This window comes from Cucurbita pepo, chromosome 4, assembly GCF_057944985.1.
Source record: "Cucurbita pepo subsp. pepo isolate OVF chromosome 4, ASM5794498v1, whole genome shotgun sequence".
Classification (NCBI taxonomy): domain Eukaryota; kingdom Viridiplantae; phylum Streptophyta; class Magnoliopsida; order Cucurbitales; family Cucurbitaceae; genus Cucurbita; species Cucurbita pepo.
In genome coordinates, this window is record NC_141801.1 from 4,453,577 (window position 1) to 4,559,477 (window position 105,901).

At 38.6% G+C, this 105,901-nt stretch overlaps 6 protein-coding genes, 1 long non-coding RNA gene and 38 other non-coding genes across 48 annotated transcripts; 2 read left to right on the top strand and 43 right to left on the bottom strand.

Moving 5' to 3' along the window:
- Nucleotides 1-13,218: 13,218 nt before the first annotated feature.
- LOC111792736 (exosome complex exonuclease RRP44 homolog A) lies at nucleotides 13,219-23,731 on the bottom strand. Of its 3 annotated transcripts, XM_023674305.2 has the most exons (25): nucleotides 23,572-23,731; nucleotides 23,209-23,301; nucleotides 22,987-23,124; nucleotides 22,750-22,907; nucleotides 22,183-22,238; nucleotides 21,798-21,920; nucleotides 21,500-21,630; nucleotides 21,157-21,397; nucleotides 20,605-20,761; nucleotides 20,017-20,257; nucleotides 19,577-19,733; nucleotides 19,375-19,443; nucleotides 17,124-17,249; nucleotides 16,969-17,021; nucleotides 16,455-16,561; nucleotides 16,048-16,102; nucleotides 15,874-15,973; nucleotides 15,593-15,704; nucleotides 14,841-14,961; nucleotides 14,628-14,687; nucleotides 14,442-14,547; nucleotides 14,268-14,363; nucleotides 14,012-14,093; nucleotides 13,862-13,927; nucleotides 13,219-13,593 (listed from the first exon to the last, which is right to left on the bottom strand). In XM_023674305.2, exons 2-25 carry the CDS (start codon nucleotides 23,260-23,262, stop codon nucleotides 13,392-13,394), a joined length of 2,811 nt encoding a protein of 936 aa, XP_023530073.2. In that variant the 5' UTR covers nucleotides 23,263-23,301; nucleotides 23,572-23,731; the 3' UTR covers nucleotides 13,219-13,391. The 3 variants fall into 3 exon arrangements, with proteins under 3 accessions (XP_023530073.2, XP_086979686.1, XP_086979687.1); XM_087123560.1 differs by lacking the exons at nucleotides 22,987-23,124; nucleotides 23,209-23,301; nucleotides 23,572-23,731 and having other exon boundaries at nucleotides 22,183-22,283; nucleotides 22,750-22,877; XM_087123561.1 differs by lacking the exons at nucleotides 22,183-22,238; nucleotides 22,987-23,124; nucleotides 23,209-23,301; nucleotides 23,572-23,731 and having other exon boundaries at nucleotides 22,750-22,890.
- A 10,743-nt stretch (nucleotides 23,732-34,474) lies between these two features.
- Nucleotides 34,475-34,548, bottom strand: TRNAI-AAU (transfer RNA isoleucine (anticodon AAU)). Its single transcript has one exon. It is a non-coding gene; the product is annotated as a tRNA-Ile (tRNA).
- A 939-nt stretch (nucleotides 34,549-35,487) lies between these two features.
- TRNAI-AAU (transfer RNA isoleucine (anticodon AAU)) lies at nucleotides 35,488-35,561 on the bottom strand. Its single transcript has one exon. It is a non-coding gene; the product is annotated as a tRNA-Ile (tRNA).
- Nucleotides 35,562-35,923: 362 nt separating this feature from the next.
- On the bottom strand, nucleotides 35,924-35,997 carry TRNAI-AAU (transfer RNA isoleucine (anticodon AAU)). The gene has a single exon. It is a non-coding gene; the product is annotated as a tRNA-Ile (tRNA).
- Nucleotides 35,998-36,205: 208 nt separating this feature from the next.
- On the bottom strand, nucleotides 36,206-36,279 carry TRNAI-AAU (transfer RNA isoleucine (anticodon AAU)). Its single transcript has one exon. It is a non-coding gene; the product is annotated as a tRNA-Ile (tRNA).
- Nucleotides 36,280-36,790: 511 nt separating this feature from the next.
- On the bottom strand, nucleotides 36,791-36,864 carry TRNAI-AAU (transfer RNA isoleucine (anticodon AAU)). Its single transcript has one exon. It is a non-coding gene; the product is annotated as a tRNA-Ile (tRNA).
- A 258-nt stretch (nucleotides 36,865-37,122) lies between these two features.
- TRNAI-AAU (transfer RNA isoleucine (anticodon AAU)) lies at nucleotides 37,123-37,196 on the bottom strand. Its single transcript has one exon. It is a non-coding gene; the product is annotated as a tRNA-Ile (tRNA).
- A 328-nt stretch (nucleotides 37,197-37,524) lies between these two features.
- TRNAI-AAU (transfer RNA isoleucine (anticodon AAU)) lies at nucleotides 37,525-37,598 on the bottom strand. Its single transcript has one exon. It is a non-coding gene; the product is annotated as a tRNA-Ile (tRNA).
- A 391-nt stretch (nucleotides 37,599-37,989) lies between these two features.
- TRNAI-AAU (transfer RNA isoleucine (anticodon AAU)) lies at nucleotides 37,990-38,063 on the bottom strand. The gene has a single exon. It is a non-coding gene; the product is annotated as a tRNA-Ile (tRNA).
- Nucleotides 38,064-38,240: 177 nt separating this feature from the next.
- On the bottom strand, nucleotides 38,241-38,314 carry TRNAI-AAU (transfer RNA isoleucine (anticodon AAU)). Its single transcript has one exon. It is a non-coding gene; the product is annotated as a tRNA-Ile (tRNA).
- A 428-nt stretch (nucleotides 38,315-38,742) lies between these two features.
- Nucleotides 38,743-38,816, bottom strand: TRNAI-AAU (transfer RNA isoleucine (anticodon AAU)). Its single transcript has one exon. It is a non-coding gene; the product is annotated as a tRNA-Ile (tRNA).
- A 173-nt stretch (nucleotides 38,817-38,989) lies between these two features.
- On the bottom strand, nucleotides 38,990-39,063 carry TRNAI-AAU (transfer RNA isoleucine (anticodon AAU)). The gene has a single exon. It is a non-coding gene; the product is annotated as a tRNA-Ile (tRNA).
- A 174-nt stretch (nucleotides 39,064-39,237) lies between these two features.
- Nucleotides 39,238-39,311, bottom strand: TRNAI-AAU (transfer RNA isoleucine (anticodon AAU)). The gene has a single exon. It is a non-coding gene; the product is annotated as a tRNA-Ile (tRNA).
- Nucleotides 39,312-39,387: 76 nt separating this feature from the next.
- Nucleotides 39,388-39,461, bottom strand: TRNAI-AAU (transfer RNA isoleucine (anticodon AAU)). Its single transcript has one exon. It is a non-coding gene; the product is annotated as a tRNA-Ile (tRNA).
- Nucleotides 39,462-39,639: 178 nt separating this feature from the next.
- Nucleotides 39,640-39,713, bottom strand: TRNAI-AAU (transfer RNA isoleucine (anticodon AAU)). Its single transcript has one exon. It is a non-coding gene; the product is annotated as a tRNA-Ile (tRNA).
- A 220-nt stretch (nucleotides 39,714-39,933) lies between these two features.
- TRNAI-AAU (transfer RNA isoleucine (anticodon AAU)) lies at nucleotides 39,934-40,007 on the bottom strand. The gene has a single exon. It is a non-coding gene; the product is annotated as a tRNA-Ile (tRNA).
- A 177-nt stretch (nucleotides 40,008-40,184) lies between these two features.
- On the bottom strand, nucleotides 40,185-40,258 carry TRNAI-AAU (transfer RNA isoleucine (anticodon AAU)). The gene has a single exon. It is a non-coding gene; the product is annotated as a tRNA-Ile (tRNA).
- A 166-nt stretch (nucleotides 40,259-40,424) lies between these two features.
- Nucleotides 40,425-40,498, bottom strand: TRNAI-AAU (transfer RNA isoleucine (anticodon AAU)). Its single transcript has one exon. It is a non-coding gene; the product is annotated as a tRNA-Ile (tRNA).
- A 451-nt stretch (nucleotides 40,499-40,949) lies between these two features.
- On the bottom strand, nucleotides 40,950-41,023 carry TRNAI-AAU (transfer RNA isoleucine (anticodon AAU)). The gene has a single exon. It is a non-coding gene; the product is annotated as a tRNA-Ile (tRNA).
- Nucleotides 41,024-41,189: 166 nt separating this feature from the next.
- TRNAI-AAU (transfer RNA isoleucine (anticodon AAU)) lies at nucleotides 41,190-41,263 on the bottom strand. Its single transcript has one exon. It is a non-coding gene; the product is annotated as a tRNA-Ile (tRNA).
- A 177-nt stretch (nucleotides 41,264-41,440) lies between these two features.
- On the bottom strand, nucleotides 41,441-41,514 carry TRNAI-AAU (transfer RNA isoleucine (anticodon AAU)). The gene has a single exon. It is a non-coding gene; the product is annotated as a tRNA-Ile (tRNA).
- A 166-nt stretch (nucleotides 41,515-41,680) lies between these two features.
- TRNAI-AAU (transfer RNA isoleucine (anticodon AAU)) lies at nucleotides 41,681-41,754 on the bottom strand. Its single transcript has one exon. It is a non-coding gene; the product is annotated as a tRNA-Ile (tRNA).
- A 177-nt stretch (nucleotides 41,755-41,931) lies between these two features.
- TRNAI-AAU (transfer RNA isoleucine (anticodon AAU)) lies at nucleotides 41,932-42,005 on the bottom strand. Its single transcript has one exon. It is a non-coding gene; the product is annotated as a tRNA-Ile (tRNA).
- A 451-nt stretch (nucleotides 42,006-42,456) lies between these two features.
- On the bottom strand, nucleotides 42,457-42,530 carry TRNAI-AAU (transfer RNA isoleucine (anticodon AAU)). Its single transcript has one exon. It is a non-coding gene; the product is annotated as a tRNA-Ile (tRNA).
- Nucleotides 42,531-42,696: 166 nt separating this feature from the next.
- On the bottom strand, nucleotides 42,697-42,770 carry TRNAI-AAU (transfer RNA isoleucine (anticodon AAU)). The gene has a single exon. It is a non-coding gene; the product is annotated as a tRNA-Ile (tRNA).
- Nucleotides 42,771-42,947: 177 nt separating this feature from the next.
- Nucleotides 42,948-43,021, bottom strand: TRNAI-AAU (transfer RNA isoleucine (anticodon AAU)). Its single transcript has one exon. It is a non-coding gene; the product is annotated as a tRNA-Ile (tRNA).
- Nucleotides 43,022-43,284: 263 nt separating this feature from the next.
- Nucleotides 43,285-43,358, bottom strand: TRNAI-AAU (transfer RNA isoleucine (anticodon AAU)). Its single transcript has one exon. It is a non-coding gene; the product is annotated as a tRNA-Ile (tRNA).
- A 166-nt stretch (nucleotides 43,359-43,524) lies between these two features.
- TRNAI-AAU (transfer RNA isoleucine (anticodon AAU)) lies at nucleotides 43,525-43,598 on the bottom strand. Its single transcript has one exon. It is a non-coding gene; the product is annotated as a tRNA-Ile (tRNA).
- A 177-nt stretch (nucleotides 43,599-43,775) lies between these two features.
- Nucleotides 43,776-43,849, bottom strand: TRNAI-AAU (transfer RNA isoleucine (anticodon AAU)). Its single transcript has one exon. It is a non-coding gene; the product is annotated as a tRNA-Ile (tRNA).
- A 169-nt stretch (nucleotides 43,850-44,018) lies between these two features.
- Nucleotides 44,019-44,092, bottom strand: TRNAI-AAU (transfer RNA isoleucine (anticodon AAU)). The gene has a single exon. It is a non-coding gene; the product is annotated as a tRNA-Ile (tRNA).
- Nucleotides 44,093-44,543: 451 nt separating this feature from the next.
- TRNAI-AAU (transfer RNA isoleucine (anticodon AAU)) lies at nucleotides 44,544-44,617 on the bottom strand. Its single transcript has one exon. It is a non-coding gene; the product is annotated as a tRNA-Ile (tRNA).
- Nucleotides 44,618-45,245: 628 nt separating this feature from the next.
- Nucleotides 45,246-45,319, bottom strand: TRNAI-AAU (transfer RNA isoleucine (anticodon AAU)). Its single transcript has one exon. It is a non-coding gene; the product is annotated as a tRNA-Ile (tRNA).
- Nucleotides 45,320-45,496: 177 nt separating this feature from the next.
- On the bottom strand, nucleotides 45,497-45,570 carry TRNAI-AAU (transfer RNA isoleucine (anticodon AAU)). The gene has a single exon. It is a non-coding gene; the product is annotated as a tRNA-Ile (tRNA).
- A 177-nt stretch (nucleotides 45,571-45,747) lies between these two features.
- TRNAI-AAU (transfer RNA isoleucine (anticodon AAU)) lies at nucleotides 45,748-45,821 on the bottom strand. The gene has a single exon. It is a non-coding gene; the product is annotated as a tRNA-Ile (tRNA).
- A 1,472-nt stretch (nucleotides 45,822-47,293) lies between these two features.
- TRNAI-AAU (transfer RNA isoleucine (anticodon AAU)) lies at nucleotides 47,294-47,367 on the bottom strand. The gene has a single exon. It is a non-coding gene; the product is annotated as a tRNA-Ile (tRNA).
- A 759-nt stretch (nucleotides 47,368-48,126) lies between these two features.
- Nucleotides 48,127-48,200, bottom strand: TRNAI-AAU (transfer RNA isoleucine (anticodon AAU)). Its single transcript has one exon. It is a non-coding gene; the product is annotated as a tRNA-Ile (tRNA).
- Nucleotides 48,201-48,961: 761 nt separating this feature from the next.
- On the bottom strand, nucleotides 48,962-49,035 carry TRNAI-AAU (transfer RNA isoleucine (anticodon AAU)). Its single transcript has one exon. It is a non-coding gene; the product is annotated as a tRNA-Ile (tRNA).
- Nucleotides 49,036-51,224: 2,189 nt separating this feature from the next.
- On the bottom strand, nucleotides 51,225-51,298 carry TRNAI-AAU (transfer RNA isoleucine (anticodon AAU)). Its single transcript has one exon. It is a non-coding gene; the product is annotated as a tRNA-Ile (tRNA).
- A 693-nt stretch (nucleotides 51,299-51,991) lies between these two features.
- Nucleotides 51,992-52,065, bottom strand: TRNAI-AAU (transfer RNA isoleucine (anticodon AAU)). The gene has a single exon. It is a non-coding gene; the product is annotated as a tRNA-Ile (tRNA).
- Nucleotides 52,066-60,092: 8,027 nt separating this feature from the next.
- Nucleotides 60,093-62,251, bottom strand: LOC111792757 (transcription factor HHO6). Its single transcript, XM_023674334.2, has 5 exons — nucleotides 61,833-62,251; nucleotides 61,465-61,679; nucleotides 60,955-61,354; nucleotides 60,647-60,723; nucleotides 60,093-60,558 (listed from the first exon to the last, which is right to left on the bottom strand). Exons 1-5 carry the CDS (start codon nucleotides 62,032-62,034, stop codon nucleotides 60,280-60,282), a joined length of 1,173 nt encoding a protein of 390 aa, XP_023530102.2. The 5' UTR covers nucleotides 62,035-62,251; the 3' UTR covers nucleotides 60,093-60,279.
- A 6,006-nt stretch (nucleotides 62,252-68,257) lies between these two features.
- LOC111792761 (serine/threonine-protein kinase SRK2E) lies at nucleotides 68,258-71,691 on the top strand. Its single transcript, XM_023674339.2, has 9 exons — nucleotides 68,258-68,887; nucleotides 69,802-69,876; nucleotides 69,956-70,057; nucleotides 70,133-70,186; nucleotides 70,305-70,397; nucleotides 70,609-70,701; nucleotides 70,806-70,910; nucleotides 70,985-71,083; nucleotides 71,211-71,691. Exons 1-9 carry the CDS (start codon nucleotides 68,711-68,713, stop codon nucleotides 71,508-71,510), a joined length of 1,098 nt encoding a protein of 365 aa, XP_023530107.1. The 5' UTR covers nucleotides 68,258-68,710; the 3' UTR covers nucleotides 71,511-71,691.
- Nucleotides 71,692-71,852: 161 nt separating this feature from the next.
- LOC111792741 (uncharacterized) lies at nucleotides 71,853-77,321 on the bottom strand. Its single transcript, XM_023674317.2, has 7 exons — nucleotides 76,975-77,321; nucleotides 74,599-74,675; nucleotides 74,329-74,514; nucleotides 74,149-74,244; nucleotides 74,006-74,077; nucleotides 73,478-73,594; nucleotides 71,853-73,009 (listed from the first exon to the last, which is right to left on the bottom strand). Exons 1-7 carry the CDS (start codon nucleotides 77,183-77,185, stop codon nucleotides 72,053-72,055), a joined length of 1,716 nt encoding a protein of 571 aa, XP_023530085.2. The 5' UTR covers nucleotides 77,186-77,321; the 3' UTR covers nucleotides 71,853-72,052.
- A 494-nt stretch (nucleotides 77,322-77,815) lies between these two features.
- Nucleotides 77,816-81,331, bottom strand: LOC111792778 (uncharacterized). The gene is made up of 3 exons (XM_023674361.2): nucleotides 81,104-81,331; nucleotides 79,307-79,726; nucleotides 77,816-78,358 (listed from the first exon to the last, which is right to left on the bottom strand). Exons 1-3 carry the CDS (start codon nucleotides 81,167-81,169, stop codon nucleotides 78,134-78,136), a joined length of 711 nt encoding a protein of 236 aa, XP_023530129.2. The 5' UTR covers nucleotides 81,170-81,331; the 3' UTR covers nucleotides 77,816-78,133.
- Nucleotides 81,332-88,019: 6,688 nt separating this feature from the next.
- LOC111796941 (uncharacterized) lies at nucleotides 88,020-90,310 on the bottom strand. Of its 2 annotated transcripts, XR_015420624.1 has the most exons (4): nucleotides 89,961-90,221; nucleotides 89,800-89,881; nucleotides 89,210-89,288; nucleotides 88,020-88,216 (listed from the first exon to the last, which is right to left on the bottom strand). It is a non-coding gene; the product is annotated as an uncharacterized LOC111796941 (long non-coding RNA). The 2 variants fall into 2 exon arrangements; XR_015420623.1 differs by lacking the exons at nucleotides 88,020-88,216; nucleotides 89,210-89,288 and having other exon boundaries at nucleotides 89,609-89,881; nucleotides 89,961-90,310.
- Nucleotides 90,311-91,559: 1,249 nt separating this feature from the next.
- Nucleotides 91,560-92,798, top strand: LOC111792768 (lignin-forming anionic peroxidase-like). Its single transcript, XM_023674350.2, has 3 exons — nucleotides 91,560-92,036; nucleotides 92,123-92,288; nucleotides 92,377-92,798. Exons 1-3 carry the CDS (start codon nucleotides 91,635-91,637, stop codon nucleotides 92,760-92,762), a joined length of 954 nt encoding a protein of 317 aa, XP_023530118.2. The 5' UTR covers nucleotides 91,560-91,634; the 3' UTR covers nucleotides 92,763-92,798.
- Nucleotides 92,799-105,901: the final 13,103 nt, after the last annotated feature.

Below are 105,901 nucleotides of genomic sequence, written 5' to 3' on the forward strand. Positions count from 1 at the left end.
TTTAAAAAAATTCTTTAAACCCTTTTAGTCTTACTCTGAGCTAGCAAGGGATCTTATTAACATATAGATTATAAGATCCTATAATACGAAATTAATTTATTAAACTCTTTAATTAATCAATCTTCATTCGTTAATTATAGGTCACTCTATTATAGACTTAGAGTTACACTCTTATGTATTGTGGATAAGTTGTGTTTATTGATATAATCATTACAAGCAAGATGATCCTTCACAAGTTGTTCATAATTACAGTTGGGTCAAAACTCCGTTTTACTCTAGTAAGTACATCTTTCACGTTAAGTACCACCAATTCTCTAATGAACAATTTTTGTATGATCCAATCATAAACTAAGTTTCAAAAATCAACACTTGGAACTAATCATCTACTTATATTCCTAGCTTCCTATTTGGTGGGAGGAGTAAATTCAATCTCGTGGAATTATGTTTCCAATTTCCTATTTGGTTAAGTCCCCAAAATGGTAGGCATATTGAATCGGCTACAAAAGTCATTCTCACCCTTACAAATCAAAGGATAAGCCCTCACAAACAGGAGATCATAACATACTCAGGATTAAGATCGAGTTACATATGATCATTATGTAAAATATTAATCTTCTCAATGAACGGATTTATGAAAAGAGATTAAATATTTAGCGGTCTAGCCTTTCACTCACATATCTCCACATGAACGATTTGAATCAAATTATTTATAACAATTACAAGGTGGGCACTATCCTTAATGGTACTAGGATAAGACACCTATCCTTATCCATATGCCATAGACCATTTAGGTCATTACTTGAACATGATCATTTTGTACGTCGATCACATATTATTCAAAATTACATTAATAACTTTAGATTTTTCATACTATGGATAATATTAAATTATAAATAAAATAATCAAAATTATTATTAAAAATTAAATAATTAATTTCGAGGCTTTAGTACATAAATTTCAACATGTTTCTCCAATATCTCTCCCTAACTCTCATGCACCTCCATGCTTCGACCAAAGTTGAAATGACTGACACCTAACTCTTTGCCACCATCACTTTGCATGAACAACCACTATCTTCAACTCTTGGCAACACTACGATGATTTCAGGCTCGCCACAATTGGAGGGTAGATCCACAGTACATTTGTTTGTGTTCAACAACTTCACTATTCAACAATGTTAGACTGACTTCAATTTTAGTATACTTTTGCAATTTTCAATGGGGTTTGGACCGTTCGATTGGGTGGAGATACCTATTTTGGAGTAGATATCGATTTGAATAATTTTTCTAAGCAATGTTTAGTTATATGCATAGATGTTGTAAAAATGTCAAACTTTGACATTAAATTTAAGATTTTGTTATTAGGAATAGTGAGATAAGTGACTTTACTCTATTGAATGCCTAGGGTTAGGTGGAGCTTTTATTGTTACTGGGATGTTCATGTTGTTAGGATCGCACAACAACGCACACACTCGATTTAGATGAACACAAAGAACAAGATAGAGAAAATGCAAGGAGAATATTGGCTAAAGGTTTTGTATTGATGACTCCACGTATGTACAGTAAGAGAGAATACAGAAAGTACATTTTCAAAGTTCTGCCAGAGTATATATATATAGTTCAGTTTATTATATATAACTCTACCAATATAACCATCTACCATATATAACTATCTACCATATATCGCTTTACCGGATATAGCTTTTTACTATACAAAGCTATTTACTATTTATGATAATTTACTTTATATATTATTTACCATATATAGCTTTACTAGGTATAACCGTTGACTAAGCTATAAATAATCAGCAGGCTCCATGTTAGGATCGCACAACAACGCGCACGCTCGATCTAGATGAACACAAAGAACAGGATAGAGAAAAGTGCAAGGAGAACTCTGACTAAAAGGATTTTTCTATTGATGACTTCACGTATGTACAGTAAGAGAGAATTACAGAGAATAGCAAGTACATTTCAAAGCTCTACCGGACGGGATATATATATAGTTCAGTTTACTATATATAGCTTTACCAGATATAACCGTTGAGCAAGCTATAAATAAGCAGCAGGCTCCATAACCAAACAATTCTCCCACTTGGAGACTGATCTAGTCAACCAAGAATTTCATTCTCAAACGACCGTGAGCATCTTCACTGCACCATACTAATTGAGGCTTTGCACTACCTCAATATTCCAACATCAACACATTTTGTCAACATGTTTGCTGGATTCTTTGCACCCTCTATCTTCTCCAAACACATCACCATCTTTCACTAACCTGCAAGTGAAATGGTATCGTCTTCTGTGTTTTCTCTTGAAATGATAGACCGGGTTCCTTCGCCAACTGTATGACACTTTGACTATCTTTGTAAAGAATATCTTCGTGCTACTTCTTGCCCATTCTTCCAGATAGTCAGTAATCCATATCGTCTTCTTTCCAGCTTCAACTATTGCCACGTACTCAGCCTCATTACAACGCATTTTTGAAGCCTAGACGTCTCATCATCCATGGCTTGCTCCTACTTGATTGTATCCTCCAACTGTAGGGCCTCATCAAAGGGCTCTGATTCTCTTTCATCAGCAACAGATAGTGTAATGAAGGTACATACATATCTGGTACTCTGATAGTACAGGATGATCTTCTCAACACCAGTTCAGGTGTCACTTGCTCCACTGCTGATTCCTCCGCAACAACCTCAGGAGTTTGTTGAGTATCTGCTACAAGATCACTTGGTGATTTTCTCCGCAACTCAACCTCAACTCCCACTTGCTTTGTTGTCTTGGAGCCTTGCTCCACATCTGGTTCCTCAGCAGTAGTCTCAGGAGTTTCTTGAGTATCTACTACAACATCACTAGGTGAGTTTCCCTGCAACTCAAGCTCAACTTCCACTTGTTTCGTGGTCTTGGAACCTTGCTCCACATCTGATTCCTCAGCAGTAGTCTCAGGAGTTTCATGAGTATCTGCTTCAACATCACTAAATGAGTTTTCCTGCAACTCAAGCTCAACTCCCACTTGCTTCGTCAAACCTTGCTCCACATATGGTCCCATTTCCAACCGCACTTTCTTCAATTCTCTGGCGGTCTTTGTGAAGCTAACTCGTTTCTGCTTGCTCATAATGTATTTCTCACAACGACCCACATCAACAGATTTCAGACCTTTTAAAACTTCTTTCGCAGCCAGCCTCTTCATTCCTTTCGCGCTCATATGGTCAAGTTTATTGTGCCGTAGACTTGAATTTGAAGCACTCTCAGCAACAACAGCTATGTTCATACACCCTGCAGTGGTGTATAAGGTTCCAGATTTTAAGCCACGTGCTACCACCGTAGCACCCTTCATAATCTTCCACGAACTCTTCCCTAACTTTGTTGCATAACCTGTGCTGTCCAACTGACCAATAGAGATCAGATTCTTCTTGAGATTAGGAATATATCTGACATCCTTTAATGTCCACTGATTTCCTGCCGGAGTTTTTATGCAGACATCTCCTTTTCCTTTAATCTCCAAATCTTTGTTGTCGGCAAGATACACCTTCTCGAAATTTCCAGACTTGAAATTCCGGAACAACTCTTTATTTGGAGACGAATGAAAAGATGCACCTGAATCCAAAATCCAGGATTCAATCGAACTATCCACGCTGAGGATTAGAGCATCCCCAATGTCTTCTGCTGAATTTATAGAATTATCATCATCTCTAGATTTGTGATTCTGCTTCCTCTTTGGTCTTGTACAACCTGTCCGAAAGTGATATTTTTCTCCACAATTCCAACACGTTACGTTTGGTCTATTTGGAGATTTTTCTCGGTTCTTTGATTTTGATCGCCCTTTGTTTGGGCTCTCGGTTTACTTCTTCCCCTTTTATCAACACTGAGAGCATTGCCTGATGAATCTCCAGTTTCTCGTTTGCGAATACTTTTGCTGAGAACTACATCTCAAATTTCACTAAACTTCAGTTTATCAGATCCTCGGGAACTGCTGATTGCGACAACAATAGTATCCCATGACTCGGGTAAGGATGACATCAAAATCAACGCTTTAATTTCATCTTTGAAATTAATTTCCACCGAACTCAGTTGACTTATGATCATATTGAATTCATTTATATGATCAGCAACAGGTTCACCTTCAGACATCTGTAGATTGAACAATCTCCGCATCAAATACACCTTGTTCATAGCCAATGGTTTTTCATACATATTTGATAGCGCCTTCAATAGATCTGACGTTGTCTTCTCCTTGATAATGTTGAACGTCACGTTTCTGGATAGCGTCAACCGGATCAGCCCCAAGGCTTGTCGATCCTTGAGCTTCCACTGTTTCGTGGTCATGGATTCCGGCTTCACCCCCAGATTTAAATATGATAATCTTCAATCTGCATCTTCAATCTGATAATCTTCAAATAGCTATATATAGTAGCTATATAAGGTTCACCCACAGTTCAGTTTACTATATATAGCTTTACCAGATTTAACCATCTACTATATATAGTTATTTATCATATATAGCTTTACCGGATATAGCTTTACCAAATATAGCTTTACCGGATATAACCGTTGAGCAAGCTATAAATAAGCAGCAGGCTCCATAACCTAACAATTCTCCAACTTGGAGACTGATCTAGTCAACCAAGAATTTCATTCTCAAACGACCATGAGCATCTTCACTGCACCATACTAATTGAGGCTTTGCACTATCTCAATATTCCAACATCAACACATTTTGTCAACACGTTTGCTGGATTCTTTGCACCCTCTATCTTCTCAAAACACATCACCATCTTCCACTCGCTTGCAAGTGAAATGGTATCGCCTTTCTTGTTTTATCTTTAAATGATAGATCGGGTTCCTCACCCATTGTATGACACTCTGAATATCTCTATAAAGAATCTTTTCATGCTGCTTCTTGCCCAATTCTTCCAGATAGTCAGTCATCCATAACCTGTGTTGTCCAACTGACCAATAGAGATCAGGTTCTTCGTGAGACCAGGAATATATTTGACATCCTTTAATGTCCACTGATTTCCTGCCGGAGTTTTTATGCAGACATCCCCTTTTCCTTGAATCTCAAAATCTTTGTTGTTGACAAGATACACCTTCTCAAAATTTCCAGACTTGAAATTTCGGAACAATTTTTTATTTGGAGACGAATGAAAAGATGCACCTGAATCCAAAATCCAGGATTCAATCAAACTGTCCATGCTGAGGATTAGAGCATCCTCAATGTCTTCTGTTGAATTTATAGAATCATCATCATCTTCAGATTTGTGATTCTGCTTCCTCTTTGGTCTTGTACAATCTATCCGAAAGTGACATTTTTCTCCACAATTCCAACACGTTACATTTGCTCTATTTGAAGAGATTTTTCTCGATTCTTTGATTTTAACCGCCCTTTGTTTGGGTCCTTTGGTTTACTTCTTCCCCATTGGTCAACATTGAGAGCACTACTAGATGAATTTTTAATTTCTCGTTTGCGAATACTTTCGCTAAGAACTACATCTTGAACTTTATCAAACTTCAGTTTATCAGATCCTCAGGAACTGCTGGTTGCGACAACAACAGTATCTCACAACTTGGGTAAAAATGACATCAAAATCAATGCTTTAATTTTATCCTCGAAATTAATTTCCACTAAACTCAGTTGACTTACAATCATATTCAATTCATTAATATGATCAACAACAGATCCATCTTTAGACATTTGTAGATTGAAAAATCTTCGCATCAAATACACCTTGTTCATAACCGACGGTTTTTCGTACATATTCGACAGCGCCTTCATCAGATCTGACGTTGTCTTCTCCTTGATGATGTTGGACGCCATGTTTCTGGATAACATCAACCCTAATGCTTGTCAATCCTTAAGCTTCCACTGTTCTGTGGTCATGGTATCCGGCTTCACCCCCAACAGGGATTCATGAAGATCTTACTGGTACAGATAATCTTCAATCTGCATCTTCCAGAAACCGAAATCAGATCCATCGAACTTCTCAATTTCAATCTTTGAACTTTCTATCTTCACATATCGTGGTGAATTTCGCCTACCTCTGATACCAGTTGTTAGAATTGCACAACAACGCATACACTCGATCTAGATGAACACAAAGAATAAGATAGAGAAAATGTAAAGAGAATATTAGCTAAAGGTTTTGTATTGATGACTCCACGTGTGTACAATAAGAGAGAATACAAAAATACATTTTCAAAGTTCTTCCTGAGTATATATATATATAGTTTAGCTTACTATATATAGCTTTATCATATATAACATATACTATATATAACGATGTACATATATAGCTCTACCGGATTTAGCTTTTTACTATCATAACTCTTTACTATGACAATTTACTTTATGTCATTTACCATATATAGTTTTACTATGTATTACGGTTGACTAAACTATAAATAACCGCATACTCCGTAACCTAACACATGTAATTGTCTAAAAATAGTAAATTATGAATATTTTAGGACGAGAATGAATATATCTGCGTCATGTATGTTATGATAATAATGTTATGCATGAAAAGCCTTCTATGATGCATCATGGTAATGAGCTGATGCTTTGTATGATGAGACCTCATTAATTTCTTTTGTATACTTACAAAGATGAAATGTTAAACGGCTTTTCTTTCATTCTATAAGTTTTATTTATCGGCTTTTCTTTCATTCTATAAGTTTTATTTATGCATGAAGGTAATGCATATCTAGTGCGATTTAGAATACATGCCTAGTAAAATATGAAAGTAGCATATGTGGAACCATAAGTAGGTAAGTAGGAAAGTGATGCACATAAAATGGAAACCAAAATGCAAGTTTAAACCAAGATTGAGCTATAAATAATAATACTCCCCTTGAATCAAGGCAAATAATAATTATTAAAAAAAAAGAAGATCCCTCATAAAATGAAAGACATGTGCATCCAATAATAATAATAAACCTTGAAATTTGAGGAATAAAAAACCCTAATAATGGAACAAATGACCAAATTGGGATAATAAATTTTCATGCAAACTTTCCAAACCCTAAATTAAAAATTATCACAAAAAAATCAAGTGCAATCCAACCTAGATTCCACCCATATCCACCCCTTCTCTTTTAATTTGACTAAACATTAGGTTTATTTTTAAAAATATTTTCTTTTAATGTGCTGCTTCATCTTTCCATTATGTCTAAAAATATCATATTCTTAATTTGAAGAAAATATAACACGTACCTTAGCTAGCTAGATTATGATATGATGAACCATATCTTATATAATTCTTATAATATTAGTAAAATCAAATTGAAATCTTTTAAACTTATAATTATATCAATTCTCATGCGTGTATAGACTTCTTTAAAAGTGTAGACATTCTAATAATTCGTTTCATTTCCTCGTAAAAATTAAAAAATTATAATTATTAGTTTAAAATTTTAATTAAGGCAGCTCCTAAAATGGGTCCATATAAATAATGGTAGTAAGACAATTGTATGAGACAAAAGGGTATTTTTGTAATTTGGAAGAATGACTTTTGGGGACATCAAAGAGACAGAGCTGGGTCGGATTAAACGTGTCGAATGATGATGATTGGAAGTCTCGTGATCCTGTCTCACTTGCCTAACATGCTATCCTGCTCCGCTATCTTGCGCATTTTTATAATATGATTAAATATATCTATTAGTGTTATATAATTTGATTAATTATAGCTAGATTTAGAATGCTATTTTAATTCTACCACTTTAAGAGTTCCTTATGGTCTTAATGGTTTAATTCAATGTAATAAATAAAAAAATTATAGGGTTCCAAATGGTGGCGGTTTCTTTCTCGTTCTTTCGTGGTATAAGATTGTTGGTTACTTTAAATTGAGAGCTTTTAGGGATTACTTTGTGAGTTTGCTACAATGAGAATGTACATTCGAAAATTTGGACGTTTTCTAACAATTTACAATTTGTCTTTTCAAATGTCAAATGATGTAGCTCTATCGGTCATAATGTAGCATTCCGTTCCATAAAAATACATGTTGCATTATAAAATTATGATTAATGCTAAAGGCGATGATGCAAACAAATTCAAGGGTAAGAATGTGGAAGGCTAACACGATCGTAGGTAGAGACAATCGTGAATGTGAAGTGCGAGAGAGAATGAATAATGGGGGAGGACAATCAACCAAAAACAAAGGCATGGTGCCATAGAGACAAGCAAGGAGTGAGAGGGTGGGTGGAAGCTAAGGGGGACAAAGTCGACTCCAAGATGGTGGGCTGTGTCACAATCACACTTTATTTGGACTTCCCAAATCGATTGTGACACTTACTCACACCAACGAATAAATCAACTGACTCAAACTCGTGTCGTCGTTGGCACGGACAATGTATATTCATGAAAGCATGGGGTTAAAGACATGCATTCCACTTTACCCGAAACTCTTGGACATTTTGCCACGAGTTGCTAGCTTGACACATTTGTTCGACCATGATCTCAACTTCCTCTTTCTCAGTAGTATTCTTCATTGTAATCGAAAACCGTGTCACTTTACTACGCATATTGTCTTTCTCATCATGATGATATGGTTTCAAATTAATCACATTGATAACAAGATGAATTTTCGTCCATGAAAGTACTTGAACATATATTAGGTCTTGCCGATCTTCTTAACGACTTTGACTACGACCTCATATTTTTGCACCAGACATTATTCTATGTTACCTTAGAATCGAAAATGTTTTGGCCGCAACTCGATCAGAAATTGGTTGCTAGCTTAGGATTCTAGTAACTTGCGTTTTAAATATGCTCATTTCTTTATCTGTGGTATGCTTTTTCTAAGTAAGTGCATACTACTTTAGAAAGTTTGTCTACACCCTTTGGTGAAGTTGTAGGCCTATCTATCGCACACTATAATGACATTTTTCTAGTCCAGGAACTTTGTTGGCCGTTCGAATGATGCAAAAACCCTTCAAGTATACTGTTGAATATTTTAGTTTGTCCAACCCTTTCGGAGTGATAGATTGAAGAAATATTTAAATTTAATCTCAACAACTTAAACAATTATATCTAGAAGGTTCCAGTAAATCTTGTATCTCGATCCCGTGCACAACCCATAGCTTGACAACATTCCTGAAAAAGTAGTTGGGTTGTCATCAAAGTAGAACATGACTTGAGAGCCATAATGAAAGTGGCATACTTTGTAAACTATAACCATCACGATAATTTACTTGATTTCTCCAACTTTGGGGAGGTGATTGATGAAGTTGAGATATATATTTTTCCATGATCGCGAGGGACTGAAAATGGCTCCAACAACCATACAATCTTTGTTCTTAATACTTTGTCAGACAAATAAGACAAGTTTTCGTGAATTGCCTAATGTCATCTCAAAGATTTGGTCAGTAATGCCCCAACTTAAGTAGGGCGTCGGTGCGGTGTCATCCATTATGGCCAACTCATAGGGTGTCATGACATTCTTTAAGCAGAAGTCTTATTAAGTTCGCTCAAGAACGAGAGACATACACTTTGTTGCTTTTAGCAAGAAGTAAGTCATTCTCAACCCAAAACTTTGGATTTTTTTCCCCTCTAGTAAACTGCACAATGACTTAGGCAATTGTCATTGAGTAAATTTTCTTTGATGTCATCTCGGATTGTCTCGCATGATGGACAATGCATATTTGTTACGAATGGTAATTTTGTTCAGGGCACGATAGTCAATACATAGATTGAGACTTTGATCGCTTGTAGATGTATATAATAAAATGATGTAAAATTCACAAGAAAAAATGCAAGTATACACTATCACAAGTAGTAAGTAATAAGTAAATTATCGATTCCAAAGGGAACCTATTTTTTAGTTAATTTTATTGCGGGAAATTAAATGAGTTTTTGGGTAACATTTAAATGGGCGTGGGTGATTTTAATACTTAAACAAAACTAAAACAGAGTGCCGCTGTCGAAAAACAGAAAATAATGAGAAAATCAACTAGAATGAGAAAGGTTCGGCTAAGAGAGATTAAATAGATAAGTTGTTGAGTTTTGTGGTAGATTTTAGTTCCTTTTAATAGATTCCCCAGCCCACTTCCGAGGGTCATGAATGGTGATTATTTCCATAATCATTGTAATTTCTATTAACAAGACTATAGAAGAAGAATTATTCCTAACCTTTCTATTACTCTTCAAGTCTCCTTGCTATGGAACTAGAGTATTAAAGAGGATTTCATTGCTCCCTCTCTTCTCCCGAATAAGAGAACAACTATGTATGTAAAGTAGCTAATTAAACACACATGTAAATCATTAATAACAACTCTTTAATAAACTAAAATCATACCGGCAACATACTTAAACTATATAAAACTCTCTCGCCTCCCCTATAAAGTTTAGCTCTCCATACAAACTGAATTACACACAGGAATCCGCATCTTCATCATGTAAACTTGATGGAATAAGAAAAGAGAATAAGGAAATAGAGAGTTATCCCGGTTTGTTGCCGTTCGTCAATGGAAGTTCCCTCCTCTTGATCACTCACGTCCACCTCTTTGTCCTAATCAATCCTTGTTGGTCTCATTTTCCTTCTGCTGTCAACAGCTGCTGGATTAGGATTTTCTTCTTTTCTCTGGTTTCATAGCAATTCACTGCAGCAGAGGCTGCTGCTGTGTAATTCGATTTTTCTCCCAAAGTGTGGCTCTCCTCCTCTTGGTCTTCATTTTCCTTTTATATTGAGCATGGGTTCCTCTTTAGGGCTGAAAAGGAATAAGTTAACCACACCCGATGTTCCTCATTGGGTAATCAATTACCCACTTTGACTGCTGATGTGAATTTAAAATTTCCATGTCATCCCCATCTATTTCCAGATTTGTACTTGCTCATGGTTCAGCATAAATGGCTGAAATTTTACCACATAACTCAATTAAATGTACAATTAAGATCGATTTATGCCAAATCATATTTTTTTTCCATGTTGAACCGTAATAAACGATTTCATGCTACTAAGTAGAATAAATGGGGTAAATAATGAGAAAAGGGTGAATAAGAGTGTCATATTAAATAATAAAAAAAAAAAAAAAAAAAACATACTCTATCTTTTTTTTCCATTTAGAGAGTTATCAGACTCCCATTATTTTTCTTTTGGAATAACATCGGAGCTTTGTATGGAGCTTTTGCCGGCTTGATAAACCCAGTAATTAATAACTCATTAAGTTGTTTCATAGTTTAGCTAGTTTTAGTGGCGCTCGATAAACCCAGTAATTAATAACTCATTAAGTTGTTTCATAGTTTAGCTAGTTCTAGTGGGGGCATGTGATATGTGTTCTTGGCAGACAGTCTCTCCTTCGATAACAGTTTAATCTCGTGGTCTATACCTCTACGTAGAGGTAAGGTCTTCGACAGACTATCTGGCATAGCATCATGATACCTTTCTAGCACCTGTTGCATTTTAGTAAGAGCTAAGTCAATCGAACTTCCAGTTTAAACTACAGGATGACCATGACCATGACAATGGTGCTAGATCTCGTAATTATCAATATTTGGCTAGGGGTATGGAAATGACCTTGTGTTAAAGGAGAAACTCCATCTCAACACATCATAAAAATTGTCCTTCTTGACGATTACTAAGTTAGTATGTCGGCTCCAAGCTCCCAGCTCCATGATGGTCCTCTTTGCCAGTCGTAGAATGCTCTCATGTTAACCTTTTCGTAAACAAGTCTGTCACTTGGTCTTTTGTCTTGATCTGCTGCATCTTGATTTCTTCTTTTAGAACTTTCTCTCTAATGGAATCGTAGTGCACCTCCACATGCTTTGTTCTAGCATGAAACACCGGATTTTCTGCTAGGCGAATTGCAAATTGGTTATCGCAATGAAGTGGTATTGGATAGTCAAGTTTCTTGTGTCAATTTTCCATCAAGAGTTTCAGCCATGTACTTTCCTGACTTGCTCCCGCTGTTGTTTTGTACTCTGCTTCTCTAGTTGACAATGACACTGTTGGTTGTCTTTTGCTACACCAAGAAGTTGTTCTCAAATCGATCTTGACCACATACCTGGTGCTTGATCTTCGAGTATCGTGATATCCTGCATAGTCAACATCACAGTATCTAGCTAGCTTGCATTCTTCGCTTCTTTTGTACAACCAATCGTAATTGATTGTACCTTTAACATATCTCAAGGTTCGTGCATATATTAACTAATGACTCCAACCTCATTTTCGAATCCATTTGATTGGTCCATGTAGATCCCTGATCCAACTCTCCATGCAAGAATTCATTCTTCATATCCATCTGCCAAAATTTTCAATCTTTATTTACCACAAGTGCCGGAGGAAACTACATGACAGTGATCTTTGCGACTAGCCTAAAAGTTTCATCATATTCTAGTCCATATTGTTGAGAGATTCTTGGGGCTACGAGCTTTATATCTCTTAATTGATCCATCCAAAGTACACTTTCTTTTGTAAATCCACTTGCAAAAGGTGGATTTGACATTTCCTAGTCTTGACACTAGTTCCCAAGTTTGATTTTTCTCCAAAGCTATAAATTCTTCCTCCATTGCTTGTTGCAAAGTCGTATTGTGTGATGCTTCTGCATACATATTCGGCTCTTCAACTTCATCTTCTACAATAACTGCGTTGGCATATTCTGTATTTGAATTTTGGATTATTTCTGACTGTCTAAGTTGTTGAGGTGCCATTTTCTTTTCACCAGGTTCGCTTGATTGAGTTACTTCTTGCTCATCAACATTAGTATCACTCAAATCTCCAGGCACATCAGCATGTAAGAAAATGTATACAATTTGCTCCACCGTCTTCCGTGGAAGAATTTCTTCAGTGTTGTCCAAGCCTGGTACTACTTCCTTCTCTGAGGGCCACCCCTCTTCCATTACACCAATCATGTGGTTTGAGCATCCTGAATCAATGATTCAGTCATCCTCGTAATCAATATGTCTCTCATCATTGCCATGAGCGCTAGCTCGTCTTCTTCTATGACACACATTGCCTCTGCATCCCACTACTCCTCAAAATGGGCATGCGGCTACAACCAACACACCCTAGACAAGCATGGCTATGACACGATGCAATGAGATGAATCAAACTGAACACTAACTTTTATGGCAGAGTAGGTCAGCAGCCAGTGTTTAGTTGAGTGAAATTTGATAAAATTAGTTCAGGGTAAAACTTGAAAAAAAAAAAAAAAAAGTTTTTCCCAGGCATAAACTTGAACACATCAAAACAAAATTGAAACTTTTTAAACAAATTACACATCTGAGTTAAAAAAAACTTAGTGGTAATTATTTATAATAAAAATAAATATACATTTCTTCCAACAATCAGCGCTGCAGCTCTATCTACTCTCACAACATGAACTCTGTAAACTCGCAAGCTTTAGAAAAAGAACTCTACTTCCCCACATTTTACTTTTACACAAGTGATTTTGGAGACATTAAGTAATAAGAGTAAGCTGAAGCTTTGGTCGATTTGGTTGGGGCTCCACAACCTCCATGTGAATTCTCACTGCCTGTAGAACGTTGTATGTTATGCTACCATCCAACTTTTTCATCTTCTGCTCTTGCTCATCCACCAACCATTCTCCATTTTGCTTCTCACCTCTGGCCGACAAGTATATTGGTCCCTCGATACCAAATCTGAGAAACGAAAGCAAAAAACCTCATTATTCGGATGTTTGCAAACGAGTCACCGACACAAAAACGTGTTACAACCCTCAACACACACGCAGACAAAAAGGGCAAGCTAAGTTTTTTATGGGACAAACATCTGATCCTACTACATTTACATTTACCCTTAAGATAGATGGTCCCTATAACTTTAACCTATTCCCTCGAAGTCCTTTAAGTCATATTAATCAAAGTGAAAGGTAGAAATACTATAAAACCGTAGGCTTAGGAAACGTACTTGGGAACAAATACTATAAAACCGTTTGATCTTATCTTCACTATTCTGGCCTCCGTGTCCGTAGGCCTACATCAGCAAGAGAAAAAAACAAGCGGACGTGAAAATGTTTGGGTCATGCACATGAGTAATGAACATGCTAAGCTGACATACCGTTTTTTGAAGTAAATTAAAGTATGAAGCTCTACTGAAGATCGGCCAGCCATCTGGGCGTTTCTATGTCGATAATTTAAGTCTGGAAACAATTTACAGCAGTGAGCATCCATACGATACAGAGAGATTAAACTATAATATCAGAATCAGAATAGTTTTCTTCCAATTAAGAGTTAATGCTTGATCCGGTTCATCAAGATCAATTTGCAGTTAAGCATAATTATGTGAAGATTACGGAAAAGAGAGTGTTTCATACTATCAGCGATTGTGGTGAGTTTTAGTCTGTCATGGAACAGGGTTGGAAGTTTGTATATTCCCAAAGATGCAGCGAGCAATCTGTGCACGATGACATCTGCAATAAGAAAGATGGATGAAGACCCAAAACAATAAGATAATGTCACCAAATAGACAACACAAGGCAAGCCCGAACCTGCGTATCGTCGAATAGGAGAGGTGAAATGGGTATACAGAGGTGCTGCAAGCCCATAATGTTGATATTCTGGAGGACTGAGGTCTCCGCTATAGAAGTAAACAGCCTTCACTTGGACAAAAACATCTTTCAGAAATGTCCATAAGCAGTTAAATTAATCAAAATGCAATATTTAAGTGAAATTACCTGTGTCATACATCTAGTAGCTAGTATTCTGATCAGCTTATTGAAGTACGGATCATCACCCTGATAAAATATGAATTTTGTTCCAGTTAAACAAAGAACAGACTAGCAAATGTTAATATCAAGGAGCTAGAGTAACTTTAACGAAGCCACTAGGCAAGCAACAAAACGAAGACAAATTTGAAATTATGTCCTAATCAATGCACTATGATATACCAAAGCACGATCAAGTGAATCAGCCAAAGCTTTGGATGATGAGACATCCAAGTCAAGACCAACAGCAACAGCTGTGCGGATCAGAGGTTCAAGCATCTCTTTAGTTGGTGTAGGATGGCGCCTGCAAATAAAAAGAAAGTAATAGTTTATTATAACAATCTCACCACTCAACCATTGTCCACAAAGTTGGATATGTGAGATCCCACATCGGTTGGGGAAGAGAACGAAACATTCTTTATAAGGGTGTGCAAACATTTCCCTAGCAGACACGTTTTAAAAACATAAGGAGAAACTTGAAATAGAAAACTCAAAGAGAACAATAGTTTGGACGGTTACAAATGGTATGAGAGCTAGACATCGGGTGGTGTGCCAGCGAGGACGCTGAGCCCCGAAGGGGGTGGATACCGGGAGGTATGCCAGCGAGGATGCTGGGCTCCGAAGGGGGGTGGATTGTGAGATCCCACATCGATTGGAGAAGAAATGAACAAACTCTTCAACAGGTGTCAAGCAAACAAGCTAGCCAGATTAGGCTTTGCTTTAAATATGCTAACTGTAAAAATGTGTGTGAAGTACACAACTGAAATCTTTATTGCACAAAACTCCGCTCCAACCATTACACCATTCCACAACCAAAAGTTCCCACCCTCCTCAAAAATAAAAAGGTAAAGGTAAGGGAGGAAGAGACACACATGACATGAATATAATGCAGTGGCAGACATAACAAGAAGCAAATGCTTATGATAGCTCTTTACCGTAATAATGAACACAGCGGAAAATGGTTAAGAATTTTTTCTGCAACCGAAACATTAGCAGCAAGCATAAACTCCTCTACCATTTGGTTAGCTTCTCGAATTTGATACATACCTGGAAGAATAAATCATTTTACAACGACAATGAAAAGGTTTGAGAATTCTTCTTGAAAGAAAAGGGGAAATCTTAGGACATTAATACACACAACTAATATGTAAATCGAATCCGGTTTCTCAAGCATTCACAATACTAACTATGAATGAAATCTGACATCCAAACATACCAATATCAAGAGGGTCATGTGTCTCAGTGTCAATTTGAAATTTGACTTCAGCTGAAGCAAGAGTCAAAGCACCTCTCTCAATTCGTCTCAACCTCATTTTCTGCAGGTTGACCCACGAGTCAGCTTGAGACATTGTGATTATTTAAAGAACAAATGTAAATAAAGCATGCTTACCTTTGCCAAGGCATTCATATTTCTCAAATCTCTAGTTATTGGATCCATCAATCGACTGCAAGTAAATATTAAATATCTTCAGGTCTAAATGAACCCCAAAAAAGTTCTGAACATAAGTAAACACGGTGATAGTATGCATATAACAAAGAAAAGGCTGTAGATTATTCAGAAAGGCTGCAAGATACAATGAAGAGGTACTGCGTGATCAGAAGCAGCGAACTTAAAGACATCCATTGCTTATAAAATCAATAAAATGGCTTAAACAAAACAACTAAAAGACAGTAAGGTCTAATAGGAGACATCAACAATCAACTACGTCAAAACGCTGGGTGATCACCACAAAAGTTGAAGAAGGCATTATTACGAACTCCAAGATACTTCAATAGTTGCAACTGACATGAAATTACCTGTCATCCATCCTCGCTTGAGCTTCAACATATGATAATGCAGCACATGATTTAATGATGCTTTTTGTGTAGCTAGTAGAAATAATATCTGCTTCAGGTGTCATTTCCTGAACATCAGAGGCAAGTGATTGAAAATAAATGCACAAGTTGGGGGGGGGGGGGGGGGGGGGGGGTGGATATTAAAGTCTAAGCATATTCACCAATGTACAAAAATTCCTACATAAGCACAGCTTCTAAGATAACCTGATTATAACACCACAGAGAATTCAAAGTTTCAAACAAATAATCGAAGTAAAAATTACAGAAGTAGACGGTCTCATAAAAGAGAATGTTCGATGTTCGATGCAATAAAGAGCCAACGTAGGATTTCTGGAAGTGAATATCAAGAAAGAAAAGCATGAATATGTCTTCTTTTTCAACTGAAGAACAAAACTCTTATCTAAATTTTACAAGAAACAAAAGGACAGAATAGATAGGGATATTTAACAACAAAAAGAATGAAGGCATCACATACCCAAATTACTGAAAATGCCAGTCTTTCCACATCGGCTCGAAGAGAACATATATCTGTAGATTTAGATTTTTCATCACATTGAGCTAAAGTGGAGAAGAATAAAACCTATCATAGTTCCTCGTGCAAAGTAATGCAACATAATAGTAAATGTGGACCTTCTGTTAATGGTTTTGGAAGCATGTCCATTCTCCGTTCAACAAGATAAACTGATGTACCCCTTTGTGCAGCCTCGTCATCCAATGCAGTGCCAGTGTGTACAAAGTTTGTTACATCAGCAATATCTAATTGAATGTCGTTAAAGATACAATTTCTAGAAATTGAACTTTTATTGAGCAATTGATGCTTACAAAATGTTTCCAACCAAAAACATAAGACCAAGATGATGATTACAAAAAGCCGGAGTAACAGATACCACAAAGAAGCATTGAATCTAACAACCTCTGAAACCTCCTCCCAGTATCTCTCTAATCCCTCTAAAAAACCTACTATTTCTCTTCAGCCAAATATGACACAAGACAGCAAAGTAAAAAGCTTGCCAGAAAACTCAGCCCCCTATCCCGAATAAAGGGTTTAAAATACCTCCTCTATCATAAAGCAACAATCTTTGTTATAAGCCGAACAAGCTCAAACAATGGTTCTATAAGGACTAAGCAAACTGACAACCTCACAAGATATGGTCAAGATCCCTTGTCTACCGCGTACAAAGAATGTACCATTGTAGACCCAACAAAAATCTTGCATGCAAAATCTGTCAAGTAAAGAACTAGACCTTTTTGAGGATCTTAACGTTCCAAGGAGACGAGGATATAGAGGCTCCAAAGGGGAGAGAGATTCTGCAAGCTATAGAAAAATGAGATACAAGAAAAGCCCCCATGGACTTGGGGCTCCGAATCTGACTATCCCTCCTCCATAGCACACAAGCTAGTCTCTTAAGAGAGAAAGAAGGGTCGCCACTTCCATTCTCTCTCTCTCACTGTAAAATGACAACACATAAACCCAAAGAAAACGAAGAGGTAGAATCAGAGGAAGGCATGATAGAGGCCATCAAGTGCAACCTCTTATCCAAAATAAGGTATAGAAATATAAGAGTTTATCTCCCTCCCAACAATCCTCCCGAAACTAGATTTTTAGTCTCCAACAATGGAACACTTAACAAATTGAGAGGAAAAAAAAAAAAAAAAAAAAGGAATCTGGAAGAAATAACAATCTAGTGGTTTTTACTAGTGCTCTTAGACCCACAACTTGAAACACACTCAAAAAGGTACAAACCATACCTATTAACGTTGATGTGCCACAAAACATTAGGCTCCTTACATAGTTTTTTTTTTTTTTGGCAAGGACCTTATTCATAGTAACAATAGCCAACGCCTAAGACTCTCCAAAGGCTTCTGAGACCACTTCCACCTGACCAAATAAGATTCTACCCCATTCATCTACACCTTTCACAAGAAATTTCTCATTGTTTTCTCAATACTCTTACTCACTTAATAACTGCAGGGATATGCAAAGGAAAAATGACAGGTAGAGACTAATACTAGTTTCAAGGATAAAATTTAAAAGGAGTTCAAATCCTTTACGAAAAGAAGCACCAAATGAACAACCATTATTCCTCAATACTGTAAATTACTTGATGAAGAGTTACTTACACATCGAAAATGAGAGGAAGGAATCAACGAAACAATCGCACCATAGTTCAAAACCATATAATATTTCGCAGATGCAGGTTTAACAAACAAAAAGAACGAAAGAAAAAAAATTGATTGAAGCTCATTAACATGAAGTGAGATCTTACATTTCAATCTAGACATGCATACCTAATGCATTGAGCTTCTTTCACATTAAGGCTAATATACCAACAAAACAAATGATGCAAGATTGAGGGCTTCTTTGTGGACACTAAGGATTTGGAGGAGAGAGCTAAATGAGATAGAACCTAAGGGGCTCTGAAAGGCCACAGCTAGGAATCAACATCAGTCGTGAGGGAGTAGTTTTCAATGCATCTCAAATTGACATTCCTAAATATTGCATCTTCCAAGGATTTACTTGAGAGACTAAGACATCAAAGCTCCTGCAACCCAGCTCTGAAATCCATCTTGTAAAAATTCATCTCTTCTTTCAATCTTATTTTGAAGGATGACTCACCAAACTATTTAAATTGTAACCTGATATGATTTTTTCCAATAGGATCTCAATCCTAATACTTGGGAATAATCTATTTCAAGAATCAAAATAAAAAGTATTTAATTCTTCTCTATAAAAGGGGTAAGTAAATGACATGATCCATAGGATACAATTAATATTTTAAATCTTTTGAAAATATAAAAGTGTTTTAGAAATCCATCTTTAAGATTCTGGGGGTAACATAAACATTTACTGCATACAGAACATCAAAAGATTTGAGGATACGGACTCCAACTTCAAAATTTCCATTTGGAAGAGCTGTACAGTGAAGTGCATCATCGATATCTTTGCAACCTGGACAAACCAAAAGATCATTGGCTCCAATTATTGTTCGACAGAAGTGACATGACTACACCATCGAGGAATAATAATACATAAAAGAAATGGAAAAAGCAGGGGCAATAGAGTAAGAAAATTGTCCACCTACCTGGAGGGTCGACACTAAAAACATTCAGGTGCCGCAAATCCTGTCGAATGGGGTTTGCTACATCAGCAGGAGACACTGACCATGGTAATGGTGGCAAGCATGCCATAACTTGTGAAGAAAACGGCCTGTTGTTTATATCATTTTCAATTAAGACCACCTGAAGTATTCAAAAGGGTCCAAATATTTCAATGAATGAGAAAAGGCACTACAAGATCTTCCACCTCCCCACCCCCACGTATTTTAGACTGACTAGTAACTAAGGAGTATTGCTTGTGGTTTAATTTTCACTTTCTTATAAATAGTTAGAAATCTGAATTGTACAAGACAACATTTGCCAATCATTTTATCATTTCATGTGTTAAATGTTACAACTCTTATGTTTTGTAAATAGCCTATTAAGAGGCAGAAATATTTCTTGTTGATATAACAAGTGTGCATACCTCACTTTCAGTATCTCGATCTCCTATTTCTCCTATAGATCGCACATAATGGCCAGAAGGATATCTAGATAGATGGTCCCAAGAATCAACTGCTACGATAATTCTCTTGTCCAAAAGATTCTCAAGCTGGCGAGTTTGGATTCTAATTTTTGGAACCCGGCGATCTTTTGAAACAAATAGAGCATAGGCAACGCCGCCACTTCCAGCAGGCATAGGCATTGGATCCAAAGAACCACAATAACTGCATTATAATTCAATATGAGACAAACAGTTCCACTGCAAGACGAAGTCTGTGCAACGATCTTGGATAAGTAAATAAACCGGAATGTTAAGAAAACATTAGATTTAAGAATGCAACAAACCAATAATAAAGCTAGGTGGGAAATCGCAGACTATATTATCTACAAAAGTTAGTATCATCTTGCACATGGTCTGATATACACAAATATACCTACATGTACAAATGCATCTAGAATGTATCTAAATATTTATTAGTAGATGATGATGAACAAAAAATATATACAAATGTGGACATCACACATCACCTTATGAAACAGGAGAATCTACCGAAGTACGAAGATAACTTACGAGTGCCAGTTACGCTTTATAATACCAATGACACGTCCAGCTGGACGTGGTGAACTAGAAGTAGAATCTCCATCAGAGGTCTGAAGTACAAATGCAGTTCTTGGGGCATCATCTGCGCTACCAGGAACAAGATGAACATCTTCTTCCTCATCATCTTCTGCAATAATACAATCAGAAAATATGCATCAATAACTGGACAGTGTGTGTGTGAGAGAGAGAGATAGAAAGAGAAGTTCCTTCTCAGGAAGTAATTGCTACCCTATCTACCATCTTCATTCAGAATCTAATTGAAAATGTTATCTAATTAGAATCTGACTCCCAACCTAATCCTTTGGCCCCGACCACCACCAATTCAAATAGAAACTTGTGTTAGAAACACGAAGGCAAAATCATTAGTTACTTCCTCAGAGGCCATTTGGCATCCTTTCTATCATTTTCATTTAAACTACCATGTCATTGAACTTCTTATAACTTGTGAGAATATGACTACAGATCACACATACATCACAGTTCTCATTTAAAAAATGTTCATAAGGATAAAAATTAAAGCACCTTCATCTGCTAAAGTCAGAGACTTCTCTTCATGCCACTGATCTCGAGATAGAAGTTCAACCGCCACAACATCACCATCAAAAGCCCGGTTCATGTTGGTACGTCCATAAATTATTATTTCATCACCAATACTCTCACTTCCAACATATGCTTCAAACGGATTGAATCGATTGACACGGAGCCTTCCTTGATGATATATACCACGATGCAAGCCAGAAGTAATTTCTGACATGGGTTTATGCTGAAAAGAAAGGAAAGGAGGATACAGTATAAACCCAAGACTTTTTAAGACAGTGGTATCTAACCAGAAATTAATGAAGTCAAGCATAATTCATTGTAATACCTCGGTGTAAAGAACCTTTCTCTTGGATGGCCTCAAATCTTCAACTTCCTCCATAATTGTATCTTCGTTTGCGCTATGCACTAACAGGTCAAGTAAATGAGTTTGACCCAAAGATCTAACATATGATTCAACTGTAAAGAAAACGCAAACTAACCAAGTTAGCTAATTATATTACACTAAAAAAGGAAAAAAAAAAAAAAAAAAAAAAAAAAGGAAGCATAAGCATTCAAGCATTCAATACAGTGGACACCAAGTGATACTGAAGCAATGCCAAAAACTTAATAGACTTCTAACATACTTGACTCTGCATAAATTCCCTCTTCAATGGCCTTCATCCTATTCTCTCTGTCATTTGTTATGAGTAGAACCCGAGCAGCACCACCAAGATGATTCTGATACCACTGAGTAGCCACTCGAATTGCTAAATCACAATGTTGTAGATATTAATCAACAAGAAAGCATTCCCACAGTAACTAGCTTATAAAAAGATTATTAAAACAGATATACAACGATTGGCAGTTACTGCAAAACTTGTTAGAATGTGAGTAAGAACGTACAAATGTGAATGCGCATCAGATATAAATATTGCATAAGTGAGGCAGAGAGGATGGATGAAAATATATGTAGTCCAGCTACAGTGTGCAGACATTAGAGCATCGAATCTTGTAATTTCAGAAGAATACCTCTATCATTTCGATTATTTTTACTTTCTCCACTCATCTCCTTAACATATGTATCCCTGCCAAAACAATGTCATCAAAGGAAGCTCAAAATTCTAGGGGCCCTGAGAGTGTATGTTGTTTCATAGAGATTTTAAACTCCATGCCATCAAAAATTACAAAAAGGTTGTAGGGAAACTGAGAATATCAAAGTTGAAGCTTCATTTTCTATCAAATACCCTAAATCACGGTTCAATCAACCATTACAATAACAGCCTCAGCTCTAGAAAGCTCCCGTAAGTTGTACGTAGGTTTTTCATTCAAGTTTTACCCAAGGTGCATAAAATCACTAGCTTAATTTACGTAGAAGTTCAAACCAAAGGCACAATTGATCAACTGCTTAATTGGCTTCATAGCTTTTGTTTAGAGATTGGTATTAGTAAATGGGTATGGAATCTCCAACCCGAGTGTGAACTTACCCTAATGTACAGAAGAAAAATATCCAATAAATGTTTCAAATTTAGACGGTACAATATCAATCACAGACGAGAGCCAAAGGCAATATTAATGAAAGGGTAACTAAAAACATACTTGTGGTGCTCGTTGGAGAAGACGAAGAATCTCCTCAAAGGATTAAAGCAGAGAGCTCTAACTCTATTGTAAACAGACAAGTTCTTGTTCTTAACTTCTTCCAGCACAACTGATAGCATAACCACATCATCAATAGCAGGATTCTCTAGCAAATCAATCTGCAAAAATGCTTTATTTCATACGAACGCTACACGTCGAAAGCAAAATGTTAACAACAGAAACTGCACCAAAAATAACCTGAGTAAGAACGACATTGGTGTCAAGAACTAGAATTGGGGATGTAGAAGCACTCAAGCGAGCAACAGAAGAATCACATCTTTTGCAAATTGAAGTCCCACAGTAAATATCATCTCGAAGATAGTGTTCTCTCACTTGCTGTCATGGAAAACAGAAATCCATAAAAACATGGTAAGATCAAAATTATGAAGTAACGAGACCCAAGATTAGTAATTTACCGACCTTCGTCACCTTCCCAGACTTCGTCTTTTTAACAAACGATTTGTTATGCAACATCTCTTCTAACAGCAGCTTCAACTATTATTCCACTAAAAGCTGCAAGAACAGTCAATAATTTGAGAGAGATTCTTAAATGGAACAAACTTCTGAAGTATGGCAATTACCCAAAAGCAAAAACAAACTAAAAAAATGGCGAATTACTAAAACCACAGATAATCGCCACAGAAAAAGTACGAAAAACAATTGAAATTGGCAAATCAGCACGCAATGCTTCCCAACAACAAACCCAATACCTTAAAACCAATAGGATAAGCTGGAGAATCAAAAATTGATAACAATGGAAACGAGAACTTGAAGACGAAGTACCTGAAATAAGAATCATTCGAGAAGCTTTGATTCTGTGCTTGGAATGGAAGAAAGTGGGGTTTAATCGAATCGTTAGAAGGGTTTTGGGGAATTTTTGTTTTTGTTTGGGATTACAATTGGGTAATTCGACTCGATGCCCTAATAGAAAATCCGATTGGACAAAATGCTTCCCTCCAAAAAAACCGTTAAAATCAAAAGAAAGTCAACGATCTTTTCGACTATGAAAGGTCAAACACTGGAAAATCAAAAGAAAAAGTCGAGATTAAAAATTTTAAATGTAGTTATTAAATATAAAATTTAAAATTTTGTGGTTCTATCATTCATATATATATATATATATATATATATATATATATTAAATTAAAAATTTTAAAATTTGTGACCTTTATTTAAACTTCCTACATCATAAATTTCAATTTAAAACACTATCGTCGACTTACGTGTTTTAAAACATCTTTAAATAACGCAATGAAGAACTAAATAAAAATAAATAAATATTTAAATTAAAAATATCATATGAAAATAAATACATCTATCCTATACCTATCATCTATCATAGTTTCAAATTGTGATGTTTTGGTCAGCCGTACAAGAATGTCTTGTCTTTACCTGAAATAGAAATAACTCGTGTCTTAAATATTTTAAGAAATACTCAATAAATGATCACACTTTTACCATCCATATTACATTAATATTTAAAATCTTCGAACCAATATATAAATGTCAAATATTTTTAATCGGGTTAATTAAATTAAAAAAAAAAAAAAAATTGAGACAAAATTAGTTAACATAAAGCCAGGGGAGGTGTAGTGTTTCAGTTGTCGTCCACTTCCTTCCGACATCACTGAACCATTTGTCTGTTTTTAAATAAATCCAAAAACCTTCCGCTCCTCCTTCCTCCCCCCCTCCCTCCCTCCCTCACCCGCCGCTTCACTTTAACTCCCTCCCATGTCCGTTCCCCTCGACCAGCTCCAACCCCCGCCCTCTGCCGCCGCTATCCACCCCGCCCAGGGCTCCGTCGGCCCCGTCATCGCCGTCCTTGCCGTGATTTCCATCCTCGGCTTCATTGCCGGCATGATCGGCCGCGTCTGCTTTGGCCGTCCCGTTTTTGGCTACAACGCCCACTACGACGTCGAAGATTGGGTCGAGAAGAAATGTGCTTCCTGCCTCGATGGGTCTCTAGACCCTCCCCCGCATCTCCGCCCCCCGCCACCAATCGAAGCTATTCCGGTGGCGGAGCCGCTTGGTGGGCCGCCGAACATCAAGGAAGGTGGCGATGGCGATGGCGACAGGGAACGCGAGAATTTGCAGTCGGTGCCTCCCGGCAGTGGCGGTGAGTCGTGAAATTTAATTAGAAGAGTAAAGTTTTTTTTTGGGGTTCACTTTTTTTTTTTTAATATTCCATCCGGTGGATGAATGAATCTTTTTGCCTTTTTATTTTTTGTTTTTATTTTTTATGCAATTTAGATCGTTCAATTTAATTAATTTATCCCTTATTTTTCTTTTATCTATTTTTTAAATATCTCAATTGGATAAATGAACATAGAGAGAGATAATAATTATTTATTTTTTTACTAACAACAAATAATGAGAATGGAAATGTAAACTATTATATATACATATATATATATTGAATTATGTGGGGCCTCTTTATTAGGTTTATCTTATCTTTTACCGTTTACCGTTGTTGTCTCGTGAAGATCATGTGTGTTACTCTGTTTGAATTTGGGTAACAAATGTTATTGTCGTTTGTGGGAGAAGGAAAAAGATATTGAAAGATTTGCATATCATACTCGAAGGATGAACAAGAATATGAGGAAGCAACATTGGAATCAAGGCGGAGACGATTTTAATGAGGATTGTGACATGTAAAGAATGCGATAAGTTATACGTCATTAGCTTCCTACTTAACTAGGGTGCTTAAAGATAGTGGAGCTGAAGAAAAGAATGATTAGAATAGACCAATATCTGGTTGAAAAGGTTGGATCAAGCTCTTTTTATTGAAGGTTCGAGTTGGGGAATAACTTGTTAAAGATCATAGAAAAATTAAGTCTAAGATGGTGGAAGATACGAGAGAAACAAAAAGTCATATCCATAAAGCGTCTAATGTAGTTTGATGTAGTGAATCCTCTTCGACATTTGTGACTCTGATATAGAGATGTATGTTTAACTTGTCGATGTTAAATATCTTACAAAATATTATTTGATTTATTAGGATATTTTACCTTTCCAATAAAATATATATGGAATATGGAAGTTACCCATTAAAAAAGAAAGCCTTTGAAACAATTTTTTTAAAAAAGAATACTAAAAAATGGAGATTATTTTCCATGTAGAACCTGATCCTTCAAAAAATAAATAGAGAATTTTGCGACACGATGATGAGGTGGAGAAGGCTTCCCCATTCTCGTCCCACCCCGGGGACATCCCTACTTTGTTCCAAAGAGAAAAAAGACCAATGGAAGTTTTAAATATACTTGATCAAGTATGGGCCGAAAAAGACTTTACAAGAATATGCACCACACTTCAATAAAAAATCTTTACCGATCAAAAGTTCCATCGATGCAATCATTCACACGTGCAAATACCACGATTGCGACAACAACTACACTACATGATAAGAGATTTATTTTAACAATGGATACGAAAAAAAATGTACAAAAATAAATGAGTTTGAAAGAGTTGGCGAGATCAAAGAAAACAACCATTAAAAACAAAGGAAAAACTCGTATGGAGAAAACTTTTAGTCCAACTCGGGGAGGAGAGGGATGACTGAAGTTGAGCCGACACTAAAGTAAGCCAAGGAATAAGATTTGAAAGGTGCACCTTGATAGTCACTCCTCCTCTTGACTTGATAAATTTACGGATACTAACTTAGGTCAAATATTTAGAAAAGAATAAGACACAAGACTGAAGGATGAACTAAACATATGGTTTTCTCATTTTTGTTCTTGATTTTTCTCTAAATCGGGGAGATTTATGAGAAATTAGGATATAAATTTTTGATATGTTGTTCTTGAAGAGATTTTGCACAAGTTTGGGAAGGAAGCTAAAGTCGGTCTAGAAGTTGAAGTTCCGGTAAACCTCAAGAAATGGTAAGAACATAGTTTTCTATCAAATTTAAGCATATTTATTTCCTTCCTTAGTTGATTAAAAATTACGAGAAAAATATTTTTATATAGAAAGATTAAAACTCAACTTTAGTGAAGGAACTAAATTAAATCGAGTTTTTTAGACTCATCGAATTTGGAAAATTGTTTGCGCAAGGATGAGGAAGAAGAGACACATGTTAGGCGATGAATGGACGAGTGCGGTTGACATGGGTTGCGACATGTGTCGAGTGCGGGTTAAGAAATGCGTTAGCTTAGAAAAAAGGAAGAAATTCATGCACTTGATTCAATTAGGATTTGAAGGTGGCCGTGTTGACCTTGTTGACTGACCCGACCAACACATATTCCTTGTTATGTTGCACGCAATTCTATGTGTGTCCACTCTTTCGGCTCACGCGTGAGGTAGCTCTCTAGTACTTTCAAGCTAGGCCTAGGTCGGTTAGGGATGTGTGTCGAGATGAATAAGTGTCCAACCTTGTGAAAATGGTCAGTGGTCTCCTAGACAGCACCATTTTGCTGTAAACTCATCTATAAGAAGGGGGCGTGTCGAGATGAATAGGTGTCCATACGTTGACTCAATAGTTAATCAATGCACAGAGAATTGCATCCTCCAATCTTAGGTGATTTTATGGTCTTGTGGAAGGGCACCAGCTAAGCTTCTACAAATAATCTTAAGATTATCTCACACCATATTGCCTCATTAGAACTTTATTAGGTAGAGTCTCAACCCAAGTCACCAGTTATCCACTACGTAGACAAAGCAAGGTCACACTAGAAAATTTCATGACAAAACATGCAAAGGTCACACTAGCAACAATGCATCTAACTAAGGATGCAAAACTATGGTGAGATCCAAATACATGGACATCCAAGTTGAACGAATCACCGTAGACACTTGGGAGAGACTGAAGTAAGAGCTTTGTTCATTATTCTTCTAGAGAATGCTAAGATACTGGTTAGGAGGAAATTTAGAGAATTAAGACACACTGGGAATATCCAAGAATATGTCAAGTATTTTTCTATGTTGATATCTTTGATATGTATTAGAAAGATGGTCTTCTATTTTGTAGAGAGATTGAAATCATAGGCAAAGTTCAAACTATATGACCAACGAGTTCAAGACATTTTCTCAGCTTACACAGTAGATGAATGATTGTTTGATATGAACCATGAGCGTTAACCTTCTTTAAGGGGAGGCAATAGAAACAATAGACCTAACTCGTCCAAAAGTGGGGGAAGAGACAGAACAAGGACAATAAGAGGAGATCATTGACTCCAATGATGGAACGAAAACTCAAGAAGAGTAACCTACCATCAAAACCACTTGAATTAGGGACCTCCATGGGGACACATAGAGTGTTTGATTCTCTTAAGAGGGCAACCCTCTAGGCCTTCCAAGCCATGTGTAACGACCCGGGAAAAAAAGAAAAAAAAATATATATGTATATATAATAATAAATAAATAAATAAAGGAAAACGAAAAAACGAATAAAAAAAAAAAAAAAAACTCAGTCGCCGGAAAACCTGCGAGTTTTCCGGCGACCGCCGAGTTTCGCAGAACCCACGCGAAACGACGGTCACAGCACGCCCACCCTCAGCCCACGCCACCCAGCATCTTCAGAACACCTGCAAAGGGAGAAAAGAGAGAAAATTTCGAGAGAGAGAGAGAGAGAGATTTCGGACAAACGTCGGCGAGTGTCCAGTTTCTCCGACGAGCCCTCAAACCACCCTAAAACCGACACCAAACGACCTGTTATCACCATAAGAGGGATCCCTAACGAAAGCACAATAACTCAGGGTGCGTTTTGTGTTATTTCGTAAGCGTCGTCGTCGGTAACCGAGGCGGAAAATTAGGTTTCTTAATCGATTCTTAGATCTGTGCCTTTTAGGAGCTTTTAGGCCGCAAAACTCCCAGAAAGGAAAGAAGGACGACGAACAAAGAGGAAAAGGGAAGGAAGAGGACCGAAATCGGCAACGAAAACGCCGCAGGAAGGAGAGAGAGCTCGCCGAAAAATCGGCCGAAGTCGGGTAAGGAAGACGAGATCCACGGATCTGGGTCAACCTGAACCCAGAACCCGGGAGAGCCAGCCCGTTCCTCCCTTGGCCTTTGTCTTCGGCCCAGCCCAACTACAGCGGCCCAAACCTCAAACCGGCCCAGAAGCTACGGTTCAGTTGAACCAACCCAGACTAGACCCACGGTCCAATTGAGCCAGCCTGCAAACCAAACACTTGCGGCCTAGCCTAGTAAGCCGAGACCCAACGATTGGTCTTGGCCCAGTAGCCTTCCACAGCCGCGACCCGAACCACGACCCGAACCAGACTGCGACCCGCGCTTCGACCTGACAGTACCGCTCGACGTGGCTCTCTCTGCTGCCGCCACGTGTCACACAGTGGCGTAGGCAGTCCCTCGGCTCGGCTCGGTGCAAACGGCTCGGCTCCCTCCGGTGACGCTCCGGCGGCTCCTCCAGCGGCTCTGGCGGCTGTTCGGCTCGGCTCACCTGTTTTCAGCCCGGTTTTCACTGTTTCGACCCTCCCATATCTGTTTTCGGCCCCGATTAAGGTATCCGAGGCCGTTTTAGAGCCGTATTTCACATTTATTAAATTATAGGTAAATTAATTGTGAAATACTAATGGAAAGTGGTGAACGGTGTGATAGAAAACAAACCCCGGCGACGTAGGAAGCAGCTCTCACGGAACGGGAGCTTACGTTTAGCTATTTAGGGAGTATTTCGGCCAAGGCCAACCAAGTAAGTGGCCTTACTATAGGATAGGCTAAATAATTGTATGAGTTATGATGATGTGTGGATTATGATGCTTGATGATATGTGCGGTATATACATATTTTGTCGAGTGACGCTTGATATGTTTGACGCACGTTGTGGCATTATGATGAGCATGATGATTGCATGATTTTTACCTTAATATGATGATGTTTTCCATATTGAGCATGCTAGATGATGATGAGTGCCATATTGCATCATGTCGTTAGATCGACGTAGGACACAACCCTAAGAGCATGAAAATGATATTAATATAAATATCTACGAGTATGCGTTACCTAGAGTAACAAAGAGATGAGACTAGAGGGTTGTGTCAGAAGAGACATTACAATGGATTTAGAGGGACCTCATGCATTTTGTATGTTCATAAGCATAGGGCTACTTCCCCTAGAGATGATGAGTGCGGACGCGCACCTTATGATGAGCGCGAATGCGCACAGGTGCGAAAGCACACAGATGAGGGTGTTCATGAGGCGCATGACACTATGGGGTTCCGCTGACCTCCGGACGTCGCTACAGATTAGCTTGACCAGAGGGTCCAGGGGGTATGCGAGCGCCGTGGGGACTCACACTCGCACGTGTGAGTCGTGTGTAGGGAAGTACTACATATCCAATTTGTCCGAGACTGGAGGCCACCCCTAAGATGATTAGAGATAGGTCCCTAAATCATGATTGCATGTGTTTGCATTTGCATGGCCCCTATAGCGGGGCCACTTACTGAGTATTCTTTGAAATACTCAGGCCGTGTGCTACATCATTTTTCAGGTAAAGGCAAGGCGCACTTGTACGGAGGACGGCGACATCACGAGCAGAGACTGTGGCACGTGCATAGGGTAGATTCATATTTAAATTTCTAGTCTTAAGTTAGAATACGTTGTTTTGCATTTCATTGTTTTAAATTATTTTGTATTTGTTTTTGTTTTCTCTAAATTTCAGTATTTCATATTTAAACACGTAAGACCATGGCTGTGTTTTCCAGAGAAAAAGTTGTTTTAAACGTTTTTTTAAAGTTTACGTTATCAACTATGTTCCTGTAAGAGTTATATTTCCGCATTATAGATGAGCATGAGACGTTAGTAGCGACTCTGGGCATGTGGAAATTTAGGGTCGTTACACCATGCTAGAAGCAAACTCAAAATCTAGACTCGGAAGCCAAAATGCCATCATTAGAAAGCATTGACAGCCCCTGTGTATGGGGCCTTGAAAGTTTTTGTCTTCCATTCATAAGAAAGTAGTTCATGACAATTGGTTAACCTTGTTGCTACCCCTAAAGTGGCCTTAATTACTTCTCATGATAACTTCGCATGATAGATCGGAATGGTCGCGTGCTTGGTGAAAAACATGATAATGACATCTTGGTAGTAATACGTGACACATAACATCTCATCTAGGTGAGGAAGAAAGTATGAGGCCCATCATAACATCCTGCTCATGAAACATGGTACAAGACATCCCATATTAAAAGAAGAATTCGGAATTCGTAACGCATCACGTGGTAGGAGGTCGTAGTCAATTAGGGTATAATAGAATATTACGTAACAAACTTGAGTAACATGATTTTAAGGCGTGAGATAGATAGGTATGAGCTTTTCTTAAGAAATTCTTGTAGGGTATGAGTTTGTATGATCTTAGGTATCTTCTTGGTACATTGATAGCCTTAGGTATACTTGAATCTTATAACATACCCTATTCATGGTACAAGTATAGCCCTAAAGTAAACATAAGTGTGGTCATGTATAAAGTTCTATGTCATTTAGTGGGTTATTTTTGTTCGGGGCCTCGGCAAGTATCGAATTTTTGTTCGGAGGATTTAAATCTTATTTTAAATTAAATGGCCTAGGCAAGTATCAAACCTGCAACCTTCGCGTTATTAGCATGACGTTCTAATAAACTGAGCTAATAGGTCAATTTTCTACTTGAGGCACAACATCCTACCAACCAAAGTTTGGAATCGTGAGCTCATGGCACATAAATAATGTAGGGAGGTCTAGGGTGACTAGGAAATCACTAAGGGAGGCTAGGTTCAGATTGTGGCGGAGGTACTTAGCTATAGGATGTCAATGTTGAGCTCGTGGTTCTTGTTATGCTATATTCGTTCAAAAGGTAGGGAGGTCTAGGGTGACTAGGACATCAATGCGAAGCTTGTGGGGGAGGTACTTTCTTAGCTAATGGGTATAAATGTTGAGCCCGTGGTTCTTGTTGTGTCATATCGTGAATTCAACCAACTTTGTTGTTCGGGCTATTCAACATTCTTAAATTTTGAATCTAGTTTTATAAATTAAATGACATGTGCAAGTCTCGAACCTGCAACCTTCGCGTTATTAGTATGACGCTCTAACAAATTGAGCTAATAGGCCAAGTTTCAATTGAAGGCATGACATCCCACCAACTGAAGCTTGGAATTGTGAGCTCATGGCATATAAAAGGTAAGGAGGTCTAGGGTGACTAGGTTCATCAGATTGTGGGGAGGTACTTAGCTATAGGGTGTCAAATGTTGGGCTCGTGGTTCTTGTTATGCCATATTGTGAACTCAACGAACTTTGTTGATGGCATATTTGTTCGGGCTATTCAACACTCTAAACATTTTAATCCTATTTTGTATTAAATAAGCCTATTGAATTTTATTTTGTATTAAATAAGTCTATGCAGGTTTTGAACTTGTGACCTTCCACCAACCGGGGTTTGGGATCAATAAGCCTATGCAGGTTTTGAACTTGTGACCTTCCACCAACCGGGGTTTGGAATCTTAAGTTCATGGAAAATTCAAAAGATAGGGAGGTCTAGGGTAACTAGGATCTAGGTTCAGCTTGTGGGGGAGGTACTTAGCTATATGGTGTAAATGTTGAGCTCGTGGTTTTTGTTGTGCCATATGGTCTTATATTCTGAATTAAGGGTGTCAATTCAATCAACTTTGTTGTTCAGGCTATTTAACATTCTTAAACTTTGATTCTTATTTTGAATTAATTTGGTTTCGAACCTGCGACCTTCGCGTTATTAGAACAACGCTCTAACCAACTGAGCAAATAAGCCAATTTGCTATCTTGCAAATTGAGGCACGACATCACACCAACCGAGGTTTGTTTAAAGGTCTTAAAAGAATGACATATTTGTTCGGGACATTCAACATTCTTAAAATTTCAGTCTTATACAAGTCTCAAACCTATAACCTTTGCGTTATTAGCATAACGTTCTAACCAACTAAGCTAATAGGCCAATTTGCTATCTTGCAAATTGAGGCACAATGTCCCACCAACCGAGGTTTGGAATTGTGAGCTCATGCCATATTCAAAAGGTAGGGAAGTCAAGGGTTTCGATGTAAAATGGTCTAAAAGAATGACATATTCGTTGTTCGAGCCATTCAAAATTCTTAAAATTTCAATCTTATTTTGAATCTATGGCCTATAGAGGTCATAGGCCTCGAACTTTGACCTTCGCGTTATTAGCACGACGCTCTAACCAACTGAGCTAATAAGCCAATTTGCTATCTTCCAAATTGAGGCATGACATCCCACCAAGAAGTTTGGAATCGTGAGCTCATGGCATATTCAAAAGGTAGGGAGGTCTGCGTTGTGCAATATGGTGAATTCAACTAACTTTGTTGAATGGTCTAAAAGAATGACATATTTGTTCGGCCCATACAAGTCTCGAACCTGTGACCTTTGCATTATTAGCACGACGCTCTAACCAACTGAGCTAATAGGCCAATTTACTATCTTACAAATTGAGGCATGACATCCCACCAACCGAGGTTTGTTATCGTGAGCTCATGGCATATTCAAAAGGTAGGTAGGGAAAGGTAGGGAGGTCTAGGGTCACTAGGTTCAAAGGTACTCGTGGTTCTTGTTGTGCAATATGGTGAATTCAACTAACTTTGTTGAATGGTGGCCCATACAAGTCTCAAACCTGTGACCTTCACGTTATTAGCACGACGCTCTAACCAACTGAGCTAATAGGCCAATTTACTATCTTACAAATTGAGGCATGACATCCCACCAACTGAGGTTTGTTATCGTGAGCTCATGGCATATTCAAAAGGTAGGGAGGTCTAGGGTCATTGTTGTGCAATATGGTGAATTCAACTAACTTTATTGAATGGTCTATAAAAGAATGGCATATTCGTTCGGGCAATACAGGTTTCGAACCTGTGATCTTCGCGCTATTAGCACGACGCTCTAATCAACTGAGCTAATAGGCCAATTTGCTATCTTGCAAATTGAGGCATCACATCCCACCAACCGAGGTTTGGAATCGTGAGCTCATGGCATATTCAAAAAGGTAGGGAGGTCTAGGTTCACTAGGACATCACTGGTTCGTTCTTGTTGTGCAATATGGTGAATTAAACTAACCTCATAAATCTCGTTGTTCGTTCTTGTTGTGCAATATGGTGAATTAAACTAATTTCATAAATTTTGAATCTATGGCCCATAGAGATTTCAAACCTGTGCAATATGGTGAATTAAACTAACTGAAGTTGTGACCTTCACGTTATTAGCACAACGCTCTAACCAACTGAGCTAATAGGCCAATTTGCAATATGGTAAATTAAACTAACCTCATAAATCTCGTGGTTCGTTCTTGTTGTGCAATATGGTGAATTAAAATAATTTCATAAATTTTGAATCTATGGCCCATAGAGGTCTCAAACCTGTGCAATATGGTGAATTAAACTAACTTAACTTGTGACCTTCGCGTTATTAGCACACGCTCTAACCAACTGAGCTAATAGGCCAATTTGCTATCTTGCAAATTGTGGCATGACATCCCACCAACTGAGGTTTGGAATCGTGAGCTCATGGCATATTCAAAAAGTAGGGAGGAGGTTTGGAATCGTGAGCTCATGGCATATTCAAAAGGTAGGGAGGTCTAGGGTCATAGGAACTTAGCTCTAGGATGTAAATGTTTGAGCTCGTGGTTCTTGTTGTGCAATATGGTGAATTCAACTAACTTTGTTGAATGATCTAAAAGAATGGCATATTAGTTCGGGCCATACAACATTCTTAAATTTTAAATCTATGGCCCATACAGGTCTCGAACCTGTGACCTTCGCGTTATTAGCACGACGCTCTAACCAACTGAGCTAATAGGCCAATTTGCTATCTTGAAAATTGAGGCATGACATCCCACCAACCGAGGTTTAGAATCGTGAGCTCATGGTAGGTAGGGAAAGGTAGGGAGGTCTAGGGTCACTAGGTTCAAAGGTAAGCTCATGGCATATTCAAAAGGTAGGTAGGGAGGTCTAGGGTCACTAGGTTCAAAGGTAAGCTCATGGCATATTCAAAAGGTAGGTAGGGAAAGGTAAGGAGGTCTAGGGGCATATCAAAAGGTAGGTAGGGAAAGGTAAGGAGGTCTAGGGGCATATCAAAAGGTAGGTAGGGAAAGGTAAGGAGGTCTAGGGGCATATCAAAAGGTAGGTAGGGAAAGGTAAGGAGGTCTAGGGGCATATCAAAAGGTAGGTAGGGAAAGGTAAGGAGGTCTAGGGGCATATCAAAAGGTAGGTAGGGAGGTCTAGAGTCACTAGGTTCAAAGGTACTAACTTTGTTGAATGGTGGCCCATACAGGTTTCGAACCTGTGACCTTCGCGTTATTAGCACGATGCTCTAACCAACTGAGTTAATAGGCGAATTTGACATCCCACCAACCGAGGTTTGTTATCGTGAGCTGGCATAATTCTTGTTGTGAAATACGGTGAATGGTATATTCGTTCGGGCCATACAACATTCTTAAATTTTAAATCTATGGCCCATAGAGGTCTCGAACCTGTGACATTCGCGTTATTAGCATGACGCTCTAACCAACTGAGCTAATAGACCAATTTGCTATCTTGTAAATTGAGGCATGACATCCCACCAACCGAGGTTTGGAATCGTGAGTTCATGGCATATTCAAAAGGTAGGGAGGTCTAGGGTCACTAGGTGGTAACTGTTATGCAATATTGTTATGCAATATGGTGAATTCAACTTATGGTTTTTCGAACCTGTGACCTTCGCGTTATTAGCACGAAGCAAAATTCTTAAATTTTGAATCTATGGCCCATACAGGTCTCGAACCTGTGACCTTCGCGTTATTAGCACGATGCTCTAACCAACTGAGCTAATAGGCCAATTTGCTATCTTGAAAATTGAGGCATGACATCCCACCAATCGAGGTTTGGAATCGTGAGCTCATGGCATATTCAAAAGGTAGGGAGGTCTAGGGTCACTACACGACATTCGCTAGATTAAAAAGGTCTCATTGTTTTTGTTGTGAAATATGGTGAATTCAACTAACTTTGTTGAGTGGTGCCCCATACAGGTCTACGCTCTAACCAACTGAGCTATCCCATCAACCGAGGTCTGGAATCATCAGCTCATGGCATATTCAAAAGGTAGGGAGGTCTAGGGTCACTACGACATTCGCTAGGTTAAAAGGTACTCCTGGTTCTTGTTATGCAATATGGTGAATTCAACTAAATTTGTTGAATGGTGGCCCATACAGGTCTCGAACCAATGACCTTCGCGTTATTAGCACGACGCTCTAACCAACTGAGCTAATAGGCCAATTCGCTCTAACCAACTGAGCTAATAGGCCAATTTGCTATCTTGAAAATTGAGGCATGACATCCCACCAACCGAGGTTTGGAATCGTGAGCTCGTGGCATATTTAAAAGGTAGGGAGGTCTAGGGTCACTACGACATTCGCTAGGTTAAAAGTTACTCGTGGTTCTTGTTGTGCAATATGGTGAATTCAACTAAATTTGTTGAATGGTGGCCCATACAGGTCTCGAACCTGTGACCTTCGCGTTATTAGCACGACGCTCTAACCAACTGAGCTAATAGGCCAATTTGCTATCTTTAAAATTGAGGCATGACATCCCACCAACCGAGGTCTGGAATCATCAGCTCATGGCATATTCAAAAGGTAGGGAGGTCTAGGGTCACTACGACATTCGCTAGGTTAAAAGGTACTCATGGTTCTTGTTATGCAATAGGGTGAATTCAACTAAATTTGTTGAATGGTGGCCCATACAGGTCTCGACCTGTGACCTTCGCGTTATTAGGTCCACGCTCTAACCAACTGAGCTAATAGGCCAATTTGCTATCTTGAAAATTGAGGCATGACATGACCTTCGCGTGACATCCCACCAACCGAGGTTTGGAATCGAGTTAATAGGCCAATTTGCTATCTTGAAAATTGAGGCATGACATCCCACCAACCGAGGTTTGGAATCATGAGCTCATGGCATATTCAAAAGGTAGGGAGGTCTAGGGTCACTACGACATTCGCTAGGTTAAAAGTTACTCATGGTTCTTGTTGTTCAATATGGTGAATTCAACTAACTTTGTTGAATGGTGGCCCATACAGGTCTCGAACCTGTGACCTTCGCATTATTAGCACGACGCTCTAACCAACTGAGCTAATAGGCCAATTTGCTATCTTGAAAATTGAGGCATGACATCCCACCAACCGAGGTCTGGAATCATCAGCTCATGGCATATTCAAAAGGTAAGGAGGTCTAGGGTCACTACGCATTCGCTAGGTTAAAAGGTACACATGGTGTACACATGGTTCTTGTTATATTCAAAAGGTAAGGAGGTCTAGGGTCACTACGCATTCGCTAGGTTAAAAGGTACACATGGTTCTTGTTATGCAATATGGTGAATTCAACTAAATTTGTTGAATGGTGGCCCATACAGGTCTTGAACCTGTGACCTTCGCGTTATTAGCACGACGCTCTAACCAACTGAGCTAATAGGCCAATTTGCTATCTCGTAAATTGAGGCATGACATCCCACCAACCGAGGTTTGGAATCGTGAGCTCATGGCATATTCAAAAGGTAAGGAGGTCTAGGGTCATTGTTGTGAATTCAACTAACTTTATAGAATGGTATATAAAAGAAAGAATGACATATTCGTTTGGGACATTCTTGAATCTATGGCCCATACAAGTCTCGAACCTATGACCTTCGCATTATTAGCACGACGCTCTAACCAATTGAGCTAATAGGCCAATTGGCGCTAGATTAAAAAGGTACTCATGGTTCTTGTTGTGAAATATGGTGAATTCAACTAACTTTGTTGAATGGTGGCCCATACAGGTCTCGAACCTGTGACCTTCGCGTTATTAGCACGACGCTCTAACCAATTGAGCTAATAGGCCAATTTGCTATCTTGAAAATTAAGGCATGACATCCCACCAATCGAGGTTTGGAATCATGAGCTCATGGCATATTCAAAAGGTAGGGAGGTCTAGGGTCACTACGACATTCGCTAGATTAAAAAGGTACTCATTGTTTTTGTTGTGAAATATGGTGAATTCAACTAACTTTGTTGAATGGTGGCCCATACAGGTCTCGAACCTGTGACCTTCGCGTTATTAGCACGACACTCTAACCAACTGAGCTATCCCACCAACCGAGGTCTGGAATCATCAGCTCATGGCATATTCAAAAGGTAGGGAGGTCTAGGGTCACTACGACATTCGCTAGGTTAAAAGGTACTACTGGTTCTTGTTATGCAATATGGTGAATTCAACTAAATTTGTTGAATGGTGGCCCATACAGGTCTCGAACCAATGACCTTCGCGTTATTAGCACAACGCTCTAACCAACTGAGCTAATAGGCCAATTTGCTATCTTGAAAATTGAGGCATGACATCCCACCAACCGAGGTTTGGAATCGTGAGCTCGTGGCATATATAAAAGGTAGGGAGGTCTAGGGTCACTACGACATTCGCTAGGTTAAAAGTTACTCGTGGTTCTTGTTGTGCAATATGGTGAATTCAACTAACTTTGTTGAATGGTGGCCCATACAGGTCTCGAACCTGTGACCTTCGCGTTATTAGCACGACGCTCTAACCAATTGAGCTAATAGGTCAATTTGCTATCTTGAAAATTGAGGCATGACATCCCACCAACCGAGGTCTGGAATCATCAGCTCATGGCATATTCAAAAGGTAGGGAGGTCTAGGGTCACTAGGACATTCGCTAGGTTAAAAGGTACTCATGGTTCTTGTTATGCAATATGGTGAATTCAACTAAATTTGTTGAATGGTGGCCCATACAGGTCTCGAACCTGTGACCTTCGCGTTATTAGGTCCACACTCTAACCAACTGAGCTAATAGGCCAATTTGCTATCTTGAAAATTGAGGCATGACATCCCACCAACCGAGGTTTGGAATCGTGAGCTCATGGCATATTCAAAAGGTAGGGAGGTCTAGGGTCACTACGACATTCGCTAGGTTAAAAGTTACTCGTGGTTCTTGTGGTTCAATATGGTGAATTCAACTAACTTTGTTGAATGGTGGCCCATACAGGTCTCGAACCTGTGACCTTCGCGTTATTAGCACGACGCTCTAACCAACTGAGCTAATAGGCCAATTTGCTATCTTGAAAATTGAGGCATGACATCCCACCAACCGAGGTCTGGAATCATCAGCTCATGGCATATTCAAAAGGTAGGTCTAGGGTCACTACGACATTCGCTAGGTTAAAAGGTACACATGGTTCTTGTTATGCAATATGGTGAATTCAACTAAATTTGTTGAATGGTGGCCCATACAGGTCTTGAACCTGTGACCTTCGCGTTATTAGCACGACGCTCTAACCAACTGAGCTAATAGGCCAATTTGCTATCTCGTAAATTGATGCATGACATCCCACCAACCGAGGTTTGGAATCGTGAGCTCATGGCATATTCAAAAGGTAAGGAGGTCTAGGGTCATTGTTGTGAATTCAACTAACTTTATAGAATGGTCTATAAAAGAATGACATATTAGTTTGGGAAATTCTTGAATCTATGGCCCATACAGGTCTCGAACCTATGACCTTCGCATTATTAGCACGACGCTCTAACCAATTGAGCTAATAGGCCAATTGGCACTAGATTAAAAAGGTACTCATGGTTCTTGTTGTGAAATATGGTGAATTCAACTAACTTTGTTGAATGGTGGCCCATACAGGTCTCGAACCTGTGACCTTCGCGTTATTAGCACGACGCTCTAACCAACTGAGCTAATAGGCTAATTTTCTATCTTGAAAATTGAGGCATGACATCCCGCCAACCGAGGTCTGGAATCATCAGCTCATGGCATATTCAAAAGGTAGGGAGGTCTAGGGTCACTACGACATTCGCTAGATTAAAAAGGTACTCATGGTTCTTGTTGTGAAATATGGTGAATTCAACTAACTTTGTTGAATGGTGGCCCATACAGGTCTCAAACCTGTGACCTTCGCGTTATTAGCACGACGCTCTAACCAACTGAGCTAATAGGCCAATTTGACCTTCGCGTTATTAGCACGACGCTCTAACCAACTGAGCTAATAGGCCAATTTGCTATCTTGAAAATTGAGGCATGACATCCCACCAACCGAGGTTTGGAATCGTGAGCTCGTGGCATATTCAAAAGGTAGGGAGGTCTAGGGTCACTACGACATTCGCTAGGTTAAAAGTTACTCGTGGTTCTTGTTGTGCAATATGGTAGTTAGTTGAATGGTGGCCCATACAGGTCTCGAACCTGTGACCTTCGCGTTATTAGCACGACGCTCTAACCAACTGAGCTAATAGGCCAATTTGCTATCTTGAAAATTGAGGCATGATATCCCACCAACCGAGGTCTGGAATCATCAGCTCATGGCATATTCAAAAGGTAGGGAGGTCTAGGGTCACTACGACATTCGCTAGGTTAAAAGGTACACATGGTTCTTGTTATGCAATATGGTGAATTCAACTAACTTTGTTGAATGGTGGCCCATACAGGTCTCGAACCTGTGACCTTCGCGTTATTAGCACGACGCTCTAACCAACTGAGCTAATAGGCCAATTTGCTATCTTGAAAATTGAGGCATGACATCCCACCAACCGAGGTTTGGAATCGTGAGCTCGTGGCATATTCAAAAGGTAGGGAGGTCTAGGGTCACTACGACATTCGCTAGGTTAAAAGTTACTCGTGGTTCTTGTTGTGCAATATGGTAGTTAGTTGAATGGTGGCCAATACAGGTCTCGAACCTGTGACCTTCGCATTATTAGCACGACGCTCTAACCAACTGAGCTAATAGGCCAATTTGCTATCTTGAAAATTGAGGCATGACATCCCACCAATCGAGGTCTGGAATCATCAGCTCATGGCATATTCAAAAGATAGGGAGGTCTAGGGTCACTACGACATTCGCTATGTTAAAAGTAACTCGTGGTTGTTGTTGTGCAATATGGTGAATTCAACCAACTTTGTTGAATGGTGGCCTATACAGGTCTCAAACCTGTGACCTTCGCGTTATTAGCACGACGCTCAAACCAACTGAGCAAATAGGCCAATTGGCTATTACCAACTGAGCAAATAGGCCAATTGGCTATCTCGAAAATTGAGGCATGACATCCCACCAACCGAGGTTTGGAATCATCAGCTCATGCATATTCAAAAGGGCAGGGTCACTACGACATTCGCTAGGTTAAAAGGTACTCATATGGTTCTTGTTATGCAAGATGGTGAATTCAACTAAATTTGTTGAATGGTGGCCCATACAGGTCTCAAACCTGTGACCTTCGCGTTATTAGCACGACGCTCTAACCAACTGAGCTAATAGGCCAATTTGCTATCTTGAAAATTGAGGCATGACATCCCACCAACCGAGGTTTGGAATCGTGAGCTCGTGGCATATTCAAAAGGTAGGGAGGTCTAGGGTCACTACGACATTCGCTAGGTTAAAAGTTACTCGTGGTTCTTATTGTGCAATATGGTAGTTAGTTGAATGGTGGCCAATACAGGTCTCGAACCTGTGACCTTCGCATTATTAGCACGACGCTCTAACCAACTGAGCTAATAGGCCAATTTGCTATCTTGAAAATTGAGGCATGATATCCCACCAACCGAGGTCTGGAATCATCAGCTCATGGCATATTCAAAAGGTAGGGAGGTCTAGGGTCACTACGACATTCGCTAGGTTAAAAGGTACACATGGTTCTTGTTATGCAATATGGTGAATTCAACTAACTTTGTTGAATGGTGGCCCATACAGGTCTCGAACCTGTGACCTTCGCGTTATTAGCACGACGCTCTAACCAACTGAGCTAATAGGCCAATTTGCTATCTTGAAAATTGAGGCATGACATCCCACCAACCGAGGTTTGGAATCGTGAGCTCGTGGCATATTCAAAAGGTAGGGAGGTCTAGGGTCACTACGACATTCGCTAGGTTAAAAGTTACTCGTGGTTCTTGTTGTGCAATATGGTAGTTAGTTGAATGGTGGCCAATACAGGTCTCGAACCTGTGACCTTCGCATTATTAGCACGACGCTCTAACCAACTGAGCTAATAGGCCAATTTGCTATCTTGAAAATTGAGGCATGACATCCCACCAATCGAGGTCTGGAATCATCAGCTCATGGCATATTCAAAAGATAGGGAGGTCTAGGGTCACTACGACATTCGCTATGTTAAAAGTAACTCGTGGTTGTTGTTGTGCAATATGGTGAATTCAACCAACTTTGTTGAATGGTGGCCCATACAGGTCTCAAACCTGTGACCTTCGCGTTATTAGCACGACACTCTAACCAACTGAGCTAATAGGCCAATTTGCTATCTTTAAAATTGAGGCATGACATCCCACCAACCGAGGTCTGGAATCATCAGCTCATGGCATATTCAAAAGGTAGGGAGGTCTAGGGTCACTACAACATTCGCTACCTTAAAAGGTACTCATGGTTCTTGTTATGCAATATGGTGAATTCAACTAACTTTGTTGAATGGTGGCCCATAAGGATCTTGAACCTGTGACCTTCGCGTTATTAGCACGACGCTCAAACCAACTGAGCAAATAGGCCAATTGGCTATTACCAACTGAGCAAATAGGCCAATTGGCTATCTTGAAAATTGAGGCATGACATCCCACCAACCGAGGTTTGGAATCATCAGCTCATGCATATTCAAAAGGGCAGGGTCACTACGACATTCGCTAGGTTAAAAGGTACTCATATGGTTCTTGTTATGCAAGATGGTGAATTCAACTAAATTTGTTGAATGGTGGCCCATACAGGTCTCAAACCTGTGACCTTCGCGTTATTAGCACGACGCTCTAACCAACTGAGCTAATAGGCCAATTTGCTATCTTGAAAATTGAGGCATGACATCCCACCAACCGAGGTTTGGAATCGTGAGCTCGTGGCATATTCAAAAGGTAGGGAGGTCTAGGGTCACTACGACATTCGCTAGGTTAAAAGTTACTCGTGGTTCTTGTTGTGCAATATGGTAGTTAGTTGAATGGTGGCCAATACAGGTCTCGAACCTGTGACCTTCGCATTATTAGCACGACGCTCTAACCAACTGAGCTAATAGGCCAATTTGCTATCTTGAAAATTGAGGCATGATATCCCACCAACCGAGGTCTGGAATCATCAGCTCATGGCATATTCAAAAGGTAGGGAGGTCTAGGGTCACTACGACATTCGCTAGGTTAAAAGGTACACATGGTTCTTGTTATGCAATATGGTGAATTCAACTAACTTTGTTGAATGGTGGCCCATACAGGTCTCGAACCTGTGACCTTCGCGTTATTAGCACGACGCTCTAACCAACTGAGCTAATAGGCCAATTTGCTATCTTGAAAATTGAGGCATGACATCCCACCAACCGAGGTTTGGAATCGTGAGCTCGTGGCATATTCAAAAGGTAGGGAGGTCTAGGGTCACTACGACATTCGCTAGGTTAAAAGTTACTCGTGGTTCTTGTTGTGCAATATGGTAGTTAGTTGAATGGTAGGGAGGTCTAGGGTCACTACGACATTCGCTAGGTTAAAAGGTACACATGGTTCTTGTTATGCAATATGGTGAATTCAACTAACTTTGTTGAATGGTGGCCCATACAGGTCTCGAACCTGTGACCTTCGCGTTATTAGCACGACGCTCTAACCAACTGAGCTAATAGGCCAATTTGCTATCTTGAAAATTGAGGCATGACATCCCACCAACCGAGGTTTGGAATCGTGAGCTCGTGGCATATTCAAAAGGTAGGGAGGTCTAGGGTCACTACGACATTCGCTAGGTTAAAAGTTACTCGTGGTTCTTGTTGTGCAATATGGTAGTTAGTTGAATGGTGGCCAATACAGGTCTCGAACCTGTGACCTTCGCATTATTAGCACGACGCTCTAACCAACTGAGCTAATAGGCCAATTTGCTATCTTGAAAATTGAGGCATGATATCCCACCAACCGAGGTCTGGAATCATCAGCTCATGGCATATTCAAAAGGTAGGGAGGTCTAGGGTCACTACGACATTCGCTAGGTTAAAAGGTACACATGGTTCTTGTTATGCAATATGGTGAATTCAACTAAATTTGTTGAATGGTGGCCCATACAGGTCTCGAACCTGTGACCTTCACGTTATTAGCACGACGCTCTAACCAACTGAGCTAATAGGCCAATTTGCTATCTTGAAAATTGAGGCATCACATCCCACCAACCGAGGTTTTGAATCGTGGCATATTCAAAAGGTAGAGAGGTCTAGGGTCACTACGACATTCGCTATGTTAAAAGTAACTCGTGGTTGTTGTTGTGCAATATGGTGAATTCAACCAACTTTGTTGAATGGTGGCCCATACAGGTCTCGAACCTGTGACCTTCGCGTTATTAGCACGACACTCTAACCAACTGAGCTAATAGGCCAATTTGCTATCTTTAAAATTGAGGCATGACATCCCACCAACCGAGGTCTGGAATCATCAGCTCATGGCATATTCAAAAGGTAGGGAGGTCTAGGGTCACTACAACATTCGCTACCTTAAAAGGTACTCATGGTTCTTGTTATGCAATATGGTGAATTCAACTAACTTTGTTGAATGGTGGCCCATAAGGATCTTGAACCTGTGACCTTCGCGTTATTAGCACGACGCTCAAACCAACTGAGCAAATAGGCCAATTGGCTATTACCAACTGAGCAAATAGGCCAATTGGCTATCTTGAAAATTGAGGCATGACATCCCACCAACCGAGGTTTGGAATCATCAGCTCATGCATATTCAAAAGGGCAGGGTCACTACGACATTCGCTAGGTTAAAAGGTACTCATATGGTTCTTGTTATGCAAGATGGTGAATTCAACTAAATTTGTTGAATGGTGGCCCATACAGGTCTCAAACCTGTGACCTTCGCGTTATTAGCACGACGCTCTAACCAACTGAGCTAATAGGCCAATTTGCTATCTTGCAAATTGAGGCATGACATCCCACCAACCGAGGTTTGGAATCGTGAGCTCATGGCATATTCAAAAGGTAGGGAGGTCTAGGGTCACTACGACATTCGCTAGATTAAAAAGGTACTCATGGTTCTTGTTGTGAAATATGGTGAATTCAACTAACTTTGTTGAATGGTGGCCCATACAAGTCTCAAACCTATGACCTTCGCGTTATTAGCATGACGCTTTAACCATCTGAGCTAATAGGCCAATTTGCTATCTTGAAAATTGAGGCATGACATCCCACCAATCGAGGTTTGGAATCGTTAGCTCATGGCATATTCAAAAGGTTGAAAATTGAGGCATGACATCCCACCAATCGAGGTTTGGAATCGTTAGCTCATGGCATATTCAAAAGGTAGGGAGGCTAGGGTCACTACGACATTCGCTAGATTAAAAAGGTACTCATGGTTCTTGTTGTGAAATATGGTGAATTCAACTAACTTTGTTGAATGGTGTACTCATGGTTCTTGTTGTGAAATATGGTGAATTCAACTAACTTTGTTGAATGGTGGCCCATACAGGTCTCGAACCTGTGACCTTCGCGTTGTGAAATATGGTGAATTCAACTAACTTTGTTGAATGGTGGCCCATACAGGTCTCGAACCTGTGACCTTCGCGTTATTAGCACGACGCTCTAACCAACTGAGCTAATAGGCCAATTTTCTATCTTGAAAATTGAGGCATGACATCCCACCAACCGAGGTCTGGAATCATCAGTTCATGGCATATTCAAAAGGTAGGGAGGTCTAGGGTCACTACGACATTCGCTAGGTTAAAAGGTACTCATGGTTCTTGTTATGCAATATGGTGAATTCAACTAAATTTGTTGAATGGTGGCCCATACAGGTCTCAAACCTGTGACCTTCGCGTTATTAGCACGACGCTCTAACCAACTGAGCTAATAGGCCAATTTGCTATCTTGAAAATTGAGGCATGACATCCCACCAACCGAGGTTTGGAATCGTGAGCTCGTGGCATATTCAAAAGGTAGGGAGGTCTAGGGTCACTACGACATTCGCTAGGTTAAAAGTTACTCGTGGTTCTTGTTGTGCAATATGGTGAATTCAACTAACTTTGTTGAATGGTGGCCCATACAGGTCTCGAACCTGTGACCTTCGCGTTATTAGCACAACGCTCTAACAAACTGAGCTAATAGGCCAATTTGCTATCTTGATAATTGAGGCATGACATCCCACCAACCGAGGTTTGGAATCGTGAGCTCGTGGCATATTCAAAAGGTAGGGAGGTCTAGGGTCACTACGACATTCGCTATGTTAAAAGTTACTCGTGGTTCTTGTTGTGCAATATGGTGAATTCAACCAACTTTGGTTAATGGTGGCCCCATACAGGTCTCGAACCTGTGACCTTCGCGTTATTAGCATGACGCTCTAACCAACTGAGCTAATAGGCCAATTTGCTATCTTTAAAATTGAGGCATGACATCCCACCAACCGAGGTCTGGAATCATCAGGTCTAAGGTCACTACGACATTCGCTAGGTTAAAAGGTGGCATGACATCCCACCAACCGAGGTCTGGAATCATCAGGTCTAGGGTCACTACGACATTCGCTAGCTTAAAAGGTACTCATATGGTTCTTGTTATGCAATATGGTGAATTCAACTAAATTTGTTGAATGGTTGCCCATACAAGTCTCGAACCTGTGACCTTCGCGTTATTAGCACGACGCTCTAACCAATTGAGCTAATAGGCCAATTTGCTATCTTTAAAATTGAGGCATGACATCCCACCAACCGAGGTTTGGAATCATCAGCTCATGGCATATTCAAAAGGTAGGGAGGTCTAGGGTCGACATTCGCTAGGTTAAAAGGTACTCATGGTTCTTGTTATGCAATATGGTGAATTCAACTACATTCGCTAGGTTAAAAGGTACTCATGGTTCTTGTTATGCAATATGGTGAATTCAACTAACTTTGTTGAATGGTGGCCCAAAAAGGTCTCGAACCTGTGACCTTCGCGTTATTAGCACGACGCTCTAACAACCTGATCTAATAGGCCATTTTGCTATCTTGAAAATTGAGGCATGACATCCCACCAACCGAGGTTTGGAATCGTGAATGGTGGCCCATACAGGTCTCGAACCTGTGACCTTGAACCTGTGACCTTCGCGTTATTAGCACGACGCTTAACCAATTCAGCTAATAGGCCAATTTGCTATCTTGAAAATTGAGGCATGACATCCCATTGCTATCTTGAAAATTGAGGCATGACATCCCATTGCTATCTTGAAAATTGAGGCATGACATCCCACCAACCGAGGTTTGGAATCATAGGGTCACTACGACATTCGCTAGGTTAAAAGGTACTCATGGTTCTTGTTATGCAATATGGTGAATTCAACTAAATTTGTTGAATGGTGGCCCATACAGGTCTCGAACCTTTGAACTTCGCGTTATTAGCACGACGCTCTAACCAACTCAGCTAATAGGCCAATTTGCTATCTTGAAAATTGAGGCATGACATCCCACCAACCGAGGTTTGGAATCGTGAGCTCGTGGCATATTCAAAAGGTAGGGAGGTCTAGGGTCACTACGACATTCGCTATGTTAAAAGTTACTCGTGGTTCTTGTTGTGCAATATGGTGAATTCAACCAACCTTGTTGAATGAATGGTGGCCCATACAGGTCTCGAACCTGTGACCTTCGCGTTATTAGCACGACGCTCTAACCAACTGAGCTAATAGGCCAATTTGCTATCTTTAAAATTGAGGCATGACATCCCACCAACCGAGGTCTGGAATCATCAGGTCTAGGGTCACTACGACATTCGCTAGGTTAAAAGGTGGCATGACATCCCACCAACCGAGGTCTGGAATCATCAGGTCTAGGGTCACCTCGACATTCGCTAGGTTAAAAGGTACTCATGGTTCTTGTTATGCAATATGGTGAATTCAACTAACTTTGTTGAATGGTGGCCCATACAGGTCTAACCATGGTGAATTCAACTAACTTTGTGACCTTCGCGTTATTAGCACAACGCTCTAACCAACTGAGTTAATAGGCCAATTTGCTATCTTGATAATTGAGGCATTACATCCCACCAACCGAGGTTTGGAATCGTGAGCTCGTGGCATATTCAAAAGGTAGGGAGGTCTAGAGAGCCAACTTAGTTAATAGGCCAATTTGCTATCTTGATAATTGAGGCATTACATCCCACCAACCGAGGTTTGGAATCGTGAGCTCGTGGCATATTCAAAAGGTATGGAATCGTGAGCTCGTGGCATATTCAAAAGGTAGGGAGGTCTAGAGAGCCAACTGAGTTAATAGGCCAATTTGCTATCTTGATAATTGAGGCATTACATCCCACCAACCGAGGTTTGGAATCGTGAGCTCGTGGCATATTCAAAAGGTAGGGAGGTCTAGGGTCACTACGACATTCGCTAGGTTAAAAGTTACTGTGGTTCTTGTTGTGCAATATGGTGAATTCAACTAACTTTGTTGAATGGTGGCCCATACAGGTCTCGAACCTGTGACCTTCGCGTTATTAGCACGACGCTCTAACCAACTGAGCTAATAGGCCAATTTGCTATCTTGAAAATTGAGGCATGACATCCCACCAACCGAGGTTTGGAATCGTGAGCTCATGGCATATTCAAAAGGTAGGTTGGTCTAGGGTCATAGGTACTTAGCTCTAGGATGTAAATGTTTGAGCTGGTGGTTCTTGTGCAATATGGTGAATTCAACTAACTTTGTTGAATGGTCTAAAAGAATGGCATATTCGTTCGGGGGGTCATAGGTACTTAGCTCTAGGATGTAAATGTTTGAGCTCATGGTTCTTGTGCAATATGGTGAATTCAACTAACTTTGTGAATGGTCTAAAAGAATGGCATATTCGTTCGGGCCATACAACATTCTTAAATTTTGAATCTATGGCCCATAGAGGTCTTAAACCTGTGACCTTCGCTTTATTAGCACGACGCTCTAACCAACTGAGCTAGTAGGCCAATTTGCTATCTTGCAAATTGAGGCATAACATCCCACCAACCGAGGTTTGGAAATCGTGAGCTCATGGCATATTCAAAAGGTAGGAAGGTCTAGGGTCACTAGGACATCTAGCGAAGCTAGGTTCAAAGGTAATTTGCTATCTTGCAAATTGTGGCATGACATCCCCCCAACCGGAATCGTGAGCTCATGGCATATTCAAAAGGTAGGGAGGTCTAGGGTACATGGCATATTCAAAAGGTAGGGAGGTCTAGGATCACTACGACATTCACTAGGTTAAAAAGGTACTCGTGGTTCTTGTTGTGCAATATGGTGAATTCATCTAACTTTGTTGAATGGTGGCCCATACAGGTCTCGAACCTGTGACCTTCGCGTTATTAGCACGACGCTCTAACCAACTGAGCTAATAAGCCAATTTGCTATCTTTAAAATTGAGGCATGACATCCCACCAACCGAGGTTTGGAATCGTGAGCTCATGGCATATTCAAAAGGTAGGGAGGTCTAGGGTCACTAGGACATCTAGCGAAGCTAGGTTCAAAGGTACTTAGCTCAAGAAAATATTTGAGCTCGTGGTTCTTGTTGTGCAATATGGCGAATTCAACTAACTTTGTTGAATGGCAGATTTGTTCGGGCCATACAACATTCTTAAATTTTGAATCTATGGCCCATAGAGGTCTCGAAACTGTGACCTTCGTGTTATTAGCACGACGCTCTAACCAACTGAGCTAATAGGCCAATTTGCTATCTTGCAAATTGAGGTGAGGTATGACATCCCACCAACCGAGCCTATTAGCTCAAAGTGAAGCTAGGTTCATAGGGTACTTAGCTCTATGATTTAAATGTTTGAGCTCGTGGTTCTTGTTGTGCAATATGGTGAATTGAACTAACTTTGTTGGCCCATAGAGGTCTCGAACCTATGACCTTTGCGCGTTATTAGCCCGACGCTCTAACCAACTGAGCTAACAGGCCAATTTGCTATCTTGTAAATTGAGGCATGACATCCCACCAACCGAGGTTTGGAATCGTGAGCTCATGGCATATTCAAAAGTTAGCGAAGCTAGGTTGATAGGTACTCAGCTCTTGGATGTAAATGTTTGAGCTCGTGGTTCGTTCTTGTTGTGCAATATGGTGAATTAAACGTGGTTCGTTCTTGTTGTGCAATATGGTGAATTAAACGTGGTTCGTTCCTATTGTGCAATATGGTGAATTAAACGTGGTTCGTTCTTGTTGTGCAATATGGTGAATTAAAACTGGTTCATTCTTGTTGTGCAATATGGTGAATTAAACTAACTTCATAAATTTTGAATCTATGACCCATAGAGGTCTCAAACCTGTGCAATAGGCCAATTTGCTATCTTGCAAATTGAGGCATGACATCCCACCAACCGAGGTTTGTTATCGTGAGGTCATGGCATACTCAAAAGGTAGGGAGGTCTAGGGTCATAGGTACTTAACTCTAGGATGTAAATGTTTGAGCTCGTGGTTCTTGTTGTGCAATATGGTGAATTCAACTAACTTTGTTGAATGGTCTAAAAGAATGGCATATTCGTTCAGGCCATACAACATTCTTAAATTCTGAAGCTATGGCCCTAGGATGTAAATTTTTGAGCTCGTGGTTCTTGTTGTGCAATATGGTGAATTCAACTAACTTTGTTGAATGGTCTAAAAGAATGGCATATTCTCATAGGTACTTAGCTCTAGGACGTAAATGTTTGAGCTCGTGGTTCTCGTTGTGCAATATGCTCGTGGTTCTTGTTGTGCAATATGGTGAATTCATGTAAATGTTTGAGCTCGTGGTTCTTGTTGTGCAATATGGTGAATTCAACTAACTTTGTTGAATGGTCTAAAAGAATGGCATATTCGTTCGGGCCATACAACATTCTTAAATTCTGAAGCTAGGGCCCTAGGATGTAAATGTTTGAGCTCTCGGGCCATACAACATTCTTAAATTCTGAAGCTAGGGCCTAGGAGGTAAATGTTTGAGCTCGTGGTTCTTGTTGTGCAATATGGTGAATTCAACTAACTCGTGGTTCTTGTTGTGCAATATGGTGAATTCAACTAACTTTGTTGAATGGTCTAAAAGAATGGCATATTCATTCGGGCCATACAACATTCTTAAATTTTGAAGCTATGGCCTATACAGGTCTCGAACCATACATTCTTAAATTTTTAAGCTATGGCCCATACAGGTCTCGAACCATACATTCTTAAATTTTTAAGCTATGGCCCATACAGGTCTCGAACCTGTGACCTTGGCGTTATTAGCACGACGCTCTAACCAAATGAGCTAATAGGCCAATTTTCTATCTTGCAAATTGAGGCATAACATCACACCAACCGAGGTTTGGACCTCATGGAATATTCCAAAGGTAGGGAGGTCTAGGGTCACTAGGACATCCTAAGCGAAGGCCAATTTTCTATCTTGCAAATTGAGGCATAACATCACACCAACCGAGGTTTGGACCTCATGGAATATTCCAAAGGTAGGGAGGTCTAGGGTCACTAGGACATCCTAAGCGAAGCTAGGTTCATAAGGTAGTAGGGACGTAGGTACCTGGCATATTGGGCCATACAACATTCTTAAAATTAATTTTGAAGCTATGGCCTATACAGGTCTCGAACCTGTGACCTTCGCGTTATTAGCACAACGCTCTAACCAACTGAGCTAATAGGCCAATTTCCTATCTTGCAAATTGAGGCATGACATCCCACCAACCGAGGTTTGGAATCGTGAGCTCATGGCATATTCAAAAGGTAGGGAGGTCTAGGGTCATAGGTACTTAGCTGCTCGTGGTTCTTGTTGTGCAATATGGTGAATTCAACTAACTTTGTTGAATGGTCTAGGTCTAAAAGAATGGCATATTCGTTCGGGCCATACAACATTCTTAAATTTTGAAGCTATGGCATCCCACCAACCGAGGTTTGGAATCGTGAGCTCATGGCATATTCAAAAGGTAGGGAGGTCTAGGGTCATAGGTACTTAGCTGCTCGTGGTTCTTGTTGTGCAATATGGTGAATTCAACTAACTTTGTTGAATGGTCTAGGTCTAAAAGAATGGCATATTCGTTCAGGCCATACAACATTCTTAAATTTTAAAGCTATTGCCCATATAGATCTCGAACCTGTGACCTTCGCGTTATTAGCACGACGCTCTAACCAACTGAGCTAATAGGCCAATTTTTTATCTTGCAAATTGAGGCATAACATCCCACCAAAATCTAGGTTCATAGGTACTTGGCATATTGGGCCATACACGATGCTCTAACCAATTTTCTATCTTGCAAATTGAGGCATAACATCCCACCAAAATCTAGGTTCATAGGTACTTGGCATATTGGCCTATACAACATTCTTAAATTTTGAAGCTATGGCCCATACAGGTCTCGAACCTGTGACCTTCGCGTTATTAGCACGACACTCTAACCAACTGAGCTAATACGCCATAGCAAATTGAGGCATGACATCCCACCAACCGAGGTTTGGAATCGTGAGCTCATGGCATATTCAAAAGGTAGGGAGGTCTAGGGTCACTAGGCGAAGCTTAGGTTCATAGGTACGTAGGCTATAGGATGTAAATGTTTGATCCAGTTATTTTGAATTTATGGCCTATACAGGTCTTCAACCTATGACCTTCGTGTTATTAGCATGACACTCTAACCAATTGAGTTAATGGGCCAATTTGTTATCTTGCAAATTGAGGCATGACATCCAACCAACCGAGGTTTGGAATTGTGAGCTCATAGCATATTCAAATGGTAGGGAAGTCTAGGGTCAATAGGACATCACTAATTGAAGCTAGGTTCAGAGTTACTTAAGGCTATAGGATGTAAATGTTTGAGCTCGTGGTTCTTGTTGTGCAATATGGTGAATTTAACTAACTTTATTAAATGGTCTAAAAGAATGACATATTCGTTTGGGCAATTTAACATTCTTAAAATTTGAATCTTATTTTGAATTATATGGCCTATATCAGGTCTCGGACCTATGACCTTTGCATTATTAGCATGACACTCTAACCAACTGAGCTAATTGGCCAATTTGATATCTTGCAAATTGAGACACGACATCCCACCAATCAAGGTTTGGAATCGTGAGCTCATGGCATATTCAAAAGGTAGGGAGGTCTAGAGTGACTAGGACATCACTAAGCGAGACTAGGTTCAGCTTGTGGGGGAGGTACTTACTTAGCTATAGGGTGTCAATGTTGTTGGAATTTATGCCCAATGACTCGTAATTAATTATTTAATTTCTAACAATAATTCTTATTACTTTTTTTTGTAATTAATTGCTATCCATGGTATGAAAATCCAAGGTTATTAAAAGGTCAAGAAACAAGGAGATTACCTTAGTCAATGTTCGGTGGAAGAACCACCAAATCGAAAAGGTGACTTGAGAGTGAGAGGATGAAACGAGGGCCTTATACCGCCAAGTTGTTGTAAGACTAGACAACTTCGAGAGACGAAAGTTCTAAGGAAGGGGGAAGGGGAAGGGAGAGGATTTGTAACACACTAGAATAAATATTTGGAGCAATAGCTTGAAAATGTGAAATTTATAAAGGCCCAAATGCTTCTTCACACCAATAGTCTAAGATTTCAGAAAATTATAAAAATAGCCCCAAAATGTCGAAAATCTTGACATTTAAACCAAAGGAGGCTAAAAGTCAAATTTGGCCACTTGGAAGCTAAATCATTCCAATTCACAAGCGGAGGCCCAACATTAGGCATAAGAGTGACTAATCGGTGGGTTGATGATGAGTTGGACAAGTGTAACCGGTCTTTGTTAGAAATCAGACACTCTACAATGGTATGATATTTTCCACCTTGAGCATAAGCTCTCGTGGCCTTACTTTTGGTTTTTCCAAAAGGGATCATACCAATGGAGATGTATTCCTTACTTATAAACCCATGATCAAACCCTTAATTAGCCGATGTGGAAATCCTCTCCTAAAAATCATCCCCTCGAAGAAAGTACACCAAAGAACCTCCCCTGAGGCTTATGGATCCCTCATACAACCTCCCCTTAATCTAGGCTCGACTCTTTCTCTAGAGCCCTCGAACAACCTCCTCCTAACCGAAGCTCGCCTCCTTCTTTGGAACCCTCAACAAAGTACACCCTTTGTTCGACGTTTGAGTCACTTTTGACTACACTTTTGAAGCTCATAACTTCTTTGTTCGACATTTGAGGATTCTATTGGCGGGACTAAGTTAAGGGCATAACCCTGATACCATGTTAGGAATCACGACCCTCCAAAATGGTATGATATTGTCCACTTTGAGCATAAGCTCTCATGGTTTTGCTTTTGGTTTTCCCAAAAGGCCTCATACAAATGAAGATGTATTCCTTACTTATAAACTCATGATCAACCCCTTTATTAACCAATGTGGAACTCCTCTTCCAACAATCCTCCCATCAAACAAAGTACATCATAGAGCTCCCCTGAGGCCTATGGAGCCCTCGAACATCCTCTCCTTAATCGAGGCTTAACTCCTTCTCTGGAGCCCTCGAACAAAGTACACCCTTTGTTCGACACTTGAATCGCTTTTGACTACACTTTCGAGACTCACAACTTCGTTGTTCGACATTTGAGGATCCTATTGACACACGCCTAAGTCAAGGGCATGGCTCTCATACCATGTTAGGAATAAGGACCCTCCACAATGGTATGATATAGAACACTTCAAAAATAAATTCTCATGGTTTTGCTTTTTGTTTCCCCAAAAGGCCTCCTACCAATGGAGATGTATTCCTTACTTATAAACCCATGATCAACCCTTAATTAGTCGATGTGAAACTACTCTCCTACAAATCCCCTACTCAAAGAAAGTACACCATAGAGCCTCCCCTTAATCGAGGCTCGACTCCTTCTTTGGAGCCTCGAACAAAGTACGTCATTTGTTCGACACTTCAATCACTTTTGACTACACTTTTGAGGCTCACAACTTCTTTGTTCGACATTTGAGCCTTCTATTGACAGGGCTAAGTTAAGGACATGGCTCTGATACCATGTTAGGAATCATGATGTTGAACACAACTCTCGATAGGTAACACTCGCACACTTTATTAAGACCAATCGAGAAGAGATTTACAAAACACCCTGTAGAAACTATTTTGTATTTCTTGGAATTTATTGGGATGATGAACTGAGTAGGATGTGTTGGATGATGGAAGTCCCACATCGACTAATTTAGGGAATGATCATGGGTTTATAAGTGAGGAATGCTAACTCCATTGGTATGAGGCCTTTTGGGAAGCCCAAAGCAAAGCCATGAGAGCTTATGCTCAAAGTGGACAATATCATACCATTGTGGAGAGTCGTGTTCGTCTAACATGGTATCAGAGCCATGCCCTAAACTTAGTCGTGCCAATAAATTGGTAAATCCTCAAATCCTCAAATATCGAACAAAGAACTCCTAAAGAAAAGGAATCAAGCCCCTCCTCGAAGGCAGTCAAAAATGACTAAGACTCCAAAGGAGTCGAGCCTCGATTAAGGGGAGGCGCACTTTGTTCGAGGGGAGGTGTTGGATGATGGAAGTCCCACATCGACTAATTTAGGGAATGATCATGGGTTTATAAGTGAGGAATGCTAACTCCATTGGTATGAGGCCTTTTGGGGAAGCCCAAAGCAAAGCCATGAGAGCTTATGCTCAAAGTGGACAATATCATACCATTGTGGAGAGTCGTGTTCGTCTAACATGGTATCAGAGCCATGCCCTAAACTTAGTCGTGCCAATAAATTGGTAAATCCTCAAATCCTCAAATATCGAACAAAGAACTCCTAAAGAAAAGGAGTCAAGCCCCTCCTCGAAGGCAGTCAAAAATGACTAAGACTCCAAAGGAGTCGAGCCTCGATTAAGGGGAGGCGCACTTTGTTCGAGGGGAGGTGTTGGATGATGGAAGTCCCACATCGACTAATTTAGGGAATGATCATGGGTTTATAAGTGAGGAATGCTAGCTTATGCTCAAAGTGGACAATATCATACCATTGTGGAGAGTCCTGTTCGTCTAACAGGATGGAGGGGTATTTATAAAGGTAGTCAATCTATTCCTTAAATTTCTCAACATTTTTTCTTAAAATACATTAATCATTTTCCTAAATTTATTCCTAAAATCTCATTTTCCTAAATTTATTTCTAAAATCCTAAATCATAAATATAATTACTCATACAATGGTTGGGTTTAACCCGATTGGGCTAGTGATGATATTTTAACAGGAATCATGATCCTAAGGTGCTCGGACTCCTAGAGGTGTCTTGTCCTAAGTCATCGTCTAGACAATCTGTCTCTAACACCCTAGTCTTATCTCTTAACTTTTACTTACACTCTACGAGGAGAACATACATTCATGCATTTAGAGTTAATGTATATTAATTAATGCAAAGAGTCACCCAGGCTTCACGAGGCAATAACATCCATTAAACACGTGGACGGCAAATCACAAAATTTTCATCCTCATGCTACTTAGATGCCTTCTTCCAAAAGAAAAATTTAGAATTTCTGAAGAGAAACCTAAGACAAACATAGGATTATTATTAAAATAGGGATAGAGAACTCGCAAACTGAAGTTCAGTGAAAAGGAAAAGGTAACTCACATGCGATAAATGTGCCACCCGTACACTCCAAGGAAGACTCAAGCACGGGGTTAACAGACTGGTTTTACGGGTTGGGTCTAGTTAGGTCAAGTTTTTGGTTCGGAGACAAGGTCGCTAGTTCAGGCGCACAGGTTTTGGGTTGGACGCGAGTCAGACGAGTCGAATTGACTCGAGGCAAGTCCCTGGTCGGTGCCAGACATGTTGCTCCTCCCAGCGAACAACGTGTTTCTTGTGCTCGTCTTCACACGTTTTTCCCGTTTCTCACCCTCGTGTGTCACTCTAATATTCAATGTCTCTTACATTCAAAGTTAAAAAAAAACCCAAATTCTCATTATGTTTTTAATTTCAAACTAATTTCTTTACTTTTCTTTTTATTTTATTTTTTTTTTTATTTCATCTTTTTGCACAAAACTGAATCAACTCGATTTCTTCTCCAAATTAGTTGGATTTTTTTAATCCATTTTCATCAAGGTATTTGTAACGACCCTAAATTTTACCTATTTAATTTAAGGTCATTACTATATCTTGGAATGCGGAATATACATTAAATGGACCCTGTTCATAAATGCGACTTACACTCGCCTTTTATTACCTCGTGAAAGAGAAAATGATTACAAGGGAAAAAAAAAACGAACATCATTGAAATAAAGGAAAAGGAACCAAAACCGAAATGAATGTTTTAATTCTACCCTATGGTTTATTATGCAAATACAACTCAACCTATACTAACCTATACTAGTGATGCAAACCAAATTCAACCTAGACTATGAAATGGAAAAAAAACAACTACCCTATGCATGTGCCATGGTCCCGAGGTGTACGATGCCGCCGTCGTTGTCACATGGGTGCCTTGCCCTTATCTGCAAAATAAAGTAGCACGAGGCTTGAGTATTTCTAGAATACTCAATAAGTGACCCCCTATCGGGGTTATGCAACAATCACATGCAATGAAATAATGGGACCTATCGTTTCGTTTCGTTTCATTTTGTTTTCCCTATGGTGCAGTCCTAACGAGTAATCGTGGACATGTACCATATACTCTACACACGGCCCATACGTGCGAGTATGGGCTCACCAGCTAGTTCGCACACCACTGGGCCACTATCCTTATCCGGTGGGCATACTCTGGGAGCCCCCTATGCCGGGACCCGTTAAAACTAGAACCGTCACGGCAGCGCTATGCAAAGCATAACGATCGTTGTCCTGCCATTGGATGTACGCGTCTGTACCCTCGTGATGGGATAAGGGTATCCCCTAGATGCATGAACACACAATGCATGAGGTCCCTCCTACTTCTACGTTTATCATTAATGATCATAACCCCCTGTCACGTTCCATACTTCATGTCATTCTCATTTTCAATTCACATTTCATACATATTCCTATCGGGGTTATGATTCCAGACAGTTTACCGTGTTTCATGTCATACAATTCATGCTCTTTATATTCACATATTCCATACAATCATGTCATAATCGTTCAGGAACCACATATCGTCACATGCATAACATATCACATCAAACTAAGCAGCATACATGGCATACATTCACGTTCACATGAGTTCGTATTTAAGCACATTAAACTATCATACAATTTAATGACACGTGCAAATCCACGGGCACGTGCCAACATGCAGCAAATAATGCGTAACCTACGACGGGTGAGCCACTTACCTGGTTAGCTTAAGTCGTTGTCACGTATATATCCTTAATGAAAGTTCGATTCCGTCCTTTGAAATCCAAGTCAACCTATGTGAGCCCATGACATCAGTTTCAAGTTTGAACTCTATAAAATTATTTCTCTAATTTACATGGTTAAAATTCTGATATTGGACAATAGAGTTTCATGCCTTATGATATTTCCTGTTTTATTTTTAAATTCGGTTCAACAAATTTTCCCTCTCTTGTAATTATTTTCTAAATAGATTTTAACATTTTCAATTCTGTAAATAAGATATTCCTCTAATTCTATATCTATTTTCATTTAATTTTGGCTGTTGGCTAATTTTAATTTTGGCTACTATCTTACCCATTTATGGATTTGCCAACTAAAATTTTATTGATTCTAATCTTATTTCCTATAACTTCTCATGCTAACAAAAAAAAAATCTAATTAATTGAATATGGGATCTGATTAGTACATGATCTAGTAAAATATGAGAAAATATTTGATCTCAACCATAACAAAATGAAATCTGAGATAGGATTTTACTGTTATAACAGACCAAAATCTTCTAGGTAGATCTGCATCATATCCTTGTTGAAACACCCTTTTTCTTTTTCCCAAATATGACGTTTTTTTCTGTTTATTTTTGGATGAACTGTGATATGGTGGGGTTTAGGAAAGAGGATGCGGTTGAAGTTAGTGGAGAGATGTGGGTAAATTTTATTTTTATTTTTATTTTTAAGTAATCCTTTTTATTATTTAATTATGAATTTTTTTTTTTATTATTATTTTGACGTATATATTTTTTTATAATTATTTTTATTTGTTTATTTATTATTATTATTATTATTATTTTTTTTTTTTTTTTTTGGTTGGCTATTACAGTATTTTTCTTATATATTCTCAAACTTGGATGAAATCGAGTTCTTAACGAATCTCATGACCACCAAAAATTTAATTTCTAGCTTAAATTTTTGTAACTCGTGAGTAATCAATTCTAGGGTAACATATCAAAAATTCAAACTCTAACTCACAAGATTTCTCTAAAATCTAGAGAGTGAAGAGACTGAATTATAGACATTTAAGATGATAATTAACGTTTTATGTTATTTGTCCAAATTTAATTATTTAGAATTGCATCTCTAAGCACGATCGTCACGCGCACAACTTTTTTTTTAATTAAAAAAAAAAAAAGCACACTAACAATTATTAAAGGTTGTTGAATGAGGAAAATGAAAAGTAGCTTTTGTTCCCAATTTAAATTTTGGAAGTCCATCCAAAGTCAAATTATTATAAAAGTAAAATAAATAAATAGAAAGTAAAAGTAAAAATGAGTTTTCTTTTGTAACACAAATAAATACTTTTAAACCTTTAATAAATCCTATAATTAGTATTTAAAAAATAATTAGTTTAATAATTATTTTATAAAAGGCATATTTTAAGAAATATTTAAACTCTTTTTAAAAATTAATATTTATTTTAATGTTAGCGATAATTATGAAAAAAAATTTGGAAAAAAAAAAACCATTATTTTCAAATATTTCTATTTTATTCTTCACATGATAACTTCGGATCTTGTCCTATCAACATCAAATCTTCTACCTATCCTCAATTGGTTTTTCAAATTCCTCTCATTACAAATATTAGGGGTACGTTTTGAAAATAAAGTTAGGTCGAGATTCAATGAATAAGTATCGAAAATTTAGCACATTTGATTAATTTAATCATCGACGGTCTATTTTTGTGTCGTGAATACACGAGCCGTGTGTTTTTGAATTTGATGCTATACATACTCAATCTGTATGTTGTATCGGTCTGTAATCTCTGTTGTAAATACACTCATCTTTTTCTTAGTAATGGAACGTAATGGAACATAGCTCTCTAAATTGATTTGGCGATGTGGTTCGGTTTAAAATCTGTCTCATTACAATCACATGGAGCATTGAATACTAGTTTCCTAATCACATGGAACATTAATAATGTTGTTTTTTTCCCCTTTTTGATGATTAAAAAAGTGGCAACTTTTTGCTCACCTTTGGGCAAACAAATTGCAGTACAAACCATCATGAGATCAACCAAATCATCATCTCAATCTAAATTCACAACTAATACTATTTTGACCGTTTCGGGTTCGATTCGTGCTACCTGTTCTTATTGGTCGTGTGTCGATTTTGAATCTTTCGTGTATCGGTAGATCAGTTCATTGAGCTGAAAATGACCCAAAAATGCAGCCTAAATAACAATCTTCTTTATCAATACAAACAAGATCTTCTAAAAAAAAATAAAACTAATTCTGCAAAAATAATTCACAGCCTCTCCATCTTCTTTTCTCCTCTTTTATGTACTTTGTGTACAACAATCCTTCTGTGATTGATAAACTTCAATGTGTTGTATTTTATACATCATCTTTTGCTTGTGTGAGCCTCGGTTTTCAAGTACTCGTAGCTTTCGGATTTTGTATCTTCCTCGTCCTCCATACTGTCGCCTCCTGTCGTCGAATACCCTCCGTTTCCAGCCAACTGGAATGGACCTTGTGGTGAGGCTGACTGGGAGCTGCTCACTTTTGAGGACTCACCACATCCATCTTGGGATGTCCATAAATCTCCTAGAACGACTGGAGATCGGTCTGCTGCTCCGGTAGCTGGAGTCGAGGGAAGTCGCCGTGTATGAAGACGGTATTTCTGCATTGACAAGCAACCGATTGTTATCGTTATCATCGAGATTTTAGGATATAATGAGTTGCAGATGGGAATGTTTTTGGAACCTTACTTGTAAATGACTTTTTACTTCATCATTGGTCAGGCCATCTACCTGCATCATCTCTCTTATTTGCTTCGGCGTTGCAACTGCATTTGAGTGAAAACCCCGAGTTAGAGACAGTTAATTTGTTCTCGTTTCATCGACACAGAAAATGACCCAACAGTTCAAGAGAAATGTTCATCATCTAGTTTAAGCTAGTTGAATTGATTTGATCCTTAAACTCATATGAGGATCCAATAGAAACTTGCATTTTGATTCAAACATGTAAAGCAACACAACACAAGTACTTTTCTTGAGATCTCATGGATGGTTCTCACCTTGTGAACCTCCAAGTTGCTGCAAGGCATTCACGAATCGTCGATGCAACTCCGGAGACCAGCACCTCCTCTGCTTCCGGGCAGGCTGCTGATGCTGTGGTGGCAACACCGTGCGTAGATTCGACAGAGCATCGGGAGCAGACGTCAAAGTCGCTCGGTTGCCACTCGACCCCAAAACACAGGAACCCAATTCTTGTTTAGGATTCTTCAAACTGGGAGTGACCAAAGAAAGTGCACACATGGGAGACTCCATCTTCTCTTGCTTGTTCACAGCAGCCATGGCTGGAAAAGCAGAAGAAGATGACTTGAACCCAACAAATAATCTCTCCTCATTCTTGTTTCTACATGGTGGAAACCTATCATCTGCAGCAGTAGCTAAATACCCACACCCCTCGTTTCTCTACCACAAACAAAAACAAAGAAAACGCTGAATACTACCCCTAAATGAATGGATCATAGTTTCAAAACAAGCTCCCAACAATGCATCAAATTGAGTCCATGTTTATGTACCTTGGCTTTGGTTTGAGTGTTTTGGAAGTCATCAGAGTTCCATAGCTGAACAGAGCTCATCCATTCCTTCTTATCTCTACAATCCTGTTTCTTCTCATTGTCATTAGGGGAATCCTTGTTCAATGAAATGAATTCCTCCAGAACTGGTTTGGTCTTTGGGGAAGAACAAGAAGAAGAAACACATTGCAGAGAAGAGCCCTTCAAAGCAAGAATCGCTACAAAACAGAATAGAAAGCTAAATCCAGAATCACCCAAAAACAACAACAACAAGCAAGCAAAGAAAAAATCAACCCCAAAAACAAAAGCCAATGAAATGAAATCCAAAAACCCATCACTCAGAATGAAATCAAAGGTCCAAAAACACCCACCATCGTTCAATAGAAGCATACAAAAGGGGAGCTCGCGCTTGAAGGCATCGATCTTCTTCATTTCCTCCTCCAAGCTGTTGATGAAATCACCGAGCCTGGAGACACGGTCAGAAGCATTGGCAATCAGGGAAATCTGATGAAGGAAATCAGAGACGGTTTTGGGACGAAAATCCCAGGTGAATTTAGGGGAAACAGAAGGCATTTCTTAATTATCCGATTGAGACCCAGATCTTGGATGGAGAGGATGAAATTAGTGGAGGGTTTAGTTAATGGGGTTCTTCAGGAAAAGAGAGGAAGAAAGAGAAGAGAGTGAATAGAAGAAGAAGAAGAACAAAGAAAATGAGAATAAGACGCGGAGATTCTGCCTTGCGATGCACAAAAGGCATCGCCGATTTTAGACGGAGATTCGAGCGACTCCCCTGCTTCAACCCACTCTCCTGTCGTCGCGTTTTTTTTTTTTTTTTTTTTTTTAATATTTTATTATTTTTAAAATTATAATTTAATAAATATGTATTTAAGTTAAAATTAGAAAGGGAGATGGTTTAGGAAAATATTTTAGAAAAAAATATAATTAATTAAAAACATTAAATATTATTGTGTAATTAATTTTTTAAACAAAATATTTCAACAAATATCCAAAATAATTAAATTTTTATTAAAAATTGAGATTTCTATTAGGATATTTCTTTAAAAAATAATAAAATGGAAATGAAAAAATATTTTTTTTATGGGAACAAATCTTTATTACTTATATTTTGAAATTTTTGATATATAAAATACAAATTATTTAAGTATATAAATTAAATAACTCAACAAACTTTGTAAGGTTGAGCTGGTTACCATTTCGATGTTGCAATGATCTAGGTGGTGCCTATGTGGCTTTGACTCGTTATAATTCAAATTTAGAATATTTTTAATGTGAGTAAATAAATAAATATATGATACGAAATTATTATTAAATAAAGAGTTAATATTTAATTTATATTGGAATTGGGAAAGGAAGGAATCTGAGGGTAAACGGGACTTTTGAACCAAAAAACAGGCACTAAATTCTGGTCAATGTTGTGAAAGAAGACATAAATGACAACTTTCACCTAATATATTTGAATTCCTTAAATTTCTTTTTTTTTTTTTTTTTTTTTTTAAATAAATGTAAATTAATTTGTTCTTTATTATGCAGCCCACCATAGTGGAATTTACCATTTTGAGACCAAAATTTATTGAGATTCCAACCCCAAATGAACTATAATTTATGTTTACGACCCATTTTGGTAATTGACCATAATATTTTATAAACTTGAGAGGTTTTTTTTTTTTTTACTTGTAAGATTCTTTTTTTGTTCTTTGTGTTTTTTTTTTTTTTTCAAATTTCTAAGGAATATTGTGTTTCCATATAGATTCCTAAACCTCAGCTCAAGTTGTGGGTTTTTGCCTTCACCAAAATATATATAATTTCTACTCGAAAGAAATTATTTATCTGAAATATTTCAACCATGCAAAAATTCTTTCATTATACGAGATTTTTTTTTTTTTTTTTTTTTTTTTTTTTTTTTTGCTATGATTTAAATACAAAGCAAGAATTGTTAGAACCTCTTAAAAAGAAGTGATCGGAGAATAAGAGTTAGGGTTCTCGTGATAGTAGCGTTTCATTGTCAAAAAAAAAAAAAAAAGCGTGAGAGCTATGGTGTCTTGAAAAATTGTTGTCAAATAATATATTGTAATATTTAATAATATAATATATTAAAATAGAGTATCTTATTTAAATTATTTTAACATGTTATAAGATATCTAATATATTTAATTAATTTGAATCACATTCCAATTTTAATATATATATATATAATATAAAATATTAATTATTTTAATATTTAATGAATTAAATACCGTAAATATATTTTTCTCTCTTAAGTAAATTATTAATTTAACACTTTAAAATTCCAACTCTTCAAATTTTTCTTTCAACTAAATAATTGTGAGTGATCCCAGCAAGTTCTTCGACCCTTCAACCGAAGCTATCATTCTACCGATAAGACTTTTATCTCTTCTCTGTTCTTCCGTGATTGTCTTTAAGTGATCAGGTGAATATAATTAATTAATTAAACTCTTTAATTAATTAATTTTTGTTCATTGTATTAAACGTAGAATAGATCATATCTGTATATAGTAACATAATCTAGTGATTTACTAGTTTGTTACCAAATCTAAGATTTACTCGTTTGTTACCAAATCTATGATTTCATGGTTTGTTACCAAATCTATGATTTAGAATGTAATCTTTATTATACACATCTATAAATACATGAGGTCGTGACCCTAGGTCATGGTGCCATTCAATCTAACACATTGATATAATCATTACAACCAAGTCAATCCTTCACGAATTGTTAATAGTTACGATTGAATCCAAAATTCATTTAGTCGTGTAATACTTTATCGTGGTACGAACTCTTAATTTGAACTTTATTCTTTGTATTAGATTCCTCCCTTCTTCTCAAAGATTTATCCATTTAACTTACAATTTAGAGGTAGTTTTATTAAAGTTTTCTGAATTGATCTTCTAAAAGGATAAAATAACTTTGAATCTCTAAAGAATTTAAATCCATTTTGTCGTCATCAACTTTAAAGAATCTTCATGTCATTTTCAAATAGGAGCGGTCGACCTTCTATGATATCAAACAAGTCATGCCTTAACCTTAATACTTGATATTATAGGCTTGTTTTTTTTTTCCTTAGGTTAAAAATGACATGACAGAAAATCGAACCATCAACTTTTGAGACATTAATTAAAAGGAACCAAAATCTAAAATTTGAGTTACTTTCTCGATTATTTTTAACAGAACTTTAAAATTGTAATAAAAAAAATTGCAGTTCTATACATTTTTAATTTAAAAAATATATAATATATCTACCGAAAATAAATATGAAAATTTATATCATATTTAATAACATCTCTTTTATTTAATCTATTTTTAAAAATTCACATAATTTTTTTTTTTTTTTTGTAATATAAATTTTGAGTGAATTTATTTATTTTTTAAAAATTTTTAAAAAAAAATTCTTGATTTTTGAATATAGTGTAAAAAGTAGGGTGGGAAACAGGGACGTGTAAAGGACGCGGGATGATGGCGAGTGGGGAAAGAAAAGTGTGGGATTCCAAAAATGGATTGAAGCTCAACAAATGTGGCAGAGGCAGGGGAGATGTTGAGCTGGGAACCCGAGGCGTGCGGAAGATGCTGTCTACACGATTCCAAAACGACACCGTTCTTTTCGTTTTCTAGATTCCTTTTTTTTTTTTAGTTTAAAAAAAAAAAAAAAAAAAAAACATTTAAAACGCGGCGTTTGGATGGATGCATTATCCCCACTCGTTTTCCACCTCTCCAATCAATCTTGTCGGACGCTTCTACCTAAAGATTCTCTCTTTCATTCCTACCCTTCCAACAAATTAAATAAATAAAAATACTTTAATAATATTAAATGTGAGATCTTAATTGATCTTGTTTATTTGATGTAACGAGACATATACTTAAATATCGATCACAGACATTTATGGAACACGTCTACCATAGGGACAAATAGTCAATTTTATAGTCAATTTTAAAACAACTTTTTGTCAACCTCTTTTAGATATGAATCTATTTGATTCAGTGAGGGAAGAATTTGTATCAGTATCTCAATTTCAATTCAAACATGGGTTTGATTCACATTACATGACAAAAACTTCCTTTCCTTCGAATAACTCACAATAACAAGAATTAAGAAGAAAGATCAGTGTTTGAATCAATAGGTGAATGAGTTTACCGTTCAATCCATTCGGTCAGGGAATAGAGGAAAAGAAAAGAGCTACTAAATATGCTTTACCTAGTGTTTGAGTTCAATCGGTGTCATCCAGCTTACCTTACCTAGTGAAACCCGATGAATCAATAGGTTTAGGGAGAGTCAATTCATTAGCTGCTTTACCTCGTTCAAGAAGCGAGAAGAAAGAAAAGCAAAGATTCGAAACCGAGTTTACTGTTTAATCAGGTTCAGTAGTTCAGGAAAGAACAAATTCGAGACCGTAAAATAGCTTTACCTCGTTTACAGTGTTTGAATAAATAGGAAAAGGGATAAATAGTCAATTTTGAAACAACTTTTTGTCAACCTCGTTTAGATATGAATCTATCTGTTCTAGAGCAGTCTCAATTTCAATTCAAACCTGAGTTTGATTCACATTTCATGTTCTGAGAAATATTTACCATTCGAAAAGAGGAAAAAACGGAGTCTTTGTCTACAGAAATGCCAGATGTATAGAATACGAGATAGTGCTTTTTCAACTCTCTCAAAATGGAATCTATTCCAAACCTCTAATATATAAATTGTATACGTATTTTAGTAAGAGTATATTTAGACGGGATCGATAATGCATTGAATTTGTTAATGAATTTAAATATTATATATTGGTTTATAGTTTAAGAGTATAGTAATACAAAATTGAAGGTGGAAATTTGAGTGGTTTTTGACTTTAGGTTATTAATGGTTAGGAGGATGATAGTGGAGAATCTTATACATTCATTGACCCATGATGAGACTAATATTTTAACAAAATACCCTTGAGCCATTCAAACACAATGCATTACCCTTCATTCATTCAACCCTTTAACACTTTTTGGCCAATCCCAAAGAGTTTTAGAAAAAGGGCAAAAGTGGAATTATATAATTGACCGGTTCAAGGTGTGATCGTCGCTTTCTTTGTAGCTATTAGACAATATGATATTGTTTCGAGTATATGCTCGAATGGTTTAGTTTCTCTTATCTTTTATTTAAAGGGATGATTTTATTATCAATTGAACTATGCTCAAGTTTATAAATATTTTTTTAAAAAAAAATATAAATATTAGCGATATTTCTTATAGATTACATTTTTTTTTTATAGTAAAAATTATTTAAAAAATAAAAATAAAAAGGGATTGAATTGGGGTCTCTAATTAAAAGGGGTTTAAAAAGTATTTTCTCTTTTACTTTTGGTTATGAAGGACATGTTACCCACACTCATATCACATTATTAAAAAGGAGATAGGGATGATTTTTTAGTTACTTTTTTTCTTGAAATAAAAGAATGCCACATTCTCTTACACTATTTAGCATGTGATATATATATATATATATATATTTTTTTTTTAAAATAAACTTTCTTAAGAGAATTAAGGACTTAATGTGTGAGATTCCACCTTGGTAGAAAACTCTCCTGAGACGTGTTTTAAAAACTTTGAAGGGAAGTTTAAAAAGAAAAACTCAAAGACAACAATACCTGCTAGCGATGGGCTTGAGCTGTTACAAATGATATCACAACAATACATCGAGCGATGTGTCAACGAGGAAGCTGAGCCTTGAAGGAATTGGACACGAGGTAGCCAGCAAAGACGCTGGGCTCTAAAGGGGTGGATTGAGGAGTCCTACATCGATTGGAGAAGGGAACGTGTGTCAGTGAGGATGCTGGACCCCGATATTAGGATCGTACAACAACACACACACTCGATCTAGAAAAACACAAAGAATAGGATAGAGAAAAAGCAAGGAAAACTTTGGCTAAAGAGCAAGGAGAACTTTGGCTAAAGAATTTATATTGATGACTACAAGTATATACCGTACCAGAGAATACAGATAATAGAAAGTACATTCTCAAAGCTCTCCCCTAAATATATATATATGGTTTAGCTTACTATATTTAGCTTTACCGGATATAATCAATTTACTGTATATAGTTTTTTTTTATAGCTATGTATAATAGTTGACTCATCTGTAGCAACAGACTCCATAACCTAACCACCTATTCTAATAGGGGTAGAATGTGAGATTCCACCTCACATTCCCCACCAATTGGAGAGAAGAACTAAATATTCTTTATAGGGAAGCCTCTTCCAACCATTAACAAATAAAGGTCGGGAGTTTAGGAAAAGAAAAAGAAATAATATGTTTTAGGTAAAAATAAAAGAAAATAAAAAGAGAGAGAAAAATATTTATTTGACTTAGTAAATAAAAGTTGATGTATTTTCAATTATGTTTGTTAAAAAATGAAAAGAAAAAAAAAAAAAAAAAAGGGAAAAGTTCAAAAATTCCCATGTGATGTCTTTGCGTGGACTTCTTTTCCATTTATTTTATTTTATTTAAAAAAAAAATACATTTTTCACGTGCATACGATGAAATTGAGGAACATGAATTAAAAAAAAAAAAAAAAAAAAAAAAAAAAAAACATATTTGACATTCATGGACCCAGGCCCATAAAAACCATGTATTCTTAGACAGGCCATTTATTTCAATGGGCCTGTAATGGGCCCAGGCAGGCCCATTAGAAATGGAAGAGTGAGGGAGGAGAAAGGGGTAGAAAGGTAATTTCGGGGGGGGAAGGTTTCACTGACTTTGAGATGATAAAAATGGGTACCCATCATCTTCTTCTTCACCCACTGAATTATATAAAAAGGAAAAGAAAAAGGAGTTTCCAATTCCCAATGCTGAGAAGAGATTTCTGGAGGTGAAACCAGAGAGGGAAGAAGGATTTGAGGTGTGATGATGATCACCGCCTTTGTGAAGCCCTAGAAAGGCGATTGAAGGAGGCAGATAAGGAATTTGCAGTGCGTGTGTATGTGAGAGGAAGATAGATATAATAATTTCTTCTGCTGATAGGGCAGTGTGTTTGGTGATCTTTCACGTGCTCTGCTCTGCTCTTTCATCATCCATTTCAGTGGCTCTGCTCTCGCCACATCTCCTTCTCCAATCAATCTTCTTCTTCTTCTTCTTCTTCTTCTTCTTCTTCTTCTTCTTCGGTTCTCGATTTCGCCTCTTTTAACCCTCACTATGTTAGCCTAGTGCTTTGCGATTGACTCCGAGTGTTCAATAACGACGAGATGGATCGGTCGGCGCTCACTGTTGGTCCAGGAATGGACATTCCGATCATGCATGATAGCGATCGTTACGAGCTTGTGCGGGACATTGGCTCTGGGAATTTCGGGATTGCTAGATTGATGAGAGACAAGCAGACGGGGGAGCTCGTCGCCGTCAAGTACATCGAGAGAGGTGAGAAGGTTAGTGTGATAAAACTGCCATTGCTGTTGTGTTTAGCTTCCTTTGAATTCACTGAGGATTTTCCCCCTTTCAAAATGAATTGGCTGAATACTATGAACCTGCTTCAAATTTTCTGCTTTTGGTATTCATTTTTCATGATTATTGTGTTTTTTGATTTGTGGAATTGCTTACAGATGGTTCTCTTTATTGTTGTTATCGAATTGGACAACCAAAGTTTTGTTTCTTCTTGATGATTGGTATCTATATTATATGTTCGTGACATTTTTCAATTTATTTTCTTACCTAAGATTAAAAGTTGTTATATGTAAAAAAAAAAAAAAAAAAGAAAAAAAAAGAAAAAGAAAAAAGAAACACACTAACATTAAAAACAGAACAATATTGCAATTAAAATTAAAATCAATTAAATGATTGAGAACATAAAGAAAATTAAATCAGTTGTATATTTCTATATTCTTAAAAGGCACTAGGTATTTTATGAATTTCAAGACATTCTGTGAATTATAAATTCCTTTTTTTTTTAAAAAAATATTACATCGAATCTATGACTTATAGAAGAAAGTAAAGATGCCTAATTCATTGAGCTATATTGTTGTGAGTTATAAGTTATTATTAAATTATTGTTACAATTACAACTTACAAATGTATGTATTACTTGCTTGTATCTCGTAATCCGTGCTTGTAAACATTAATAATTAGTGATTGTTGTTATTATTTGACTAGCCGACTTGGTATAGTTCATCGGTCAAGACATTACTTCGTTCTTTGAAGGTCGATAGATCGGAGAAGAGTTGACAAACATATCACTTGCAATAGACTGCACTAACAAAATATTTTGCAAAGTATTTGATTAGTTTGAACTATATTTAGTTCTGTTAATCAAATGGTGATTTACCAGTTCCATTGCATTTGACAGATAGATGAGAATGTGAAGCGGGAGATAATAAATCACAGATCTTTAAGGCATCCTAACATTGTCAGATTCAAGGAGGTTTGTTTTATACTTAAATTTGGCCTCATCCTCATCCAGGCAGAAGAATGTTTTCACCTAATATATGACATTGAAACAGGTGATCTTAACCCCAACCCATCTGGCGATTGTGATGGAATATGCATCTGGAGGAGAGCTCTTTGAGCGGATCTGTAATGCTGGGCGGTTCAGTGAGGACGAGGTTTTATAGGTCCTGAAATTCTTGATTTAGAACCTCGTACCATTGTTGCCTGAATTAAGTTTTCTTGATCTGCAGGCGCGTTTCTTCTTCCAGCAACTCATATCAGGTGTCAGTTATTGTCATGCAATGGTGTGTAAATGATTTACATTTGATGTCTTTATCATTTCCTTTGTGCCCTCAGAGGCGCAAGTCATTGCTAGAAATACTGTGGTTTAAGTAATTGTTAACCTTCACTCATTTTCTGTAGCAAGTATGTCATCGTGATTTGAAATTGGAGAATACATTGCTGGATGGAAGTCCTGCTCCTCGCTTGAAAATTTGTGATTTTGGATACTCCAAGGTACAACCGACTTCTTGTGTTTCTGCGCTGCGAGTAAAATTAAAATTTTAAGGTTGTTCGAACTCGTAGATTTTGACAACAATAAAGACTCCACTGCATTAAGTGTCTTATTTGATGCAATTTTGTTCGTTGTGGTAGAGAAAATTTAGTTGATTCAACTGAATCTGTTGTTTCTTTTGCCTGCACATTTTGATTTGGTGTCTACTTTCAGTCTTCTGTGCTGCACTCACAGCCAAAATCAACGGTTGGCACCCCTGCGTATATTGCTCCTGAGGTGTTGCTTAAGAAAGAGTATGATGGCAAGGTAGTATTATAGCCATTCATATTCTTTCTAAAGTTATAGTCTAAAGCTTTTTATTCAAATGAACTATCAGTTTAAACCCGTACGTTCATGTCTATACATTTCAGATTGCAGACGTGTGGTCGTGTGGGGTGACCTTATATGTCATGTTGGTGGGTGCATACCCCTTTGAGGACCCTGAAGATCCGAAAAACTTTCGTAAAACAATTCAGGTGATAGGCTAAACTTGCTGAATGGATAGTTGGAATTCAATCATTTGGCTAAAACATTTGATTGTTTATTGCAGCGAATCCTGAATGTACAGTACTCAATTCCTGATTATGTTCTTATTTCTCCCGAGTGTCGCCATTTAATCTCTAGGATTTTTGTTGCAGACCCAACAAAGGTTAGACTCACCAATCTTGTTAATACATAAAATAACCCAATCACATAGCAAAATATTACTTTCTAAATGGCTGATGAGATTCTATTTTGATATATGACTTGATGTCAACTTCAATCACCTGGTATAGAGGATAACAATCCCAGAGATAAGAAACCACGAGTGGTTTCTGAAGAATCTTCCAGCCGATCTCGTAGACGAAAGGGTGATGAATAACCAATACGAGGAGCCTGATCAACCCATGCAAACTAGTGAAGAAATCATGCAGATAATCGCTGAGGCTGGCCTTCCCGCTGCCGGGACACAGAGCCTCAACCAATACCTTACTGGCAGCCTTGATATCGACGACGATATGGAGGACGACCTAGAGACTGATCCTGACCTGGATCTCGATATCGACAGCAGTGGAGAGATTGTCTATGCAATGTAATTGTTTATATACCTTTCGAAGTTTGTAGGGTACAAAGGAGAGTAAGCACATATTGTACCACGCTTAGACCACGAAGGCTGGAGAGATCCTGAACCCATTGGATAGAGGTTTACTGATAGAATTGCAAACCGAGTCCAGTGGATCCATCTGTTTCTATATATAGCTTGGATTTGGGTTTCAATGGTCCACCTTTTACATGTGTTTTCTGTATAATCTGTCTATCACAATACACGCACACCCCATGATCTGCAGTTGTATATTTTCTGTAGCAAATATTTGAACTTCTTGTCAAACATGTGTTTTCATATCTGCATCCAGTAATATGAATAGGAGAAAGGAAGATGCAAATAGTAAATTCCCATTTGATGACAAATTCATTACAGGTCCTAAATGGCTATCAAAATATGTATATTAGTTATAAAAAGAGCACGAATAACAATAAGAGTTTTAGGTAAGTTACACCCGATTCACCCCACGGTCAACTTTTTGAATTCGCAGTTTCCTGCACTTGTCCTTCGTTTGAATTCTAATCTCCAAATGATTCAACTCAGTTCATGTGACGGTGGTTCTGGTTGGGTTTGAGCCTCCGTCTGTGGAGGAGCTGGCGGTTGTGGCTGGGTTTGAGCCTCTGTCGGTGGAGGAGCTGGTGGTTGTGATTGGGTTTGAGCCTCTGGCTGTGGAGGAGCAGGTGGTTGTGGTTGTGGTTGGGTTTGAGCCTCTGTCTGTGGAAGAGCTGGTGGTTGTGGTTGGGTAGGAGTCATAGCCGGGCCCGAGAGGGTTACTTCCTGAGCATACACGCCTGGTGGAGGAGGGTACCCACTCTGTGCGTAGACAGGTTGAAAAGCGACAGGAGGCTGCTCCTGTCCCCCGCTTACTGTTTGATAATAACCAGACTGGTCATTCCCTGTCTGAGGAAGTGATTGGGTCAGGTCGCTCGGGTACGTCCAGTAACCGTTCATAGAGTTGACAACTGGCTGGCCGTCTGAAACTTGGTATGCTGCAGTCGGATATGTACCTTCAGTGTCGGTTCCATTTGTTGATAGCACACCAGGTGGTGCACCTCCTGAGTTAAGGTACATGTTCTGCTGATCGTAAGGTGGAATTTGGTCCGAGTAGTTTTGCCCATAACTCGATACCTGTTGGGAGTAGGTCTGATCGTAACCATGAGTGGCGGCTGAACCTGGCTGACCATAACCATAGCCAGGATATGGAGGAGCTGACCCAACCTGAGACTGTTGTCCATAGTAATTATATCCTGTACTTTGTTCTGATGGCTGAATACTTGCTTGGTTCGCATGATCCCAGCTTCCTACTTGAGTTGGATAGTTACTATAATACGGAGGCCCTGGGGTTGGAGGATAGGTTCCTGGCGCATATCCATATTGGGGTTGTTGCTGTTGCTGCAAGGGAGGTTGTTGTCCAGCTTGAGACCAATTGGTAGGAGGAGGGTAAGTTGATTGGGCATAGCTAGTAGTTTCAGATGTATTCACCAGACGTTTCTGCAGAAAGGGGGGCATTTATGTCTCAGAGATAATAACATTCAAATTCCAGCATTCTATCAAAGCTCATGTCAATCTCTTAAAAAATGAATGAAATTTTAAACGTTCCTATTGAAAGATAGTTGAAATGATGTGCAGTTGAACTTCAGCTACCATACAAGAGCCTAATGTTCAAAAACACAAGCCAAGAAAACTACGAGCCTATTAAGAATGACTTTCAAAGTGCTTAAAAAATGGTTTTAAAGTTTAAAAAGTGTTTTTAACCACTAGAAAAGTCATTTCAAACCGAGCCTTCATAAAACCATCATAGAAAATATTGCCTTTCAATACTTCGGATTTTCATGCACGTGATAATATACCAGATAGATAAACCACAGAAATCTCAGCAGAAAATTAGTAGAGCCAGAGAAAATCGGGGACATAGGTGAGGAGAAGTTTGAAAGGCAATAAAGGGAGTTGATGACTCACCCCACTCATTACTTCATTAATCAATTCTTTAGCTGACTCAATCTGCTCCTTCAGCCCATTAATATAAACATTTCTCTCTGTCGATGTATCGCCGGGAGGAAGGTGCAAAGGGATAACCTGAAGGGTGAGAGTCCATACAAGAAGATGATAAACAGCATTACCGGACAATGTTTAGATTAAAATGTGAAAATTTTGAAAACAACCTTGCATATTTTCAATATTTTAAATCCATTATCAAACACGTATCTAAAAATAACAGGCTGTGAATCTTTGTTTCAAATTCTTGTAGGATCATCAACCAAATGCATCCTAAGATGTACGAATGATGAAATGGAGAATTTTTTATTTGAAGTATACTTTTCTAGTAAACTTTCTGAGTCTGACAATTCAAAGTTACAAATCTAACAAAACAGGGTCAAGCAGTAATGTTACTGTGCTTGCTAATTTTAGAAACTCTAAGCTGTTCTTGAACTGCAATAATTGCAATGGCAATGGTTCAATAGACTCTAATTCCCACAAATTACATACCTGAACACGAGCTGCTGACTTGCTCTGTATGCCCTTTATAGTCTCGCCTCCCTTTCCAATGACAAGTGCAACCTATAACAACATTCTTATCATAATATTAGATTAACCTTAAAGGATGGATAAAACACATTAAAAGAAATTACCTTATTGTTAGGAATCTTCATTACGAACTGCTCAACTCCAGGTTGACTTGAGGTCATTCCCTGATTTGTGGTTGCAGGAGAAGCTCCTGAATCTGCCTGTTACATTAAGGTGTCTAAATAGCTTCACATCTCCAACATACAAGAGTTGACAATGATAAAGCATTTTAATCAGCGCTTTACCTCTGCCATTACTTCATTGATAAGCTGTTCTGCCCTGCTAACTTGTTCTGAAGTGCCCATTAATTCCACATCTCTTGTCAAAGATTGAGGATCAGCTTCGAAATCTCTGGTGATCTGAATTTTAGCCCCCGACTGGAGTTGAAGGTATTTGATGGTTTCTCCACCTTTCCCAATAATCAACCCAACCTACAAAAGGATTTGAAAAGAAAAAATCAGCTTTGACAGCAGTAGGCAAATGGTAATCTAACAGACAAGATGGCAACCAAGTACCTTAATATTTGGAATATTTATTTTCTTACTCGTGCTTTGAAAACCATGGTATGGACCTGTTTGAGTACCAGAAGAAACTGAACAACTTGAAAGTTAGCAAAATCTGGAATTGGAAATTTGTGCTTCTTTTCAATAGAAATATAACTACATGCTTAGTATTTACAGAAAAGTGAATCTCAAAGTTGCCAATGCATGTTGAAAAATCGAATGCAAGAAGTGACACATGACACGACAGTGTTTGAGTATAAAAATAAAGGAATGTCTACTTCGTGATTAGTAAGCATACTAAATGTGCTGAAAAAGAATCTCAAGTAACAGGCAATTGAATATAGAATTAAGACTACATCATAATCATACCTCGAAACTAATACAATTAGTTCTTTATAAAGAAGAGTTACACAATCCATTATAATAAATAAACAAACAAAGAAGAGAAGGGGAAAAAAAGAAAGATTGTCAATGTGAATTGTATAATACACAGCCTCAAATTGAAGTGTCTATTACAATATTTTTTTAAAACTCTCCTTTTGTTATCAACTAAAAGAAACAGAAATTTCTAGCCTAAACTACCCTCTAATTACTACAAAAAGATTCCCAATTCCCATTAATTACATAAAGGTGGTACTGGTAACTATTAAAGACTTCAATTGGGGAAAAATTACATGAAGGTGTAGTTGAATGACAGAAACTTCCCTTCCCTAGCTCTATCACCTCTACCCACCCTCTAATCTTGTCATTGAACACAGTCATTTCTCTCTCTTTAAAAATCCCATAAGCCTATATCAATAATGTCGAGGAGGATCTTTGCCTTCTTTTTTACTGTAGCCCAAAGGCAATTGGGAAGTGTTCTCCTTTGTAGTTGAGTGGAAGCACCATTGTAGATTGAAGCTCTGACAGATGAAGTTTCATTAACTCCTTAATTGGCTGTGAAGAGGACGTGATTTCAACTCTCCTTTGTATTTAAACACAAATTGCACTAGATTGAATTGAAGGACAGAAAACGAAGGCCATCTCCTTTGATCTATTTCCAGGATTAATACTCCCCCAAACAAAGGGTCCACACAAAAAATTCACTTTTTCGGGGTTGTTATCCTTCTTTATTGCAAGAGCGAGTGCTATTGGAAGAAGAAAACTATTTGTAATCAGGATTTGCAACAAGGACCTCAGCCAGAAGTTCTCTGATGTCTAAAAGTTTCATATTCTTCAACCAAAGCCTCAAAATCTTCCATCTCTGCCTCTAACAAGTTCCTTCTAGCAGTGATGCTCCACAAAGGAGTCTCACCATCCAACACATTGCATACAACCCTTTTCTTTTCCTTCTTGTTACTAATAGCATACATCAAGGGGAAATAATCTATCCAATCTATCATCCATAAAGGTCTTTTCTTCCCAATTTTAACAATGGAAAAGCTTCCCCAGTGACTCCTTAGCTACATTAAAGACCACAAGGGAGGTCTTCCACTGTCAATTTGAAACCTCCCAAGTGACTCCTTAGTTTCGTAATAGATCACCCAAGGGGTCTTCCACTGTCAATTCAGCTGTATTTTGTGTACCAACCTGTCTTCTCTCGAATCTCTCCCACAAATGCTTGCAATGACCACAAAACTTAAGCAAGATTGATCCAAATGATACCATAGCTAGAGGTGGAGTTGTATAAACGTGGAGCTACTTGTTGTTAAATGTGAAAGGGAGATTTTCATTTGCATCAAGCTACAAGTTTCGACAATGGGAGATTTTCATTTGCATCGACATCCCCATTGCCAGATATGATATCAACAGGGAGGAAACCTACATAAAGAAGTATGTCTATATCATTGGGTTCTAATGGGTAGAAACGGCATAATTCTCTCCAAAATTCTTTCCCGAACCCCTTGGATAAGGTGGCCGAAAGATTGATGTCACCCCACAAAGAAGACTCATCTTTAAATTAAAATTCGATAGACCGCGAGAAGGCTTCTCCAAAATTTCGATAGCAGAGATTACCCTTTTGCTATGACTCCTCCCAAAGCCCTAAAAGGCTCCATAAAGGCCCACTCCAGTTCCCCTTGTCTAAAAAATATAGGTGGACAAAATTTAACAAACTTGACAATAAAATATCAGAGAAGCGCAAAATCTTAAAAGCTAGAACAAAATCAGAGTAATGGACAAGAAGATTGTTTATCCACGTATCCAACATCGGCGTATTTCTATGCTAACAACATAGCCAAAAATCCAACCACAAATGAATCATTAAAGACTCGTGTCGCAAGAATCCGTAACAATTCCACACATGTTCGAACAAACTCCAAAGCATAAAAATAGAGAAGCAGAACATCCACTTTACCTAAATTAAAAAGAAGAAAAGAAAAAGGAGTCGAAGAAATTGAACATGCTTACTAGGAAAGGGGGAAGCGGATGACAGTGGATTTTGAGAGGCTGGGGCAGCAGAGGGGGGTTCGTAGTCAAAGCGAGGGCGTTTAGACTCGGCATTGCTCACAAGCTTAGCAACGATTTCCTGAGCTTTCTGCTTAGCCAATTGAATGTTCTGTTCGAGCTTGCGCTTGTTAGTGTCGGGGTGAAGCTCTTGGGTATCTTGGTGGTCTTTCATGGCGGTGGGAGTGAGAGTGGGAGTGGGGAGGAGGAAGAAGAAGAAGAAGAAGAAGAAGCGGTGATAGGGCTTTGGAGTTCGACGAGCACAAACTCATTTCATTACATTTCCGTTTCTTCTTTCCTTTCCTTTCCTTTCTCTCTCTTCTTTAATTTTAATAAAACTATTTCTCAAAAATTACCCAATTTTCAAAAACTACCTTATATACCTATATTTTAAAAAATAACCATCCCCTTATTATTTTTTTATTTTTTTTAATTGTTTTTCTAAGAAAAAAATATCGATAATCGTAGAAAATCCGATCAAAATTAGCCAAAAATCGGCCAAGTAGAGAGTGAAAATGAGAGGAGTAGCATAAAGAAAAGAGTTTAGAATCCGAACTAAAATCCGACCCTTGGCCTCAGTAAGATTCGGACTGAACCTTGTAAGTAATATGTAGATGAGTCAACATTTTAGTCGAGAACTTTTGTTGATAAACATACATGCATCCAACCATTTAGAGCAACTTCAAAGGGGTTAGCTCGTAAACTAGAGTTGAACGTAGTTTAGTGATTAAGATATTCACATGCAAATTTTCCGCCGTATTTGTGACAACATTCTTAGAACAGACATAAGTATAGCTTAGCCCCATCTTACAAATTTTCTTAAAATTTAGGAAGGAATTTGAAGAACATTGTGTACTATGTTCATGTTCTAGGATTTGAGTTACTCCAATACAGCCTCCAAAACTTTCTGTGCTACTACATGAAAACACATTTAGCCTTTCATTTTAAGGCTTTATCTCCAATGTCCCATCACCAAAACAATCCTTCAATCAACCATAATCGGTCTCGTACTACAACAATTTATTCATCAGTTCGCTCCCTCGCCTCGTTCAATCACTTCGTTCTGGATAATTCATCTGAAACTTTCTGTGCTGCTACTCCAATGTTCTTGGAGACTGCTCGATTAGTTCTTCGGTGTATCTAGGTGATTCTCTTTCTGCTTCAGCAACATCGATGTCTTTCGAGGTCTTCTAAACCAGAGAAACATAGACCATACTGTTCTCAACAGACCCCCATTTGCAAAATGGGGAAGGAATATGCGTCCCCAATATGGGTAGTATGGGCCAGGCAGTTTAATGAGTGTGAAGAACAAAGCAATTGTGATTAAATGCCATGGTACGTCAAGATCCTGAATCATAAAAAGGCAAAAGGAAATTCACAAGAAATGTTCAGTAGAATTCACAGGAAACTAGAATTCAATCAAGATCTTTATACAGCTCTTTATATTGTATTTCTACTGAAGAACAAGATCTAGAGTGTGTTTCAAATGAAAAATGAGCAACAGGAAGACTACTAAACTGTGTTCAAACATTCCCAGCTAACCGAATTTCGAAAATGGTCGTTCAAAATGAAGAATACAACAAATACGACTAAGAACACCGAGTTCTTTAAACAGCTCTTTATATTGTATTTCTACTCTAGGACAAGCTCAGGAGTGTGTTTCAAATAAAAATGAGCAACAGGAAGACTACTAAACTGTGTTCAAACATTCCAAGCTAACCGAAGTTCGAAAATGATCGTTCAAAATGAAGAATACTACAAAGACAACTAAGAACATCAAGGAGTTCTTTAAACAGTTCTTTATATTGTATTTCTACTGAAGGATAAGCTCAGGAGTGTGTTTCAAATAAAAATGAGCAACGGGAAGACTACTGAACTGTGTTCGAACATTCCCAGCTAACATTATTTCAAAAATTATCGTTCGAAATGAAGAATACTACAAAGACAACCAAGAACATCAACGAGTGTTAAAAGAACAATAAGAAAAGTGACGAGCGAACACGTAAAAAGAAACGACAAAATGCTAAATCAGACAATTGATGTTTTTTTCAACTAACGTAAGATTAAAATTCAACAGCATGATTAAAGCAACATACTTATTATTTTCTATTGCATCATGTGCAAATATAGTTATGTAATCAATCCAGAAACAGTAGAAAATGTTGTCTACGCAAGGGCGATATAAAAGCAGAGCTAAAATGGAGGATATGAGACCAATGCTTTGTCAATCAACTATCGTTATGATTCATTCAACTAACGTCTCAAACGTAATGGAACGATGATGCTGAAACCTTACCTTAAGAATTGGAGATAGACTCAAAGCTGTCTGTCTCATGACCTCAGCAACAGAGAAGCCAATTATTAACGGAAATGGGACGATAAGAAGCTTCTTTTCATGGGCGCAGTAGGACATCTCGCTGAGAGATGTGACGACAAGCAATGGTACGCTCAAGTATTTGATAACCGACAAGATGAGATCAGCAATAAGCTGGATGAAGTTATTCAATGCTTCATTCCAAGGGAAGCACTTCACTGGCTCTGGTGAGTTGTCCCAAAGTTTTTTTACCCTGACTTTCAAACTATCCCAACTCGCCCTCCCTGGATCATCTGATTGTCCTGCACTCATATTCATTGCACAAGAGACCATAGATCTAGCATTCTGAATACTTTTATGTGGTTTTAAACTCACTACGTGGCTGCATTCCGGTGATCGAAGCTACAATAAGAACAAAAATCGTACATTATAAATTTGGATAGAACGACTAAGTCGAAAGAATAGGAATTATAAAAAAGAAAAGGAAACAGTGTAAGCAATTGGCATCAAGTTCGTTCAACAATGAATGGAAAATTCATTAAAACAAAAATGAAAATCCATCACACAAATGTGATGGATATCATTTCCATTCTTCATTGACTAAAGCACCGCCGCATCCACAAAACTTAGTTGAAAAGCTACAGTAAATTTAATCATTACACATATTCTCAATCATCTAACTCACGCATTCAAGCCTCAACTTGGATATTATTCAAGTCATGAAGTTCAATGCATAGTCCTTTTTTTGTTTAAAGTTCATCACCTCTGACATTTTGATTGAACATATATTAACAGCATAGACTATTAGTATGGAATAAAGAGGAACTACCATGGTAGGTGTTTGAACTCATAGCCCTACTTTATGATTACATTCAATAAAACACCCAAAATTTTAAGCCAACAAGCTGGCATAAATTTAATCATTTTCTAAATTTGAACATGAATATGTAGAGAATTGTCATAAAGATTTGGTTCAGGAATAATTTTGGTACATTTCTCACTTCTATTCATGAATCTATTGGATTCATTTGGTTCATCTTTGATATTGGTACATGAATCATCTTGATTCATGTATGACCATTAGTGTTGCTTCGATTCATGCATGAGAACAAGTATTGCTACGCCTATATAAAGGTTTTTCTAGCATTGTTATGAGATGTGGAGTCATTGCCATTTTGTATTTGCCTAGAGGCAATTGGGAGGAACTTTGTAAGTGAGACTTCGTAGTGTGAGAGGGTGAGAGATACATTTGTAAACACTTTGATTATAGTAATTGTCCACCACCCGTGGATGTAGGAGAATTTCTTCTCTCCAAACCACGTAAATCGTTGTGTCTCTTTGTTCATTTATGTTCGTGTGTGTGAGAGTGCAATCGATCTTGTTTCCGCTTATGTTACAAAAAAAATACACCCCGAGATAACTACAGTCTTGCATACTCTTCCCTCTTAAATAGCTCCTCGCTTCTTTCAATGCTATGAGAGGCTGAAACAGATAAGTTTATACCCATACCCATTAATGTAGAGGCATTCAGCCATCACAGCAACAGAATTTACCATCAAATAGCATGTTCCAATTAATCAACATCACCCACAAATTCACAAGAAGGCTGTTCCACCAATTTAACCAACATGATTTTGCAATTACCAACAAATTTCATCCACATTGAGAAACAAAACAAATGCATTCTCAAAAGCTAGAAACCGAGCGCCCAAAATCCCACCCATTAACTCAGCCTTATACTTCAAAAAGAGAAATAGAAGAAAGGGTGGTCGAACTTACTCTGGGCGCTAGAAGAACAGGGGCGTGAAGGGCCATTTTAGCGGAAATTTGAAGGTGGGTCGCCATGGATGGGCGTCAATTGAAGCTGTTAAGGGACGAAACACAGTTTTGGAAGAGGGGTTTGTTCACAGATACACCATAACCCAAAAGAAACCTGAAAATTTGTGAGAGGAACAAGCTCCAACTCGAAGCGAAACGAAAACCTGAATCGGATAAAAGGGTTTAAGATGGCGGGACCGAAATCCGCTGCCGGTTCCCCATGGTAACAGTGGTGTAGCCCTTACAAACTTTATATTACAATTATTCTATTTATTTTATAGTGCTACCCTCCATTTACAGACTCTATACAATAGTATGATATTGTCCACTTTGAACACAAGCTCAGGTGGATTTAATTTGGGCTTACCAAAAGGCCTCACATCAATGGATATAGTATTCTTTAATTATAAACTCATGATCATTCCCTAAATTAGTCGGACTTTCATCATCCAACTTTTTTTTTTTTCTCTGTAGGATGAAAATTTTCACTAGATTTCTCCATCTTGATTCACTTAAAAGAATTTTTTTCAAGATGTTCTTGTAAGTCTTGACCTTATGTTCGAGTCATAGATTGGAGAATTTGTAAAAGAATAGAAGATTCAACATCGTTAGAGGAGATGGAGTAAAAAGATGAAAAACTCGCAAAAACTTTTGTGATACCTGCGTAAAGGAGGGGTACATGAATGAGGCAAGATCACATTCGAATGAGAGCGATCTAAAGGATAGGATGATTAACAAAGGTTTAAAGGAAATGAAAATTACTACCTATATTAACAAGATGTTTTTTTTTTTTTTTTTTTTTTTTTTTTTTTTTTTTTTTTTTCTTCAGTGGCTCAATCATATGAATTTCATGGTTAAACGTTGTTTGCTTGGAGCAATTCTATGTTGGGTGACTTCCTATGAGATGTATGTGAGTAAGGACAAAACATACTGGAAGAACTCGTATTGGGTTAACTTATCGGGATTTACAACCAAGCGTTGATCACATGTTACCTGCCTACTCGTGCACTGCTCGCCTGTGATTATGCACGTGTGGACGCGTGCGTGAGATTGCCCCATCACATGTGAGGGCGCATGGTCTATTGCTTTTCGCTCATTTTCACTGTTTCTCATTTTGGTTTCAGTACTTACCTTAAAGTACTTAATTCTACTTGATCTAAGGCTTTTGAGAAATTTGGAGCATTCTATTGGCATAAAAGCGAACTCAAGAAGACGCATGACAACCAAGTAAGTAGCTATATTTCGATTTAAATTTTATCAGATTTTTATCTTTTATTTTAATCTTTTTATTTTATTTGTTTCTGAACTTTGTCTTAGGTCAGAATTTGAGATTTGAAGCCTAAAAATTGAGTCATGCAAAAAACAATCAGATTTTAAGTTTTGTAAACTTTTCTTAGGACCGAGAGTCGTACACCTATGTTACTCAGCTTGATAGCATGCCTCACCGCAACTAGATATGCAATCTATCCCTGCTTAGTATTATATGATATGTTGTAAGACTTTTATGCATTTGTTGTATGTTTTGGGTTATGTGATATAGATTTTTAGTTATGGTAAGGTACTTGGGTGGTAAAGAGTGAACGTTAACCCTATAAGATGATACTAGATTTTGAGTTATAGTATTTAGAGATGGTGAGAAGACCGAAAGAGGTCACAAGATAAGCACACTAACCTTAGGAAGTTAGAGAGCTAACATTGGAGAGGGCTAGATATTCAACCCATGGATTTGGGCACTAAGGTACTTTAAGCCCAGTGCAGATCACGTAGTAGGCCTAGAAAATATAGTACACTTAGGTAAACGCGACCACTAAAGGAATTAGAAACCCCACAAGCAGACCATTATCGTAAGAAAATTTTGGATAAGTTGGCATTAGAAGACATAAGATTCACCAACCTTGAGAGACAAGTTAGGAAGATCATGGCTGCAAGATTTTGGTTAGTCTTTTGAGGCTAAGTTCAAACTTACAAACTTTGAGGAGCGCGAAAGGCGTGCTATGCCATTTAAGAGTTATGGAGTGTCAGATATTCCCAATAAAAAAAATTGCCTAAGAGATGACAATTTGATGTGGACTTTAGAGGACAGGCTCAAGCCCAGTCGTAGCACATGGTTATCAAGATTATGTGACCACACTCTAAGTTGTCTTTATGGCCGGACAAGTATACTTACAAAGTCAAGAACGTGGAAGAGTCGGGGCAAACCAGTAAACCTTGGACTCGAAGGAAACCGAAAAAGGATCAAGCTATGGTCACACCTTCACTGTCTAAGGAGAGGGCTCTAGTGAAGCATGCTCAATGGTATGATACTATTTTTATGATTTTAAGCCCATCAACTTGTTTACGATTTTATTTATTTATTTATTTATTTTTAATTTTACAACTTTTAATTTTTATGATTTTATTTATCCTAACTTTTAAAACCAAGACTAAATTTACAACTTTATTATTATTTAAAGAAAATAAAAATTCAAACTATTTAGAAATTAATCCCTAATTGACATTAAAAATTAGTAAAAAATCATCAACAAAAATCTTAAATTAATAATTGTCTCTGTTGGATGATGAAAGTTGTGCTAATTTAGGGAATGATCATGAGTTTATAAGTGAGGAATACTATCTCCGTTAGTGTGAGACCTCTTGGGGAAGCCCAAAGCAAACCCATGAGAGCTTATGCTTAAAGTGGACAATATCATACCATTGTGGAGAGTCGTGTTCGTCTAACATGGTATCAGAGTCATGCTCTAAACTTCATCGTGCCAATAGATTAGTAAATCCTCAAATATCGAACAAAGGACTCGAAAAGAAAGGTATTAATTTACATCTTGCTCTCAAATTCTATTTGAAAAATGTTATTAAAAATAAATTTAAATCTTCAATTTGAAAATCGTTTAGGTATTAGAAGACTTCCATTATTTATTAATTGAGCTTGAAAATGCCAACTCTTGCTTTTATTTATTTATTTTTATTATAAAAAAAAAATGGAAAACCAAGGCTCTCTCACCCCATGCATTGGAGCATGCCTCCTACTACTTCTTGTTTTTTCTTTTTTTTTTTTAAAAAAAAATATTAAATTCCTTTGCATTTGGATAAGAACAAAGACTTAGATTATATATATATACTTTTAATTCATCACGTTCATGTAGTTTGAAGGAATATTCCTTTCATTTCCAAATATATATATTGAATTATTATTATTATTAAAATATTGTTTAAACATAGTCGTGTAAAAATATAATCAAGAATGTAAATAAAATTTCATATTGACTGAAAAGATACAATATTTTTATTGATATCAGACATTTTGAATGAAGCTAATAGAAAAATCCATGAAAACGATACAAATATCATACTAGTGTAGAGAATTGTCGTTCTTATTAATTTAAAATAAAAATAAATATTTTATAAATCTCTAAATTTTAAATTTTAAATATCATTTTATACCGAGTAAATCATAAATGCAATAATTAAATTATATATCTAATAAGACCCTAAAATCATGAAAATGGAAGAAGTTTTTTAGAAAATTAAGTTAAATTTTGAAAAGATAAAAAAAAAAAAAAAAAAAAAAGATTTGGTTAGAAAATCATTTGTTTTAAGGTGTTTAAAAATTGTGTATTTTTTTTTGTAATAATTAATCTAAAAAGAATTAAATGCTATTTTTTTCGTCTTCAATTAAAAAAAAAAAACAAGGAAGTCTACGTGTGGATAGTAATTATTGACTTAATATTTTAAAATAATAAATAAAAAATCAAATGAACCATAATTTTTAAAATTAAATTTGACTTTTTATCTCTTTTCAAATTTCAATGATATCCATTCATTTTAATAAAAATAATAAAAACAATTTTTTAAGTTGAAAATAAAAAATAAAAACAGGATATTAGTTAGAATAATGTATTATAAAAAATAAAAAAATGCATGAAAATTATTATTAAAAAAAGAAAGAAAAATTTGGATGTTTATACATTTTCAATCTAAACCAGAAATATTTATTATTAAAAACCATTTTAATTCGAGAGAGATATGGAGAGAGAGAGAGAGAGAGAGCGAGAGATTGGGATAAGGAGAGAGAAAGGGCGGTGTCTCTTGGAATGCTCCTAAAGCCAAATTAACCTCCAAACATGTGAATAATTGTCCCTTCGTCTTAACCCAAAAATAAAATAAAAATAAATAAAAATAAATCTTTTTTATTTTATTTTATTTATTTATTTCTTTAATATTTTCCATTTTAAAGAAAAATAAAAAAAAGTCACTTAACAATTGGCTTTCTTAATATTAGTTAATTAAATAAACAACCATAAAGTGTTACATAAAATAACACATGATTTTAAGACATATTTTAAAAATGAAATACATTTATTTATTTTTCATAAAATAAAATATAATAATATTAAGAACAGGACCCTCCATTTTCCACGACTATAAATATAGAGAGAAAAGAGTTGAGGCATAGAAGAAATTAGAGAACAGAGCGACGCGGAAAATTGACGGAAACAAAAAAAGAGAAAAAAAAAAAAAAAAAGCTTCAAAATGGCGATTCAGAGATTCGAACTCTACTTGGAGCTGCTGAGATTGGCCATCCATTTCGTCGTCGTCGTCGCTGAATCCGTCGGCGAGGTAATCCATCAGGTATCTCAGCCGCCGCAACGGCCGACGACGACGACCTCTCGGACTCCGATTCCGTTCGTCGGTTTTTACCCTTGAAACCATCTGGCGGCGGCGATGTGGGGATGTTGGCTGTCTTTTTTTGTTAAGAAATTAAAGGGAGTTTTTGTATTGATTTATTTTTTTGGAAAATAATTCCAATTGTAATTTTGATGGAATTTGTTGGGTTTATCGTCTTTGAGACCGACAATAATTGAGTAACATGAACTCCTGCCCATACCATCTCCAATGGATAATATGTTTTTTTTTTTCTCTTGATTTGCCTAACCACCATTTCAAACTAGTTTTTTTTGGATGGTTCGGATTTAACTGAAGCTCATCTCGAGTTACTATATTTCTAGAGTTAACTAAGAAAGACTTTGTGTTAGGTCTAATCAGGTGTTACAGAAAACTGAACCTAATATTACTCGAGATTATTCTCCTCAATTTCCAATTTTACATTAGAATTATGGGTTTTGGAACACAATTCTTTTTCTTTAGGTCGATATGGGTTTATCTCAAAGCGGACGTGGAATCGTGTGAGTTAAACTGACATGTGTATCACGATTCTATTAGGTTAAATTAATCGAGAGGATAAATATATATTTTTTTTAACTTCTTCAACTACAATGTTGTTACAAAAAATAATAATAATACTAATAGGAATAATAAATAATTTAAATGATACATGTTATAGAAAATAAAAAATTGTCAATATTATATTTTAAAAAATAACATTTTTTCTTATTGGTCCATTTTCATGTAGCCAAAGTTGACCCATATTGACTACTAAATTGTTTTGGGAGGAATGAATTTATGAAAAATATTATAATAGTCTAACTCTTATCTTAGCTACAAACAGTTTTGTGTGTGACTTAGGTGTGGGGTGTCATGGTCATACTTGTTCAAGACGTGTTGTCTGTGGCTGCGTGTCGGATGTCCCAGTTATGTTTGTCCAGGACGTGTTCGTTTCAAACCCTTTTTACTTGCTTTCATGTATACATAGGTTTTTACTGTTCATGTCATGTTAATACAGAATGTATGATTGTTCACCAAAATTATGTCTATGTGTGCCAGTGGTGAAATGTCTCAAAATGTACTATAGGAGATGTGAGTAGCCGTCCATTCTTCATACCCGAATTATATGCTATCAAGTTTTGGTTGTTGCTTATTTTCTTTTAACCTATAACACTACATTCTTAAAAATTATTTTCTATGCATTTTCTCACTCACGTTTTCTAAAACACTTTCTCTCAAATGTGACTGAGACTTGATCATACGTCCAAATTTTCTACAACTTACGATTTTCATACGATTATCTTGTTTGCTGGATTAGAACAAATGCTGCACAATCGTTGTCTCATTGTCATAAGAGTGCAATAGTGACACCATGCAATAACTACCTATTCCTAAGATCAATAAACTACTTATCACATCGTGTTTTTCAAGCAGAAATAGTAAATTGGTTGTTCAATGCTTTCCTTGGGTTAGAACAGTAACTGTCTCGCCTTTTCCGATGGAAATAGTATACTGCTTGTTCACACCCCTTCTTGGGTAGAACAATATAAGGTCAAGACTCCCCACTAGGCATAACCAAAGTTACCCCAAGAGTATACCCTCTATGACTCATGTGATTCCCAATTGATGACAATTAAACTCTGTGTATCAAGTAGCCCTAACCTCTCTAGGCTAGTTCACAAATAGAGATTGTGCCCTAATTGTCTGACAAGATACCAGATCAACCCAATGATCTGTGGACTCCAAAACTAGGTCCTAGGACCATAATAACGTAGAACAACAGTTCATGATCTAACATTACCATAATGTGCATTCAAAAGTATACAACATCATCCAATAGTAATACTGGGTAGAAACGAGTTCCCATACCCTAAATCATACATTAATAAAATGTGAACATGCATATAACATACTCAACATGCTCAAATCGCCTGTGATTTCTCCTATTCAAGTAGTTTCTTTCGTTGCCAAATTGCGTGAGACCTACGCTTTTTTGAATTCATCGATTGTGTTCGGGATCACTTTTTACGACCCTCTCGAAGCTAACTTTTTCTCAAAATTCTTGGGTATGTCCCAAATTGAGTATATTTTCTAGAATATAGAAAATTATTATGGGAATGTCACGACCCGATTTTCGAGGCTTCGAAAAACCGAATCGTGACCAAAAAGACGAAATCGAAAACAAACAAAAGGAAAATAAAAGAAAAGAAAACCAAAGTAAAAAGATAAAAATACTTTGAATTAAAACAAAAGAGAGAAATTTTGTTTGTTAATTATTACAAAAGAAATTGCAAATATAAAATGAAATACAAAAGACTCTAAAAGACCGAAAAGGGACTGACGCTCCGGAACGACCCCTCTGTGACTGTACAGCTCTCAAACTCTCCTCTACCTCGACCAGCAGCCAGCGAACACCTGAGAAAAATAAAGGAGAACGGGATGAGTATAAAAATTATACTTAGTAAGCCACCTACTTGTAGGCTCTCTTCGCATCTTAATTTAACAGAACTCCCATGGTTTCCTAATTCGGTTCTAGGACGTCGGGTTCTAACCTTAGTCTCTTGGGGCTTGCCCCTTGGGTTTCACCGGTTCGTCGTCCTTTCATTAGAGTCACCTAGAGGTTCCTTATGCCAAGCTGATATGGTCGGTATCTCTCTATGAGGCGCTACCTCTACATGGCTATCTAGGACTACATGGTATCTAGCCTAGGGGTGTGCTGAATACCCCTACGCCCATATAGTCCTCCTATGGGGGGCGCGACCCAACCCGTTCCCATGCAGCTAATGGGCTGTACGACGCGGGGACACATTTCCCATGCGAAATGGCTAAGAGCAGTAAGGACTGATCAGGGACCCTTGGTCCTCCCACGAAGCTATAGATACCGTTCTTACGCTAGCAATTTATGAACACTCCTAGGTACTTTCTTGCCGTGGTAAACCGCTATGTTTCTAGGGAAAAATTAAGTCTGACTAGAGCGGCATATCGCTCCAAATAGAAATTCCCTAATCTTATCATAGAAATGGGCCCTAGCAATTAACAGAGGGTGCATGCAATCTTCTTCTAACATCATAGTATGTAAATTGTGCAAACCAGGCATACCGGCTCAACGGGGCGATGACCTCCATCAAGCACCCAGAGCACGAAGTTCGCTCAATGGGGCGAATTCGTCCATCAAGCACCCGAAACCCGGCATACACAATTCTAACATAAATTAGACGCATGCATACGTACAACGGAAGCTTAAGGCATACAAGCAACACTCAGATAATTCACCCAACACATCATAACAATCCATCTAATTAATCTCATTCATGGAGAGCTAATTTAAGACAAAATTACTAACATGCATACCTACCATCCAAGCGAACCCTACAAGTATTTCTTTCTAAATACCGGGTAGTGACTTACCTGGTTGACGCGTGCCCTTTCGCTAGCGTTTCTTTGCCCGTGAGGTGTCCAAAAATACTGATTTCTCTAATTTAAGTCCCTATTCACGTAAAAAATAGTATTAGAACTGGAACCGAGACAAAAATCGGGAAAACAGAAAACAACCGGGCCAAATTGGCCGTTCCACGCACGCGGGAAGGCGCCAGTCGCAGGCTGCACGCGCGCCCGCCTCCGCGTTGTCGCGGGTCGGCCGGTCCGGTCGGCTCGGCTCGCGTCGCGGTTCGGCCCGGCTTGCGGGCGACACGTGTCGACGCCTCGCTGGAGCTGCGTTGCTCCAGCCGATGGTCGACGCGTGTCCGGCGCCTGTCGCCGCCGTCCACCGCTCGCCGGCCGACTCTTTTTTTTTTTTTTTTCTTCTTCTTTCTTCTCTGCCCTCTGAAAACCGAAACACAACCCTCTTTTCCGATTTTCATATCTTTCGATCCGTAGATCGGATCGACATGATTCCTTTGGCAAAGTTTTAGATCGTGTTACGGGCTACGTCCTCGTATTTTTTTTCGTAATTTTCGCTTAACTACTGGACGAGTTAAGAAGGTCAGAATTTCGCTCACCGTTCTCGGACGACTCTCGGATCTCCGCCTTCGGGTTGAGGTCTCGGCCAAACTTCTTCACAGATCATGCGTAGAGTTGTTCCTAGATGAATATATCAAGATTTCAGATCTTGATTCACAAAGGAAAATCGTAGATCTGAGAAAACGTTCAATATCCTTACCTTGCGGGTTTTCCGACTTCTTGATGAAAAATGGGACTCCGGCCACCCACATTCTCTTTTCCCTTCCAAGAAAGTCTCTCTGCATGATCTTCACCTCCTTGCATCATGATCTTCACCGGAATAGACTCCGACGGTAGTTTTCGGTGAGTCTTCCGGCGGTTCATCCTTTCTCCTCTCTCTAGGTTCTCTCTACCCCTTTCTCTCACTATCTCTCGTTTGCAGGACTATGGATGGGGTTTCGTTTGGACCCCTTAGGTGGTTGGAGGGGCAAATTTACCTATTTGCCCCTCTCGACTTTTCCTTTTTTTTTTTTTTTTTTTTTTTTTTTTTTTTTTTTTTTTTTTTTTTTTTTTTCTATTTCTCTTTCTTCGAGTATTACAGGGAACCACTCTAAAACTAGGTGAATCGGTCTAAACAGTGAGCAATTCTGAAGGGGATGACGTGGCCAATTCTAAAGTTGCCACGTCATCTTCGTTTTCCTATTAATCTAGTGTCTATTTCAACTCGATTTCTTCACAAATGTTTTACTCCTATGCACCATGGATGTTTTGAGACAACTTTCAACTAATTTTGTTAAAACACCACCAAAAGATGTTGAGCCAGAGTAGCTTGCTCGATACTAGTTCACCTATAAAATCCAACTCCAAGTTGCTCTTCGTTTGGAGCTCCTCTCGACTTCTTCAACAACTTTTTTCATTAACTTTTCTTAGGCTAATGACATAAGACCCATATCATAATTCAACCTAGGGAAAACAAGTTTCGTGGATTAGCTTTTGTAGTTTAAAAAATCTATTTCTTCACCAGATCGGTAGATCTTCTTCTTCTAAACCTAAGGAGACTAAAATCAAATTTTGACGTGGTCTATAGAAGAGGCATCTTGAATTTTACCCTCTTTGACGTGGTCTATTTCTTCACCATTTTAGGGTTACTTTTTCAATTTATACATATTAATGATTTATCTTGAATTTTACCTTTTAACCCTCTTTTATTCGTTACATCCTTTGTACATAAATCGGGTGTTACACTTAGCCCGTAAGAAAATGCAAACAAAATTTAAATTCATTGAGATAGTAAAATTTTGTTACAATTTAATCACAATTTTTATAAAAATTAAATTTAGTTTTAAAACGATGATCGTGGCAATAAAATATAAAATGTACTTCAGTTCTACTTTGATTCTTAACCATTTTCAGTGATCCTAATGTCAAGATTTATGGAAAATCACGTTTTGAGTCATTTTTGTCAAGAATGCTCGACTAATCAACGTCTTGAACTTGCTAAATCAGAAGATTAAGAATCGTTTTTTTAGATTTTCTCTCTTTTCTTTTATTTTTTCTTCTTTATTTTTTCTCTCTTTAAGTTACAAAATATACACTAGTCAGTTTTCCAATTTAAAAAAAAAACATAAATGACGAAAATGTCCCTTAGGCTAACATTCCATGAAGCTTCGCAGATTGCTATAAAGTTGACCGCCGCCGTTTTTTGTTTGACAATTTCTTATTATCCAAAGCACCAAAGTTGACCTTTGCATGCTTAACTATGGCGACTCATTCCTTTCTGTTCTCAAGTGTATAAATAACACCCTTCCCATCTTCATCTCTCAAAATCACCTTTCTTCCATCCTTTTCTTTTTAATATCTCAAAATCAAACTCTTTCTTCTCTCCCGATTACAAATGGCGTTGCCCCGAGTAGTTGCTTTCGTGTGGTTGCTGCTCTTGCTTTTGGGGATAGCTTGTGACGCCCAACTTTCCTCTACTTTCTACGATCAAACTTGTCCTACTGCCCTCACTACTATTAGAACGGTTATTAGGCAAGCAGTTTCTCAAGAGCGTCGAATGGCCGCCTCTCTCATTCGCCTCCATTTTCATGACTGCTTCGTTCAAGGTTGTGATGCATCCATATTGCTCGATGATACACCCTCTATGACAGGCGAACAAAACGCAGCGCCTAATAGAAACTCTGCAAGAGGATATGGAGTGATACACAAAGCTAAGACTGAAGTTGAGAAGTCATGTCCTGGTGTTGTATCTTGTGCAGATATTCTTGCTGTGGCCGCAAGAGATGCTTCTTTTTCGGTAAGTATTTTTTTTCTAATTACGCATCCAAGTTGATTCTAATTATATGGTGACATTTTTGTAATACTATTTATATCAAAATGCAGGTCGGTGGTCCATCTTGGACGGTAAAGCTCGGGAGAAGAGATTCTACTACTGCAAGCAAAACTCTAGCCGAAAGCGAGCTTCCACACTTTCAAGAAAGCCTCGATAGACTTATCTCAATTTTCTCAAACAAAGGACTTAGTGCAAGAGATATGGTAGCACTTTCAGGTAACTAAATCTCGTATATTTGTATTTGTAATTTTTTTTTTAGTAAATACTATATTTATTAAAAATATATATTCTAACTCTATCGCAGGTTCTCACACCATAGGACAAGCTCAATGCTTTCTTTTCCGCAACAGGATACATAACCAAACTAATATTGACACGGGATTTGCTAGCACTCGTCGTAGAACTTGCCCCACATCTGGAGGGGACGAAAAATTAGCACCACTTGATTTAGTCACACCAAATTCTTTTGACAATAACTACTTCAAGAATCTTATACAAAGGAAGGGACTGCTTGAAACAGATCAAGTACTCTTTAACGGAGGATCGACTGACAGTATTGTGACAGAGTACAGTAGGAATCCAACCGCATTCAAATCTGACTTTGCAACTGCAATGATTAAAATGGGAGACATTGAACCTCTCACTGGTTTGGAAGGGCAAATAAGAAATATTTGTGGTGCAGTCAACTAATTAATAACTTCTATCTCAAAAAAGAATTTATTCCTTTGTTATTCATTTGTTATGTAATTTCAATCTTCATTATAATTATTTCCCATTGTATTCTATTTCACATTTTATCTAGTCTCGTGTCATTCTTTCAAGTGTAATAACGTTCTTAATTATGATTTCAATCGTAAGAAACATATTCTTGTCTCTCTTTTTAAATTGAAGTTGTAAATTTTATAAGCCTTGCGCATGCACTAGTAGAACTCTATTGGATTGGATTCGATTTGATTCACGGAAGAATGCATAACAAACTCTTAAGAGTTCTCATATAAATACCTATCTTGAGTCGAATGAGGGTAAGTCATTCATCATACTTTAAATCCTTACTATACCCAAATTCTATGCGGTAACTTAAACATCAAAGTTGGTGTGGCAAACACAACATTCGTGTAAGTTTTTTATTTTTTTTAGGTCATGTTCTTCCCTCGATCAAATAAAGGCGGTGTCCATTTTAAGGTTTAAATTTGAGCAAAGACATCGTACATTTGTAAAAGTAAAAGTATAATCAATCACGTATAAGGTATATAGTTAAGAAGGTGTAATAATTAACATGATTTATAGTGTATAGTAAGGGTGCATATTGAATGCCGCCCCACTTGAAGGCCTTTCTCATGGCTTTATATGCCTAACTTTTAGGCATTTTCATTTAAGTTCCGCTTTTATTCAAAGTATAAAAGTTGAAGGCAGAGCTTCCCAATAATGTACGTAACAAGGGATTAGTGTGAGTTTGTTAAGTATTATTGTTGTGAAGTGAATTGGGAGAAATGTCAACTGGGCATGCATTGAAGTGAGGCTACCTGGTTTGACATTTTCTTTTAGTTCAAAATAATAAGAAGGCTTTTTAACAAAGCTCAAACTGAGGCTACTTGGTTAACAATGGCAGCTACAACCTACACGCGTTATTGCACAATCTGAAACAAAGAAATTCTCTTCCTACACTCAAACTTGTCGCCTCTTATCTGTTCCTAAAACTTTTTGATGAGAAGTTACACAACTTTGAAGAAGGAATCAAGTCTTGAAACCGTCTTTTAACTCCCTACCCCAAAAAGTTTGACTTTTTTGGGAAATCCTAACTTTAGTCTCATCAGTAGCACGTGGCTTGAGTATTTTAAGAAATACTCAATAAGTAACCCACTATTGAGGTTAGGAATGCATATATACTTAATCACTAAAAGACTTATCCTTGTTAGGATCGATACCAGTTGTTAGCTCTGATATCAATAGTTAGGATTGCTCAACAACGCACACACTTGAGGAATATTGGATAAAGGGTTTTTTTATTGATCGATACTAGTTGTTAGCTCTGATACCAATAGTTAGGATTGCTCAACAACGCACACACTTGAGGAATATTGGATAAAGAGTTTTTTTTATTGATGACTTCAGGTATGTATAACAAGATAGAATATAGAGGAGGAAGAAAAGTACATTTAGATGCACTGTCATATATATATATATAGTTTCAATTTACTAAATATAGCTCCCAAAGATTTAAATCTACCGGATATAATCTAACAAATATATCTTCATCAAATCTTTACAAAATATCTACCATATATATCTCTACTTAGGCACCGGGCTCCATATCCCAACAATCCTTTCATAAAAGTCGTTTCCTTTCTTAACCTTGAACTCTACTTTCCTGCTCGAACTAAAATTGGATGTGTAGTACTTCTCTACACATGGCCCACGTACGCGCACATGGACCTACTATCGGAGTATGCGTATCCTTGAGCCTGCCTTTTAGCTAGCGCACACTAACGCTGCTGGAACCATGAAGGGAAAGGAGCCCACATAATATTGTGAAGTGTACAATACCATATCATAACATCATGGAGAACAAAAATGTTGTAAGGCACGCTTCCGTACTAATCACAGTGGGGAAGTGTCTCGATGAAAATGAAACATAAAAATGCATAAGGTTCCCATAGCTTTAAATCATATAATATGTAGATCGTGCATTCATTCTTTCATAAACGTTTTCATGAAACATATTCTTGCCCTATCAACATTTCACAATCTTGAAAAAAAAAATCATTCTATCATGTTATGCATGCCATATCATAGCATAATATAAATCATAACTATCACGTAGTCAATGACATAACATAACATAAGCCATAACATTACATAATATAGTTCACGTCATAACAATCATAAAATACGACACATGAAGGGGCCACACAATATGCATGATATCCCTATAGTTTTCATCTTAAATTATTCGTGTGACACAACCTTGTACATCATTTACATATTACCCTAGGTAACATGCATACATTAGCCTTCATATACTCATCAACATTAACATCTATTTTGTCTCAGAAAACACTTCATCATAATGCAACATGACATCTCGTACATGCACATCATCTTAATATAAATATCATCATATTGAATCATATCGTCATCATACATCTTATGTCATCATGCATCATCGTCATCATGTTATTATGATAATGTTATAACATTATGATGATATGATGATCATCATAACATTGTAATATTATAACATCATAATATAACATCACTATTATACTAACTCACATCATCATAACATCATGCACAATTATCATACATCATCATACTACATAAACATAAAGGATACGTGCAAGGATCATTGGTCACGTGTTATCATACATAAGACAAGTTTTTCCACCGAAACAATAGTAAGACCACTTACTTGGATGGCCTTAGCTGCCATTCTCCCTAATTTCAAATCTAGTGGATTTCATCCCTCAAAGTTATTCCAAGTATCGTCGAGGTGTTCGCCCTATTAGAACAATCACCTAATTTCTTTAGTAATTCTAGTTTCTTAGCTCAATTTAATTTGAATTCAAATATCATACTGACCTTAATTACCTTAAATAAGGTCAAATTCAACTTCGGAGGGTCCCAAACAAAAGGAGCGGCGTCAAAAATGTCAACTTGAGCCACGGGAAGTCTGGCTTTAGACAGGAAACATGTAGGTGGAGGGAGCTAACACGCGTACGGGTCGCAAGACAGGTTGACGTGCAAGTTTCGGGTTACTTTCATGGGTGTGTTGGTCGCGGTTCAAAATGTGGGCCGATCGCTGTGGGTTGCATCTGCAGTGTTTGGGCCGAGCCTACTAAGTCGATTACTATGGGTCTATGGATGGGTCGTCTTCTTCGCTTGTCTTCAGGCTGTTTTTTCAGATCTCATTTCTCTCTTCCCGAGAGTCTTTTATTCTTTTTCTCCGTCACTTCTTCAGTTAGTTCGGACTAGTTGTCCTCTAGCCTCTGTTCACCTCTCCTCCACACTTGAGATGATGAGGGTTAAAGGTAAAATAGGTCATATCTATGCATACTAATTCCTTGGTTTGTTACCATGGATCAAAGTCCTGTAATCCTCATTCTACACATCTATAAATACCTGAGGTTGTGACTCATATAATAGGTCACAGTGCCATTCAACCTAACATGGTATCGGAGCCAAGGTTTATTCATTAACAATGTCTATCATATCTTCTTCCTTCTCCCCATCCACCATCTCCAACACGATCTCATCTACCATAGTGTCGATCTCATCTACCGCCTGGAGATTCACACTTGCACATGTGAGTCGTGTTTAGGGATGTGCTACACATCCAAGTTAGTCTGGACTGAAGGTCAACCCTAGGATGAGATAGTGATAGGTCCTAGCATTTATTGCATGTGTTTGCATTATGCATGACCCCCCAATAGTGGGGTCACTTACTGAAATACTATACTCAGGTTGTATGCCACATCATTTTTCAGGTAAAGGTAAGTCGCCCATGTATGGTTGACTATGGCATCGCGAAATAGAGACCATGACACGTGCAAAGGAAGCATATTTAATTTTCCTAGACTTAGGTTAGGATAGGTTGTTATTCATTTCATATCTTAAATTATTTCATTTTCTTTTTCATTTTCATTTCTGAATTATGCTTGAAACACTAATGATAAAGTATGTTTATTCTAACCTTTATTATTTAATAGCCGAGGTTTTAAGACATACATTTCATATATGAGCTTAGACTAAGATGATGATAGCTATTTTAGGTGACTGAAATCTAGGGTTACAAATTTCATTGCAGAGAAAGCTTAAGAAAACTATTGAATTCACATGTGTCTTAACTTAAAGCATCAAATATAATTTGTTTTTCTCTTTTACCGGTCATGTTCTTCTCTCAATCAAATAAATTAACCGTTGTTCTATACATTTACAAACTAAACTTATAATTACTTGTAACGTGTAGAGTTAGAAGCTATTTCAGCATACTTCAATTTATTTATGGTTGACCAAATAAATTAACATGATTTATATTACAAAAATGAATGGTCAACATTCACACTAAAGCTTTGTAAAGAAGAAGTTAATAAATAATATAACAATTACTTAATTGGGAAGTTTATTTTAAAAACGGTCTTGGGGCAAACCGGTTAAGAAGAGGAAACGGAAAATATTAGAATAATTGAGAGAAATCTCATGAGCTATTGAAGAATGAAATTGACTATTATATAGCGTTACAGATCACTGAAAATAAAGAAAAGCAACTCACGTCTATCAACTATAATACTCGTGGCATGACTAAATCAAATAAATAGAATCGGTCATGAAGGGTCATGAATATTAGCTAAATGTGGGATAACAAAACCTAACAAAAATTTCACCACTTGATGTCGTTTCTGATGCTTAAATGCGCCCCAACTGGTTGGCCTTTTCATTTGACTTCCCTTTTATCCAAAGTTGAACATAGACTTTTTCAGTAAAGTTCAAATGCTTTATTAATTGGTTAACAATGGCAGTTGAAGCTTCGCCATGCATCAAATGCATAGCCCTTTTTGTCGTTTGATTTGACATTTTCTTTTCAGAGGCTTTGAACAAGTCTCAAACTGAGCCTACTTGGTAATCCATGGCAGCTACAACCTTGACGCCTTGTCGCAGAAAACAGTGACTTTTATTCAAACTTCTAGGGCGTAACACCAAAAAAAGAAAAAAAATGTAATCATGATTAGGAATCTTTTGTTTAAAACCATTATAGAGGTGGCCTCTAATCCGAACAATTGAATGTGTAATACTTCTCTACACACGACCCACACATGCGAGCATGAGCCCACCATGCGGCTCGCACACCCCTAGGCCCTCATAGTCGGACAACTTGGCTATAGCTGAACGTCTAAAGGAACAAAAAACCCTCGAATATCATGCAAGGCATGATGATGATCATCATCATATCATAGTGTACGCGTTCGTACTCATCATCATGAAAGGAGAAATATCCCGATGAAAATGAAAATACAATATGCATGAAATCTCTATAATATGCATGAGATTTCTATGTTTTTCATCTTAAAATCATTCATGTGACACAACCCCACACATTCTTCACATATCTAGGTAACATGTGTACCGGCCCAAGCACACCGCTATTAGATATTGTCCTCTTTGAGCTTTTCCTTTCGGGCTTTCCCTCAAAACTTTAAAATGCGTCTCCTAGGGGAAGGTTCCACACCCTTGTAAATGGTGTTTTGTTCTCCTCCCCAACCAATGTGGGACATCACAATCCACCCCCTTCGGGGCCCAACGTCCTTGTTGGCACTCATTTCTTTCTCCAATCGATGTGGGACCCCCACCAAATCCACCCCCTTCAGAGCCAGCGTTCTTACAGGCACACCGCCTCGTGTCTACCCTCTTCAGGGAAGAGCTATATTTTTCATCTTAAAATCACTCATGTGACACAACCCCACACATTCTTCACATATCTAGGTAACATGTGTACCGGCCCAAGCACACCGCTATTAGATATTGTCCTCTTTGAGCTTTTCCTTTTGGACTTTCTCTCAAAACTTTAAAATGCGTCTCCTAGGGGAAGGTTCCACACCCTTGTAAAGGGTGTTTTGTTCTCCTCCCCAACCAATGTGGGACATCACAATCCACCCCCTTCGGGGCCCAACGTCCTTGTTGGCACTCATTTCTTTCTCCAATCGATGTGGGACCCCCACCAAATCCACCCCCTTCAGAGCCAGCGTTCTTACAGGCACACCGCCTCGTGTCTACCCTCTTCAGGGAAGAGCTATATTTTTCATCTTAAAATCACTCATGTGACACAACCCCACACATTCTTCACATATCTAGGTAACATGTGTACCGGCCCAAGCACACCACTATTAGATATTGTCCTCTTTGAGCTTTTCCTTTCGAGCTTTCCCTCAAAACTTTAAAATGCGTCTCCTAGGGGAAGGTTCCACACCCTTGTAAAGGGTGTTTTGTTCTCCTCCCCAACCAATGTGGGACATCACAATCCACCCCCTTCGGGGCCCAACGTCCTTGTTGGCACTCATTTCTTTCTCCAATCGATGTGGGACCCCCACCAAATCCACCCCCTTCAGAGCCAGCGTTCTTACAGGCACACCGTCTCGTGTCTACCCTCTTCAGGGAAGAGCTATATTTTTCATCTTAAAATCACTCATGTGACACAACCCCACACATTCTTCACATATCTAGGTAACATGTGTACCGGCCCAAGCACACCACTATTAGATATTGTCCTCTTTGAGCTTTTCCTTTCGAGCTTTCCCTCAAAACTTTAAAATGCGTCTCCTAGGGGAAGGTTCCACACCCTTGTAAAGGGTGTTTTGTTCTCCTCCCCAACCAATGTGGGACATCACAATATGCATGCATGAGCCTTTATACATTCTCATTTATAACATCATTTACCGGTAGTCTATTAGAAAACTCATCATAATGCAACATGACATCTCATACATGCACATCATCGTAGCATGAGATATCATCGTATCATGTCATATCATCATCATACATTTCATACATCATACATCATAACATGAAATATCATCGTAACATAAAATAACGGTCAGTATTGGATCAAGACGAAAAATAGTTGAATGAAGGCGGAACAAAGCACAAATGAGCTCGCCATGCACAACCACACACCTCCATGCGCCTGGCAGATCTCCCACGCGTGCGACCACCCACGAATAGCCACGCGTCTTGAGCAGGGGGCAGTCGTGCTCTTAGTGTGACACGCGACACAAACGAGTTAGCTGCAATGACCTATGCTACATGTGTTCAATTCTCCACGGATGTAGTTTTGTTTGAATTTTCTAACGTTGGCACATGACGTTCATGGATAGGTCACAACAGATCGGGACGGGACGCTGGATCGAAGTGGGTCACAATGCTGGCTCGGATCACTGATTTGGGTTGGCCTTCTGATGCAACTCTCCTTGGTCAACACGTGGCAGCTATTCAGCTAGATGCGTACGATGTGTTCCCATGTGCGCCAAACAGGATGCACCTCTCCTTAGTCGACACGTGGCAGTTGTCCAGCTAGACGCATATGTTGCGCTGTGACACAATCGCAGTTTCGAAGGCAGCGGACTAGCGATTGTGCGGCACTCACTTTCCAGCGACAAGTGAGCTTAAGCCAATTTGTTCTTGTGTCGCCTACGGTCAAGCGACGTACGATCGAGCCTCTAGCCTCGGTTTTAAAAGAAGGTTTTAGAAAACGAGGAGAGAGAGAGATTTTAGAAAGAGAGATTTTGGAAAGAGACGTTATATAGGCAAGCAAGAGAAAGATAACAATGGCTTAGCGTATATAACCTTGGGTAGGGAGAAGTTGACAACTAGTCATATCCCCTATAGTACATTCTGAGCCATTTTAAGTCTGGCAGGCCTAGACATGATATTTTTTAGGCGTCATACGCCCTAGAATTACAAAAAGAAAAACACTAGAATGAAAAGACATGACAAGGGTTGGCTTGTCATGGGCATGCGGCCATGGGCAACATGCCCTGGACGAGCATGACCGTGACATCCTCCCCCACCTAATTGGTTGACGACCCCGTCAACCGACTACTTTCAAACCTGGCGATGTGGGTGGCGGTGGAGTTCAGATCTTCGGCGCGTTCCCAGCTTGTTTCCTCTGTAGGGAGATTCTTCCATTTGACAAGGAATTCACGAATCGTCCGTACAGGTCTTCCTATCTTCCTAACCCTGTCGGCTAGGATCTCTTCTACTTCTTTCGTTTCTTTCTGCTTTAGATCGATGCTCGGTCTTGTGGTTGCATTCCGTTGGTCGTCGTCTGGGTCAGGGTGATAGGGCTTCAAGTTGCTCACATGAATTACTGGGTGGATTTTCATCCATGCGGGTAGTGCAACTCGGTAGGAGGTAGCCCCAATCTTTTTTAGGACTTCAACCGGGCCTTCATATTTTCGAACTAGTCTCTGGTCCTTTCGGCTGCGAAATCTGATCTGTTCTGATCTCAGCTTGATAAGAACTTGATCTCCTGCTCGGAATTGAAGGGGGGCGACGTTTCTTGTCCGCCCATTTTTTCATATGCTTGGAAGCCTTCTCTAAATATGCCCGGGCTATATCTGTCGTCTGCTTCCATTCTCTTGTAAAGTTGTGAGCTTGAGGATTTTTCCCTGCATAAGGATGATCAATAATATGGGGTAAGGCCGGTTGTCGTCCACTTACAATTTCGAAGGGACTCTTCCCTGTAGACGAGCTTGTTTGGCAATTGAAGCAAAATTGGGCGACATCTAACAGTTGTATCCAGTTCTTCTGGCGAGCGCCGACGAAGTGACGTAAGTATTCTTCGAGCAAGCAATTGAACTGTTCTGTCTGTCTATCGGTTTGAGGGTGATAACTCGAGGAGATGTTTAAGGTTGTTCCCAAGAAGCCGAATAACTCAGTCCAGAATGTCCCAATGAAACTGCCATCTCTATCACTGATGATGCTTGACGGAATACCCCATAGCTTTACAACGTGTTTGAAAAACAGTTGGGCTGTGAGTTCTGCCGAGCATAATTTTGGAGTGGGGATGAATGTCGCATATTTCGAGAATCGGTCTACAATAACCAAGATGGCGTCATATTCCCCGACTTTTGGGAGGTGTGTTATGAAGTCCAGAGATACACTTTCCCAAGGTCTTGTCGGCACGGGTAGAGGTTCCAAGAGTCCAGAGACTTTGGCTTTCTCGACTTTGTCTTGTTGACAGATGAGGCACGTCTTGGTGTATTGCATGATGTCGTCTCGCATGTTTGGCCAGAAGTACCCCTTCTTTATTAGGGCGTACGTTCTTTGCCACCCAGGGTGTCCGGCCCATAAGGTATCGTGACATTCCTGAATGAGCTTCTTCCTCAGTTCCCCCGTTCTTGAGACATACAATCTGTTTCCTTTGGTCAACAGGAGGTCTCCCTCAACCCAAAACTGTCGTGTTTTTCCAGCTTTAGCTAGTTCGACGACGGCTTTGGCCGATGGGTCTTTGAGTAAATGTTCCTTGATGATGTCGCGCATCGATCCATCGATCTTACTTGAATGAATATGGGCTAACATGCACAGGGCCGCATGTTCGCCCTTCCGACTCAGTGCGTCGGCTGCTTGATTACTCTTTCCTGCTTTGTGTCCGAACTTGAAGTCGAATTCGGCCAACGACTCCTGCCACCGGGCTTGTTTTGCTGTTAATTTTGGTTGATCAAAAAAGTGGCAAGTGGCGCTGTTATCCGTCTTCACTACGAACTGTGATCCCAAGAGATACTGTCTCCAGACTCGAAGGCAATGGACTACAGCCAGCATTTCTTTCTCGGAGACAGTGTATCTTCGTTCGGCATCGTTGAGCTTTCGACTTTCGTAAGCGATGGGGTGGCCTTCTTGAATAAGGACCCCACCTAGAGCAAAGTCGGAAGCATCGGTTTCTATTTCAAATGGCTTTGTGACATCTACCAACCCGAGGACAGGACCCCTCGTCATGGTTGATTTCAGATTTTCAAAGGCCATTTGACAATCATTCGACCACGACCAAGGGTGGTCTTTCTTCAACAGCTCTGTCAATGGGGCGGCTCGTCGTGAAAACCCTTCGACGAACCGCCTATAGTAGTTGGCTAATCCTAAGAAGGACCGCAACTCAGATACGGAAGTAGGAACCTTCCAGTCTTGGATAGCTTTTATCTTGTCGCTATCCATACTAATTTGTCCACATCTGACGACATGTCCAAGGAAGTTGATGCATGTTTGTGTGAAGGCACATTTCTCTTTCTTCACATACAGTTGGTTCTGCCGTAGCTTGTCAAACACCAGCTTCAAGTGCACTTTGTGTTCCTCGAGGGTTGTGCTATAAACAACGATGTCGTCTAGGTATACTATGACGAACTGATCCAGGTATTCGTAGAAAACCTGGTTCATCAACGTGCAGAAAGTAGCTGGGGCATTCGTCAAGCCAAAGGGCATTACCAGGAATTCAAAGGCCCCATATCTTGTCACGCACGTCGTCTTGGGCTCGTCCCCTTCGGCAATACGTACTTGATAATACCCTGATCGCAAGTCCAACTTCGTGAAGTACTTGGCCCCGTGGAGTTGGTCGAACAAGTCGGATATTATTGGCAGAGGATATTTGTTGCGTACAGTCACCTTGTTTAAGACTCTATAGTCTATGCATAGACGCAACGTCCCATCCTTCTTCTTCTGGAACAGTACGGGGGCTCCATAAGGTGCCTTTGCCAGACGAATGAATCCCGTCTTCAGCAACTCATCCAGTTGTTTCCTCAATTCGGCTAGCTCGGGCGGAGCCATCCGGTATGTGTTCTTTGCTGGTGGTTTAACCCCGGGGAGAAGTTCGATTTCATGGTCAATGCCTCGACGAGGTGGTAGTGTTTGGGGTAGGCTCTCTGGCATTATGTCGGTATAGCTGTTTAGTACTTCCTTGATTTCCTCTGGGACAGTCTCTTCGGTGGTTGGTTCTTCCATCAGTGGTATGGCCATGAACGTAGGTTCCTCTCGCGCGAGTCCCCTTTTCAGCTGTATGGCCGAGATCATTCGAAGATTACCCGGTTGCTTGATGCTTGCAGGTATTACTGTGGGGTTGCGGTCGGTGATCACCAAGCATTTGGCCAGTGGCATTGGGATGACCTTGTGTTCTAGGAGGAACTCCATCCCAAGTACCACGTCGAAATCGTCCATGCGAACCACGACAAGGTCTAGCTCTCCAGTCCAATCCCCTATTTTGAAGGGGACTCCTTTGGAAACTCCCACAATAGGCAAGGCCTCGGAGTTGACAGCTTTCATCTTCCCCGGGTCCTTTCCTATGGTGAGTCCCAATCTTCGGGCTTCTTGATCGGCAATGAAGTTGTGGGTTGCTCCAGAGTCTATCAGAGTGCTCTTGCTCGGTCGAGAATTTATGGTTGCTTCTACGAACATGAGCCCTTTCTCTATTATCTCATTCGGTTCAACTTTCCGTTGGAGGGCTGACAAGAATTTGAGTGCGCCCATTCGGGGGTTGTCGTGATCTTCTTTCTTGTCTAGCATAGTCTCGACCCTTGCCTCATTGCTCTCTTGAATGGACACTTGGAGCGTAGTGAGAGAGGCTCGATGAGGACAGTAGGATACCTTGTGGGGGCCTTTACACAGTATGCATTGCAAAGGCGTCGTCGGGTGGTTCTTTTGATGGTAAGGCCCTCGAGATGTCCCCGCTTGGTTGTTCTGAGGAGGTCTATCCGTCCATCCACTCGGTTTGTTAGGGCTTCCATTTCGATGACCTGGTGGCCTGTATGTTTTGCCCCCATTGTTTGGGGCCGGTGTCATTCTTCTTTGGGATCCTGCTTCATTCCCACAGTCTACGAGTCTCTCGGCGCAGGCCATTGCGGCAGCTAGAGTTTGGACCCTTTCTCATGTATCTTTGTCTTGGCCCACGGCTGTAGCCCATTTATAAAGAAGAACACCTTGTCCTTCTCTGCTGTGCCCCTGATATCTAGCATCAGGGTTGAGAACTGTCTGACGTAGCCCCGTATGTTTCCAGTGTGTTTCAGGGCTACTATTTTCTCCATTGCTATATGTCCTGCGTTTTCGGGGAGGAATTGTTCCCTCAACTCTCTCTTGAGGTCCTCCCATGAGTCGATGGTGCACAATCCATCCTCGATGTCTTGCACCTTCATACGCCACCACAGTTTGGCGTCGTCTATGAGATACATCGCGGCTACGGTCACCTTCTTGTCGTCGGTACAAGCCGTCGTGGCCTTGAAGTACTGTTCGACATCAAAGATGAAGTTTTCCAACTCTTTGGCGTCTCGATTCCCTTTGAAGGCTCTAGGGTCTGGGAACCTTAGTTTGTTGGATCCTGCATTAGTTTGCCCAGCCATGACGCCCTCCACGGCTTTCATGGTCACTTCAATTCGAGTGCTCATGGCGGCCATCCTGTCTTGGAGGTCGTCGATTGTTGTTCTGAATTCATCGGCTAATCCATTGAACAAACTCATCATTGTATTTTGTAGTACGTCGAACTCTTCGCCACGTCCCTCTTTGTGTGCGATAGAGCTATCCGGACTACCAGACGGTTTTGGGCTGCTCGTAGGAGCAACTCTTTCTTCGAGCGAGGTCACTCGAAACATCAGTTCTGCGATTGGCAACCCATTCAGGTGGTTGCCCATTGCACCGACTTCTACGACTTTCTCCCTCAGTTCGGTCACCCGCTTTTCCAGGAACCGGAGCGTGTCAGGGACTTCTTTGAGGAACAACATTTCCTCCTCTATTAGCGTAAGCTGGTCGGCTTGTTCTTTGGGTGTCGACTTTGACGTCGACATGATCTCGGTCTTTATGACGTTATGGAGCTAACAAAGCTCTGATACCACTTGACACAATCGCGCTTTCGAAGGCAGCGGACTAGCGATTGTGCGGCACTCACTTTCCAGCGACAAGTGAGCTTAAGCCAATTTGTTCTTGTGTCGCCTACGGCCAAGCGACGTACGATCGAGCCTCTAGCCTCGGTTTTAAAAGAAGGTTTTAGAAAACGAGGAGAGAGAGAGATTTTAGAAAGAGAGATTTTGGAAAGAGACGTTATATAGGCAAGCAAGAGAAAGATAACAACGGCTTAGCATATATAACCTTGGGTAGGGAGAAGTTGACAACTAGTCATATCCCCCTATAGTACATTCTGAGCCATTTTAAGTCTGGCAGGCCTAGACATGATATTTTTTAGGCGTCATACGCCCTAGAATTACAAAAGGAAAAACACTAGAATGAAAAGACATGACAAGGGTTGGCTTGTCATGAGCATGCGGCCATGGGCAACATGCCCTGGACGAGCATGACCGTGACACGCTGGA

What these genes read in the sequence shown, in the direction of transcription:
- LOC111792736 (XM_023674305.2), bottom strand. Translation starts at nt 23,262, where the DNA reads ATGTTGCATAACAAATCGTTTGTTAAAAAGACGAAGTCTGGGAAGGTG. An exon ending in GAAAGGTTCTTTACACCGAG is followed by an intron (nt 21,398 to 21,499) that starts GTATTACAATGA and finishes CTTTCTTTTCAG; the next exon opens with CATAAACCCATGTCAGAAAT. An exon ending in AAATTTTGAAGTTGGAGTCC is followed by an intron (nt 17,250 to 19,374) that starts GTATCCTCAAAT and finishes ACATTCAATTAG; the next exon opens with ATATTGCTGATGTAACAAAC.
- LOC111792757 (XM_023674334.2), bottom strand. Translation starts at nt 62,034, where the DNA reads ATGCCTTCTGTTTCCCCTAAATTCACCTGGGATTTTCGTCCCAAAACC. An exon ending in TATGCTTCTATTGAACGATG is followed by an intron (nt 61,680 to 61,832) that starts GTGGGTGTTTTT and finishes TCTGTTTTGTAG; the next exon opens with CGATTCTTGCTTTGAAGGGC. An exon ending in ACACTCAAACCAAAGCCAAG is followed by an intron (nt 61,355 to 61,464) that starts GTACATAAACAT and finishes TGTTTGTGGTAG; the next exon opens with AGAAACGAGGGGTGTGGGTA.
- LOC111792761 (XM_023674339.2), top strand. Translation starts at nt 68,711, where the DNA reads ATGGATCGGTCGGCGCTCACTGTTGGTCCAGGAATGGACATTCCGATC. An exon ending in TCAGTTATTGTCATGCAATG is followed by an intron (nt 70,187 to 70,304) that starts GTGTGTAAATGA and finishes CATTTTCTGTAG; the next exon opens with CAAGTATGTCATCGTGATTT. An exon ending in TTGTTGCAGACCCAACAAAG is followed by an intron (nt 71,084 to 71,210) that starts GTTAGACTCACC and finishes CACCTGGTATAG; the next exon opens with AGGATAACAATCCCAGAGAT.
- LOC111792741 (XM_023674317.2), bottom strand. Translation starts at nt 77,185, where the DNA reads ATGAAAGACCACCAAGATACCCAAGAGCTTCACCCCGACACTAACAAG. An exon ending in TAAATATTCCAAATATTAAG is followed by an intron (nt 74,515 to 74,598) that starts GTACTTGGTTGC and finishes ATCCTTTTGTAG; the next exon opens with GTTGGGTTGATTATTGGGAA. An exon ending in TCAATGAAGTAATGGCAGAG is followed by an intron (nt 74,245 to 74,328) that starts GTAAAGCGCTGA and finishes TTAATGTAACAG; the next exon opens with GCAGATTCAGGAGCTTCTCC.
- LOC111792778 (XM_023674361.2), bottom strand. Translation starts at nt 81,169, where the DNA reads ATGGCGACCCACCTTCAAATTTCCGCTAAAATGGCCCTTCACGCCCCT. An exon ending in CTGTTCTTCTAGCGCCCAGA is followed by an intron (nt 79,727 to 81,103) that starts GTAAGTTCGACC and finishes TTCTTATTGTAG; the next exon opens with CTTCGATCACCGGAATGCAG. An exon ending in GTCTATCTCCAATTCTTAAG is followed by an intron (nt 78,359 to 79,306) that starts GTAAGGTTTCAG and finishes TTTATGATTCAG; the next exon opens with GATCTTGACGTACCATGGCA.
- LOC111792768 (XM_023674350.2), top strand. Translation starts at nt 91,635, where the DNA reads ATGGCGTTGCCCCGAGTAGTTGCTTTCGTGTGGTTGCTGCTCTTGCTT. An exon ending in CAAGAGATGCTTCTTTTTCG is followed by an intron (nt 92,037 to 92,122) that starts GTAAGTATTTTT and finishes ATCAAAATGCAG; the next exon opens with GTCGGTGGTCCATCTTGGAC. An exon ending in AGATATGGTAGCACTTTCAG is followed by an intron (nt 92,289 to 92,376) that starts GTAACTAAATCT and finishes ACTCTATCGCAG; the next exon opens with GTTCTCACACCATAGGACAA.